Source organism: Dendrobates tinctorius, unplaced genomic scaffold, assembly GCF_039654945.1.
Source record: "Dendrobates tinctorius isolate UK_male_01 unplaced genomic scaffold, ASM3965494v1 ptg000424l, whole genome shotgun sequence".
NCBI classification, from domain to species: domain Eukaryota; kingdom Metazoa; phylum Chordata; class Amphibia; order Anura; family Dendrobatidae; genus Dendrobates; species Dendrobates tinctorius.
In genome coordinates this window covers 1,518,146-1,661,201 of record NW_027362088.1, presented here as the reverse complement: position 1 = coordinate 1,661,201, position 143,056 = coordinate 1,518,146, and the positions used below count along the sequence as shown (strand labels likewise).

The following is a 143,056-nucleotide window of genomic DNA, read 5'->3' as shown; positions in this document are numbered from 1 at the left end:
GATGTTCATTGGCCAGACGAGCGGCTTCCTCAAGAGTCATTGGCCGCCTGTCCCGAAGCCACTCCGGTGTCTCGGGGTTTAGTCCATTAAAGAATTGTTCTAACAGGAAGAGCTGGAGGACGTCCTCCTTAGTGGTTGCTTGGCTCCCTTGTACCCACTGTAGCAGTGACTGTAGTAATTTACAGGCCCATTCAGCGTGGTTATCGGTTACGTGTTTTATAAGTCCGCGGAACTTTTCGCGGTATGCCTCTGGTGTCAGCGATACCGGGCCAAGATCACTTCTTTGATCCGTTCATTGTCCATACAGTCCTCATCAGGTACCGTGCGATAGGCGTCCGCTGCCCGGCCTGTTAACTTGCTGGCCAGAATCTGAACCCGTTCCTCCGGCTTCATTTGATGAAGGGCACACTGCCGCTCAAAGTCCTGCAGAAAGCCATCAATGTCTTCCTCTGCCTTCCCCAACTGTCGGAAGGCATTATACTGGATCTTTTTGTGGCTTACTGTTGACGGTACCTGGTCGAAGGCCAGACTTCCCCCGGCTCGCTGACTCTCTTCTCTCCGCTCTGCCATCTCCATCTTGGCCAGCTCCACTTTGGTCCGCTCTGCCATCTCCATCTTGGCTAGCTCTATCCTGGTCCGCTCGGCCATCTTTTCCTTCAGATCAGTACGCACATCAGCCATCACCTCTCGTATGATCTCTACTGCAGGGTTTTGGCCATAGAACGCCAGTCTGTTCTTTACCTCCCTCTGGAATTCGGTCTCCTCCACGTTCACATTGGGGGGGCACTGCACTGTCTTGTTCCATGATGGCTGCTATCAAATCCGCTTTTGTTTTGTTGATGGCGATCAACCCTCGGGCTTCCACCAGATCTTTTAATGTAGTCCTCTTTAACTTCTGGTAGTTATTTTCCATTCATTCCTTTCCTCCTGTAGAAGGGGTATCAAATCCCGCTGTCTGCCACCACTGTAACGGGGTCTTCCTATCTCGGGTACCTCTTTCAGTACCGCCCCGTGTTTTTGGAGGTCCGCTCTGCGTTGGCTGGAGTCTGAATGAATGATGCTGGCTGGAATTCCTTGTTTTCATTGGCGCATATAAAAGATCTCTGCTTCTCCATGTATTTCCAGTCGGACAACACTTTACTCACAGGGCACAGAATATATCACACAGATACAGAGGGCAGGCCAATAGAAAAGCGGCAGGCCAGACATGCATTACAAAAGCCGCAGGTGGCCGGAGCCTGACGATGTTTACTGTGGAAATTACAAAGATGGGGGGAGGGCGGACAAAAGGGGAATGCCTGATGCATTAGGGACATGCATCTCACATAGAACCTATTATCCATACATATAACTGCACAACATATTCTGGGTGCTGAGTTGTTCTGTAACACCCCCTAAGTCCTGACGCTGTTTCCAAGTCTGCATTTGTTACCCCGTTCGGCTTATTCCAGTTTCGAGTTATGCAATTCGGAATGAAGAATGCCCCTGCGACCTTCCAGAGGCTGGCTGACCTGTTTCTGCATGGTCTCCAGGACTATGCTTGTGCCTACCTGGATGACATCGCCATCTACAGCGCGACATGGGATGAGCATCTAAATCACCTACAGACAGTATTGGGCAGGATCCACAAAGCCGGAATCACCTTGAACCCCAACAAGTGTCGCGTGGGCAAAGCAGAGGTTCAGTATTTAGGACATTGGGTCGGAAGTGTGAAATAGCGACCAGATCCAGCCAAGACTGAGGCCATAGCCAAATGGCCCACCCCCCGCACTAAAACCCAGGTCATGGCGTTTCTAGGGACATCAGGGTATTATAGGAAATTTGTTCCCAATTACAGCAGCGTAGCCAAGCCCCTCACTGATCTGACCCGTAAGAACCTCCCCGCCAGGTAACCTGGACCCCCCCGAGTGTGAGGAAGCCTTCCGCCAGCTAAAGGACGCCCTCACAAATACCCCTCTATTGGCCGCACCCGATCCAACTAAACGTTTCCTTGTTCATACAGACTCTGTTTGGACTGGGGGCAGTGCTGACACAAGTCGGGCCGGACGGTCAAGACCACTCGGTAGCTTACCTGACTCGGAAACTACTGTCCCGGGAAGTAAGCTATGCGGCCATCGAGAAGGAGTGCACGCCTGGCAGTAGTATGGGCACTCAAGAAGTTACAACCATATTTGTATGGACGACAGTTTTCCGTCCTAACGGACCATAATCTCCTAGTGTGGCTTAATCGGGTCTCTGGAGACAACGCCAGATTATTGTGGTAGAGTTTAGCCCTACAACCTCTAGACTTCACCATCCACTACAGACCCGGCAAATAAAATGGTAATGCCGATGGACTAAGTCGTCAAACGCAACTTGTACCAACCCCATAGACTTCGGTCATCCCCAAGCCGATCGGTTAAGGATCAGACTGTGTATGCCGATCGCATCACTGAAAAGGGGGAGCCGTGATACAGAACCCCCCCAGCACCCCAAATAGGAGATGCATGTATGATGCAATGTGAGATACATATACCCCTAATGCAACTGACCGGCTGCGACCCCTGGGCAGAGGTAAGCGAGATATCCCACTTCTGACCTCCCCCCACCTTTGTAAATCCCACGGCTATTGTAATGTACGACTGGCGTCTTAATTGGAGCCTGTTATCTACTGGCCCGCCACATATTAATTCCTGTCCTCTGTATGTATATATATTCTGAGACCGGTGAGTAAAATGTCACACTGGAAATACGTGGAGAAGCAGTTGTCTTTTACATGTTCCCATGTTACAAAGCCTTTCGAGCCAGCGTCCTTCATTCAGAAGTGAGGAAAAGCAGAGTGGACCTCCTGAGAAACGGGGTGGTAATGCAAAGAGGTATTACAGCACAGAAGACCCCGTTACAGGGGGGTATGTCTGAGATCTGTGCAGATGATGGGGTGCATTTTATTATCATTGCACCCACATTATTCCTTGTTCCCCTGTGAGTTTTGATATCTGCTTAACAAAGATGAGAAGCCCCACTGCCCGTTGTTAACCCTTTATGGACTGCGGGCATTTTCAGGGGTCCCACCGTACTCCACGCAGGACAGAGATGTTTGACCACCATCAGCATTGGGCATAGCTGCTAGGAGCGCTCCCACATGAGAGCGCTCTACCGGAGCACCACACATCTAGGGGAGCCTGGGCGGGAGTGGTCCGTGTCACCCGCTGATGAGTTGGGGTGCATATTTCATTATATTTGGTGTCTCCCTGTATCTGACTGATGTATGTGTATTACACAGGACCCAGGCTGGATGTGTCCGGGGGTACGCCCAGTCCGCACAGGTAGTCCCTGTCTGTCACCTGTCTGTGTCCCTCACGTATTCTCCCCTTGTGATACTTACCTTGTGCATTTCATTGCTTCCTTCAGACTGTTTTGGATAAAGATGGCGTGTCCGCCTCAGCGACCTCTGGACATGTCCACGTGACACAGAAGAGCTCTCCAGTAAGTTGTGCGCCACACATTGACTCAGATATCTTGTTCTGTTGTGTATGAGGTGTCGCAGGGAGCACAGTGGGAGCAGTCATACACCTGGGTATATGGTACTGATGGGTGTAGTGTACAGTGGGAGCAGTCATACACCTGGGTATATGGTACTGGTGGGTGTAGTGTACAGTGGGAGCAGTCGTCCGTCTGGGTAGATGGTACTGGTGGGTGTACTGTACAGTGGGAGCAGTCATACACCTGGGTATATGGTACTGGTGGGTGTACTGTACAGTGGGAGAAGTCATACACCTGGGTATATGGTACTGGTGGGTGTAGTGTACAGTGGGAGCAGTCGTCCGTCTGGGTAGATGGTACTGGTGGGTGTACTGTACAGTGGGAGCAGTCATACACCTGGGTATATGGTACTGGTGGGTGTACTGTACAGTGGGAGCAGTCATACACCTGGGTATATGGTACTGATGGGTGTAGTGTACAGTGGGAGCAGTCATACACCTGGGTATATGGTACTGGTGGGTGTAGTGTACAGTGGGAGCAATCATACACCTGGGTATATGGTACTGGTGGGTGTACTGTACAGTGGGAGCAGTCATACACCTGGGTAGATGGTACTGCCGGGTGTAGTGTACAGTGGGAGCAGTCGTCCGTCTGGGTAGATGGTGCTGCCGGGTGTAGTGTACAGTGGGAGCAGTCATACACCTGGGTATATGGTACTGGTGGGTGTAGTGCACAGTGGGAGCAGTCATACACCTGGGTATATGGTACTGGTGGGTGTACTGTACAGTGGGAGCAGTCATACACCTGGGTATATGGTACTGCCGGGTGTAGTGTACAGTGGGAGCAGTCGTCCGTCTGGGTAGATGGTGCTGCCGGGTGTAGTGTACAGTGGGAGCAGTCATACACCTGGGTATATGGTACTGGTGGGTGTACTGTACAGTGGGAGCAGTCATACACCTGGGTAGATGGTACTGCCGGGTGTAGTGTACAGTGGGAGCAGTCGTCCGTCTGGGTAGATGGTGCTGCCGGGTGTAGTGTACAGTGGGAGCAGTCATACACCTGGGTATATGGTACTGGTGGGTGTACTGTACAGTGGGAGCAGTCATACACCTGGGTATATGGTACTGGTGGGTGTACTGTACAGTGGGAGCAGTCATACACCTGGGTATATGGTACTGGTTGGCGTACTGTACAGTGGGAGCAGTCATACACCTGGGTATATGGTACTGGTGGGTGTAGTGTACAGTGGGAGCAGTCATACACCTGGGTATATGGTACTGGTGGGTGTAGTGCACAGTGGGCGCAGTCATACACCTGGGTATATGGTACTGGTGGGTGTACTGTACAGTGGGAGCAGTCATACACCTGGGTATATGGTACTGGTGGGTGTACTGTACAGTGGGAGCAGTCATACACCTGGGTATATGGTACTGGTGGGTGTAGTGCACAGTGGGCGCAGTCATACACCTGGGTATATGGTACTGGTGGGTGTACTGTACAGTGGGAGCAGTCATACACCTGGGTATATGGTACTGGTGGGTGTACTGTACAGTGGGAGCAGTCATACACCTGGGTATATGGTACTGGTGGGTGTACTGTACAGTGGGAGCAGTCATACACCTGGGTATATGGTACTGGTGGGTGTACTGTACAGTGGGAGCAGTCATACACCTGGGTATATGGTACTGGTGGGTGTAGTGCACAGTGGGCACAGTCATGCACCTGGGTATATGGTACTGGTGGGTGTAGTGCACAGTGGGAGCAGTCATACACCTGGGTATATGGTACTGGTGGGTGTACTGTACAGTGGGAGCAGTCATATACCTGGGTATATGGTACTGGTGGGTGTACTGTACAGTGGGAGTAGTGATACACCTGGGTATATGGTACTGGTGGGTGTACTGTACAGTGGGAGCAGTCATACACCTGGGTATATGGTACTGGTGGGTGTACTGTACAGTGGGAGCAGTCATACACCTGGGTATATGGTACTGGTGGGTGTACTGTACAGTGGGAGCAGTCATACACCTGGGTATATGGTACTGGTGGGTGTAGTGCACAGTAGGAGCAGTCATACACCTGGGTATATGGTACTGGTGGGTGTAGTGTACAGTGGGAGCAGTCATACGCCTAGGTATATAGTACTGGTGGGTGTAGTGTACAGTGAGTAGTCAGATACTGCCGGGTGTAGTATACAGTGGGAGCAGTCGTACTCCTCGGTAGTTGGTACTGCCGGGTGAAGTGTACAGTGGGAGCAGTCGTACACCTGGGTGAATGGTACTGCTGGGTGTAGTATACAGTGGGAGCAGTCACACGCCTGGGTAGATGGAGCTGCCGGGTGTAGGGTACAGTGGGAGCAGTTGTACGCCTGGGTAGATGGTACTGCCGGGTGTAGTGTACAGTGGGAGCAGTCGTACGCCTCGATAGATGGTACTGCCGGGTGTAGTGTACAGTGGGAGCAGTCGTACGCCTCGGTAGATGGTACTGCCCGGGTGTAGTGTACAATGGGAGCAGTCGTACGCCTCGATAGATGGTACTGCCGGGTGTAGTGTACAGTGGGAGCAGTCGTACGCCTCGGTAGATGGTACTGCCCGGGTGTAGTGTACAGTGGGAGCAGTCGTGCGCCTCGGTAGATGGTACTTCCCGGGTGTAGTGTACAGTGGGAGCAGTCACACACCTGGGTATATAGTACTGGTGGGTGTAGTGTACAGTGGGAGCAGTCGTACGTCTGGGTAGATGGTGCTGCCGGGTGTAGTGTACAGTGGGAGCAGTCGTCCGTCTGGGTAGATGGTGCTGCCGGGTGTAGTGTACAGTGGGAGCAGTCGTACGCCTGGGTAGATGGTACTGCCGGGTGTAGTGTACAGTGGGAGCAGTCGTACGCGTGGGTGTAGTGTACAGTGGGAACAGTCGTACGCGTGGGTGTAGTGTACAGTGGGAGCAGTCGTACGCCTGGGTACATGGTACTGCCGAGTGTAGTGTACAGTGGGAGCAGTCGTAAGCGTGGGTATATGGTACTGGTGGGTGTAGTGTACAGTGGGAGCAATCGTACACCTGGGTAGATGGTACTGCCGGGTGTAGTGTATAGTGGGAGCAGTCATACGCCTGGGTAGATGGTACTGCCGGGTGTAGTGTACAGTGGGAGCAGTCATCCGTCTGGGTAGATGGTGCTGCCCGGGTGTAGTGTACAGTGGGAGCAGTCGTACGCCTGGGTAGATGGTGCTGCCGGGTGTAGTGTACAGTGGGAGCAGTCGTCCGCCTGGGTAGATGGTGCTGCCGGGTGTAGTGTACAGTGGGAGCAGTCATACGCCTGGGTAGATGGTACTGCCGGGTGTAGTGTACAGTGGGAGCAGTCATCTGTCTGGGTAGATGGTGCTGCCCGGGTGTAGTGTACAGTGGGAGCAGTCGTACGCCTGGGTAGATGGTGCTGCCCGGGTGTAGTGTACAGTGGGAGCAGTCGTCCGTCTGGGTAGATGGTGCTGCCGGGTGTAGTGTACAGTGGGAGCAGTCGTACGCCTGGGTAGATGGTACTGCCGGGTGTAGTGTACAGTGGGAGCAGTCGTACGCGTGGGTGTAGTGTACAGTGGGAGCAGTCATCCGTCTGGGTAGATGGTGCTGCCCGGGTGTAGTGTACAGTGGGAGCAGTCGTACGCCTGGGTAGATGGTACTGCCGGGTGTAATGTACAGTGGGAGCAGTCGTGCGCCTGAGTAGATGGTACTGCTGGGTGTAGTTTGTGAGCGCGTGTACAGGTGTTGTATTCATATACTCTGCTGTCTCTGTTGACTGACTGCTGTTCTTTGTTCGTCTCCAGGAATCTTTGTCATTTGCGGTGGGGATGTTCAGTGGATTGATTCACACACAACAAGTTTTCCCATATCCATCAGGTAAGATACTGTGAAGACTGTGAATGTATCTGATGCTCCACACCCCACCATCCACATCTGACCTGTGAGTCCTGTCCGCTCTCATTGTATCTTCTCTACTTGTAGTGTTGAGTGAGGAGCAGGCGCAGTTCCTCAGTGAGTTGGTCAGTCCGGTGTCCAGATTCTTTCAAGTAAGAAAACTGCATGATATGTAGATTATGTAGGAAAGGGGGACTAGCCAGAAAACATCTAGGACAACGGGAGATAAGGCAGGGACGGGGGACCTCGAGGCGGGGGCGGTGGACCTCTTGGGAGGGTTGGGGGGGAACGATGCAGGAGGGGCAAGGGGCGGGAGACGATGCGGAAGATGACGCGGGAGGGTCTGGGACGGGAAGCGACGCTGGATGGGAGGCGACGGACAGGGGTGGGAGAAAAGGGACGGGCGGGAGGGTCAGGGAAGGGAGACGATGCGGGAGGGTCAGGGATGGGAGGCGACGAGCAGGGGCGGGAGATGACGCGGGAGGGTCAGGGACGGGAGGCGACGGGCAGGGGCGGGAGATGACGCGGGAGGGACGGGAGACAATGCGGGAGGGTCAGGAGATAACACTGGAGGGTCAGGGACGGGAGGCGACGCTGGATTGGCAGGTGCAGGAGACTATGTAGGATGTCAGACATAGTTAGATCATTGAGGAACTGTTAGGAAAGTCGTGAAGACTAAGTGCCATAATTGGGGTAATGACAGTGTTTGCTCCTTGAGGACGGGGTATTAATTTGTGCAGCACATCTTGAAGAACGATTTGTAAGAATGTCTTATGTAAGGTGTCTTTCTGTATCTTCCTATTTTAGGAGGTTAATGATCCTGCTCTGAATGACGACCTCCAGAGAGTGGATGACAAGTCCATGTCTGCTCTGAAAGAGCTTGGGGCGTTTGGTCTGCAAGTGCCCGCAGAGTTGGGAGGCTTAGGACTGAATAACACACAGGTACTGGACTGTGACGGGTGGAGAGTATGTCACGATTGCAGGCTCTCTTGGACATGTTAAATTTGTTACTGTGTGCGACAACTGTATTACTGGGGTTAGAGCTGAGCCCTGGTCCTCACTGCTGGTCTACAGTGGTCAGTGCATCATGGGCAGAGGTCTCAGCAGGGCAGAGGTCTCTGCAGATTTCCCACCTTCACCTGTATAACCCTGAATGCTGTTGATCAGTTGATGTGTGTTTGTATAATGAAGGTGAGGAGACATGGGATGGGTCAGCCGGCGCCCAGGTCCGCTAGCAGGAACCGCATGGACTTGGGATTGTCCTGCTTAACGCCCGCTCTCCTGTTATCGTGGGCATAATACTACTCACACAACACAGGATGAGGGCAAAACAGTGCGGTGATACTTTATTGAACCACAAAGCAGGCAGATAACACACAGAACAGTCCCAGCACAGGACCCAAGATGGTGCACATTAGAGTCTCACCCTTCCACTGACCCACCGGGATAATGGCAGCTGTAATGTCAGAGCTCCCAAGGTCACTACCCCACCTGTGATACACACACACAGAGAGGAGGTAATGACAGGTGTAGGAAGATGACAGGCCATAGAGTCCATACAAGATCCAAAGCCAGTTGACGTGAGAGTCACCACCTGGCTTCTCTGAACATCTCAATGGAGCGAGGCGACCATCGGATCCCAATCCTGGCTTTCTCCAAACGTATCCATGGTTCAGCGATGGTCACTGGATCAGATCTGTGTCCTTCCAACTGGAGCCGATCACTTCTAGGTTGTTTCCTATAGAATCATAGATCCGTGTCCCTTGTGATGGTGCCATGATGGATTGGCTGCAGTCCTGTCTCTTGTCCGTTGGGTGTTTTGCAGAATGTCTGGCTGTGTCGCTCTCCCAGTCTCTCTGCCACTGAGTCTCTTTATACAGAGGCATGTAACCTATTTTTAGACTTGCCCAGTGTCCTTCAGTCCACCCTCACAGATAAGAAGAAGAAGGTGATGACCAAGTTGCCTTGTTTGATTATGTAATCTGCTTGCATAGATTTTCCTCCTCTATTTTTAAAATCAACAAACTATCTGGGCCAGACAATGTATAATTAGCAAATCAGTGGCCCTCGCTATTCATCAAGGATAAGAGCACACTATGTTATATCAAATATCAGCTAACAAGTCTGTTTTCTTGACCAACCTGAAAATAAAACTTTAATCCAAAAGCCAACATACAGATAAAAAGTCAATTTTTCTTGGTTTGCTAAACATACAGTCATATGTTAAAGTTTGGGCACCCCTATTAATGTTAACCTTTTTTCTTTATAACAATTTTGGTTTTTGCAGCAGCTATTTCAGTTTCATATATCTAATAACTGATGGACTCGGTTATATTTCTGGATTCAAATGAGGTTTATTGTACTAACAGAAAATGTGCAATCTGCATTTAAACAAAATTTGACCGGTGCAAAAGTATGGGCACCTCAACTTAAAAGTGACATTAATATTTCGTAGATCCTCCTTTTGCAAAAATAGCAGCCTCTAGTCGCTTCCTGTAGCTATTAATGAGTTCCTGGATCCTGGATGAAGGTATTTGTGACCATTACTGTTTACAAAACAATTCCAATTTAGTTAAGTTTGATGGTCGCCGAGCATGGACAGCCCGCTTCAAATCATCCCACAGATGTTCAATGATATTCAGGTCTGGGGACTGGGATGGCCATTCCAGAACATTGTAATTGTTCCTCTGCATGAATGCCTGAGTAGATTTGGAGCGGTGTTTTGGATCATTGTCTTGCTGAAATATCCATCCCCTGCGTAACTTCGACTTCGTCACTGATTCTTGCACATTATTGTCAAGAATCTGCTGATACTGAGTTGAATCCATGCGACCCTCAACTTTAACAAGATTCCCGGTGCCGGCATTGGCCACACAGCCCCAAAGCATGATGGAACCTCCACCAAATTTTACTGTGGGTAGCAAGTGTTTTTCTTGGAATGCTGTGTTTTTTAGCCTCCATGCATAACGCCTTTTTGTATGACCAAACAACTCAATCTTTGTTTCATCAGTCCACAGGACCTTCTTCCAAAATGTAACTGGCTTGTCCACATGTGCTTTTGCGGGCGACTCTGTTTGTGGCGTGCTTGCAGAAACGGCTTCTTTCGCATCACTCTCCCATACAGCTTCTCCTTGTGTAAAGTGCGCTGTATTGACCGATGCACAGTGACACCATCTGCAGCAAGATGAGGCTGCAGGTCTTTGGAGGTGGTCTGTGGATTGTCCTTGACTGTTCTCACCATTCTTCTTCTCTGCCTTTCTGATAGTTTTCTTGGCCTGCCACTTCTGGGCTTAACAAGAACTGTACCTGTGTTCTTCCATTTCCTTACTATGTTCCTCACAGTGGAAACTGACAGGTTAAATCTCTGAGACAACTTTTTGTATCCTTCCCCTGAAAAGCTGTGTTGAATAATCTTTGTTTTCAGATCATTTGAGAGTTGTTTTGAGGAGCCCATGATGCCACTCTTCATAGGAGAATCAAATAGGAGAACTACTTGCAAGTGGCCACCTTAAATACCTTTTCTCATGATTTGATACACCTGGCTATGGAGTTCAAAGCTCAATGAGGTTACAAAACCAATTTAGTGCTTCAGGAAGTCAGTAAAAAGTAGTTAGGAGTGTTCAAATCAAGAAAATAAGGGTGCCCATTCTTTTGCATCGGTCAAATTTTGTTTAAATGCAGATTGCACATTTTTTGTTAGTACAATAAACCTCATTTGAATCCAGAAATATAACTGAGTCCATCAGTTATTAGATATATGAAACTGAAAAAGCTGCTGCAAAAACCAAAATTGTTATAAAGAAAAAAGGTTCACATTAATAGGGGTGCCCAAACTTTAACATATGACTGTAGTTGTCTGGATAATTAAGATCTAATCCCGTTTCTTCACAGAGGGTATGTGACCTCAGGATGCCCTGCCCTTTACCGGGGTTGTACAGAATTATTAGCTGCTCATTCTCCTGAAGCAAAAAGATTTTGAGACGTCCCAGATTATTCAATGTCTACAGAGTGCGCAGCTCACAGAACCAGCACCACAGAGACATGGTCACTGTGAGGAGGCTGAGCCCGACCACCACTGAGCGTGACGCACAAGTGGAAATATCTCGTCCATATTGTTTACAGGTTTTATGGGCTGATGAGAGAGACTCTGGAGGGAGTAGGTGGATGGGTAGACCTCCACTTTCCCTCAGACCTCAGCAAGGTGTGCACTGCTATTTTTTGGGTGGGATTATTAAAGAAGAGCTTGTTGGACCTTTTTAATGTTGAAGATGGATCGCAGTCCCCTCCCAAACCTCCTGTCTGTGTGATTAGAAGTCACTTTCTTCCAGCACTGGAGCAGGAAAAAGCTGAAGGTTTTCCAATGGCCCTCACAGTCCCTAGATCTGAACATCTTTGAAAATCTGTGGCTAGTCTCAAAATAGCAGAGGAAGCAAGACGACCCAGGAATCTCAGAGAACTGGGGGAATTTTCCAAGGAAGAATGGATAAAAGCCCTCAAACAAGAAATAAGACTGTCTGGCTACAAAAAGCATTAACAAGCTGTGATACTTTCAGAAGGGTGTGTTACTAGGTACTAACCATGCAGCCCAAACTTTTGCATCTGCCCATTTTCCTCTTTTGTAATTAAAAAATGACAAAATATAGATATATTTAAAAAAAAAAATTGTATGCCTCAGTGTCTCCTATTTGATGTGTACACAGCAGTCTGTGTCTCCTTTTGTGATTTGTATACAGCAGGCTCGGCATCTCCTGTATGATGCGGATACAGCAGGCTCAGCATCTCCTGTGTGATGCAGATACAGCAGACTCGGCATCTCCTGTGTGATGCCGGTACAGCAAGCTCAGCGTCTCCTGCGTGATGCAGAGACGGCAGGCTCAGAGTCTCCCACATGATGCGTGGCAGAGCCTGCGCGCCATAAGGAGCCTCTTCCATGAGTAGCTGAACGGTGAGCCCTTCCACCTCGCCTCCTTTTTCAGCTGTTCCTCCACTCTGTAAGTGGCAGAGCACGCACAGCCTGAGTGCCAGAAGGAGCGCACGGTGAGTGTGAGTAATGCTTCTACCCGCCGCCATTGGAGGCCGAATTCCTCAGAACCACTTTTTCATGACGCTCAGAAATAAATAGATACAGCAAACACCTGCTGCATTTTTGCTCTGTGACGCTGCCACCCTGCAGCATCGGTACGGACCAGCCTTGGAGCCAGTCAGGCCTTATTAACCTGTTAGAGGCCGTTGTCAATTGCAACAGTGGCATCTAGATTGTTAAAGGGGGAGAAGACTCCCTTTTTAACACTATATCTGATGGTTGCGATCTGACCCTGAGGTCATCTGATGACCCCACAGTATGGTGGCCTGATAGGCCCAGCTATAAGCAGAGTGTAACAGGCACCATCTCACTGACAGGTCTCAGGCCTGCAGGTCATGTCCCACAGTGGGACAACGTGAAATAAAATGTGTAAAAAAAAAAAAAAAAATGCAAAAGCAAACCACCAGAAAAGCCGTCTCACCAGTAAAAATAAAGAAACGTACACATTGGTATCGCTACACCCCGCGCTATAAGGCCTGTGCGCACATTGCAGGTTTGTCACAGAACCTGAAGGGTTTCCTGGTGCGACGCATGAGTCCTGAAGTCTCCTGTACCCAGTGCTGGTGTAATTCTGCATCTCGTCCATTCTTTTAGTGTTTTTGCTTCTGATTTCACGTTATACTAATGAGCGAAGAGAATATGCACACGTCCTGCCAGCGCGTTTCCTGCCGAGATGCAGAATTGTCTGCAGTAAGTCTTCACATGGGCACAAACCCTGAAACTGTCACCTTATTCTGTACAGAGGACGCCAAGAATGTCGCTTTTACATCGTTCTGACCCACAAAAATGTAATAAAAAGCGATCAAAAGGTCACATCTAAAAAAAAATAGCTTAAATGAGAACGCCAAATCGTCGCACAAAAAGCAAGCCCTGATGCGGCTCGTAAGGCAAAAAACCTCCAGCTCTCAGAATATGGCGCTGCAAAAAATAATTTTTTACAAGCGTCTGTGTCAGTAGCCAAACATAAAAACTCGATATAAATCTGTAATGGCCCCGATCTGAAGAATAACGTTGCCTAATGTATAAGTGTGTGTAGCCCACTCACTATCTCTCTATCCCCCACCCCCTCAGGATGGCTGGACCATCACTGTAAATACACACCTGTACTCTATCTCCCCCACCTCATTGTGGATTGTAAGCTCTCACCAGCAGGGGCGGCTTATTGTGCTTTAATTATTGTATTATTGTTGACGTTGTCACTTATAACTGTTCTGTCTGAAACGGTTAAACTGTAAAGCGCTTCGGAGTATGTTGGTGCTATATAAATAATTAATCATCACTTATACCGCATGTCAATAAGTATCCTTGTACTGCTCTCTGTTTATTCCACTTCCCAAACATCGAGACAAGGCTCGGCTCTCATTTATCTTGCGCTCTCCACTGAGCACTTACATCGGAGTCTCCATGTAAATTCCCCAAAACTGCGATTTGGACAAAACCCCTGATGGAATCACTCACTTAAGAGCAGATGGAGTCACTTTGGACCTGTCTGTGTTCCAGTGTTGTCCCATCATTTTAGGTGTCTTGTTAGTGTGGGAGATCACAGATCTGTGCGCACCTAAAAAGATGGAGACCACCGGAGTATGAAGTGTCTCCATCTGCCTCATGGTGGGTGGTTCCCTCGGAGATTTCGTGTGAATTGTATTTTTGTGGGATTTGCACTGAAACCCAGAGGTAAGTGGTCAGCGTAGAACTCAAGAATGTTATCCCAGCCTTTTTCTGGAAGTGATCGAATAATATTATGTACCCCAAAATGCTACCAATAAAAGCCCTAATTTATCCTGCACAAATCCAGCCCCCATTCGGGTCCGTCATCTGTCACTGGACTTATAGGGGGTCCCATGTTACTGGTGGAACTAAGATTCTGGAAAAGCGATATGGCTCCCATCCCCTCAAATAAAATCCATTGCAATCAGTGCCACCAGATCCAAATGCCCTCTTTGCATTTACAAATGCACAGCAGCTGGCCACCATATTTGGCATTGCTGTAGTGGAGAATGTACCAGAGAGTCACCCCCCAGCCTGTACACATGGACCATACTGTAATCCGGCTTACATTAGCAGTCCTTACCCTGTATCTGGTGGGGTCATGCTTGTCTTTGTTCCACTCTGCAGGGGGCATCTCCAATACACAAACCTGTAGAGAGACTGCAGACAGGGTTTCTGGAACGTTCCTAATCCTTGGAGCTATGGTTAAGGGGTTGGGTGTTGGGATCAGCCCCCTTCTTGGGCAGAGATACTAAGAGTGGTAGGACAATAAGCCACATGGTCAGATAGTTGATGCTGTGTGCTTTGAAGGACAGGGATCTGCAGCTGTGGCTGGATCCTGGTATCATGTATGGAGATTGGAGATCATTTGGCCACATGGAATTGTGATGTCTCACCACCCTGCTGGATTTGAGGACTGAATCTATAGACTGTTGTTGTGTGGTGACCTGCGAAGGGCTGGGATCTTATGCTGAGGCGAGCTCCCAGTGACCGTGTGTATTGTTAGAAGCTGCCACGTGGGACTGTGTTGTGTCCCTCCTCTGCTGGATCCATTGAACTCATCCAAGGACTATTTCTATTTCCCTGGCGTCGGATTGCCGGGTGGCGGCCCCGGATCTGTTTCCCTCTTGGTGTGGACTCATTACGGACGCTGCAGAATTACCCTCATTTGTGTTGTCCCAGTTCCCTGTTCCAATAAATCTTGTTGGATTGTTTATCGGCCTGGTGTCTCTTCCTGCTCTGTCACATACCCCGTCACAGAGAGTGCCCCTAATTTCTGGCTGCAGTCCCTAGAAGCACAAGCCACGTGCAATAACCGGGCACAGAGCTGCGGAAGTCTCCAGAGGTGTCATTTCCGATATGGGTCACTTGTGGAGGTTTCTTTTGTTTTGGTCCCACAGGGGCTCCGCAAATGTCATTCAAAATCCAATTGGTGCTCCTTTCCAAACAGTGGTGTCCAACCACATATGGGGGCTGCCACTGTCAGATTTTACGTGACGTCTTGGGGTCCATTCTCCCCTTCTATCCCTTTTCCTTTATGTCTGTGGAATGCCTGATTGGTGACACATTTCCTGATGGCAATTTAGAGGGGTTGCAGGTTTTATAATGGTGTCACTTTTGGGAGTTTACGATATTGTGGCCTCTCAAAGTCCTTTCAACAGTGAATCGGTCCAGAAATAATTGGATTTGTAAATTTCCTTGAAAAATTGCTTCTAAATTTTAACCCTTCTAACATGGTAATGAAATAAAGGGACATCTGAAAAATGAGGCTGACCACAAGTAGAGACCTGGGCAAAGTGTCTTACCAGCTGCTGCGTGTCGGGCATCTTGTGTCGGTGGCAGAGGAGCAGTCGCTGTTTGAAAACCGCTTATAATTTTCAGCCATGTTCCGGTATCTTCACAAAAAAAACTTATGAACTTAAACTTGCCACTAACAAAAAGAACAATGTGTCACAAAAATAGTCGGGGAGTCTAGAAGCTCCCGAATTGTCACCACGTAAAGTGGTGCATACCCAATGTGACAAAGGGGCTCCGTCATTAGGGGGCTATAGCACAGTGTGGTCCAGACGTGCACTTCAGTACCCAGCTCAGAACACATCCAAATACTGCCCAAAGCCACCTCCAGATCTTACGGGAAAGAAGTCCTGGATTTGACCACAGCTAGCCCTCGTCGGTGGAGACAATGGTTCCTACACAAAAGCTCTCCTGATGGGAGCATCGTCACACCGTGCTGGTAATGTATAGGAGAGTCGAGGAGCGATGGAAATGATCACCACGTCCTAGAGAAGGGCTGAGGCAACACAGAGCGTCTAAGTAAAAACTAGTTATCCAAAAAGATCAAGGAAGCGTATAGCCATAAAATAACATAGCTTTCTTAGAATAAATACAAAAATAATAATAATAATCTTTATATAGCGCCAACATGTTCCGCAGCGCTTTACAGTTTAACAGTTTCAAAACACAAGTCATAAGTAACAACGTTAACAATATAATAATTAAAGCACAATCAGCCGCCCCTGCTGGTGAGAGCTTACACTCTACAGTGAGGTGGGGGAGATACAGAGTACAGGTGTGTATATACAATGATGTATTTACAATGAAGGTCCGGTCATCTTGAGGGAGTGAAGGATGGATGGAGATAGTGAATGGGTTACACACGCACACTTACACATAGAATGACTTTGATTAGTGAACGTGATAAGCCACTCTGAACAAATGTGTTTTGAGGGAGCGCCTAAAACTATGCAAATTGTGGTTAGTCCTAATTTCTTGAGGTAGAGCATTCCAGAGGATTGGCGCAGCGCGGGAGAAGTCTTGGAGTCGGGAGTGGGAGGTGCGGATTAGTGCAGAGGTCAGTCGAAAGTCTTTTGCAGAGCGCAGCGGTCGGTTAGGCCGATAGACAGAAATGAGGGGGGAGATGTAGGGGGGTGCTGCACTGTGGAGAGCTTTGTGGGTGAGAACAAGTACTTTGAATTGGATCCTATAATGAATGGGCAGCCAGTGTAATGACTGGCGAAGAGCGGACACGTCCTAGTACCGATTAGCCAGATGGACGACCCTGGCCGCTGCATTAAGTATGCACTGGAGAGGGGATAGTCGAGTGACGGGGAGGCCAATTAATTGAGCGTTGCAGTAATCCAAGCGGGAGTGAATCAATGCTACAGTGAGGGTTTTTGTTGTTTCCATGGTGAGAAAAGGGCAGATTCTAGAGATGTTCTTTAGGTGTAAGCGGCAAGAGATTGTATATGGGATGTGAAGGAAAGATTGGTGTCAAACATAACACCCAGACAGCGCGCCTGCTGCTGGAGTGTTATTGTGGTACCACCCACGGAGAGGGAAATGTCCGATTTAGGGAGGTTAGTAGACGGCGGGAGCAGAAGTAGTTCAGTTTTGGAGAGGTTGAGTTTCAGATAGAGAGTGAACATGATTTTGGAGACTGCGGACAGTCACTGGCGTTCTGTAGTACAGCGGGGGTGAGGTCGGAGAAAGATGTGTATAGTTGTGTGGCATCAGCATAAAGATGATACTGAAAGCCAAATCTGCGCTGATGGTCTGTCCAATTGGGGCTGTGTAGAGAGAGAAGAGAAGGGGGACAAGGACTGAGCCCTGAGGTACCCCGACAGCAAGAGTAAGAGGAGATGAAGTGGAGCCAGAGATCAAAACACTGAAGGAGCTGTCAGAGAGATAGGTAGCGAACCAGGAGAGAGCCATGTCCTTAATGCCTAGTGACTGGAGCCTAGAGAGTAGGAGATGATGGTCAACAGTATCGAAAGCTGCAGATAGGTCAAGAAGAATGAGCAGAGAGTGGTCACCATTACGTTTTGCTGTCAGAAGGTCATTGGTCACTTTGATGAGTGCAGTTTCAGTCGAATGTAGGGGGCGGAAGCCGGACTGTGAAGGGTCTAGAAGGGAGTGAGTGGAGAGGTAACGGGTAAGGCGGGAGTAAACTAGGCGCTCCAAAAGTTTAGAGATGAAGGGGAGATTGGAGACTGGTCTGTAGTTGTTTGTGCAGGATGGGTCGAGAGCGGGTTTCTTTAGTAATGGAGTAACGTTGGCGTGTTTGAAGGAGGATGGGAAAATGCCCGAGGAGAGTGAGAGATTAAAGATTGTAGTTAGGTGGGTTGTGACGACTGGAGAGAGAAACTGGAGGAGATATGAGGGAATGGGGTCGGTAGTGCATGTAGTCAGACGAGAAGAAGAGAGGAGTCTGGAGACTACTTCTTCTGTGATGGGATCAAATGTGGAAAGTGAGCCAGGGGAGATGCAGGAAGGGATGGGAGTCACAGCACTTGGTGGTTGGGAGCAGATTTCCTGACGGATATAATCTATTTTTTCTGTAAAGTGGGAGGCCAGGTCATCAGCACAAATGTCTGTGATAGGGGCTTGTCCTTTTGGCCTGAGGAGGGAGTGAAAGGTGTCAAAAGGTTTCTTGGGGTTGTTGGCTAGTGAGGAGATCAGGGTGGTGAAGTAGGTCTGTTTGGCGAGGTGAAGGGCAGAGTTATAGGCTCTTAACATAAATTTGAAGTGGATGAAGTCTTCTGTTGTGTGGGTTTTTCGCCATAGGCGTTCAGCACTCCTAGAGCATCGCTGGAGAAGTTGAGTTTGCGATGTGAGCCAAGGCTGTTTTACTCTGTGCTTGGAGGTTCTGAGGGTGAGGGGAGCTACTTGGTCAAGGGTGCTTCTAAGAGTGTCATTGTAGTGATGAACAGCCAGATTAGGACAGGAAGAAGAGGAGATTGGGGACAGTGATGAGTGTAGGGAGTCTGAAAGTGTCTGAGGGTTAATGGCTTGAAGATTTCTGACTGTGTGGTAAGTAGGAGTGAGCTGGGGTGGGCGAGGATTTGTGAGCGTGAAGGAAAGAATGTTGTGGTCAGAGAGTGGAAGCGGTGAGTTATTTAGGTGGGAGATTGAACAGAGCCGGACGAAGATCAGATCAAGGGTGTTACCGGCCTTGTGTGTCTCAGAGGTTGAAAGCTGCGAGAGGCCTAGAGAAGTGGTTAGTGATAGAAGCTGGGATGCAGATGTGGAAGTAGGGCTGTTAATGGGGATGTTGAAGTCTCCCAGGATAAGGGTTGGAAGTTCTGAAGACATGAAGTGCAGCAGCCAGGCTGAGAAGTGGTCAAGGAAGTGGGTGGGTGAGCCTGGGGGCCGGTATATGACCGCTACTCTGAGGGAGAGGGGACGGAAGAGCCGGATGGTGTGGACCTCAAAAGAAGGGAATAAGAGTGATGGAACTGGGGGGATGACCTGGAAAATGCATTGTGGGGACAGGAGTATGCCGACTCCACCACCAGGTCTGTTTGTGGGTCTCGGGGAGTGGGAGAATTGTAAGCCACCATAGGAAATGGCAGCAGGAGAGGCAGTGTTAGAATCCTGAATCCAGGTTTCAGTGAGGGCCAACAGATTCAGAGAGCTGTTCAGAAAGTAGTTGTGTAGGAAAGGAAGCTTGTTACAAGCAGACTGGATTCCAGAGGGCACAATTAAAAGATGGAGATGAGGGAGTGCAAGTAATATTAATAAGATTATTATGGTTTCGATATGAGGTACGGTAGGGGTTGAGGTTTGGAGGATGGTGGGCCAGGGTTGGGGGAGATGTCCCCTGAAATCAGTAGGAGTAGGAAGATAAAGAGCAAATAGTTGTTGAAATTGTAAGTAGTTTTTTTCGGCGATGTGTTTGGGCAAGATGGGCTGAGGTTTCTCAGGAAGGTGAGGAGTGCGTGGGAGCTGTACATGGGAGAGGGAAGTATAGAGGGGCTGATGTGTATGAGTCGTGATTTAGGGGGGATGGGGCAGTGAATGTGGATGGCAAGGGAACACAGGAGGATAAAAATAAAGCACAAGGATAAAGGGGAGAGCAAAGTGTGGGTTACCTGACTACTGCCCTGACTAACTGCCATGTATAACTGCTGTTTTCATGATGCTTTGCTTATGGGATGCTTGCGTGCTGCACCCCACACTGCGTGCTTCCCCTTAGGAACTTCTAAATATATAGAGGCCACACTACAGGGTCAGGAGAGAGGGATTGTGGGAGCTGGTTGGGTATAATTTGGCAGCTGGGGCCAGCGCACCAGGGGATGGTTAGATGATCAAAGGCTAGACTAGACCATACTCTGTCAATATGGTATAGCACCTTCCACCTGATAAGATCTAGAGAGGCCCCAGTCACGGATCTAAAGCAGTAAGTATTACATACAGTGCAACAAATGAATTATACCAAAGCTTTAGCAAGCACATTAGAATATGCAGCAAAATGGTAAAGCAGCAGAAGTACAGAGTTGTGCCATTTGGATATATTGCAGCAGAAAAATAGAGGCAGCAGAGGTGGGAAGTTGTACCATTCAGGCTGCTTGCCAGCAGTGAATGGAGTAAATACATGCAGGGTGGAGACCTAGACCATCACTAAGAGGAGATAACTATCCAATAGGGGACCAGCAAGTGCATATGCATAGCAATTCTACAATATTGTGCCTAATGCTACAAAAAGGGGCACACTCATGAATACGACCACGACACCACAAGGTCGTATTCGACACCACAAGGTCGTATGCTTATTATTGGGCTGCTTTGGGGCTGTTGCAGCACCATTGGGGAATGGGATTAGCGCATGTAGAGGAGCCTTATTGGCCACATACTAAGGCATCTATGCTTGAATTTTATGACCACCCCATGATAGGCGCACTCAGTTTCTGCTATATACTTTGCTGCTGTTTGACTTCTACGTGATGGCACTATGACTATGCATTTTACATTGCGATTTCTGCTTGAATGTATGGGGAGTCGTTTTTTGAGTCGTGGTGCTTCCTATACCTGGACACTAATGTCTTCTGTTGGGTACTTGCCCTTGTAGACGCAGTTTAGTCACTGTAGTTATGTATCTTGCCATGACACTGTTATTAGTGGTGTCTTCTGCCGTATGGATTTCATGGTGTCATATCTTAGTGTTTTTTACATTCATGAGTGTGCCCCTTTTTGTAGCATTAGGCACAATATTGTAGAATTGCTATGCTTATGCACTTGCTGGTCTCTTATTGGATATTTATCTCCTCTTAGTGATGGTCTATGTCTCCTTTTTGTGTTTATTCTAAGAAAGCTATGTTATTTTATGGCTATACGCTTCTTTGACCTTTCTCGATATGTTCATTGGGAAGTGCCATTTTTTCTAGGCCTAACTTGTTGAATAGTAAGTAAAAACTAGGCAGATACCTTCCTACAAGCTGCCACCGGTTCCTGACGTTTCTCCGTAAGGCCCGCGGATTTATGTCCATGATATATGGAAGCTTTGCATTGCTTCTTGAGAGGAGCATTACTGTAGCGCCGGTCCAAGCAGGAATGTACATATAATGGATGTCGGTCATTGGAGAGAAGCACACCACTCAGAAACGCCTCTTGTTTTAGGCTTTGGATTATAGATATCCTTTTTACAAAAGTGGTTTTGGGCTTGTGCACCGTGGGCATCTCTTCCATTTCCTCTCAAAAGGATCAGATTGTCATTCCACTATCCGGTGCAGCACCGAAGCAAAGTAGTCTGCAGAGTATTGGACCTTTGGCATCACGAAACACACATCTATTAAAGTAGTGACCTCTGGCGGTACACCGCACACGGCAGTCTATGTACAGTAGTGACAGGACCTCTGGCGGTACACCGCACACGGCAGTCTATGTACAGTAGTGACAGGACCTCTGGCGGTACACCGCACACGGCAGTCTATGTACAGTAGTGACAGGACCTCTGGCGGTACACCGCACACGGCAGTCTATGTACAGTAGTGACAGGACCTCTGGCGGTACACCGCACACGGCAGTCTATGTACAGTAGTGACAGGACCTCTGGCGGTACACCGCACACGGCAGTCTATGTACAGTAGTGACAGGACCTCTGGCGGTACACCGCACACGGCAGTCTATGTACAGTAGTGACAGGACCTCTGGCGGTACACCGCACACGGCAGTCTATGTACAGTAGTGACATGACCTCTGGCGGTACACCGCACACGGCAGTCTATGTACAGTAGTGACAGGACCTCTGGCGGTACACCGCACACGGCAGTCTATGTACAGTAGTGACAGGACCTCTGGCGGTACACCGCACACGGCAGTCTATGTACAGTAGTGACAGGACCTCTGGCGGTACACCGCACACGGCAGTCTATGTACAGTAGTGACAGGACCTCTGGCGGTACACCGCACACGGCAGTCTATGTACAGTAGTGACAGGACCTCTGGCGGTACACCGCACACGGCAGTCTATGTACAGTAGTGACAGGACCTCTGGCGGTACACCGCACACGGCAGTCTATGTACAGTAGTGACAGGACCTCTGGCGGTACACCGCACACGGCAGTCTATGTACAGTAGTGACAGGACCTCTGGCGGTACACCGCACACGGCAGTCTATGTACAGTAGTGACAGGACCTCTGGCGGTACACCGCACACGGCAGTCTATGTACAGTAGTGACAGGACCTCTGGCGGTACACCGCACACGGCAGTCTATGTACAGTAGTGACAGGACCTCTGGCGGTACACCGCACACGGCAGTCTATGTACAGTAGTGACAGGACCTCTGGCGGTACACCGCACACGGCAGTCTATGTACAGTAGTGACAGGACCTCTGGCGGTACACCGCACACGGCAGTCTATGTACAGTAGTGACAGGACCTCTGGCGGTACACCGCACACGGCAGTCTACGTACAGTAGTGACAGGACCTCTGGCGGTACACCGCACACGGCAGTCTACGTACAGTAGTGACAGGACCTCTGGCGGTACACCGCACACGGCAGTCTACGTACAGTAGTGACAGGACCTCTGGCGGTACACCGCACACGACAGTCTACGTACAGTAGTGACAGGACCTCTGCACTTGGGGATACTTTCAAAGTTTTCCCAATTTTTCGGATTGACTGACCTTCATTTCTTAAAGTAATGATGGCCACTCGTTTTTCTTTTCTTGCCATAATACAATTTCTAAGTATAGAAAAACGAGTGGCCATCATTACTTCAAATGAAGGTCAGTCAGTCTGAAAAATTGGGAAAACTTTGAAAGTGTCCCCAAGTGCAGTGGCAAAAACCACCAAGCGCTATAAAGAAACTGGCTCACATGAGGACCGCCCCAGGAAAAGAAGACCAAGAGTCACCTCTGCTGCGGAGGATAAGTTCATCCGAGTCACCAGCCTCAGAAATCGCAGGTTAACAGCAGCTCAGATTAGAGACCAGGTGAATGCCACACAGAGTTCTAGCAGCAGACACATCTCTACAACAACTGTTAAGAGGAGACTTTGTGCAGCAGGCCTTCATGGTAAAATAGCTGCTAGGAAACCACTGCTAAGGACAGGCCACAAGCAGAAGAGACTTGTTTGGGCTAAAGAACACAAGGAATGGACATTAGACCAGTGGAAATCTGTGCTTTGGTCTGATGAGTCCAATTTTGAGATCTTTGTGCGATGCAGTAAAGGTGAACGGATGGACTCTACATGCCTGGTTCCCACCGTGAAGCATGGAGGAGGAGGTGTGATGGTGTGGGGGTGCTTTGCTGGTGACACTGTTGGGGATTTATTCAAAATTGAAGGCATACTGAACCAGCATGGCTACCACAGCATCTTGCAGCGGCATGCTATTCCGTCCGGTTTGTGTTTAGTTGGACCATCATTTATTTTTCAACAGGACAATGACCTCAAACACACCTCCAGGCTGTGTAAGGGCTATCTGACCAAGAAGGAGAGTGATGGGGTGCTACGCCAGATGACCTGGCCTCCACAGTCACCAGACATGAACCCAATCGAGATGGTTTGGGGTGAGCTGGACCGCAGAGTGAAGGCAAAAGGGCCAACAAGTGTTGAGCATCTCTGGGAACACCTTCAAGACTGTTGGAAGACCATTTCCGGTGACTACCTCTTGAAGCTCATCAAGAGAATGCCAAGAGTGTGCAAAGCAGTAATCAAAGCAAAAGGTGGCTACTCTGAAGAACCTAGAATATAAGACATATTTTCAGTTGTTTCACACTTTTTTGTTAATTCTATAATTCCACATGTGGTAATTCATAGTTTTGAGGCCTTCAGAGTGAATCTACAATTTTCATAGTCCTGAAAATAAAGAAAACTCTTTGAATGAGAAGGTGTGTCCAAACTTTTGGTCTATACTGTGTGTGTGTATATTGTAGCGCAGCGCTCACTGCACGGGTTTGGGAAACACTCGCTTGGCAGCGGATTAACGTAGTCAAGCATGGGGTTTTTTCCACACAAAACAGTCTATACGGTTTATTTAAGCGTCATTCATCGCAATGTATGAGTTCAATATAGAATCACTGCACACGTGGAATATGCTCAAAATGAACTTTTTTGTAATTTTTATTTAACGGTGATGAAGCGACAGCTGACGTTTCGGCCTGACAATGGGCTTTATCACATAGTCGCCCTTTTAAAGTAGAGTTTCAGTAGTCACCAGGTAAGTATGATCACTGCTAGGCAATATTTCAAAAAGATGCGGATTATCCGATGAGGTCAGAGGTCCTGCTTACAGAAGATCAGAGCTAATGGGGATGGGCACCGCCGTGTCTCCGTAGTGCCTGCATCCCCCACTGCGCCACCAATTACTCTTTGGCATATCCCCATTAGCTCTGATCTTCTGAAAGCAGGACCTCTGACTCTACTTTAAAAGGGCGACTATGTGATAAAGGCCATTGTCAGGCCGAAACGTCAGCTGTCGCTTCATCACCGCTAAATAAAAATTGCAAAAAGTTCATTTTGAGCATATTCCACGTGTGCAGTGATTCTATATTGAACTCCTACTTTTGGGGCCATTGACTCCTCACTAGCACCGTATACTCAACTCTTCAGTCATCAACAAACTGGAGCAAGTTCAGAGAAGAGCGACCAGAATGGTGACCGGTCTGCAAACCCTGTCTTATGAGGAAAGGTTGCAGGATTTGGGAATGTTTAGCTGCAGAAGAGAAGACTGAGAGGAGACTTAATAGCTGTCTACAAATATCTGAAGGGCTGTCACATTGCAGAAGGATCAACTTTATTCTCATTTGCACAAGGAAAGACTAGAAGCAATGGGATGAAACTGAATGGGAGGAGACACAGATTAGATATTAGAAAAAACTTTTTGACACAGTGATCAATGAGTAGAACAAGCTGCCACAAGAGGTGGTGAGTTCTTCTTCAATGGAAGTCTTCAAACAGAGGCTGGACAGATATCTGACTGGGATGATTTAGTGACTCCTGCTTTGAGCAGGGGGTTGGACCAGATGACCCAGGAGGTCCCTTCCAACTCTACCATTCTATGATTCAGTCGAGTGCTAACCATCTTTAGTATCTACTATCTAATACATCGCAATGTAAGCCGGCTTACACATCACCAGCTTACACATAGTCCATTACTTCGTCACCTATGGCTTTAGCAAGCATTCACTAGTCACGCCTGACTTTCTTCAGTCACTGGGTGACCGCACAGTTCAGTAACTGACCTTTGTCAGTGAACACAGTGCTTTTCCCATGCCCGGTGTTACCTCTCAGGAGCTTCTGCTCCACAGACTGACCTCCTGTCAGTCCTGGTTCCCGGGAAGCCGCCGAACTTGGATCACCTTCCTTGTGACGAGTGCACTATCGGCAGTCCAGATCATCAGATGGAAGGTAGCTCCCCTAAACGCAGTGCCTTCACAGACTCCGCGTACACATGTGGCCTATCCGGGTGCTACTCAGGACATACGTCCAACACCCAGGCCACCAGGTCCAGGGCCTCACCGGGTGCCAACACAGACCTTCCAACACAGACCTTCCGGGACCTGACTAACCCTAAAAGCCCCCCTTATAAGTAATACACAACAAACACTTGTGGAACTATAAGTCCCAGCATAACCATATAATTTTCTCTCTGCAGCACATACCGGCCATTTGCAATAATGCCAGACCCTAATTCACCATCATAATTATGTGACCCCTGGGTTGAGCCTGGCCACCACCACTGCTCTATGAGGGTCAAGAAGAGTCAGTATTCACTGCACACTCAAGGTGGTTTAATTGCAAATAATGTGTTCCATTTATTAAGGATGAGCAAGTGATTTCAAAGGAGCATACAAAAATAACCGCGTATGGTACATGTCAGTCAGCTGGGGCAAATTATGGTGGCTAATGCTCCATGGAGGTGATAAGTTAATCAATAACCCACGTATAGACCAGAATAAAGTCAGGAACGCCAGCTAAAAGGATGCAACAAAGAATGGGTTGTGATCTGTCTAACTGATGGGACGGAGAGCACGGTGTGTGGTGGTGGTTAACCATGCTAGATAAGCATGGGGGGGGGAAGAGGTGACGGACCTGTGTCGGGTGACTTCCCTCATGGAGTGGAAGGTCAGCGTGTCTGTAAGGTGTGTGAAGAAGAGGCTAAACACTAGTCATGTAGACCAGTCAGTTTCCCTATTAAGGCCTCTAGGTGCCAAAGTGTCCAATGTGTGGATCCAGGTTTTTAGGAGTTTGATATGATTTCCACCCCTCCTAGGCCATGGAACCTGTGCCGATGTTTGGGGAAATGGTCTGGTAGTGGTAACCGTGTTTTTCCACATCTTATATTGGAAACGAGTGGCCAATGTTTTCTGATGATAGACTAGACTTTTGGCAGAAGTGGGGGGTCCATGTGCACGAAGGGCCCCCTTTCTGTGGATCGAAAGAGAGGGGGAGGGGATTGTGAAGTCAAAGTGCAAATTTTTTTGCTTTCCAATAGTCTCCGTGGTTAACCTGTGTCCCTGAATTTCTGTGTCATGTCATTCACCCTAGTGTGAAGTGTCTCGGGGTCTGTGACTATCCGGGAGACCTGAATGAGCTGGGCGCGTGGGACACTGTCCTTAGTAGTGTTGGGATGGCAGCTTGGATAGTGGAGCCAGCTGTTACAGTCAGTGGGTTTTGAGTACAGATCTGTGGTCAGGTGTCCATTGGTGTCTGCTTGCGCCATGGTGTCTAGGAAGGAGATCTGGTCACGGCTGTGATGTATTGTGAATTGGAGGTCTGGTAAGATGAAGGGCATGGGGGTGAAGCCCTGTGACCAGCAGGATGACCCTTTCTTGAGGTGATGGGTTCTTCTTTTCTTTCCTGCTCAGTATGCCCGGTTGGTGGAGATCGTGGGGCAGCACGACCTTGGTGTTGGCATCACTTTAGGTGCTCATCAGTCAATTGGCTTTAAAGGGATCCTCCTGTATGGCACTGAGGAGCAGAAGAAGAAGTATCTGCCGCGTCTTGCTTCAGGTGAGGCTGTAGGACGAGGGCTTGGAGGATCTCAGAGTTGTGGAAGCATTACACTAATTTTTTATCTTATTCAATGACCCAGGTGAAATTATTGCTGCGTACTGTCTCACCGAGCCAACTAGTGGATCCGATGCCGCCTCTATCAGATCCACTGCCAAGAAGAGCCCTTGTGGAAAGTATTACACCCTTTCTGGGGGCAAGCTTTGGATCAGGTGAATCTGGGAGAGAACAAGCAGAGGTCCCCATATTATCTGCACGCTGGTGTCATGTGGGGCTGGAAATGAGCAGATGATATGAGGGTCTCTGCGTGACCCATGGCAGTAGTATCTGGAGGCACACCCTCATCATTCCCAGTTATCGCAGCCTCCACGTGACCGAAGAGATCCCCATATTGTCCTGCATCTATGTGATCGTGGAGACCCCCATATTGTCCTGCCCCAGAATAACATCTGTCCATTGTTTCACAGTAATGGGGGCATCGCGGACCTGTTCACAGTGTTTGCAAGAACTGAGGTTCAGGACGCGACGACCGGAGCGATGAAAGATAAGATCACGGCATTTATCGTGGAGCGAGGAGAAGGGGTGAGCAGGTGAGGATCAGGGAAGAGGATGAGAAGGTGAGGATCTGGAAGGAGGGGGGGATCGGGGAAGGAGAAGAGCAACTGAGGATCAGGGAGGGGGTGAGTAGGAGAGAATCGGGAGAGCAGGTGAGCAGGGTGTGGATCGCGAAGAGGATGAGCAGAAAGGGATCAGGCATTGGGGTGAGGAGGTGATCAGGGAGGGGAGTGAGCAGGTGACAATCGGGGATGGGGGTGAACAGGTGAGGATCTGGAAGGCTGGGTGTGGATCACAGAGGTTGAGCAGAGTAGGATCAGGCAGGGGGGTGAGCAGGTGAGGATAGGGAAGACGGTGTAGATCGGGGAGAGGATGAGCAGAATAGGGTCTGGGAGAGCAATGAGCAGGTGAGGATCGGGAAGGGGGGGTGAGCAGGTGAGGATCGGGAAGGCAGAGTAAGCAGGTGTGGATCGGGGAGAAGATGAGCAAAATAGGGTCTGGGAGGGGACGAGAAGGTGAAGATCAGGAGGGAGGTGGTTTGCAGGTGAGGATCAGGGAGGGGGATGAGCCATGTGTGTCTACTGCTGTGGGTCCATAACATCTCCCCTCTTCACGTCTTCCACTTTAGCGGGTCCCCGGACAAGAAACTGGGAATTCGGGCCAGTAACACGGCTCCTGTGTACTTTGATGAGGTCCGTGTCCCGGCAGAGAATGTCCTGGGGGGCGAAGGCAACGGCTTTAAGGTAGCCATGAACATACTGAACAACGGGCGGTTCGGGATGGCTGCGGCCATGTCTGGCACCATGAAGGGCCTGATCCACAAGGCAGTAAGTGCAGGGACTAGAGGGGGGGCAGAGCAGAATGGAGTGGTGAACCATGCCTCACGCTGCAGCCCTATCTCCCATCAGGTGGAGCACGCCACAAATCGCTCCCAGTTTGGAAATAAACTTCATAACTTTGGCGTCATCCAGGAGAAGCTGGCCCGCATGGCCGTCCTGCAGTATGTGACGGAGGTAACCTGGGGTGAGCGGGATGTGAATCGGTGTCATGGGGAAGACGCTCCATGTAACCGGCTCCGCTTTTTATTGTCTAGTCAATGGCGTACATGATCAGTGCAAACATGGACTCCGGGGCAAAGGACTTTCAGGTAGAAGCTGCCATTAGCAAAATCTTTGGCTCGGTGAGTATGACTCTCTGCTGACAATCAGTGGTCCTTGATGGTGCTGTCGCCTCCGGGCGGTCACGTCATCGGCAGCTGGATGGTTACGGTCTTTCTGACATCCATTTTTCCCCTGCAGGAGGCGGCTTGGTCAGTGGCCGATGAATGTATCCAGATTCTGGGAGGAAACGGCTTCATGAAGGTAACGAGCACCGGTTCCTTCACCGGTGCCCGGGGTGTGAGGTAGCGCCATTTGTCACAGGCGTGGTAATGGCGCTACACCTGACTGGTCCAGGCTGCTGGTAACACTGGTTTCTCTCATGGGCAGGACACCGGTGTGGAGCGCGTTCTCAGAGACCTGCGCATCTTCCGCATCTTTGAAGGCGCCAATGATATTCTCCGCCTCTTCGTATCCCTGTACGGACTGCAGGTAACTCTTCCGGACGGGCGCGCTGACTGGGGGTGAACGTGAATATGTGCAGAAAGGGGGTCTGTACATCTAACATGGGGCTGTGCCTAAAAGCAGAGCATTGACGAGAGAACATGCCACACTGACAACTCTCACCTTAATACAGAGTGCCGGGAAGGAGCTGAAGTCCCTGCAGAAAGCGCTGAGCAGCCCCCTGAGCAACACGCCATTACTGGTGAAGGAAGGTCTGCGCAGAGCAAGGAGGTGAGTGGTCTGGGGGGAATGAGAGGGGTGAGAGTGAGCAAATGAGGGGGTGAGAGAGTCGAGTCAGTAGATGGGGCCAGTGGGGATGAGAGGGTCGAGGCAGTAGATGGGGCCAGTGGGGATGAGAGGGTCGAGACAGTAGATGGGGCCAGGGGGGATGAGAGAGGTGAGACTGAGCAGACTTGGGGTATGAGAGGGTTGAGACGGATGGGGCCTGGGGAAATGAGAGGGATGAGACTGAGCAGAATGGGGTAGGAGAGGGTCGAGACAGTAGATGGGGCCAGGGGGGATGAGAGAGGTGAGGCTGAAAAGAAGGGTGTGACTGAGCAGATGGGATGAGAGGGATAAGATTGAGTAGAAGGGGTGAGGCAGAGCAGATTGAGGGGTGAGACTGGCAGACAGGATGTGGGGGACGAGAAGTTAGAGACTGGGGCCGTACGGATGGAAGAGTGGAGAGGTATGAGCGGTGGGAGGAGGGAATACGGGCAGAGTGTGGACAGCGTGGGTAAGGACATGTTGGGTGAGAAGGGTTCAGGTGCTGACTGTAAGGGTATGTGCACACATTGCAGATTAGTCAAGAGAGAGAGAGTTTTTTTGTGTGTCTCTGTTAAAAATACAGTGTCAGCAAAAGCGCTTCAGATCCGCATGTGAATCCGCAATGTGTGCACGTAGCCTTAGTCCCCAGTGTTTTTCATCCTGTCTACAGGAAGGCCGGCCTGGGCACAGGGCTAACACTGAAAGGCCAGGTGCACCCGGAGGTGGAGAAGAGCGCGGAGCTGGTGAGTTGGGTGCAGGCCTCGTAGACTGTAGGTCGGTGCCGCCATATGCCATGGTGAGCAGCGCTCACCTGTCTGCTGCTTCATTTCCACTGCAGGCAGTTGGCGCTATCGAAGATTTCGGCAGTGCAGTAGAGGAGCTGCTTATCAAGTACGGCAAGAGGATTCTGGGTAAGACGACTTCCCTGCCCCCCACGACCCGCGGTCTGTGCTACCTGTAACGTCTTGTGCTTCTTCCAGATGAACAGTACGTGCTGCAGAGGGTGGCAGACTGCGCCATCGATCTCTACGCCATGGTGGTGGTGTTATCCAGGTGAGGACAGGGCTGCAGTGCTTTCCCGTGCACTCATCTGCTGCCCACCTGGCACACAACACGTGACTTGTGGCCCGATAAGCTATTAGTCATATGGATCCCCTCTGCCCATTGGGGGGAGCCAGCGAATGAGCGGCACTGAGGGGATCTCGCAGCATTAAAGGTTAATGTCAGAGCCACGTCAGGATACGGTCTCAGCTCTGGGTTGTTGCTCCTTTTGATTTTTCTGGCAGGTCTTCCAATGCTCTGTCCCAGGGACTCCCAACGTCTGCTCACGAGAAGGTTCTGTGTGACATCTGGTGCGCTGAAGTAAGTGAACCCTTGTGTGACCGCTTGTCCTCATGCAGGATCAGTGCTCACAGATCTCTTGTGTTACAGGCGTCCACCCGCGTGCACGACAGGCTCAGGATCTTACGGAGTGGAGGAACCGGAGCAGCTTTATTCAGGAACCTGCGCTCCGCGTCTGCGGCCCTGGTTGAGAACGGTAGCGTGGTAGCCTCACATCCATTAGGTTTCTAGGTTTACCCTCACGATTGAAGCCTCCAGCGATTGTATTTATAACCTTGCCTTACACCAATGTGCCAGAAATAAAGGTGTGAATGAGAGATGTGTACTCATTACAGGGCCAGGGATGAAGCCATCTGCAAGGTACCTGGGAGGATTCCCCCCATGGCCTCTAGCAGACGCTATGCCGCTTTCCAAATTATGGTACAAATTGGACGTCCGTGTCAATAAGAAGCTAAATTGGAGTGCCCAGTGTCAGGCAGCTGCCACCAAAGCAAATAGGGTCATGGGATGCATTAGAAGAGGTCTGGGGACACGAGATGAAAACATAATTCTCCCTCTGTACAAATCACTCGTCAGACCACACTTGGAGGATTGTGTGCAATTTTGGACGTCGGTGCTCAAGAAAGACATTACTGAACTTGAAAGGGTTCAAAGGCGGCTACTAAAATGATAAATGGAGTTGGTTCACTACAATACCCAGAAAGGTTATCAAAATTAGGTCTATTTACTCTAGAAAAGAGAAGACTTAGGGGAGACTTAATATATATGTACAAGTATATCAGAGGGCAATACAGAGATCTCTCCAATGAACTGTTGGTGACAAGAACAAGGGGGCATTCTCTTCGCTTGGAGGAAAGACAATTTCTGCCCCAGCATAGAAGAGGGTTCTTCACGGTAAGAGCAGTGAGGCTCTGGAATTCTCTTCCTGAGGAAGTGGTGATGGCCAACTCACTGAATGAATGAAAGAAAGGAATGGAGGCTTTTCTTGTGAGTAACAGTATAGAAGGTTACGAATAACAGAATATTATAGGTAGATGGTTGACCCAGCTTAGGGGAAGGAATTTTTTTCCCTATGGAGAAAATTGGCTTCTACTCTGTGGGTTTTTTGCCTTCCCCAGGATCAACAATGCAGAACAGCTGCACTAACAATAGGCTGAACTAGATGGACATAAGGTCTTCCTTCAGCCTTCAAAACTATGTTACTATGTTAATATTGTTACATCCTCATGGATGGTTCGTGTCTCGGGGTCTTTGGATCACGTACATCAATCTCAGACCACTGTGATAATTAGTTGCCAGGTGACCAATTACAGGAAAACTAATTAAGGACGTACCACATTATTAAGCAGACAGAGGTTTCCAGCAATATGGGAAAGAAAAAGGATCTCTGCTGCTGAAAAGCGTCACATAGTGCAATGCCTTGGACGAGGTATGAAAATATTAGATATTTCATGGAAACTTAAGTGCGATCATCATCCTGTGAAGAGATTTATGGCCGATACAGAGCACAGACTGCTTCGTGCAGGCAAAGACATAATGAGAAAGGTTTCAGTAGATAAAGGCAGAATGAGTAAGGTTTCTGTAGCTAAAGACATAATGAGAAAGGTTCCTGTAGATAAAGGCAGAATGAGGAAAGTTTCTGTCGATAAAGGCAGAATGAGGAAGGTTCCTGTAGATAAAGGCAGAATGAGGAAAGTTTCTGTAGATAAAGGCAGAATGAGGAAGGTTCCTGTAGATAAAGGCAGAGTGAGGAAGGTTCCTGTAGATAAAGGCAGAATGAGGAAAGTTTCTGTAGATAAAGGCAGAATGAGGAAAGTTTCTGTAGATAAAGGCAGAATGAGGAAGGTTCCTGTAGATAAAGGCAGAGTGAGGAAAGTTTCTGTCGATAAAGGCAATGAGGAAGGTTTCTGTAAAGACATAATGAGAAAGGTTCCTGTAGATAAAGGCAGAATGAGGAAAGTTTGTCGATAAAGGCAATGAGGAAGGTTTCTGTAGATAAAGACATAGAGGAAGGTTCCTGTAAATAAAGGCAGAATGAGGAAGGTTTCTGTACATAAAGGCAGAATGAGGAAGGTTTCTGCCAAATAAATTGGATTAAGAGAGCAGCTTAAAAAATACCATAATAAAGCCACAAACAGCTATATGAGTGTTCGTGAACCTCAAGGTGTGGGATCCTCCAAAGGCCGAAGTATTGCATAAACCTACTATTCAGCCACCACTAAACAGCATTCACAAGCAGAGACAGCTGTAGTGGCCCCAACATCTATTGTCATTGTAAACCAGCCATATTTATGATGAGGCAGTGTACCCCTGGATGGCCCAGATGGATGGTTGGTTGATGGCCACCATGTCCCAAGGCTATGATGTCATCAAGGAGGTGGCGGAGTCATGGAGATATCTGGTAGCCTCTTTAGGGTCCCTGAAGGTGTGAATATGACCTCGACAAAGTACATAGAGTTTCTGACTGACCACTTTCTTTCATGATACAAAAATAAGAACTGCACCGTCCATAGCAAAATCATCATCATGCTGACAATGCCTCATCTTGTGCTGCAAAGAAACCTCTGAGTCAATGGCTGCTATGGGCATAAAGGAGAGAAACAGTGCGGTGACCGTCCTCCCCTCCCCTACTAATAGAATCCTATAATGTTAGTGTTGGAAGGAGCCTCCTGGGCCATCTGGTCCAACCCTCTGCTCAAAGCAGGATTCACTAAATCATCCCAGTCAGATGTCTGTCCAGCCTCTGTTTGAAGACTTCCATTGAAGGAGAACTCACCACCTCTCGTGGCAGCCTGTTCCACCCATTGATCACCCTCACGGTCACCCATCTAATATCTAATCTGTGTCTCCCATTCAGTTTCATCCCATTGCTTCTAGTCTTTCCTTGTGCAAATGAGGATAAAGTTGATCCTTCTACAATGTGACAGCCCTTTAGATATTTGTAGACAGCTATTAAGTCTCCTCTCAGTCTTCTTTTGGGAACCTTTGGGGTATCCTCAGCAAGAGCTGTATGAGGGTGGGGGGCTGATCACATCAGAACAGCAGCTCTGGGAGCGATTCTGACATCCTGCAAAGAAAGTCAATCAGAAACTCTCCGAAAACTCACAAGTTCGATGGAGGCAGAATTGTGGAGGTGAAATCACAAAAGTGCCGATGTTACGTGGACTCGGACTATTAGGAGGCTCGTGATCGAAACAGCTTCTGATGTCCGTAGTGTGACCTAATGCCGCAAATCCCACAAGTGCTTGGGAACTCTGTTACGTAGAATCATTTGCTGCATTTTTTAGTTTTGAAATAAATCTTGTCCAATAAAATCTGATCTGTAGGAAAGGGAAAATAATCCACATAAAATGACAAGCGCTAGGACTGTGTGCCTGGTCTTTGGAGTGGTGGACAGGGGTCGCTGTGGCCAGTGATGCCACCCTGCAGCAAGCACCAGTACTGAAAGCCTCCTAGATCAGCCACGTTGTGGTCTGGATGATCCGATGGTTTCCTGTGATCTGGTCCATACCCAGCTCCGCTGGCTCTGGCTGCAGGCAGCATTGTCAAGATTGGAAGGGTGAGAAGAATATGCCTGTGCAGTCAAGGTGGGGATTGAGCAGTTGCTGGAGGATCTCAACTGCAGAAATCCAGTGAAAAAGTGGAGTAATGCTTCCCTGGCTTTTGTTCATGTAGCCCGAGCTATCGGCGTGCTGTTTAGCCAGACAGCGTCCACAGGAAAGACTTGATGGCTTCCCAATTACACACCCGGCAGTCACTGACTTAGTAGGTCTGGATGTCAGCATTGACTGATTTACACTCACTTAGGTCTTGGGTCTCAAGCACTCACTCAGGACTGATTTGTGGCTTCATCACTGACTTGATCAAGACTGAGTTTGTCACCAAGCATGGCGTCACTCAGGTTGTGGCTCAGGCACTGACTCGTTCAGGCCTGGGTTGTGACTCCAGCTGTGACTCGATCAAGACAGAGTTGTGACTCCAGCACTAACTCGCTCAGGATTGGGTTGTAAATTCAGCACCGACTCGCTTATGACTGGGTTGTGGCTTCAGCACTGACTGTCTCAGGACTGGGTTGTGGCTCTCAGGACTGGATTTGACATCAAGCACGAATTTGCTCTGGACTGAGTTGTCAAGCACTGACTCAAGACTGGGTTGTGGCTTTGGTTTCGACTCGCTCAGGACTGAGTTTGTCGTCAAGCAATGGCTCTCACGACTGGGTTTGTCATCAAGCAATGACTCAGGACTGCGTTTGTCATCAAGCACAAATTCACTCGGGACTGAGTTGTGGTTTCAGGGCCGACTCAGTCAGGACTGGGTTGTGGCTCCAACACCAACTTGCTCAGGACTGGGTTTGCCGTCAAACAATGACTCAGGACTGGGTTGTGGCTTTAGTTACAACTCACTCAGGACTGGGATGAGGATTCAGCATCAACTCACTCAGGACTGGGTTTGTCGTCACGCACACTGACTCAGGACTGGGTTTGTCATCAAGCACTGAATTTCTAAGAACTGGGTTGTGGCTCCACCACCGAATCGCTTAGGACTGGGATGGGGCTTCAGTACCTATTTGCTCAGGACTGGGTTTGTCAACAAGCACGGATTTGGTCAGAACTGACTTTCAGGACTGGGTTTGTCATCAAGCACACTGACTCTCAGGAGTGGAGTTTTCGTCAAACAATAACACTCAGGACTGGGTTTGTCATCAATTACTCTCAGGACTGGGTTTATTATCAAGCAATGACTCTCTCAGGACTGCATTGTGGCTTAATCACCAAATCGCTTAGGACTGTATTGTGGCTCCAGTACCAATTCACTCAGGACTGGTTTGTCAACAGGCATGGATTTGGTCAGAACTGACTCTCTTAGAACTGGGTTGTGGCTCCGGGCTCAGGACTGAGTTTATCATCAAGCATGAATTCGCTCGGTACTAGGTTGTGGCTTCCCGCTGGCTTGCTCAGGACAGGGTTTGTCATCAAGCACTGACACTCTCAAAACTAGGTTGTGGCTTTCGTTGCTACTCACTGAGGACTGGGTTTGTCTTCAAGCAATGACTCAGGACTGGGTTTGTCATCATGCACAAATTCGCTTGGGACTGAGTTGTGACTTTAGCTCAGGACTGAGTGATGGATCCAACCCTGACTCACTCAGGACTGGGTTTGACATCGAGCAATGACTCAGGACTGGATTGTGGCTCCAGCACCAAATTGCTTAGGACTGGGTTGTGGCTTCAGTACCTATTGCTCAGGACTGGGTTTGTCAGCAAGCACGGATTTGGTCAGAATAAACTCTCTTAGGACTGGGTTTCGGCTCCTGGCTCAGGACTGGGTTTGTCGTCAAGCACTGACTCTCTGAGGACTGGGTTTGTCGTCAAGCACTGACTCTCTGAGGACTGGGTTTGGCGTCAAGCACTGACTCGCTGAGGACTGGGTTTGTTGTCAAGCACTGACTCTCAGGACTGGGTTTGTCGTCAAGGACTGACTCGCTGAGGACTGGGTTTGTCGTCAAGCACTGACTCGTTGAGGACTGGGTTTGTCGTCAAGCACTGACTCGCTGAGGACTGGGTTTGTCGTCAAGCACTGACTCGCTGAGGACTGGGTTTGTCGTCAAGCACTGACTCGCTGAGGACTGGGTTTGTCGTCAAGCACGGACTCGCTGAGGACTGGGTTTGTCGTCAAGCACGGACTCGCTGAGGACTGGGTTTGTCGTCAAGCACTGACTCGCTGAGGACTGGGTTTGTCGTCAAGCACTGACTCGCTGAGGACTGGGTTTGGCGTCAAGCACTGACTCGCTGAGGACTGGGTTTGGCGTCAAGCACTGACTCGCTGAGGACTGGGTTTGGCGTCAAGCACTGACTCGCTGAGGACTGGGTTTGGCGTCAAGCACTGACTCGCTGAGGACTGGGTTTGTCGTCAAGCACGGACTCTCAGGACTGGGTTTGTCGTCAAGCACGGACTCTCAGGACTGGGTTTGGCGTCAAGCACGGACTCTCAGGACTGGGTTTGGCGTCAAGCACGGACTCTCAGGACTGGGTTTGTCGTCAAGCACTGACTCGCTGAGGACTGGGTTTGTCGTCGAGCACTGACTCGCTGAGGACTGGGTTTGTCGTCAAGCACTGACTCGCTGAGGACTGGGTTTGTCGTCAAGCACTGACTCGCTGAGGACTGGGTTTGTCGTCGAGCACTGACTCTCAGGACTGGGTTTGTCGTCGAGCACTGACTCGCTGAGGACTGGGTTTGTCGTCGAGCACTGACTCTCAGGACTGGGTTTGGCGTCAAGCACGGACTCTCAGGACTGGGTTTGGCGTCAAGCACGGACTCTCAGGACTGGGTTTGGCGTCAAGCACTGACTCGCTGAGGACTGGGTTTGTCGTCAAGCACTGACTCGCTGAGGACTGGGTTTGTCGTCAAGCACTGACTCGCTGAGGACTGGGTTTGTCGTCAAGCACTGACTCGCTGAGGACTGGGTTTGTCGTCGAGCACTGACTCTCAGGACTGGGTTTGTCGTCGAGCACTGACTCGCTGAGGACTGGGTTTGTCGTCGAGCACTGACTCTCAGGACTGGGTTTGGCGTCAAGCACGGACTCTCAGGACTGGGTTTGGCGTCAAGCACGGACTCTCAGGACTGGGTTTGTCGTCAAGCACTGACTCGCTGAGGACTGGGTTTGTCGTCAAGCACTGACTCGCTGAGGACTGGGTTTGTCGTCAAGCACTGACTCGCTGAGGACTGGGTTTGTCGTCGAGCACTGACTCTCAGGACTGGGTTTGTCGTCGAGCACTGACTCGCTGAGGACTGGGTTTGTCGTCGAGCACTGACTCTCAGGACTGGGTTTGGCGTCAAGCACGGACTCTCAGGACTGGGTTTGGCGTCAAGCACGGACTCTCAGGACTGGGTTTGTCGTCAAGCACTGACTCGCTGAGTACTGGGTTTGTCGTCAAGCACTGACTCGCTGAGGACTGGGTTTGTCGTCAAGCACTGACTCTCAGGACTGGGTTTGTCGTCAAGCACTGACTCGCTGAGGACTGGGTTTGTCGTCGAGCACTGACTCTCAGGACTGGGTTTGTCGTCGAGCACTGACTCGCTGAGGACTGGGTTTGTCGTCGAGCACTGACTCGCTGAGGACTGGGTTTGTCGTCGAGCACTGACTCGCTGAGGACTGGGTTTGTCGTCGAGCACTGACTCTCAGGACTGGGTTTGTCGTCGAGCACTGACTCGCTGAGGACTGGGTTTGTCGTCGAGCACTGACTCGCTGAGGACTGGGTTTGTCGTCGAGCACTGACTCGCTGAGGACTGGGTTTGTCGTCGAGCACTGACTCGCTGAGGACTGGGTTTGTCGTCGAGCACTGACTCGCTGAGGACTGGGTTTGTCGTCGAGCACTGACTCGCTGAGGACTGGGTTTGTCGTCGAGCACTGACTCGCTGAGGACTGGGTTTGTCGTCGAGCACTGACTCGCTGAGGACTGGGTTTGTCGTCGAGCACTGACTCTGAGGACTGGGTTTGGCGTCGAGCACTGACTCTGAGGACTGGGTTTGGCGTCGAGCACTGACTCTCTGAGGACTGGGTTTGGTGTCAAGCAATGACTCAGGACAGGGTTTGTCATCAAGCACAAATTCGCTTGGGACTGAGTTGTGTTTTTAGTTTGGACTCGCTCAGGACTGAGTGATGGATCCAACCCTGACTCACTCAGGACTGGGTTTGACATCGAGCAATGACTCAGGACTGGATTGTGGCTCCAGCACCAAATTGCTTAGGACTGGGTTGTGGCTTCAGTACCTATTGCTCAGGACTGGGTTTGTTAGCACAGATTTGGTCAGAATTGACTCTCTTAGGACTGGGTTGTGGCTCCTGGCTCAGGACTGGGTTTGTCGTCAAGCACTGACTCTCTGAGGACTGGGTTTGTCGTCAAGCACTGACTCTCTGAGGACTGGGTTTGTCGTCAAGCACTGACTCTCTGAGGACTGGGTTTGTCGTCAAGCACTGACTCTCTGAGGACTGGGTTTGGGGTCAAGCACGGACTCGCTGAGGACTGGGTTTGTCATCAAGCACGGACTCTCTGAGGATTGGGTTTGTCATCAAGCATGGACTCTCTGAGGACTGGGTTTGTCATCAAGCACGGACTCGCTGAAGACTGGGTTTGTCGTCAAGCACTGACTCTGAGGATTGGGTTTGTCATCAAGCATGGACTCTCTGAGGACTGGGTTTGTCATCAAGCACGGACTCTCTGAGGACTGGGTTTGTCGTCAAGCACGGACTCTCTGAGGACTGGGTTTGTCATCAAGCACTCACTCTCTGAGGACTGGGTTTGTCGTCAAACACTGACTCTCTGAGGACTGGCTTTGTCGTCAAGCACTGACTCTGAGGACTGGGTTTGTCATCAAGCACGGACACTCTGAGGACTGGGTTTGTCAGCAAGCACGGACTCTCTGAGGACTGGGCTTGTCGTCAAGCACTGACTGAGGACTGGGTTTGTCGTCAAGCACGGACTCTCTGAGGACTAGGTTTGGCGTCAAGCACTGACTCTCAGGACTGGGTTTGTCGTCAAGCACTTGTTACTAGTGGGGTCCACAAGGCCCTGTCCTGGCCCCAGTGTTACAAGTGGGGTATCACAAGGCCCTGTCCTGGCCCCAGTGTTACAAGTGGGGTACCACAAGGCTCTGTCCTGGCCCCAGTGTTACTAGTGGGGTCCGCAAGGCTCTGTCCTGACCCCATTGTTACTAGTGGGGTCCGCAAAGCCGACCCCATTGTTACAAGTGGGGTCCACAAGGCTCTGTCCTGGCCCCAGTGTTACTAGTGGGCTCCACAAGGCTCTGTCCTGGCCCCAGTGTTACTAGTGGGCTCCACAAGGCTCTGTCCTGGCCCCAGTGTTACAAGTGGGGTACCACAAGGCTCTGTCCTGGCCTGTGTTACAAGTGGGGTACCACAAGGCTCTGTCCTGGCCCCAGTGTTACAAGTGGGGTACCACAAGGCTCTGTCCGGACGAGAGGGGGCAACAGAGAGCTGTTAGACACAAAGATCACAGCGGGTGGCTCTGCGTGACCTTCCCGGGTTGCAATAGCTTGACACATTTGATAAAATATCTCATTCTATCCTTATTGAAAAACTGATCAAGTATGGGATTGGCAAGGCAAAGTTATATGGATTCATAACTGGCTCATTGATCGTACTCAAAGAGTGGTAATAAAGGCTTGCACATCCAATTGGAAGAGTGTTTCAAGTGGAGGACCACAAGGCTCTGTCCTGACCCCAGTGTTACTAGTGGGGTCCACAAGGCCCTGTCCTGGCCCCATTGTTACTAGTGGGGTCCACAAGGCCCTGTCCTGACCCCAGTGTTACAAGTGGGGTATCACAAGGCCCTGTCCTGGCCCCAGTGTTACAAGTGGGGTACCACAAGGCTCTGTCTTGGCCCCAGTGTTACTAGTGGGGTCCGCAAGGCCCTGTCCTGGCCCCAGTGTTACTAGTGGGGTCCGCAAGGCCTTGTCCTGGCCCCAGTGTTATTAGTGGGGTCCGCAAGGCCCTGTCCTGGCCCCATTGTTACTAGTGGGGTCCGCAAGGCCCTGTCCTGGCCCCAGTGTTACAAGTGGGGTATCACAAGGCCCTGTCCTGGCCCCAGTGTTACAAGTGGGGTACCACAAGGCTCTGTCCTGGCCCCAGTGTTACTAGTGGGGTCCACAAGGCCCTATCCTGACCCCATTGTTACTAGTGGGGTCCGCAAGGCCCTGTCCTGGTCCCAGTGTTACAAGTGGGGTACCACAAGGCTCTGTCCTGGCCCCAGTGTTACTAGTGGGGTCCGCAAGGCCCTGTCCTGGCCCCAGTGTTACAAGTGGGGTATCACAAGGCCCTGTCCTGGCCCCAGTGTTACAAGTGGGGTACCACAAGGCTCTGTCCTGGCCCCAGTGTTACTAGTGGGGTCCGCAAGGCCCTGTCCTGACCCCATTGTTACTAGTGGGGTCCGCAAGGCCCTGTCCTGGCCCCAGTGTTACAAGTGGGGTCCACAAGGCCCTGTCCTGGCCCCAGTGTTACAAGTGGGGTCCACAAGGCTCTGTCCTGGCCCCAGTGTCACAAGTGCGGTACCACAAGGCTCTGTCCTGGCCCCAGTGTTACTAGTGGGGAACCACAGGGCTCTGTCCTGGCCCCAGTGTTACTAGTGGGGTACCACAAGGCCCTGTCTTGGCCCCAGTGGTGTTCGACATTTTTTATAAATCATCTAGACAAGGGAACTGAAGATAAACTAACTAAATTTCCAGATGATTCAAAGCTAGGAGGTATAGCTAACACTAGAGAAGACAGAGAGAGGATTCAGACGGATCTAGAGAAGCTTGAACAATGGGCAGCGACTAATAGAATGGTATTTAACAGTGATTAATGCAAGATTCTGGGCAAGAAAAACAAAAATTACATCTATAGAATGGAAGGAATAGAACTAAGCAACAGCACATGTGAAAAGACTTGGGTATATGTTGTGAGTTCATTCTCTGGTTCACCAGTTGTGAGTTCTCCTTCCAGACTCCCTCTGGTGGTAACAGGAGGTAGAGAGGCTGATTTGATCTGTGGAGATCTGCCACCTGAGAATGAGGATGACGATTGGATCTCAGGAGTCTCGGATTGGATTTAAGACAGCCGACGCCCTATTCAGTTGCTGGTGATTCCTTCTGGCTTGTCAGCTCTTGGTTTTCAGCTCTGTTCCAGTCATCTAAAGCTAAGTTTTTCTGCTAATGTTCACACTTGATTTTGTTGGTCTATTCAGTTTTTTGTGTGGGCAGCCAGTCCCGGCTGGGGGCTGTGCTGAATTTCCACTCTTATTTATCAGTATTTTGCCAATTGGCTTTTTGTCCCTTACTAGTTCGGTCTCTTTTTGCTCTGTCTCAGAATATTTCAGAGTGCTGATATAGTGGGAGAAGTCTAGTGACTTCAGGGTTAATTTTGCTATCAGAAGTGTTGGACATTATTTTGTAGGGTTTTTTGCAGGTTGCAGACAGTGTCTTTCCTTTCCTTTCCTTTCCTGTCTTGTTAGTTTAGGCCCAATCATTTGCTCAGCCTAATTTTCTGCCTGTGTTTGTGCCTTCATCTTGGTTCACCGTCAATACATGTGTGGGGGCTGTCTGTGTGGGGGCAGTCTATTCCTTTGGGGTCTGCTCTGGGGCAGTTAGTTTTCCCCCTTTTCCTTCTTCAGGCTTATTTAGTCCTCCGGCCGTGACGAGGCGTCTAGGAACATCGTAGGAACGCTCCACGGCTGCTGCTAGCTGTGTGGTTAGGATCAGGGATCTGCAATCTGCATAGTTACCAACCTCTCTGGTTTTCTGTGACTTAGCTTGTTTTGCTTTTTTCTCCTCGGTGACCCATTCATAACAGAATCACCAGCCATACCGCAGATTCTAGGGTACGCAAAAGCAGGAAAAGGTTGTTAAAAAAAAGGGTTTTTTTATATTTTTTCCTCTTTTTTCTCGGGCCGTAGGAGGATTTTTTTTTCTTTTTCCTAATGGAGATTAAGCAATTGTCTGATCGTGTGGAGCAGCTGGCTGCTGAAGTGCAGGGAATTTCCGCCTATCTCGCTCATTCACATGCTGCTGAACGCAAGATCCCTACTCCTGATGTGTTTTCTGGGGATCGGTCTAAATTTTTGAATTTTAAGAATAATTGTAAATTATTTTTTGCCTTGAAGCCTAACTTATCGGGGAGCTCTGCACAGCAGGTTAAAATTGTCATCTCCTTGCTGCGCAGCGATCCCCAGGATTGGGCGCTTTCTCTGACACCTGTAAGTCCTATTCTGACTAATGTGGATGCATTTTTTCAAGCCTTGGGGTTGTTGTATGATGAACCTTATGCTGTTGATCAAGCTGAGAGAACCCTGTTGGCATTAAACCAGGGTCAGGATTCTGCAGTTATACTGTCAAAAATTCCAAAAGTGGGCGGTCCTTACTACATGGAATGATAGTCCATTGGCAGCTCTCTTTCGGAAGGGTTTATCAGAGACCGTAAAAGATGTTATGGTGGGATTTCCTGTTCCCTCTGGTCTGGATGATTCTATGTCATTAGCCATTCAAGTTGATCAGCGTTTACGTGAACGTAAAACTACACGGGAGGCGCTGCCACCTTTTGAACAAATGTCTGAACCTATGCAATGTGATGGGGTTTTGTCTAGGGCGCAACCTCATGAGTTTAGAAGGCGTAATAAGCTGTGTTTTTTCTGTGGAGATGCCTCTCATGTTATTTCTGTCTGCCCTAAACGAGAGAAACGTTTTGCACACACATTTGCTGTGGGCAGTTTACAACCTAAGTTCCTTTTGGCAATTACTCTGATCTGCTCCTTATCCACATTTTCCACGAAGGCTTTTGTGGATTCAGTAGCAGCTCTGAATCTGATGGATTTGGACTTCGCTAAACGTTGTGGTTTTTCCATGACGCCTCTGCGGACACCTATTCCTTTGAGGGGTATTAATGCTACTCCTTTGGCGGAGAATAAACCTCAGTTTTGGACCCAGGTGACAATGCGAGTTGCCCCAGACCATCAAGAAAATTGTAAATTTTTGGTGCTGCATAATTTGCATGATACTATTGTTCTGGGTTTTCCTTGTTTGCAAACTCATAATCCAGTTTTGGATTGGAAATCTGGGTCTGGTGAGTTGGGGTTGTCAGTGTGTTCTTATGGACGCTCCTGTTTTCTCCACCTCTCCTCAGTCTCATGATATTCCTGATTAGCTGAATTCTCTGATGTATTTAGTGAGAGTAAGTCTGCGTCTTTGCCTCCTCATAGGAGTTATGACTGTGCAATTGAGTTGATGCCTGGGTGTAAATTTCCCAAGGGTCGGCTTTTAAACTTATCAGTACCCGAACATGATGCTATGCGATCCTATATTAAGGAGTTGTTGGAGAAGGGTCATATTAGACCATCCTCGTCACCTTTAGGTGCTGGTTTTTTTTTGTGGCCAAGAAAGATGGTTCATTAAGACCGTGTATTGATTATCGTTCCCTTAACAAGATGACTGTTAAATATCAGTACCCGTTACCTCTGATGTCTGATTTATTCTCCAGAGTTAAGAGTGCCTGCTGGTTTACTAAGCTTGACCTCAGGGGGCGTATAATCTTATTCGCATCAAGCACGGGGAAGAATGGAAGACTGCGTTTAATACTCCGGAGGAACATTTTGAGTACCTGGTGATGCCTTTTGGGCTCACTAATGCCCCTTCTGTCTTCCAGTCCTTTATGAATTATATTTTCCGTGACTTTGTGGATAAGTTTTTGATCATCTATCTGGATGATATTTTGATCTTTTCTAGTGATTGGGATTCTCATGTGGAACACGTCCAGACTGTGTTCCGGATTTTGAGGGAGAATTCCCTGTTTGTTAAGGGATTGAAATGCCTCTTTGGTGTACAGAGGATTTCATTTTTGGGATTTATCTTATCTCCATCGACTATTGAAATGGACCCGGCCAAGGTACAGGCCACTTATGATTGGGTTCAGCCTTCTTCTTTGAAGGCCCTCCAGAAGTCTTTGGGTTTTGCTAATTTCTATCGTAAATTTATAGGTAATTTTTCTAGTATTGTCAAACCACTGACTGATCTGACCAAGAAAGGCGCTGAATTGGTCTCCTGAGGCTATCTCAGCATTTCAGGAGCTTAAGCAGAGATTTACTTCAGCTCCAGTTTTACGGCAACCTGATGTCTCACTTCCATTTCAGGTGGAGGTAGATGCTTCTGAGATTGGTGCAGGAGCTGTTTTGTCCCAAAAAGACCCTGTGACTTCTAAGATGAATCCCTGTGCCTTCTTTTCTCGAAAGTTCTCTCCATCTGAACGCAACTATGACGTGGGGAATCGGGAATTGTTGGCCATGAAGTGGGCATTTGAGGAGTGGAGACATTGGTTGGAGAGAGCTAGACATCAAGTTGTGGTCCTCACTGATCACAAGAATTTGATTTATCTGGAGTCGGCCAAACGCTTGAATCCTAGACAGGCTAGATGGGCTTTGTTTTTCACGCGTTTTAATTTTATGGTCTCTTTTCTTCCGGGCACTAAGAATGTTCAGGCAGACGCCCTTTCTAGGAGTTTCTTTGCCGATTCTCTTAGTGTGACCGAGCCTACTACTATCCTAGGTGAGGGGCCATTTTGCCCGATTTGAGACGCGCCCTGGAGGAATTTCAGGAGGATTAACCTGAGCGTTGCCCTATTGGAAAATTGTATGTTCCTGACCAGTGGAGAAAGAGACTGATGTCTGAAATTCATTGCTCCGCATTGGCTGGTCATCCAGGTATTTTTGGTACCAGAGATTTGGTGAGTCGGTCCTTTTGGTGGCCTGCCTTATCTCGTGACGTCAGGAATTTTGTACAGTCCTGTGGGACTTGTTCTCGGTCTAAACCCTGTTCTCGTTCTAGTGGGTTGCTGATGCCCTTGCCGGTGCCCAAGAGGCCATGGACCCATATCTCAATGGATTTTATTTCTGATCTTCCTGTCTCTCAGAGAATGACTTATCTGGGTGATTTGTGATAGAGTTTCGAAGATGGTCCATCTTGTACCACTCCCAAAGTTGCCATCTTCCGCTGAGTCGGTGCCCTTGTTTTCACAACAGGTGGTTCGGTTACATGGGATTCCTGAGAACATTGTGTCCGACAGAGGAGTCCAGTTTGTTTCCAGATTCTGGAAAGCCTTTTGTTCCAATCTGGGAATTCAGTTATCCTTCTCCTCCGCGTTTCATCCCCAGACCAATGGACAGACTGAGAGAACAAACCAGATCTTGGAGTCTTATTTGAGATGTTTTATATCTGCTGATCAGGATGATTGGGTCTCATTTTTGCCCTTGGCCGAATTCGCACTGAACAATAGAGCTAGTTCTGCCACTTTGATGTCACCCATTTTCTGTAATTTTGGGTTTCATCCTCGATTCTCTTCAGGGCAAGTGGAATCTTCATCCTGCCCAGGTGTGGACACTGTGGTTAAGAGAATCCAGCAGATATGGGACCAAGTGGTGGATAAGTTGTCACTCTCTCAGGAAAAGGTCCAGCGATTTTCCAACCAGCATAGGACCACTGGTCCCCGCTTTAAAGTGGGTGATATGGTTTGGTTGTCGTCTAAGAATATTCCTATGAAGGTTGCATCTCCTAAATTTAAGCCAAGATTTATTGGTCCTTATAAGATTTTGGAAATTCTTAATCCTGTTTCGTTTCGATTGGCTCTTCCAGTTACATTCAAGATCCATAACGTATTTCACAATTCTCTGTTGAAGAGGTTTGTTGAGCCAGTGGTTCCTATGGCAGCACCTCCTGGCCCTGTATTGGTTAAAGGCAATATGGAATATGAGGTAGAGAAAATATTGGATTCTCGTTTGGTTAGACGGAGACTCCAGTATTTGGTCAAATGGAAGGGTTATGGTCAGGAGGATAATTCTTGGGTCTCTGCCTCCGATATTCATGCCAATAGATTGGTTCGTGCTTTTCACCGGGCCCATCCTGAACGGCCTGGTGGCGTGGATGAGGGTTCGGTGACCCCTCCTCAAGGGGGGGTACTGTTGTGAGTTCATTCTCTGGTTCACCAGTTGTGAGTTCTCCTTCCAGACTCCCTCTGGTGGTAACAGGAGATAGAGAGGCTGATTTGATTGGTGGAGATGCCACCTGAGAATGAGGATGACGATTGGATCTCAGGAGTCTCAGATTGGATTTAAGACAGCAGACGCCCTATTCAGTTACTGGTGATTCCTTCTGGCTTGTCAGCTCTTGGGTTTCAGCTCTGTTCCAGTCATCTAAAGCTAAGTTTTTCTGCTAATGTTCACCCTTGATTTTGTTGGTCTATTCAGTTTTCTGGTGTGGTCAGCCATCCCCTGCTGGGCTGTGCTGAATTTCCACTCTTATTTATCAGTATTTTGCCAATTGGCTTTTTGTCCCTTCCTAGTTCGGTCTCTTTTTGCTCTGACTCAGAATATTTCAGAGTGCTGATATAGTGGGAGAAGTCTAGTGACTTCAGGGTTAATTTTGCTATCAGACGTGTTGGACATGATTTTTGTAGGGTTTTTTGCAGGTTGCAGTGTCTTTCCTTTCCTGTCTAGTTAGTTTGGGCCCCATCATTTGCTCAGCCTATTTTTCTGCCTTTGTTTGTGTTTTCATCTTGTTTCACCGTCAATACATGTGGGGGGCTGTCTTTCCTTTGGGGTCTGCTCTGGGGGAGTTAGTTTTCCTCTTTTCCTGCTTTAGGCTTATGTAGCTCTCCGGCCGTGACGAGGCGTCTAGGAACATCGTAGGCACGCTCCACGGCTGCTAGTTGTGTGGTAAGATCAGGGATCTGCAATCTGCATAGTTACCAACCTCTCTGATTTTCTGTGACTTTGCTTGTTTTGCTTTTTTCTCCTCTGTGACCCATTCATAACAGGTATACTAATAGATTACAGACTGAACATGAGTCAACAGTGTGATGCAGCAGCAAAAATAGGCACGGTTATAGGATGTATTATGAGAAACAGAGTCTAGATCAGGGGTGGGAAATTCATTTTGCTAAGGGGCCACATGAGAGACCATGACTATTGTGGGGGGCCAAAACAATAGGCCAAAGTGAATTATACTCAATATTGATATATTATAATTATTATATTATTGATAAGTTTATTAATACTAATTGTATCACTTAATATTGAGCAGAATTAAATATGTTGACACCCCCTTATATATCATTTGGACAAGTTGGACCAGAGTAAAGTCCCTTCTGTATATCATATGAGCCACCCAACAGCCCCATATAGGCGGCATGAGCCCCACACCGCCTCCCCCATATGCGGTATGAGCACCACACAGTCTCCCCATATACGGCATGAGCCCTACCCAGCCTCCCCATATACGGCATGAGCCCCACACAGCCTCCGTATATACACTGCGTGAGCACCACACAGCCTCCCTATATACACTGCATGAGCCTCACACAGCCTCCCCATATTTGGCATGAACCCTACACAGCCTCCTTATGTACACTGCATGAGCACCACACAGCCTCCCTATATACAGCATGAGCCACACACAGCCTCATCTACAGCATGATCCCCGGGCAGCCTCTATATACACTGCATGAGCCCCATACAGCCTCCCTATATACACTGCATGAGCCCCACACAGCCTCCCTATACACTGCATGAACCCCACCAAGCCTCCCCATATACGGCATGAACCCCACACAGCCTTCCTATATACACTGCATGAACCCCACGCAGCCTTCCTATATACACTGCATGAGCCCCATGCAGCCTCCCCATATATGGCCTGAACCCCATACAGCCTCCCTATATAATGAATGAGTCCCACAGCCTCCCTATATACACTGCAAGAGCTCCACACAGCCTCCCTATTTACTGAATGAGCCCCACACAGCCTCCCTATATACACTGCATGAGCCCCACACAGCCTCCCCATATTTGGCATGAACCCCACACAGCCTCCCTATATACACTGCATGAGCCCCACACAGCCTCCCCATATATGGCATGAACCCCACACAGCCTCCCTACATACACTGTATGAGCCCCACACAGCCTCCCCATATACGGCATGAACCCCACACAGCCTCCCTATATACACTGCATGAGCCCCACACAGCCTCCCTATATACAGCATGAGCTCCACACAGCCTCCCCATATACGGCATGAACCCCACACAGCCTCCCTATATACACTGCATGAGCCCCACACAGCCTCCCTATATACAGCATGAGCTCCACACAGCCTCCCTATATACACTGCATGAGCCTCACACAGCCTCCCTATATACAGCATGAGCCCCACACAGCCTCCCTATATACACTGCATGAGCCCCACACAGCCTCCCTATATACACTGCATGAGCCCCACACAGCCTCCCTACATACACTGCATGAACCCACACAGCCTCCCTATATACACTGCATGAGCACCACAGCCTCCCTATATATACTGCATGAGCCGCACACAGCCTCCCTATATACACTGCATGAGCCCCACACAGCCTCCCTATAGACATGAGCCCCACACAGCCTTCTATATACACTGCATTACCCCCACACAGCCTCCCTACATACAGCATGAGCCCCACACAGCCTCCCTATATACAGCATGAGCCCCACACAGCCTCCCTATATACACTGCATGAGCCGCACACAGCCTCCCTATATACACTGCATGAGCCGCACACAGCCTCCCTATATACATTGCATGAGCCCCACACAGCCTCCCTATATACAGCATGAGCCCCACACAGCCCCCCTATATACACTGCAAGAGCCCCACACAGCCTCCCTATATACACTGCATGATCCCCACACAGCCTCCCTATATACACTGCATGATCCCCACACAGCCTCCCTATATACACTGCATGATCCCCACACAGCCTCCCTATATACACTGCATGATCCCCACACAGCCTCCCTATATACACTGCAAGAGCCCCACACAGCCTCCCTATATACACTGCATGAGCCCCACACAGCCTCCTATATACTTTGCATGAGCCCCACACAGCCTCCCTATATACACTGCAAGAGCCCCACACAGCCTCCCTATATACACTGCATGAGCCCCACACAGCCTCCCTATATACACTGCATGAGCCCCACACAGCCTCCTATATACACTGCATGAACCCCACACAGCCTCCCCATATACACTGCATGAGCCCCACACAGCCTCCCCATATACACTGCATGAGCCCCACACAGCCTCCCTATATACACTGCATGAGTCTCACACAGCCTCCCTATATACAGCATGAGCCCCACACAGCCTCCCCATATACACTGCATGAGCCCCACAGCCTCCCCATATACACTGCATGAGCCCCACACAGCCTCCCTATATACACTGCATGAGCCGCACACAGCCTCCCCATATACACTGCATGAGCCCCACACAGCCTCCCTTTATACACTGCATGAGCCCCACACAGCCTCCCTATATACACTGCATGAGCCCCACACAGCCTCCCTATATACAGCATGAGCCCCACACAGCCTCCCTATATACACTGCATGATCCCCACAGCCTCCCTATATACACTGCAAGAGCATCACACAGCCTCCCTATATACACTGCATGAGCCCCACACAGCCTCCCTATATACACTGCATGATCCTCACAGCCTCCCTATATACACTGCAAGAGCACCACACAGCCTCCCTATATACACTGCAAGAGCCCCACACAGCCTCCCTATATACACTGCATGAGCCCACACAGCCTCCCTATATACACTGCATGAGCCCCACACAGCCTCCCTATATACACTGCATGAGCCCCACACAGCCCCCCTATATATACAGCATGAGCCCCACACAGCCTCCCTATATACACTGCATGAGCCCCACACAGCCTCCCTATATACACTGCATGAGCCCCACACAGCCCCCCTATATATACAGCATGAGCCCCACACAGCCTCCCTATATATACAGCATGAGCCCCACACAGCCCCCTATATACACTGCATGATCCCCACACAGCCTCCCTATATATACAGCATGAGCCCCACACAGCCCCCCTATATATTCAGCATGAGCCCCACACAGCCCCCCTATATATACAGCATGAGCCCCACACAGCCTCCCTTTATATACAGCATGAGCCCCACACAGCCTCCCTATATATACAGCATGAGCCCCACACAGCCTCCCTATATACACTGCATGATCCCCACACAGCCTCCCTATATACACTGCATGAGCCCCACACAGCCTCCCTATATACACTGCATGAGCCCCACACAGCCTCCCTATATACTGCATGAGCCCCACACAGCCTCCCTATATACAGCATGAGCCCCACACAGCCTCCCTATATATACAGCATGAGCCCCACACAGCCTCCCTATATACACTGTATGAGCCCCACACAGCCTCCCTATATACACTGCATGAGCCCCACACAGCCCCCCTATATATACAGCATGAGCCCCACACAGCCTCCCTATATACACTGCATGAGCCCCACACAGCCTCCCTATATACACTGCATGAGCCCCACACAGCCTCCCTATATATACAGCATGAGCCCCACACAGCCTCCCTATATATACAGCATGAGCCCCACACAGCCTCCCTATATACACTGCATGAGCCCCACAGCCCCCCTATATATACAGCATGAGACCCACACAGCCCCCCTATATATACAGCATGAGCCCCACACTGCCTCCCTATATATACAGCATGAGCCCCACACAGCCTCCCTATATACACTGCAAGAGCACTGTGACGAACAGCCCACCGCCGTTCGTCTACTTACAGGCGACACTAACGGGGGTCCCGCTGCCACCAAAACGCGACGGACAGCGGACCCTGTGTCACCACTATGTCACAATCCCACCACTGACACGGGTGTATCAGCGGACGGAGGGACGTGACACAATGCCGGCACACGGCTATCACAGGCACCGTTGGGGCTTATCTTAGTTATCCCACCACCGGCACCATGTGGCAAAAATATCCAGCAAGCTAATCTCGCTCTACAATTTGCCGCAGGGGGAGTTTAATTTGGATGCCCCACCACTGCTATCAATCTTCCAAGTACTGCGGGGATTTATGTATATCCCACTTTCTCAGTTCCACTTTGGAACTCGCAGCTCTCCAGCGCCCCCCTTACCCTCAGGTCAGTCAGGGAACTGCACCTAGGATAATTAGTCGCCGGACGGGCTGCCTGTTGTGAACCGGCAATTAGGCTTCTGCAGTAAGGGAATTATCAATGCTGTGGCCGCAGACCCTTATTCAGCAATATAAGACCCTTCTAGACTGCCAGCAAGCCGCAATAGCCGTGCACAACGCGCTGCCACCAGTCACGGTTACTTAATTCACAGTGTTAAATTAAGAGGGTCCGTGGCAAACCCTTTGAATTAGTAGCGATTATCTAACAAAGGCGTATAGTTCGATTCTTAGAGCATGGAGACAGATCTAAATAATTTCATTTATTTTCCGAAAGAGGACAGTGATTACAGATAAAAGTTGCTATAAAATTGAGACATAAAATATGTACAGTACAGGTATAAAATAAAAGTGGAGAAAACAAAGAGATTACACTCACAGTTCCATATTGTTCCTTAGGCAGACCATGTGGCTTTAAGGTGGGTGGAGGCGGAGCTGCACTTCTCCGCTCATCTGAGTTCTTGTCAGCACGGACTCTGCAGCTGTTCTGTGCTGGTTTGCCCAGGGAAGGCCTTATAGACTTTGCTTTGTGACATCACGGAGAGATGCATTCTGGGTTGATCCCTCCTCTCTCATCCGAGTTATGTTTTGGCTACAAAACTTAGATTAGCTATAACTTTATGGGAGAAGCTGGTATGGACTCATCAGTGGTATCATGTTACCCAGCGTAATGAGCCTATCAAGAAAACATCAAACATCTATGCGATATGACCGTCCATTTGGGCGCAAATCATATCTCAGGTTCTGGACATCCGAGAGTTTTGCAACAGGCACCACAGCGAAGCTGGGTCTGCTCGGATCGCAGAAATATGATTTTCATATCTCTACTTGGTACGGTTTTCGCAGGGCAGGCTCTTAAAGTTTTTATTTCAAAGACCTTTTTCCCGCATTTTTCTCTTTCAGCTGAGAGAAGCCAAATGGTGTGAGGAAGATGGTCTAGCTAATTAACATTCCTGCTCTTCCAGAGGAAGTGGCAGGGTTGATAAAACCTGGGGGGGAAGGAATTCCTACTACTGACAGTTTACAATGTCCTAGGATGGAGGATTTGTTAGCACATTGCAACAGAAAACATATCTTGCAGACATTGTACATCACACCTCCCCCCTTAAGAGGGCGCTAAGGAGGCATTACCTCTCGGTAATCGGCCATGCGCACCTCAGCGGGTTCGCCCCGGCGGGACAACCCATCGGCATTGCCGTTTTCACTGCCCTTCCTGTGTTTTACAGTGAAGTCATACTGCTGAAGGGCAAGGCTCCAGCGGAGCAATCTTCCATTGGTTCCCGACACTGTGTGCAACCAGCTCAGAGGGTTGTGGTCAGTTACCACCGTGAAGGCGCGCCCGTACAGGTAGGGCTGCAAACGTTGCAGTGCCCACACCATGGCCAGACACTCCTTCTCGATGGTCGAGTATGCCACTTCCCTCGGCAAAAGTTTCCGGCTTAGGTACAGCACGGGGTGTTCTTGGTCTCCCGAGTCGACCTGGCTAAGCACAGCACCGAGGCCAAACTCGCTGGCGTCGGTCTGTACCAGAAACGGGCGACTGCTGTCGACTGCTCTCAACACTGGAGAGTTGCACAGGGCTGCTTTCAAAGCTTGGAAAGCCGCCTCACAGTCATCTGTCCAGTTGACTGTTTGGGGTAGCCTCTGCTTGGTGAGGTCAGTCAAGGGTTTGGCAAGGGCGCTATAGTCCTGTACAAACCGCCTATAGTACCCTGCAGTGCCCAAGAAGGACTTCACCTGTTTCTTGGTCCTGGGGGTGGGCCAGGACACGATTGCGTCCACTTTTTCTGGCTCCGGACTCATGGAACCCCCGCCTACCCAGTGCCCCAGGTAGTGGACCTTGTGCATGCCTATCTGGCACTTCCCCGGCTTGATGGTCAGGCCTGCCTTGTGAAGACGCTTGAGCACCTCCTGGAAGTGCTGAAGGTGTTCCTCCCAGGTTGAACTGAAGACGGCAATATCGTCTAAGTACGCCACTGCGTACTCCTCCAGTCCCCGAAGCAGGTGGTTGACCATCCGCTGGAAAGTGGCAGGGGCATTCTTCATGCCGAAGGGCATGACCGTGGACTCGTACAGTCCAAAGGGGGTGATAAAGGCGGATTTCTCCTGCGCCTCAGGGCTCAGGGGAATCTGCCAGTATCCCCGACTCAAATCCATGATGGATATGTAGTTGGCGTTTGTCAACCGCTCGAGCAGATCCTCGATGCGCGGCATTGGGTGGGCATCAGAGGTTGTGATGGCGTTGAGCCCCCTGTAGTCCACGCAGAACCGGGTGGTTCGATCCTTTTTAGGCACGAGGACTACAGGTGAAGCCCACGCACCTTTTGACCGTCGAATCACTCCCAGCCTTAACATCTCATCGACCTCTTGGCGCATGACTTGTTGCACCGTTTCAGAGATCCGATAAGGTGTTCGCCGTAATGGGGCATGATTCCCGGTGTCCACCTCATGAACCGCTAACTCCGTCCTCCCAGGACGGTTGGTGAACACGGGCCGGAAGAGTTCCAGGGTGGCCATCAACTGCAACCGCTGGGACACGGTGAGCGAACCACTTATCTCCATGTCCTCAATGGACCCATTGGCCTTGGCCTGGGCCAGCATGTCCAGGAGGGAATCTTCCTCCCCATCCTCTGGCAGATTGCAGACCGGTAGGACGCAAGCTTCACGTTCGTAGTGCGCCTTCAGCATGTTGACGTGAAAGGCCTTGCGCCTACCCCGAGCATGGTCAAGCGTGACCACGTAGGTGACCGGGTTGAGCTGTTGGTGGACGACGTACGGGCCTTCCCAGGCTGCCTGAAGCTTATCCGTTGGTACAGGGACCAGCGCCCACACCTTTTGACCCACCTGGTATGTCCGCTCCCGGGCGTTCTGGTCATACCAGTGCTTCTGGTCAGCCTGAGCCTGCGTCATGTTGTCATGCACCAACTGCGTCAAGGTCTGCATCTTGTCACGGAAGCGCATGACATAATCCACGATGGACACTTCTGTGGGGTTTGGCTCATCTTCCCAGGATTCTCTTATCAACCCAAGGGGTCCCCGGACTCGCCTGCCATACAGGAGCTCGAAGGGGGAGAACCCGGTCGAGGCCTGCGGAACTTCTCTGTAAGCGAACAGCAGGTGTGGGAGGTACCGCTCCCAGTCGCGCCCTTGGGTCTCAACCAGTATGCGGAGCATCTGTTTGAGGGTACCTTTGAAGCGTTCACACAAACCATTAGTCTGTGGGTGATACGGACTCGATACCAGCTGCGTCACCTGCATTTTCTCACAGAGAGCCTCCATTAGGCGAGACATGAATTGGGGCCCTTGATCGGTAAGCATCTCCCTGGGAAATCCTACTCTTGAAAAGATGGTCACCAGTGCGTCAGCCACCTTATCTGCCCTGGTTGAAGACAGAGCTACTGCCTCCGGGTACCGGGTAGCGTAGTCTACCACGGTGAGAATGTATCGCTTTCCGGAGCTGCTGGGGACGGACAGCGGCCCTACAATGTCCACCGCGATTCTCTGGAAAGGCTCCTCTATCACCGGCAAAGGAATAAGGGGAGCTTTAAGAGCAGGCCCCGCCTTACCCACTTTTTGACAGGTGGCACAGGAGCGGCAGTAGTGTGTTACATCTGTCCCCATCTTGGGCCAATAAAAGTGTTGAGACAGCCGTGCCTTTGTTTTGCTGATCCCCAAGTGTCCAGCGAGTGGAATCTCATGGGCAATCCGCAACAACTCAGTTCTGAACTGATAGGGGACGACCAGCTGTCTTTCCCTCAACCACTCCTTTTTAGGATCTCCGGGTACTGTCTCCCGGTACAACCTTCCTCGTTCCCAGAACACCCTCTCCTTATCAGACTTGGAGGTGGGCGTCTCGGCGAGACCTCTCAATTTCTCCAGGCTGGCATCTGAGTGCAGAGCAGCCTGGAACTCCATGCTGGAGGCTGCCAGAAGTGACGTCAGGGTCCCCTCTTTACTGGGACCCTCTGGAACCGGCTCTGGGTTCACCTCTGGTTCAGTCTCTCCTGTAGCAGCAGAGGGTCCAGAAGACAGTGCGTTACCTGCGATCTGGGCACTCTGACTGCGTGTGACAGCTGCTATGTATGCTGTCTCCCTGGGGATTTCTTCAGACCCACCAGCTGGTGCTGCCCTGGGCTCTACCTCCCCATCCACCCCCAACACTTCAGGAGCAGTGCTACTTATGGGCCAGTTACCTTCCTCGGTGGCACTGGTCAGCTGCATGGCATTACCTTCCTCATGGTCCCCATGCACCTCCCCATTTCCTTGAGCACCGTTGCTTACTCCTGCCAGGGGTTCCTCAGCCGTCTCACTCCGCAGAGTGATGGGGCTGAGCACTTCGGTACCTGTGGACACATCTACCACTTCAAAGAAAGGGTTAACGGGTTCAGTCGGCACAGATACATCAACATCATCATCATCCTTCCTAGGAGAAGGATGGTTATCAGTTTGCTTTGGTACATTCACATCAGCATCAGCATCGTACCTGGGGAAAGAATGGTTGTTAGTTGCATCATTACTCATCAAGGCATTAGCAGGTAACACATTCAGTTTCCCGTCATCATCATCATCAGGGTTAACGTTACCCTTATTATCAGTTTGGGGAAGGGTGTCAGGGACGTAGTATGCAACCATCCGCCCCAAGTCAGTCCCCAATAAAACATCAGTGGGCAGGTTTTCAGACACTCCCACCTCCCTCAACCCGCTCCCGGCACCCCAGTCAAGAAAAACTCGTGCCACTGGCAAGGGACAACGGGTGCCTCCAATCCCGGTGACAGTCAGGGTTTTCCCCTCAACAAACTCTTCAGGGGCCGCCAGCCCAAGACGGATGAGGGTTCGTTCAGGCCCGGTGTCCTTGAGGCCTGTAGCAAGACGGGCCCCCACCTGAACAGGTTGAACGTTGTCGTCAGCCCTCCCAACAACACCTCCCACCAAAAGAACAGAGGCGTTGGGCCCGGGGGCCTTGGCTGGGGGGTTCTTCGGCCTATTCGGACAGGTGTAAAAGAAGTGACCAGGCCGCTGGCAGTGGTGACACAGGCGACTGTCAGTAGCCGGCCTGCTGTTGGCAACAGGGACTGGGCCTCCAGAGGGACGGCTAGCTGGGGCACTGGGGTTGGTTGCTGGCTTACCCCCTTTCCAGCTGGTGGCGACTGGCCTCCGCGTCTCGGGCTTCCGGTTGGCCTCGTGGTTGTCGGCGATCTGCGCCGCTTTGTCCGCGTTCGTTGGTTCGCGGTCCAGGATGAACTGTCGGACCTCAGCTGGGCAGAGATGCAGGAACTGGTCTTTGATCATCAGGTCCCGTAGCTGCTCAAAGGTTTCAACGGACAGTCCATGGATCCACTGGTCAAAGTGGGTCCTGAGTCCTTGCACCACATCACTGTAGCTATCATGTGGGCCACGTTGGAGGTGCCGGAACTTCTTTCGGTATACCTCAGGTGTCAGCCGGTATTTGGCGATCAGCGCCTGCTTTATGGCGTCATAGTCATCATCGGCTTCTGGCGGAAGAGAAGCAAATGCCTCCAGGGCTTTGCCTTTTAGCCCTGGGGTCAAGTACCTTGCCCATTGGTCTCTGGGCAGCTGGTACTGTCTGCAGGCTTTCTCAAAGGCTCGCAGAAACGTGTCCAAGTCCCCGTCCTTTTCCATCACGGGAAAATGCTCTGGCCGGGGTTTAGGAGTCTGGATGCTGCTGGGCTCACCGCTTCGGGCTGTGGGGGCATTCCCACCCCGCTGGAGTACCTCCAGTTCATGGGCCCTCTGCTCCTGGCGCTCGGCTCTCTCAGCCTCTGCTCGGCGCTCAGCTCTCTCAGCCTGGGCTTGACGCTCGGCCCTCTCAGCCTCAGCTTGGCGCTCACGTTCGGCTTGGGCCTCCTGCCGATATTGCTGGATCAGCCTCACCCGCCCATCACTGTCTTCGGCGGGGAGTTCGTCCAAGGCCATTTGCAGATAGGGGTCTACCCCGTTCTGGCTGAATGTGGGGCCAGCGCTCAGGACTGGAGCCTCTGCTGCAGCCCCATTGCCACTTCGGCCAACTTCTGCGCTCGCTGGATTCTGGTCGTTGTCCAGCTGCACTAGAGCCGCGATCATTTGAGCTCTGTTTTTGTTCGTGGCGTCAAGGCCTTGGTACGTGCATAACCCAGCAAGAACTTCCTTTGTCTGCCGGTTGTACCAAGGTTCTCCTTTTGCCGCCATGGTTGCCAAATAAAAGATAGAAAAACGAAGAAACGGGAGGGGGATACTTGCAAGTACACACTAATGTCTCAGGACTAGTAACCACTGAGTCTGTTCTCCAAAACCTATGATGCAGGATTCCCGCAGGAACCGTGCAGGTTATTAGTGAGAGGAATGATTGCTCAAACCAAATCACTAATGCTCTAGGATTATCCCACCGCGCTGCCACCAATATGTGACGAACAGCCCACCGCCGTTCGTCTACTTACGGGCGACACTAACGGGGGTCCCGCTGCCACCAAAACGCGACGGACAGCGGACCCTGTGTCACCACTATGTCACAATCCCACCACTGACACGGGTGTATCAGCGGACGGAGGGACGTGACACAATGCCGGCACACGGCTATCACAGGCACCGTTGGGGCTTATCTTAGTTATCCCACCACCGGCACCATGTGGCAAAAATATCCAGCAAGCTAATCTCGCTCTACAATTTGCCGCAGGGGGAGTTTAATTTGGATGCCCCACCACTGCTATCAATCTTCCAAGTACTGCGGGGATTTATGTATATCCCACTTTCTCAGTTCCACTTTGGAACTCGCAGCTCTCCAGCGCCCCCCTTACCCTCAGGTCAGTCAGGGAACTGCACCTAGGATAATTAGTCGCCGGACGGGCTGCCTGTTGTGAACCGGCAATTAGGCTTCTCCAGTAAGAGAATTATCAATGCTGTGGCCGCAGACCCTTATTCAGCAATATAAGACCCTTCTAGACTGCCAGCAAGCCGCAATAGCCGTGCACAACGCGCTGCCACCAGTCACGGTTACTTAATTCACAGTGTTAAATTAAGAGGGTCCGTGGCAAACCCTTTGAATTAGTAGCGATTATCTAACAAAGGCGTATAGTTCGATTCTTAGAGCATGGAGACAGATCTAAATAATTTCATTTATTTTCCGAAAGAGGACAGTGATTACAGATAAAAGTTGCTATAAAATTGAGACATAAAATATGTACAGTACAGGTATAAAATAAAAGTGGAGAAAACAAAGAGATTACACTCACAGTTCCATATTGTTCCTTAGGCAGACCATGTGGCTTTAAGGTGGGTGGAGGCGGAGCTGCACTTCTCCGCTCATCTGAGTTCTTGTCAGCACGGACTCTGCAGCTGTTCTGTGCTGGTTTGCCCAGGGAAGGCCTTATAGACTTTGCTTTGTGACATCACGGAGAGATGCATTCTGGGTTGATCCCTCCTCTCTCATCCGAGTTATGCTTTGGCTACAAAACTTAGATTAGCTCTAACTTTATGGGAGAAGCTGGTATGGACTCATCAGTGGTATCATGTTACCTAGCGTAATGAGCCTATCAAGAAAACATCAAACATCTATGCGATATGACCGTCCATTTGGGCGCAAATCATATCTCAGGTTCTGGACATCCGAGAGTTTTGCAACAGGCACCACAGCGAAGCTGGGTCTGCTCGGATCGCAGAAATATGATTTTCATATCTCTACTTGGTACGGTTTTCGCAGGGCAGGCTCTTAAAGTTTTTATTTCAAAGACCTTTTTCCCGCATTTTTCTCTTTCAGCTGAGAGAAGCCAAATGGTGTGAGGAAGATGGTCTAGCTAATTAACATTCCTGCTCTTCCAGAGGAAGTGGCAGGGTTGATAAAACCTGGGGGGGAAGGAATTCCTACTACTGACAGTTTACAATGTCCTAGGATGGAGGATTTGTTAGCACATTGCAACAGAAAACATATCTTGCAGACATTGTACATCACAAGCACCACACAGCCTCCCTATATACACTGCATGAGCACCACACAGCCTCCCTATATACACTGCAAGAGCACCACACAGCCTCCCTATATACACTGCATGAGCCTCACACAGCCTCCCCATATACACTGCATGAGCCTCACACAGCCTCCCCATATACACTGCATGAGCCCCACACATCCTCCCCATATACACTGCATGAGCCCCACACAGCCTCCCTATATATACAGCATGAGCCCCACACAGCCTCCCTATATACACTGCATGAGCCCCACACAGCCCCCCTATATACACTGCATGAGCCCCACACAGCCCCCCTATATACACTGCATGATCCCCACACAGCCCCCCTATATATACAGCATGAGCCCCACACAGCCTCCCTATATATACAGCATGAGCCCCACACAGCCTCCCTATATATACAGCATGAGCCCCACAGCCTCCCTATATATACACAGCATGAGCCCCACACAGCCTCCCTATATATACAGCATGAGCCCCACACAGCCTCCCTATATATACAGCATGAGCCCCACACAGCCTCCCTATATATACAGCATGAGCCCCACACAGCCCCCCTATATATACAGCATGAGCCCCACACAGCCTCCCTATATACACTGCATGAGCCCCACACAGCCTCCCTATATATACAGCATGAGCCCCACACAGCCTCCCTATATATACAGCATGAGCCCCACACAGCCTCCCTATATACACTGCATGAGCCCCACACAGCCTCCCTATATACACTGCATGAGCCCCACACAGCCCCCCTATATATACAGCATGAGCCCCACACAGCCTCCCTATATACACTGCATGAGCCCCACACAGCCTCCCTATATACACTGCATGAGCCCCACACAGCCCCCCTATATATACAGCATGAGCCCCACACAGCCTCCCTATATATACAGCATGAGCCCCACACAGCCTCCCTATATATACAGCATGAGCAACACGTAGCCTCCTATACAGTTGTGGCCAAAAGTATTGACACCCCTGCACTTCTGTCAGATAATACTCAGTTTCTTCCTGAAAATCATTGCAAACACAAATTCTTTGGTATTATCTTCATTTAATTTGTCTTCAATGAAAAATCACAAAAAGAATTGTCCTAAAGCCAAATTGGATATAATTCCACACCAAACATAAAAAAAGAGGGTGGACAGAAGTATTGGCACTGTTCGACAAATCCTGTGATGCTTCTCTAATTTGTGTAATTAGCAGCACCTGTAACTTACCTGTGGCACCTAACAGGTGTTGGCAATAACTAAATCCCACTTGCAGCCAGGTGACATGGATTAAAGTTGACTCCACCTCTGTCCTGTGTCCTTGTGTGCACCACATTGAGCATGGAGAAAAGAAAGAAGACCAAAGAACTGTCTGAGGACTTGAGCAACCAAATTGTGAGGAAGCATGAGCAATCTCAAGGCTACAAGTCCATCTCCAAAGACCTGAATGTTCCTGTGTCTACCGTGCGCAGTGTCATCAAGAAGTGTAAAGCCCATGGCACTGTGGCTAACCTCCCTAGATGTGGACGGAAAAGAAAAATTGACAAGAGATTTCAACGCAAGATTGTGCGGATGTTGGATAAAGAACCTCGACTAACATCCAAACAAGTTCAAGCTGCCCTGCAGTCCGAGGGTACAACAGTGTCAAACCGTACTATCCGTCGGCGTCTGAATGAAAAGGGACTGTATGGTAGGAGACCCAGGAAGACCCCACTTCTTACCCCGAGACATAAAAAAGCCAGGCTGGAGTTTGCCAAAAATTACCTGAAAAAGCCTAAAACGTTTTGGAAGAATGTTCTCTGGTCAGATGAGACAAAAGTAGAGCTTTTAGGGCAAAAGCATCAACATAGAGTTTACAGGAGAAAAAAGAGGCATTCAAAGAAAAGAACACGGTCCCTACAGTCAAACATGGCGGAGGTTCCCTGATGTTTTGGGGTTGCTTTGCTGCCTCTGGCACTGGACTGCTTGACCATGTGCATGGCATTATGAAGTCTGAAGACTACCAACAAATTTTGCAGCATAATGTAGGGCCCAGTGTGAGAAAGCTGGGTCTACCTCAGAGGTCATGGGTCTTCCAGCAGGAAAATGACCCAAAACACACTTCAAAAAGCACTAGAAAATGGTTTGATAGAAAGCACTGGAGACTTCTAAGGTGGCCAGCAATGAGTCCAGACCTGAATCCCATAGAACACCTGTGGAGAGATCTAAAAATGGCAGTTTGGAGAAGGCACCCTTCAAATATCAGGGACCTGGAGCAGTTTGCCAAAGAAGAATGGTCTAAAATTCCAGCAGAGCATTGTAAGAACCTCATTGATGGTTACCGGAAGCGGTTGGTCGCAGTTATTTTGGCTAAAGGTTGTGCAACCAAGTATTAGGCTGAGGGTGCCAATACTTCTTTCCGGCCCATTTTTGGAGTTTTGTGTGAAATGATCAATGTTTTGCTTCATTCTCTTTTTGTGTTTTTTCATTTAAGACAAATTAAATGAAGATAATACCAAAGAATTTGTGTTTGCAATCATTTTCAGGAAGAAACTGAGAATTATCTGACAGAATTGCAGGGGTGTCAATACTTTTGGCCACAACTGTATACACTGCATGAGCCCCACACAGCCTCCTCCATGTGCAGCATGTCACCACCATAGACTCGCCATGTGCAGCACTATTGTCACCCTCTTAGCCTCCCTATGCCCGCCTAAACAGCCCATACACATGAGAAAAAAAACCCACCACATACCTCGGTCCGATTCCCTGGCGCTCTGCTTCTCTCCCTGCCTCTGGTGAGCGGACTCTCCGGAGTACTCAGCTGATGCGATGAAATTACGCCACTGAGTCAGCTGTTTCACACGCCGATTGGTGGAAGTGGCTGGAGGACCCTCCTCCACCAAAGCGGCGCAGCGCAGAGCTGCAGATGGAGACAGAGTGAGCGGGCAGCGTGCGGCCCGTGGAGCTCCGATTGCCAGCCCCACGGCTGTCTTGGTCCGCGGGCCGGACTGAGACAGCCAGAGGGCCGGTTGTGGCCCACGGGCCGCACTTTGCCCAGGTCTGGTCTAGATCATGTGAAGTCATTATCCCCCTCTACTGCTCCATGGTCAGGCCTCATCTGGAATACTGCGTCCAGTTCTGGGCACCACATTCTCAAAAAGACAGTGAAAAACTGGAGCAAGATCAGAGAACGACCAGGATGGTGAGCAGACTGCAAAGTATGTCCTACTAGGAACGGTTAAAGGATCTGGGAATGTTTAGCTGCAAAAAAGAAAGGATAAGAGGAGACTTAATAGCCATCTACAAATACCTCAAGGGCTGTCACATTGTAGAAGGATCATCTTTATTCTCTTTTTCACAAAGAAAGACTAGAAGCAATGGGATGAAACTGAATGGGAGGAGACAGATTAGATATTAGATGGGTGACAGTGAGGGCGATCAGTGAGTGGAACAGGCTGCCACGAGAAGTGGTGAGATCTCCATCTCCTTCAATAGAAGTCTTCAAACAGAGGCTGGACAGACATCTGTCTGAGATGGTTTAGTGAATCCTGCTTTGAGCAGGGGGTTGGACCAGATGACCCAGGAGGTCCCTTCCAACTCTACCATTCTATGAAATCACAGACCAGTGGCAGGTGGAGAGGCCAGGGGGAATCAGAGACAGGCAGGGACCCTGGGGGAATCCGACCAGCGGCGACCCGGGGGAATCGGACCAGCGGCAGGCGGAGAGGCCAGGGGGGAATTAGAGACAGGCGGGTACCCGGGGGAATCAGACCAACGGTAGGCGGAGAGGCCAGGGGGTTATCAGAGACAGGCAGGGACCTGGGTGAATCAGACTAGCGGCAGGTAGTGAGGCCAGGGGGAATCAGACAGGCAGGGACCTGGGGGAATCCGACCAGCGGCGACCCGGGGGAATCAGACCAACGGTAGGCGGAGAGGCCAGGGGGTTATCAGAGACAGGCCGGGACCTGGGTGAATCAGACTAGCGGCAGGCAGTGAGGCCAGGGGGAATCAGAGACAGGCAGGGACCTGGGTGAATCAGACCAGCGGCAAGCAGTGAGGCCAGGGGGAATCAGACAGGCAGGGACCTGGGGGAATCCGACCAGCGGCGACCCGGGGGAATCGGACCAGCGGCAGGCGGAGAGGCCAGGGGGGAATCAGAAACAGGCGGGGACCCAGGGGAATCAGACCAGTGGCAGGCGGAGAGGCCAGGGGGGAATCAGAGACAGGCAGGGACCAGGGGGAATCAGACCAGCGGCAGGCGGAGAGGCCAGGGGGGAATCAGAGACAGGCGGAGACCTGGGGGAATCAGACCAGCGGCAGGCGGAGAGGCCAGAGGGGAATCAGAGACAGGCAGGGACCAGGGGGAATCAGACCAGCGGCAGGCGGAGGCCAGGGGGGAATCAGAGACAGGCAGGGACCAGGGGGAATCAGACCAGCGGCAGGCGGAGAGGCCAGGGGGGAATCAGAGACAGGCGGAGACCTGGGGGAAACAGACCAGCGGCAGGCGGAGAAGCTAGGGAAATCACAGACCGGTGACAGACAGGCAGGGGGGGGTGTCTGTGAATCCCTGTGACATTTGGTGGGGCCAGGGGAATCATAGAATGGAGGAGGCCATTGTGCACTGAAATTTGGTAAGAAAACTGTAAATAGACATTAAGGAACATGAATTTCGCCACCAAATATATGAAGGTCATCAGTTCAGCCCCATTACAGCCGTCGGTGTACTGCACACCACTAAATCCTGCAACAAGTTCTCTTTGAATCTAAGACTGATGAGGGTGAGAACAGCTTGGTTGTGTTACCCGGTGTATGTCAGAGTGTGGGCAGAGAACCCATCAGGTGCCAGGAAAACTGGGTGGTGTGCTCTAGTGTAGGTGTCTTGCTGGCTAATCAAAAAGGCAAGTGATGGCAGTGGCAAGTGTGATGTGAACCCAGATGGGGGCGCTCAGCTCATGGTCAGCCTACTGCAATAGGCGAGTGGACTAGCGTGGGAGGGACGTGGGTTCCCCCACCGAGCAACGCGTGTAGTGCATGACAATGTGGTGGAATTGGTAGTGGTGATCTTGACACCAAGTATTTCAGAAAGAGACCTCCTCATTATAATCCTGCAGATGTCCATGTTGGCGGGATGCTCTGAACAAGACACTTGACAGTCTGGCTGCGCCCACTCGTGCTGTACAGTTAGATGCACACGGTGTCCGTGGTCGCCGCCACCGCGGTCTGTCACCGAGGAGCCAGTCAGACATGACACGAGGAAGAGCACAACGAAAAACGGAAGGGTGAGGCAAGGTCCGATTCCTCATGAAAACCTCAAAAAGAGGAAAAAATCCTACAAAAAATTCTGAAACAAACCAGACAGGCCTAAATGCATCTGCACTCATCCAGGGTGCAGCGGACCCCAGTACAATGGCAGCTGCACAGGTGCCTAAATACCAAATGAGACAGCCAGCCTACAATCAGGGATTGGCCGTGTGTCCACCAGTGCAGAATAATCCGCAGGTGTTCACACAGGGAGTGCAGGGCTTCTGGTTCACAGCGTCTTAGTAACACCATATACGTCAAAGTTCCTTATTAAGGCCTTAGTATCAACCGATACCTCACATATATTGATATGTTTTTTGTGCACTTTTTAGATTTCTTTCAGGGCGCAGTTAGGCCCCCATGGTTCTGCACACTTGTGGCCTCTGTTCACACGGAAGGCCTTCTAGTTGGCACTGTGCAGCCCCCTATATGGTGTTAGTAAGAGGCTGTGAATCAGAAGCCCTGCATTCCCTGAGTGAACACGTGCGGATTATTTCTTCTGCACTGGTGGACCACGCGGCCAATCCCTGATTGTAGGCTGGCTGTCTCATTTGGTATTTAGGCGCCTGTGCAGCTGCCATTGTACTGGGGTCCGCTGCACCCTGGATGAGTGCAGATGCATTTAGGCCTGTCTGGTTGGTTTAAGCTCCGATTCCTCACCTACAGTAACGAGCGGCGGCCGACAGATGACACTGCACACGGAGTTTATAAAATACTTTTTTTTTTTTTCTTTTTACATTTTATTGTTGGGTTTATACGCTAAAAAAGTAATAAATACCATAAAAAGCAAGTAATAGAGGCACTTATTCCTCCGCGGCGGAGGCCCACACCGTGGGGTCACATACTTCTTCCTTCACTCGCACAAGGCACAGGTCACATCCTGAGGATCCAAGAGCACAAAGATCCAGCCATCGGTGATCAGCTTATCATACTGCAGGCAGTCGAGTCTGCTCATCAGTGACGGAGGGGAGCAGGATCAGTGAGCACACTGAACCAGCTGCCAATCGGCTTGTCGTACTCCAGGCTCATTATTGATCCAGCCATTGATGATAGACTCGTCGTATGCCATACAGATCACATTAATCCCAGGCCGATCAGTGATGAGCACTGATCCGGCCATCCATGATAGTCTCATTGTACTCCAGGCCGATCAGTGATGAGCACTGATCCAGCCATCCATGATAGTCTCATTGTACTCCATGCCGATCACTAATGACCACTGATCCGGCCATAAATAATCGGCTGGTGCTCCAGGCCGATCACTAATGACCACTGATCCGGCCATAGATAATCGGCTGGTGCTCCAGGCCGATCACTAATGACCACTGATCCGGCCATAGATAATTGGCTGGTGCTCCAGGCCGATCACTAATGACCACTGATCCGGCCATAGATAATCGGCTGGTGCTCCAGGCCGATCACTAATGAGCACTGATCCGGCTATCACTGATCGGTTTGTCGTACTCCAGGCCGATCACTAATGACCACTGATCCGGCCATTGATAATCGGCTTGTGCTCCAGGCCGATCACTAATGACCACTGATCCGGCCATTGATAATCTGCTTGTGCTCCAGGCCGATCACTAATGACCACTGATCCGGCCATTGATAATCGGCTTGTTCTCCAGGCAGATCACTAATGAGCACTGATCCGGCCATTGATAATCGGCTTGTGCTCCAGGCAGATCACTAATGACCACTGATCCAGCCATTGATAATCGGCTTGTGCTCCAGGCAGATCACTAATGACCACTGATCCGGCCATTGATAATCGGCTTGTGCTCCAGGCCGATCACTAATGACCACTGATCCGGCCATTGATAATCTGCTTGTGCTCCAGGCCGATCACTAATGACCACTGATCCGGCCATTGATAATCGGCTTGTGCTCCAGGCAGATCACTAATGAGCACTGATCCGGCCATTGATAATCGGCTTGTGCTCCAGGCAGATCACTAATGAGCACTGATCCGGCCATTGATAATCGGCTTGTGCTCCAGGCAGATCACTAATGAGCACTGATCCGGCCATTGATAATCGGCTTGTGCTCCAGGCAGATCACTAATGAGCAATGATCCGGCTATCAATGATCGGTTTGTCGTACTCCAGGCAGATGAGTCTCGTCATCAGTGATCGCTGGAAGGATCGGTTGGGTTCACAGCCACAGCATTACATGGAGTTATAACATAGTAACATAAGCTTACAACGCTCTTACGTGTCCCCCCTCCTGACGCCGTACACCGGCCACAGAAGGGAGGACTAAAACAAACACTGCTAATATGGAGAAACAATAAAACTATACTTCATAATCAAGGCGGTGGCGCCCGTACCATCTGCTCTACATCATACATGTGCATGGATACAATTAGTGTCTGAGGCAAAGTTCGATAGTCGGGGGTCTCCTGCCCACACGTACCATGTAAGAAGCTGCCATCTCCTCACCATCGGGATACTAGTTTTGGTCATAACTGGCAGGCTCCTCCGCCCTGGACTCCACCACGCCATCGGCCTCTGTGCTCGATTAGGAGATCACTGAAATGTATTAGTGTTAAGAAGCGCACACTGCTCCGCATCACATGACATCCACAAAGAACTCGCTGGGGTTACCCATCGCCATGTGGAAAGACTGACGGCTAGCCGTCAGCTCTGGAGGTACGGATGCCAGGTCACGCACCAGAGGTGGAGCTCCAGGAGGAACAGATGATGGAGGACATGACTGTGGTGGCAGAGGAGGTGGAGGCATCATCATCAGCATCATGGGGTTGTAGGAGAGCGGGACCCCCGGGGCAGGATATGAGTGTACCGATGGAGGGTGGTGAGATGCTACTTGTGAGCGGGTGGATGTGGAGCGTTCACTGGGGGGCCCCGCTTCTCCACTCCTCCTTAGGCTACTCCGGGTGGAATATTCAGACTCACTACCTGAGCCAGACTTTGAGTCTCCACCACCTCCAGAACGATCTTCCTTCTGAACCCCACGACCCCCATCACTGCGCGTAGAGCCGCTGCTCCTGCTCCCTGTAGAGGAAAGGAGGATTGTGGGTAAGATCTCAGTTACTCCCCAGAGGACGCAGTGACCTCTCCGGCACGGGGCGGACACTCACCTTCACTGTGCTGGCTCCCGGCACTGCCAAGGCCGTAGCTATAGGAGGAGAGCTCGTGGTAAGCGGGGGGCTGGGCGCTGTAGGGATGAGGGGCCGGATACTGGTAGGAGAAGGTGGGAAGCAGAGGCCACGGAGACGCTCCAGGAAGCGGCAGGGGAGCCAGAGTGTCCTGATCAGAAGCTCCACTCGAGCCATCATTGTCATTCAGGGAGAGATTGGCCATGTCTGCAAGAAAGGACAGCAAAGTGACGAGAGTGCAGGCACTGTGCCCAAATCCTCCCCTCAAGAGCACCAGACTCTTACCCCCTCCACCCCGTGGCACCATACTGCCACCCAGGGCTGTGGAGTCAGTAAGCCAAACCTCCAACTCACACTTCTCTATTTCCCTGACTCCGACTCCACAGCCCTGGTCACTACTGAGCATGTGCATAAAGTGCAGCTCTGGGGTATAACACTGCACAGCCCCGGTCACTACTGAGCATGTGCATAAAGTGCAGCTCTGGGGTATAATACTGTACAGCCCCGGTCACTACTGAGCATGTGCATAAAGTGCAGCTCTGTGGTATAATACTGCACAGCCCCGGTCACTACTGAGCATGTGCATAAAGTGCAGCTCTGGGGTATAATACTGCACAGCCCGGTCAGTACTGAGCATGTGCATAAAGTGCAGCTCTGGGGTATAATTCTGCACAGCATTGGTCACTACTGATCATGTGCACAAAGTACAGCTCTGGGGTATAACACTGCACAGCCCTGTCACTACTGAGCATGTGCACAAAGTGCAGCTCTGGGGTATAATACTGCACAGCATCGGTCACTACTGAGCATGTGCATAAAGTGCAGCTCTGGGGTATAATACTGCACAGCACCGGTCACTACTCAGCATGTGCATAAAGTGCAGCTCTGGGGTATAATACTGCACAGCCTCGGTCAGTACTGAGCATGTGCATAAAGTGCAGCTCTGGGGTATAATACGGCACAGCACCGGTCACTACTCAGCATGTGCATAAAGTGCAGCTCTGGGGTATAATACTGCACAGCCCCGGTCACTACTCAGCATGTACATAAAGTGCAGCTCTGGGGTATAATACTGCACAGCACCGGTCACTACTCAGCATGTACATAAAGTGCAGCTCTGGGGTATAACACTGCACAGCCCCGGTCACTACTGAGCATGTGCATAAAGTGCAGCTCTGGGGTATAATACTGCACAGTCCAGGTCACTACTGAGCATGTGCACAAAGTGCAGCTCTGGGGTATAATACTGCACAGCACCGGTCACTACTGAGCATGTGCATAAAGTGCAGCTCTGGGGTATAACACTGCACAGCCCCGGTCACTACTGAGCATGTGCATAAAGTGCAGCTCTGGGGTATAATACTGTACAGCCCCGGTCACTACTGAGCATGTGCATAAAGTGCAGCTCTGTGGTATAATACTGCACAGCCCCGGTCACTACTGAGCATGTGCATAAAGTGCAGCTCTGGGGTATAATACTGCACAGCCCGGTCAGTACTGAGCATGTGCATAAAGTGCAGCTCTGGGGTATAATTCTGCACAGCATTGGTCACTACTGATCATGTGCACAAAGTACAGCTCTGGGGTATAACACTGCACAGCCCTGTCACTACTGAGCATGTGCACAAAGTGCAGCTCTGGGGTATAATACTGCACAGCATCGGTCACTACTGAGCATGTGCATAAAGTGCAGCTCTGGGGTATAATACTGCACAGCACCGGTCACTACTCAGCATGTGCATAAAGTGCAGCTCTGGGGTATAATACTGCACAGCCTCGGTCAGTACTGAGCATGTGCATAAAGTGCAGCTCTGGGGTATAATACGGCACAGCACCGGTCACTACTCAGCATGTGCATAAAGTGCAGCTCTGGGGTATAATACTGCACAGCCCCGGTCACTACTCAGCATGTACATAAAGTGCAGCTCTGGGGTATAATACTGCACAGCACCGGTCACTACTCAGCATGTACATAAAGTTCAGCTCTGGGGTATAATACTGCACAGCCCCGGTCACTACTGAGCATGTGCATAAAGTGCAGCTCTGGGGTATAATACTGCACAGCACCGGTCACTACTCAGCATGTACATAAAGTGCAGCTCTGGGGTATAATACTGCACAGCCCCGGTCACTACTGAGCATGTGCATAAAGTGCAGCTCTGGGGTATAATACTGCAAAGCACCGGTCACTACTGAGCATGTGCATAAAGTGCAGCTCTGGGGTATAACACTGCACAGCCCGGTCACTACTGAGCATGTGCACAAAGTGCAGCTCTGGGGTATAATACTGCACAGTCCAGGTCACTACTGAGCATGTGCACAAAGTGCAGCTCTGGGGTATAACACTGCACAGCCCGGTCACTACTCAGCATGTGCACAAAGTGCAGCTCTGGGGTATAATACTGCACAGCCCGGTCAGAACTCAGCATGTGCATAAAGTGCATCTCTGGGGTATAATACTGCACAGCCTCGGTCAGTACTGAGCATGTACATAAAGTGCAGCTCTGGGGTATAATACTGCACAGCCCCGGTCAGTACTCAGCATGTGCATAAAGTGCAGCTCTGGGGTATAATACTGCACAGCCCCGGTCAGTACTCAGCATGTGTATAAAATGCAGCTCTGGGGTATAATACTGCACAGCCCCGGTCAGTACTGAGCATGTGCATAAAGGCAGCTCTGGGGTATAATACTGCACCGCATCGGTCACTACTCAGCATGTGCATAAAGTGCAGCTCTGTGGTATAATACTGCACAATCCCGGTCAGTACTCAGCATGTGCATAAAGGCAGCTCTGGGGTATAATACTGCACAGCCCCGGTCACTACTGAGCATGTGCATAAAGTGCAGCTCTGGGGTATAATACTGCACAGCCCAGTCACTACTGAGCATGTGTATAAAGTGCAGCTCTGGGGTATAATACTGCACAGCCCCGGTCACTACTGAGCATGTGCATAAAGCGCAGCTCTGGGGTATAATACTGCACAGTCCCGGTCACTACTGAGCATGTGCATAAAGTGCAGCTCTGGGGTATAATACTGCACAGCATCGGTGACTACTGAGCATGTGCATAAAGTGCAGCTCTGGGGTATAATACTGCACAGCCCCGGTCAGTACTCAGCATGTGTATAAAGTGCAGCTCTGGGGTATAATACTGCACAGCCCGGTCACTACTGAGCATGTACATAAAGTGCAGCTCTGGGGTATAATACTGCACAGCCCGGTCACTACTGAGCCTGTACATAAAGTGCAGCTCTGGGGTATAATACTGCACAGCATCGGTGACTACTCAGCATGTACATAAAGTGCAGCTCTGGGGTATAATACTGCACAGCCCGGTCACTACTGAGCATGTACATAAAGTGCAGCTCTGGGGTATAATACTGCACAGCATCGGTCACTACTGAGCATGTGCATAAAGTGCAGCTCTGGGGTATAATACTGCACAGCCCGGTCACTACTGAGCCTGTACATAAAGTGCAGCTCTGGGGTATAATACTGCACAGCATCGGTGACTACTGAGCATGTGCATAAAGTGCAGCTCTGGGGTATAATACTGCACAGCCCGGTCACTACTGAGCCTGTACATAAAGTGCAGCTCTGGGGTATAATACTGCACAGCCCGGTCACTACTGAGCATGTACATAAAGTGCAGCTCTGGGGTATAATACTGCACAGCATCGGTCACTACTGAGCATGTGCATAAAGTGCAGCTCTGGGGTATAATACTGCACAGCCCGGTCACTACTGAGCCTGTACATAAAGTGCAGCTCTGGGGTATAATACTGCACAGCATCGGTGACTACTGAGCATGTGCATAAAGTGCAGCTCTGGGGTATAATACTGCACAGCCCGGTCACTACTGAGCATGTACATAAAGTGCAGCTCTGGGGTATAACACTGCACAGCCCCGGTCACTACACAGCATGTGCATAAAGTGCAGCTCTGGGGTTTACTGCACAGCCCCGGTCACTACTCAGCATGTGCATAAAGTGCAGCTCTGGGGTATAATACTGCACAGCCTCGGTCACTACTGAGCATGTACTGTACATAAAGTGCAGCTCTGGGGTATAATACTGCACAGCCCCGGTCACTACTGAGCATGTGCATAAAGTGCAGCTCTGGGGTATAATACTGCACAGTCCAGGTCACTACTGAGCATGTGCATAAAGTGCAGCTCTGGGGTATAATACTGCACAGTCCAGGTCACTACTGAGCATGTGCATAAAGTGCAGCTCTGGGGTATAACACTGCACAGCCCCGGTCACTACACAGCATGTACATAAAGTGCAGCTCTGGGGTTTACTGCACAGCCCCGGTCACTACTCAGCATGTGCATAAAGTGCAGCTCTGTGGTATAATACTGCACAATCCCGGTCACTACTGAGCATGTGCATAAAGTGCAGCTCTGGGGTATAACACTGCACAGTCCAGGTCACTACTGAGCATGTGCATAAAGTGCAGCTCTGGGGTATAATACTGCACAGTCCAGGTCACTACTGAGCATGTGCATAAAGTGCAGCTCTGGGGTATAACACTGCACAGTCCCGGTCACTACTGAGCATGTGCATAAAGTGCAGCTCTGGGGTATAACACTGCACAGTCCAGGTCACTACTGAGCATGTGCATAAAGTGCAGCTCTGGGGTATAACACTGCACAGTCCAGGTCACTACTGAGCATGTGCATAAAGTGCAGCTCTGGGGTATAATACTGCACAGTCCAGGTCACTACTGAGCATGTGCATAAAGTGCAGCTCTGGGGTATAACACTGCACAGTCCCGGTCACTACTGAGCCTGTACATAAAGTGCAGCTCTGGGGTATAACACTGCACAGTCCAGGTCACTACTGAGCATGTGCATAAAGTGCAGCTCTGGGGTATAATACTGCACAGTCCAGGTCACTACTGAGCATGTGCATAAAGTGCAGCTCTGGGGTATAACACTGCACAGTCCCGGTCACTACTGAGCATGTGCATAAAGTGCAGCACAGATTAATCTCCACTAACAGCTGAGATCAGGAACAGAACTGACATTTATAAAACATTTGACAACTTTCCCAAATTCTGATGGGAACATTTACAGCACATGGTGCAGTGTACTACTATAGCACCCAATGTATTATTAACGATAGGTGGCAGCAGCGCTCTGGAATTGGTATAAAATGGAGCGACTCCTCTCAGGCACTTACAGTTCTCGCAGCTGGTCAGGTCCCCGAAGATATAGTAGCACTGCTCCGAGAAGGTGATCTTATTGACAGTGTGACGGATGAATCCGGCCTTCAGCAAGTTACTGGCAAATTTTCGAGCCTCTCGCCTGTCCTGAAAGCCTTCAACATGGTGGTACAGCCAGTCCACCACGTCCGAACCTAGGAGAGGAGAGCAGACAAGCTGCAGGAAGGATAGCCTACACCATGGTCCCACCAAAACCCTCCTAGCCTACATCACTGACCACACAAGACAGGTACGAAATTCCCAAAATATTGTGAAACAACCCCGGGGTGCTACCACCACCTTACCATTGCTTTAAGCTCCCCCACTTCATCTTGCTATGGCCTCCTCACTACCTTTTGCTTACCAGTCCACTCCCCGCCCTCGGTCCGGCCTTCCCCAGCCACTCCCCGCCCTCGGTCCGGCCTTCCCCAGCCACTCCCCGCCCTCGGTCCGGCCTTCCCCAGCCACTCCCCGTCCTCGGTCCGGCCTTCCCCAGCCACTCCCCGTCCTCGGTCCGGCCTTCCCCAGCCACTCCCCGTCCTCGGTCCGGCCTTCCCCAGCCACTCCCCGTCCTCGGTCCGGCCTCGGTCCAGCCTTCCCCAGCCACTCCCCGCCCACGGTCCGGCCTTCCCCAGCCACTCCCCGCCCACGGTCCGGCCTTCCCAAGACACTCCCCGCCCACGGCCCGGCCTTCCCAAGACACTCCCCGCCCACGGTCCGGCCTTCCCAAGACACTCCCCGCCCTTCCCCAGCCACTCCCCGCACTCGGCCCGGCCTTCCCCAGCCACTCCCCGCACTCGGCCCGGCCTTCTCCAGCCACTCCCCGTCCACGGTCCGGCCTTCCCCAGCCACTCCCCGTCCTCGGTCCGGCCTTCCCCAGCCACTCCCCGTCCTCGGTCCGGCCTTCCCCAGCCACTCCACGCCCACGGTCCGGCCTTCCCAAGACACTCCCCGCCCACGGCCCGGCCTTCCCAAGACACTCCCCGCCCACGGCCCGGCCTTCCCCAGCCACTCCCCGCACTCGGCCCGGCCTTCCCCAGCCACTCCCCGCACTCGGCCCGGCCTTCCCCAGCCACTCCCCGCACTCGGCCCGGCCTTCCCCAGCCACTCCCCGTCCACGGTCCGGCCTTCCCCAGCCACTCCCCGTCCTCGGTCCGGCCTTCCCCAGCCACTCCCCGTCCTCGGTCCGGCCTTCCCCAGCCACTCCCCGCCCACGGTCCGGCCTTCCCAAGACACTCCCCGACCACGGCCCGGCCTTCCCAAGACACTCCCCGCCCACGGTCCGGCCTTCCCAAGACACTCCCCGGCCTTCCCCAGCCACTCCCCGTCCACGGTCCGGCCTTCCCCAGCCACTCCCCGTCCTCGGCCCGGCCTTCCCCAGCCACTCCCCGTCCACGGTCCGGCCTTCCCCAGCCACTCCCCGTCCTCGGTCCGGCCTTCCCCAGCCACTCCCCGTCCTCGGTCCGGCCTTCCCAAGACACTCCCCGCCCACGGCCCGGCCTTCCCCAGCCACTCCCCGCCCACGGCCCGGCCTTCCCAAGACACTCCCCGCACTCGACCCGGCCTTCCCCAGCCACTCCCCGCCCACGGCCCGGCCTTCCCCAGCCACTCCCCGCCCACGGCCCGGCCTTCCCAAGACACTCCCCGCCCACGGCCCGGCCTTCCCAAGACACTCCCCGCCCACGGCCCGGCCTTCTCCGGCCACTCCACGCACTCGGCCCGGCCTTCTCCGGCCACTCCCCGCACTCGGCCCGGCCTTCTCCGGCCACTCCCCGCACTCGGCCCGGCCTTCTCCGGCCACTCCCCGCACTCGGCCCGGCCTTCTCCGGCCACTCCCCGCACTCGGCCCGGCCTTCTCCGGCCACTCCCCGCACTCGGCCCGGCCTTCTCCGGCCACTCCCCGCACTCGGCCCGGCCTTCCCCGGCCACTCCCCGCACTCGGCCCAGCCTTCCCCAGCCACTCCCCTCCCACGGTCCGGCCTTCCCCAGCCACTCCCCGGCCTTGGTCCGGCCTTCCGCAGCCACTCCCCGGCCTTGGTCCGGCCTTCCGTGACCAACTCAATTCTGGTATTCTGGTTGCACTGTACCTAGAAAAGCGTTGGGGATAGTGATCTTCAGCCACATGCGATCTCGGACTTCAAGGCCAGATTCTGGAGATGCCATAACCTTCACCACAGAAGCCAAGTCTGTATGAATGGAAAGGCTGAAGAGAGACACCGGGGGGAGAGCATGTGAGACTGCAAAGAGAGAGACAGTGAGGCGGGACAACCCACAAACCACCTCAGCAGGCACAACCACCAACCATATGGCACTCACGCTCAGTCTCTGTCACCGATGTGCTGGAGGTCATGCTGCTCATGGACGCACTGCCCGGATACACGGGGAACGAGCCGCTCATGGCCGCGGAGTGTGACACCCAGGCTGCAGGGTCAATTGGCTGAATGGGTTCATCTACAGAAAGAACAAAGTGAGAGACAGCACAGAAAAACGAAGGCAAAGGCTGTGAATGGGGAGGTAGCAAGGCAAACCTAGGGCCGAGGTGAAGGAGAAGGTGAGGCAAACCAAGGGCCCAGGCAGAGGAGAAGGCATGACAAACCTAGGAAGAGAAAACCGAGGGCAGAGGCAGAGAACAGGGAGGGGGTGCGACAAGCCAAGGGCTGATGTGGAGGAAAAGGGGGATGCAATGCGGCAATCCGAGGCGGAGAAGGGGGGCACAGAAAACTGCAGTGGATGAGAAGGGGGAGGCAGCGCAGAAAGCAAAGGTTGAGGCGCTGGGGGTAGAGAAGGAGGCGGTAGGCAAGCCGAAGCCGAGAAGAAGGGGGAGGCAGCGCACCAAAGGCAGAGGCGGAGAAGAACGGCGAGGAGACAGTGCCAAACCGAGGGCCAAGGTGCTCTCAGGGGAGGCAGAGCTGCAAACAGAGGGCCCAGGAAGAGGGGGGAGAGAAGGGAGAGGTATAAGTAGCAACTGAAAGCCGAGGCAAAGAAGGGAGAGGCGGAGCGGCAAGCCAAGATGGAGAAGGGAAAGATGCAGCAAACTGAGGGCCAAGGAAACGGCAGCAAGCCGAGGGAAGAGGCGCATGCAAACAGCGGGCCAAGGAGAAAGTGGTAGATAAGGGGGAGGCGGCAGGCAAATCGAAGGCCAAGGCAAAGACGGGAGTGGCGGCGCGGTGTCATGCGTCAGGATTTGACCCTTTGATCGTGTGATCTGTGGTCGGCGTCTCTTTCCGATGAGCCACAACAAAGTCACCTTTTCTTTTGGGTGCTTTAGTTCTATTTTTTTTGTCCGTTTTGGGTAACAGGCATTTTTGATTTACCCTGTTTGTCTGCCCTATCACCGTTTGGGTGCAGATTTAAATACCTTCCCCTACCGGTCTACGCTGTGTCTTTCTCCAGGCACGTGCACACATCCAGGTCCTCTGGCTTATTTACCATGGGGGATTTTCCTCTTTTAACCCCCCATACTCTTGTGAAGGTGACCATACTGAGGGGCCAAATATGGCCGAAACGTTTTGCCTTGACTTACATTAAAACAATTCATCTTTAAGTTGAGTTCCTAGTTTATTTTTATTAGCTCATGTGTGGGAGCCTACTACGGCACCTTCCTTAGTAGTGTGCACGGGTCTCTTCTAGTGCTTCTTCTGGCTGCTGTTTTTCTCACAGAAGGAGGACGGTTACTTTCATCCTTGTGCTTTTTCCTTGGAAATTCTCACACAGAGAATATGATATAGAAGCGATCGGGAACTCTCGGCGGTTAATAGAGCTTTCAAGGAATGGAGACATTGGCTGGAGGGGTCAAGGAATAGAACAATGGTCTTTACTGATCACAAAAACTTACTGCATGTTGACGCCGCTAAGTACCTGACAAGCCCGAGGCACCCTCTTTTTCGCTCAGTTTGATTTCTATGTGACATATATCCCTGGTACTAAGAATTTAAGGCGGATGCCTTATCACGTACTTTTGCTCTGGATTTGAGGGACAAAAATCCAGTTGAAATTCTTAGTGAATGGGTGGCATTGGGTAATCGATCTCAAAGTGCTGTCGAAGCTCAGGAGGGTGCACTAGAGGGCATGCCACCCGGTAAGTGTTGTGTGCCTTCCATGCGCCGCACTGATCTTATTAACAAAGTACATGACTGTATTGACTGGACATCCTTGTTCCTCTGCCACCTAGAACGCGCTTTCCAGGTCATTTTGGTAGGCAGAGTGCTTGAAAAGAGGTGGATAATCATGTCTGGAAGTGCAGGATTTACGCCAGGTCTAAGGCCTCTTGCCAGGCTACGGCAGGGATTCTTTTGTCCAACGAGGTTCCCACTTGCCCTTGGAGCCACCTGTCTGTGGAGTTTATCATGGATTTGCCTAATTCTAGTGGTAATACTGTGGTTGTGGACTGTTTTGGTAAGATGCTCCACTTGGTCTCGCTATCAAAATTGCCTATGGCTAAGAGTTTACCTCCATTCTTTATCTGATGTCGTTAAGTTAGATGAGATTCCCAAAAACATTATGTTGGATAGAGGGGTTCAGTTTCCGGCGTGGCTTTTGCGCTAGGTTGGGAAGCTTTTGTTCTCCTCAGGTTATCATCCTATAATACGTATAAACTATAGGAATAAAAGAGCACAAGAGGGTCTTATCCGGGTTGATTTTAAGAAATAAAGAAATTTACTCACCTTTCCAGGAGAGATTCAAGCATATAGAATCAGTTGCCAGCTTGCTGCACGTCCAATGGTCCACTCAGTGGCCGCAAACAAACTTTTATGGACTTATGTGCGCTGCTAAACAAGATACCAAATCCAGGTTACGTAGATCATCATTTAGGGAAATGATTAATCTATCTACGTGACCTGGATTTGGTATCTTGCTTAGCAGCGCACATAAGTCCATGAATTTTATTCCATAAACGTTCAGGTTATCATCCTGACACTAATGGTCAGATGGAGAGAATGAACCAGGAGCAATATTTAGATGTTTTGTCTCATCTAATCAGGAGGACTGGGTGGATCCTCTTTCTTTGGCCGAGTTCACATTCAATAACTGTACCCTTACGGCTACCGATGCCCCACCTTCTTTGTTGTGGGGTTGTCAGATATGTTTCAGGTTTGCAGTTCACTGTACCAGTGTTTGATTAAGGTCTGCAGAGTACTTAAAAGAGGTCTTCTGGTAACTTGCAATCGGACCAAAAGAACTGCGGCCCGCAGACGTTGGAGGGCTCCTATCTTTGAGGTGGGAGATTTTGTCTTGTTATCCTCTAAAAATCTCAGTCTTAAAGCTCCAGCTAGAAAATTTGCTCCTAAATTTGTTGGACTGTATAAGACAATCAAGATCATTAATCAGGTGACTATTAAACTCCAACTCCCAGCTGCATGGAGGATTAATAAATTCCTTCCAAGTCTCTTAAAAAGTTTGAAGGGACGCCGGGTCCTCAGGACAGTACTGAAGTACATTTGGAGGAGGACAAGCAGTATGAGGTGGAATAAGTCTTGAAATTCAGACGTGTAAGAGAGTAACTGTAGTATCTTGTTAATTAGAAGGATAACTTCTGGGTGGATGTTAAAGACCTACATGCCGATTGCCTAGTGAGGTAGTTCTATCTGCGACGTCAGCAGTTGGGGTATCTAGGTGGGTCCACTAGCCCCTCGTAGAAGGTGGGATATTGTTAAGCATTTGGACACGAACCCTTAATTCTGCGGTCGGCGTCTCTTTCCACTCAGCCACAACAGATTCACATTTTCTTTGGGTGCTTTAGCTCTGTTATCTTCGTTTCTGTTGGTTTTGGGGTGACAGATGTTTTTAATTTACTCTGTCCTATCACCTTTCAGGTGCAGCTGTATATATCATCCCCAACTGGTGTTTCCTGCTGGTGACAGACTTTGTTGGATTCATTCACTTTGTTGTAGGTTATGTTGGTTACAGTGGTTTCATGTGCGATTCCTTTATTCCTAGGGAAATTGCTGCTCTACCGATCCTAGGAGCTGCTAAAGACATTCAGGGTAAGCCTCCATCAAGTGGGGGCGCCACTGCGTTACCTTAGGGTGTCAATTCCGGGGTCAGGAAGACCAAGGTCAGAGAAGGGCTTTTCTTAGTCTGAACAGGGATCTGTCAGGTTCAGGTGTGTCTCCCCGGTTTGTACATTACATGAGTGAATGTCTTTTGGCAGTCATATGTAGTGGTAAACCGAGGGCAGGAGAGGAGAAGGGGGAGGCTGCAGGCAAACCGAGGCCCGAGGCGGAGGAGGTAGAGAAGGGGGAGGCTGCAGGCAAACAGAGGGCCAAGGCGAACAAGGTAGAGAAGGGAGAGGCGGGAGGCAAACAGAAGGCCGAGGCAGAAGGTATAGTAGGGGGAGGCGGCAGGCAAACAAAGGGCCAAGTCGGAGAAGGTAGAGAAGGGGGAGGTGGCAGGCAACAGAGGGTCGAGACGGTAGAGAAGGGGAAGGCGGCAGGCAAACCAAGAGCCAAGGATAAGAAGGTGCAGCCGGCGCAGCAAACAGAGGGCTATGGCAGATGAGAAACAGGAGGTGGTGCAACAAACCGAGGGCTACGGCAAACGAGAAGGGAGAGGCAGCTCGACAAACCAGCTGGCTGGGAGTGGGGCGGCACTTACTGCGTGGCAGTGTGAAGTAACCCTGTGGAGAAGGATCCCAGCACTTCGCAACAGTCAATACAATTGGCCTGAAAGAGAATCACAGGAATGATTCACAAACTTACCTGCCTGCCCTGCCCCTACACTCTGTGTCCCAACACCCTGTACACCTGCTGCCGGCTCGCTTACCCGGGTTTATGGACGATGTCTCGCAGGACCCGCACCGCGTCATCATTGCTCATGTTCTCAAAGTTAATGTCATTCACCTGCACAAGATACAGGATCTCATCGAGGAGCGGAAGTAAGGAGGGATGTGAGGGCCGGAAGGATGGATGAAACAAGGGAGGGACAGAGGGTCGGACGAAAGAACAAAGGGAGGAAGGGTGGTGCGTGACGTACGGACAAAACAAGGGAGGGAGGTGAGGGTCGGATAGACGAAACAAGGAAGGGAGGGCAGTGAGGGTCGTCGGACCAAACAAAGTAGGGAGGATGGTGAGGGTTGGATGGACGAAAAGGGCTGCCTCCCTTTTCGTCCATCCAACCCTCACCATCCTCCCTACTGGAGGGCGGCGAGGGTCGGACGGACAAAACAAGGGAGGGAGGGCGGCGAGGGTCGGACGGACAAAACAAGGGAGGGAGGGAGAGCAGTGAGGGTCGGACGGATGAAACAAGGGATGGAGGGAGAGCGGTGAGGGTCGGACGGACGAAACAAGGGATGGAGGGAGAGCAGTGAGGGTCGGATGGACGAAGCAAGGGAAGGAAAGAGGGCGGCAAGGGTCGGATGGACAGACGGACGAAACAAGGGAGGGAGGGCGGTGAGGGTCGGACGGACAAAACAAGGGAGGGAGGGCGGCGAGGGTCGGACGCACAAAACAAGGGAGGGAAGGCAGTGAGGATCGGACGGACGAAAACGGGGAGGGCGATAAGGGTCGGACAGAAAAAAAAAAAAAAGGGAGAGAGGGAGAGCCATAAGGGTTGGACGGACGGAACAAGGGAGGGCGGGCGGTGCATGACTTACAGACGAAACAAGGGAGGGAGGGCGGTGGGTCGGATGGACGAAACAAGGGAGGCAGCGAGAGCGGTGAGGGTCGGACGGACGAAACAAGGTATGGAGGGAGAGCGGTGAGGGTCGGACGGACGAAACAAGGTATGGAGGGAGAGCGGTGAGGGTTGGACGAACTAAGCAAGGGAGGGAAAGAGGGCGGCGAGGGTCGGACGGACAGACGGACGAAACAAGGGAGGGAGGGCGGTGAGGGTCAGATGGACAAAACAAGGGAGGGAGAGCCATGAGGGTTGGACGGACGGAACAAGGTAGGAAGGGAGGGCGGTGAGGATCGGTCTAATGGACAAACAAAACAAGATAGGGACAAATGGAAGTGAGGGTCGGTCGGATGCACAACAATGGAGGAAGGGTGGTGCGTGACTTACGGACGAAACAAGGGAGGGAGGGTCGTGAGGGTTGGACGGACGAAACAAGGGAAGGAGGCGAGGGTCGGACGGACAACACAAAGGAGGGATGTAGGACGGCGAGGGTCGGACGGACGAAACGAGGGAGGAAGGGCGGCGAGGGTCAGGCGGACGAAACGAGGGAGGGAGGGCGGCGAGGGTCAGACGGACGAAACGAGGGAGGGAGGGCGGCGAGGGTCAGACGGACGAAACGAGGGAGGGAGGGCGGCGAGGGTCGGACGGAAGAAACGAGGGAGGGAGGGCGGCGAGGGTCGGACGGAAGAAACGAGGGAGGGAGGGCGGCGAGGGTCGGACGGACGAAACGAGGGAGGGAGGGCGGCGAGGGTCGGACGGACGAAACGAGGGAGGGAGGGCGGCGAGGGTCGGACGGACGAAACGAGGGAGGGAGGGCGGCGAGGGTCGGACGGACGAAACGAGGGAGGGAGGGCGGCGAGGGTCGGACGGACGAAACGAGGGAGGGAGGGCGGCGAGGGTCAGACGGACAAAACGAGAGGGAGGGCGGCGAGGGTCAGACGGACAAAACGAGAGGGAGGGCGGCGAGGGTCAGACGGACAAAACAAGAGGGATGGCGGCGAGAGTCGGACGGACGAAACGAGGGAGGGCGCTGAGGGTTGGACGGACTGACGAAACGAGGGAATTGGAGGGAGGTGGGTCGGACGGACGAAACAAGAGAGGCAGGGAGAGCGGTGAGGGTCGGACAGACAAAACAAGGGATGGAGGGAGTGCGGTGAGGGTCGGACGGACGAAACAAGAGAGGGAGGGAAGCGAGGGTCGGACGGACTAAGCAAGGGAAGGAAAGAGGGCGGCAAGGGTCGGACAGACAGACGAAACAAGGGAAGGCAGTGCGGGTTGGATGGACAGACGGACAAAACAAGAGAGGGAGGCGGAAGGAAGAAGGAATGCGGAAGAAAGAAGGGAGATGGGTGGGCGGTAGGAAGGGGGGGTAGTGAAATATGTATTTGTATGGATGTATGACCAGCAGTAACTTAGGATCTGTCCTTACACTGCAGCTCTTCACAAAGGTCATGAGAAAAGGACAGTTTTCCTGGTCTCAACCCCAGGGGGCTTCCTGAGAACACACACAGAATTGGAAACATTTCACACCTCCTAGTGTCTTTGATGGAGAGATGCCAAATTGAAGCCTGACACTATCTATTTACTATGAGAAAGAAAAGTTACACAAACAGCGTTCAGAGAAAGATAATGTATTCATTGGTAGAGTCGCCATGATCCAGTCACAAACCAGCAATTAGAATATTAACATGAGAGGCTGGTCTAGAAATCTGATTTCCAGGTTAAATCTATAAATTAGGCCTTTACACAAAGAAAGATGTTCACAGACTGAGGGACAGGCAAGCTGGTGTGAGCCATGCCATATTCATCCCCCCCTCAGAGAGCAGAATGCCATACTGCAAAGTTTAGATATTTCTGTAAGCTTCTCACTTTTATTTTGTTTGTATGTCACTTTTTATTTCCATATTTTTTATTATCCTTTTATTGTAAGCACCGTACCTTTTCTATTAAAGCTTAAACCCAAGGGGGTTTTGGCTCCGGTTGGAAGAATACAGACCTGCTCCTTTGACCATCGCTGAACCTTGGATACGTTTGGTTGCCTGGCTCCATGGAGATGTTCGGAGAAGCCAGGTGGTGACTCTCGTGTCAACTGGCTTTGGACCTTGTATGGACTCTATGGCCTGTCACCTCCCTCCACTTGTCATTATCTCCTCTCTGTGTGTGTGTATCACAGGTGGGGTAGTGACCCTGGGAGCTCTAACGTAACATCTGCCATTATCCCAGCGAGTCAGCAGAAGGGTGAGACTCTAATGTGCACCATCTTGGGTCCTGTGCTGGGACTGTTCTGTGTGTTATCTGCCTGTTTTGTGGTACAATAAAGCATACCCGCACTGTTTTGCCCTCACCCTGTGTTGTCCACCATAACGGGAGAGCGGGCGTTGGGCAGGATGATCCTTGGTCCATGCGGTTTCGGCTAGCGGACTTGGGCGCCCACCGACCCCCCCGATTCCCCATAATGTGTGTATGTGTGTGTGTGTGGGGGGGTAGATAATTGGTGTAGAGAGTGAGGGTGCAGATCACTGGTGTGTGTGTGTGTGTGGGGGAATAGATAGTTGGTGGGGGTGGGGGGCAGGGGGAGTAGATAATTGGTGGGGTGTCAAGGTGGGGATGGGGGGTTGGAAGGATGCCGGGGGGGGGGGGGGGGGGGGGGGGAATTGTGTTCTCACCTGCAGCAGCATGTCCCCTGGCTCAATCCTACCATCAGCTGCCACAGCTCCACCCTTCATAATGGATCCGATGTAGATGCCTCCGTCCCCGCGCTCGTTACTCTGCCCCACAATGGAGATGCCCAAGAAGTTGTATTTCTCTGAACACAATGAGGAAATATCAGAGAGAAGCACCGAGTACACAAACACCCCCACCACATACGCGAGCCCCAGGCCGGGAACCCCACACCACGTACGAGCCCTCTGACAGCAACCCTTCCCACACCACATAGACCGCTCTCACCCATATTCAGAGTCACTGTGATGATGTTCAGGGACATGGTGGAGTCCGTCACACTGCTGAGCGAGGAGGCCTGAAAGAGAACAGTGGAGCAGTGGCACGGCGGCTACGTAAGAGCGCGGGGCAGGGGCACGGCGGCTACGTAAGAGCGCGGGGCAGGGGCACGGCGGCCACGGAGGAGCGCGGGGCACGGCGGCCACGGAGGAGCGCGGGGCACGGCGGCCACGGAGGAGCGCGGGGCACGGCGGCCACGGAGGAGCGCGGGGCACGGCGGCCACGGAGGAGCGCGGGGCACGGCGGCCACGGAGGAGCGCGGGGCACGGCGGCCACGGAGGAGCGCGGGGCACGGCGGCCACGGAGGAGCGCGGGGGGCACAGCCGCCTCATCACACTCTACTCACCCTGTCAAGGCGCGGGGGTCGCTGCTTACGCCTCCGGCGGTGACGCTTCAGCAGACGAGATGCGCTGCTCTGCTCGGTGGAGCTGCTGAACCTAAACATCAGGGAATAAGACACCACATAAAAAGGACAGTACAGGGTCACATGATTAGAGCCCCCACACACACACATGGCACAGAGCCCCCCCCCCCACACACACATGGCACAGAGCCCCCCCCACACACACACAGGGCACAGATCCCCCCCCACACACACACATGGCACAGAGCCCCCCCCCACACACACACAGGGCACAGAGCCCCCCCCACACAGGGCACAGAGCCCCCCCCACACACATATACAGGGCACAGAGCCCCCCCCACACACATATACAGGGCACAGAGCCCCCCCCCACACACATATACAGGGCACAGAGCCCCCCCCACACACACACAGGGCACAGAGCCCCCCCCCACACACACACAGGGCACAGAGCCCCCCCCCACACACAGGGCACAGAGCCCCCCCCCACACACAGGGCACAGAGCCCCCCCCCACACACAGGGCACAGAGCCCCCCCCACACACACACAGGGCACAGAGCCCCCCCCACACACACACAGGGCACAGAGCCCCCCACACACACAGGGCACAGAGCCCCCCACACACACACTCACAGGGCACAGAGCCCCCCACACACACACACAGGGCACAGAGCCCCCCACACACACACACACAGGGCACAGAGCCCCCCACACACACACACACAGGGCACAGAGCCCCCCACACACACACACAGGGCACAGAGCCCCCCACACACACACACAGGGCACAGAGCCCCCCACACACACACACAGGGCACAGAGCCCCCCACACACACTCACAGGGCACAGAGCCCCCCACACACACTCACAGGGCACAGAGCCCCCCACACACACACACAGGGCACAGAGCCCCCCACACACACACACAGGGCACAGAGCCCCCCACACACACACACAGGGCACAGAGCCCCCCACACACACACACAGGGCACAGAGCCCCCCACATATACACACAGAAGTTAAGGGACAGTGCAGGGAACAGTGCATGCTGGGAGCAGTGGGATGCACCTGCTCATGGCGTCATCTTCCTCAGAGTCACAGATGCTGGTCTCTATTTCACTGGTCAGGAGGGTGGAGGATGACTCATATCCAGAGAGGTGACGCTCCCCACGGCCATTCAGAGCCCGACCACCGCCTGCAAAGCAACCAACGCCAATCACAGGCCGATATAGAATGTGCAAGACCTCCCCCCAGAACCACAGCCGTCTCCCCCTTCCACTGGCCGGCAGAAGGAGCGCATGAGCACCTCCCCCTCCCCGGCAAAGTAGGTGTACATCCACCACACCTCCCGGCCGGTAGAAAGCACGAGTCCCCCCCCCCCAAAGTACACATGTCATCCACATCGCCTCCTGCCTGGGGGTGCACGCTCATGACGCCCTGACCTTGGTCTCCGCTCTCTCTCCGACGCGGCCGCTCTCGCCGTACAGACACCACAGAATCCGTCTCGGTCTCCTGGTCCAGGTTCTCGGCACTGTCGCACACGTTAGGACTAAGACATAAAAATAATATTTACCTATAATATTTCCCACCGATGCGGGGAATGGAAGGCACGGATAGGGAAAGGGAAGGGGCAGGGTAAGCGCAGGAAATGGAAGGCGTGGCGCGGGAAAGGGGCGGGGAAGGGAAGGGGCGGTGCAGGAAAAGGGCGGGGAAGGGAAGGTGCGGTGCAGGAAAATAGCGGGGAATGGAAGGCATGGCGTGGGAAAGGGGCGGGGAAGGGAACGTGCAGGAAAAGGGCGGGGAAGGGAAGGTGCGGTGCAGGAAAATAGCGGGGAATGGAAGGCACGGCGTGGGAAAGGGGCCGGGAAAAGAGGCAGGGAATGGAAGGCGCGGCGCAGGAAATGGCGGGGAAGGCGCAGGAAAGGGGTGGGGAAGGCACGGAGCAGGAAAGGGAAGGCACACAGGAAAGAAAAAGGGTGGGGAAAGGAAGGCGCAGCACGGGAAACGGAAGGGGCAGAAAATGGAAGGAGTGGCGTGGGAAAGGGGCGGGGAATGTGCGGTGCAGGAAAATAGCGGGGAATGGAAGGTGCAGAGTGGGAAAGGGGCGGGGAAGGGAAGGCGCAGGAAATGAAAGGGACGGGGAATGGAAGGCGCGGCGTGGGAATTGGCGGGGAAGGCACGGCGCAGGAAAGGGAAAGCACACAGGAAAGGGGCGGGGAAGGGAAGGCACACGAAAGAAAAGGATTGGGAAAGGGAAGGCGCAGCACGGGGAACGGAAGGGGCAGGGAATGAAAGGCGTGGCATAGGAAAGGGGCGAGGAATGGAAGGCGCGGGGAAGGGAAGGCAAGGGGACACACTCACTGGAAGGAGGGAGGCCGGGAATCCCCAATGCCGCTGGTTCTCTCTGCAGGCGGTGGGGGGAGTGGAGGAGGAAGTGGGGAAGGTTCAGGCCGCACATCCGGAGGAGGGGGAGGAGCCTGCTCAGGAGGCGTGTTCTCAGCAGACACCAACTACCAGGAAAAAGGTATATGATGTCACAGACCCAGGGGGCCAGAACCGTTGCAATCCCACCGCACCCCCGACAGCCAGAGCCGTTGCAATCCCACCGCACCCCCGACAGCCAGAGCCATTGCAATCCCATCGCACCCCCGACAGCCAGAGCCGTTCCAATCCCACCGCACCCCCGACAGCCGGAGCTGTTCCAATCCCACAGCACCCCCGACAGCCAGAGCTGTTGCAATCCCACAGCACCCCCGACAGCCAGAGCTGTTGCAATCCCACCGCACCCCCGACAGCCAGAGCTGTTGCAATCCCACCGCACCCCCGACAGCCAGAGCTGTTGCAACCCCACCGCACCCCGACAGCCAGAGCTGTTGCAATCCCACCGCACCACCGACAGCCAGAGCTGTTGCAATCCCACCGCACCACCGACATCTGGAGCCGTTGCAATCTCACCGCACCCCGACAGCCAGAGCTGTTCCAATCTCACCGCACCCCCGACAGCCAGAGCAGTTGCAATCCCACCGCACCCCGACAGCCAGAGCTGTTGCAATCCCACCGCACCCCAGACAGCCAGAGCAGTTGCAATCCCACCGCACCCCCGACAGCCAGAGCTGTTCCAATCCCACAGCACCCCCGACAGCCAGAGCTGTTGCAATCCCACCGCACCACCGACAGCCAGAGCTGTTGCAATCCCACCGCACCACCGACAGCCAGAGCTGTTCCAATCCCACAGCACCCCCGACAGCCAGAGCTGTTGCAATCCCACAGCACCCCCGACAGCCAGAGCTGTTGCAATCCCACCGCACCCCGACAGCCAGAGCTGTTGCAATCCCACCGCACCCCGACAGCCAGAGCTGTTGCAATCCCACCGCACCCCCGACAGCCAGAGCTGTTGCAATCCCACCGCACCACCGACATCTGGAGCCGTTGCAATCTCACCGCACCACCGACATCTGGAGCCGTTGCAATCCCACCGCACCCCATAGAGGTCTCGAGCATACTTACCCACGATACTACACGACCATTGAAACACGGCAGTTTAGCGTTATCATCTGAGATCTCCTCCTTCACGACCCTGCAGGGGCACAGAGAAAGCATCAAAAGATGGCGTCCAAGGGGGCGGAGCCACCACATGTATCCAAACATCACATCAACATGAAGGGGTGCGGAGACAGGAGAGAAAGGGAGGGCGAGTGTGAAGGGGGGCGGAGACAGGAGAGAAAGGGAGGGCGAGTGTGACGGGGTGCGGAGACAGGAGAGAAAGGGAGGGGGGAGAGAGGAACGACGCAGGAGGGGGGAGAGAGGAACGACGCAGGAGGGGGGGGAGACAGAGGGGCACGGGGGGGAGGAGGGATACGGAGGGGGGGAGGAGGAGGGATACGGAGGGGGGGAGGAGGAGGGATACGGAGGGGGGGAGGAGGAGGGATACGGAGGGGGGGAGGAGGAGGGATACGGAGGGGGGGAGGAGGAGGGATACGGAGGGGGGGAGGAGGAGGGATACGGAGGGGGGGAGGAGGAGGGATACAGGGGGGTTGGAGGATGGAAACACGAGGGGGATAATGGTGGAGGGGGATATAGCGCTACGGATACGGAGGGGGGGAGGAGGAGGGATACGGAGGGGGGAGGAGGAGGGATACGGAGGGGGGGAAGAGGAGGGATACGGAGGGGGGGAAGAGGAGGGATACGGAGGGGGAAGAGGAGGGATACGGGGGGGGGAAGAGGAGGGATACGGGGGGGGGAAGAGGAGGGATACGGGGGGGGGAAGAGGAGGGATACGGGGGGGGGGGAAGGAGGACGGGGGGGGGGGAAGAGGAGGGATACGGGGGGGGGGGGGAAGAGGAGGGATACGGGGGGGGGGAAGAGGAGGGATACGGGGGGGGGGAAGAGGAGGGATACGGGGGGGGGGGAAGAGGAGGGATACGGGGGGGGGGAAGAGGAGGGATACGGGGGGGGGGGAAGAGGAGGGATACGGGGGGGGGAAGAGGAGGAGAGGAGGGATACGGGGGGGGGAAGAGGAGGGATACGGGGGGGGGAAGAGGAGGGATACGGGGGGGAAGAGGAGGGGGGGGGGGAAGAGGAGGGGGGGGGAAGAGGAGGGGGGGGGAAAGAGGAGGGGGGGGGAAAGAGGAGGGGGGGGGAAAGAGGAGGGGGGGGGAAAGAGGAGGGGGGGGGAAGAGGAGGGGGGGGAAAGAGGAGGGGGGGGGGGGGAAGAGGAGGGGGGGGGAAAGAGGAGGGGGGGGGAAAGAGGAGGGGGGGGAAAGAGGAGGGGGGGAAAGAGGAGGGGGGGGAAAGAGGAGGGGGGGGAAAGAGGAGGGGGGGGAAAGAGGAGGGGGGGAAAGAGGAGGGGGGGGAAAGAGGAGGGGGGGGGGAAAGAGGAGGGGGGGGGAAAGAGGAGGGGGGGGGAAAGAGGAGGGGGGGGGAAAGAGGAGGGGGGGGGGGGGAAGAGGAGGGGGGGGGGAAAGAGGAGGGGGGGGGAAAGAGGAGGGGGGGGAAGAGGAGGGGGGGGGAAAGAGGAGGGGGGGGGAAAGAGGAGGGGGGGGAAGGAGGAGGAGGGGGGGGAAAGAGGAGGGGGGGGAAAGAGGAGGGGGGGGAAAGAGGAGGGGGGGGAAAGAGGAGGGAGGGGGGGGAAAGAGGAGGGGGGGGAAAGAGGAGGGGCGGGAAGAGAGGGAAGAGGGCGGGAAGAGGAGGGGGGGGAAGAGGAGGGATACAGGGGGGGGGGAAGAGGAGGGATACGGGGGGGGGGGGGAAGAGGAGGGATACGGGGGGGGGGGAAGAGGAGGGATACGGGGGGGGGGAAGAGGAGGGATACGGGGGGGGGGGAAGAGGAGGGATACGGGGGGGGGGAAGAGGAGGGATACGGGGGGGGGGAAGAGGAGGGATACGGGGGGGGGGAAGAGGAGGGATACGGGGGGGGGGGAAGAGGAGGGATACGGGGGGGGGGGGAAGAGGAGGGATACGGGGGGGGGGGAAGAGGAGGGATACGGGGGGGGGGGAAGAGGAGGGATACGGGGGGGGGGAAGAGGAGGGATACGGGGGGGGGGGAAGAGGAGGGATACGGGGGGGGGAAGAGGAGGGATACGGGGGGGGGGAAGAGGAGGGATACGGGGGGGGGAAGAGGAGGGATACGGGGGGGGAAGAGGAGGGATACGGGGGGGGAAGAGGAGGGATACGGGGGGGGGGAAGAGGAGGGATACGGGGGGGGGGAAGAGGAGGGATACGGGGGGGGGGAAGAGGAGGGATACGGGGGGGGGGGGAAGAGGAGGGATAAGGGGGGGGGGAAGAGGAGGGATACGGGGGGGGGGAAGAGGAGGGATACGGGGGGGGGAAGAGGAGGGATACGGGGGGGGAAGAGGAGGGATACGGGGGGGGGGGAAGAGGAGGGATACAGGGGGGGGGAAGAGGAGGGATACAGGGGGGGGGAAGAGGAGGGATACAGGGGGGGGGAAGAGGAGGGATACGGGGGGGGGGGAAGAGGAGGGATACGGGGGGGGGGGAAGAGGAGGGATACGGGGGGGGAAGAGGAGGGATACGGGGGGGAAGAGGAGGGATACGGGGGGGGGAAGAGGAGGGATACGGGGGGGGGAAGAGGAGGGATACGGGGGGGGGAAGAGGAGGGATACGGGGGGGGGGAAGAGGAGGGATACGGGGGGGGGGAAGAGGAGGGATACGGGGGGGGGGAAGAGGAGGGATACGGGGGGGGGAAGAGGAGGGATACGGGGGAGGGGGCGAGGGATACGGGGGAGGGGGCGAGGGATACGGGGGAGGGGGCGAGGGATACGGGGGAGGGGGGCGAGGGATACGGAGGAGGGGGAGAGGGATACGGGGGAGGGGGAGAGGGATACGGGGAGGGGGAGAGGGATACGGGGGAGGGGGAGAGGGATACGGGGGGGGGGGGGAGAGGGATACGGGGGGGGGGGAGAGGGATACGGGGGGGGGGGGAGAGGGATACGGGGGGGGGGGGGGAGAGGGATACGGGGGGGGGGGGAGAGGGATACGGGGGGGGGGGAGAGGGATACGGGGGGGGGGGAGAGGGATACGGTGGGGGGGGGAGGGATACGGGGGAGGGGGAGAGGGATACGGGGGAGGGGGCGAGGGATACGGGGGAGGGGGCGAGGGATACGGGGGAGGGGGCGAGGGATACGGGGGAGGGGGCGAGGGATACGGGGGGAGGGGGGCGAGGGATACGGGGGAGGGGGCGAGGGATACGGGGGAGGGGGGCGAGGGATACGGGGGAGGGGGATACGGGGGAGGGGGAGAGGGATACGGGGGAGGGGGAGAGGGATACGGGGGAGGGGGAGAGGGATACGGGGGAGGGGGAGAGGGATACGGGGGAGGGGGGAGGGATACGGGGGAGGGGGAGAGGGATACGGGGGAGGGGGAGAGGGATACGGGGGAGGGGGGAGAGGGATACGGGGGAGGGGAGAGGGATACGGGGGAGGGGGAGAGGGGATACGGGGGAGGGGGAGAGGGATACGGGGGAGGGGGAGAGGGGATACGGGGGAGGGGGAGAGGGATACGGGGGAGGGGGAGAGGGATACGGGGGGGGGGGGAGAGGGATACGGGGGGGGGGGAGAGGGATACGGGGGGGGGGGAGAGGGATACGGGGGGGGGGGAGAGGGATACGGGGGGGGGGGAGAGGGATACGGGGGGGGGGAGAGGGATACAGGGGGGGGGGAGAGGGATACAGGGGGGGGGGGAGAGGGATACAGGGGGGGGGGAGAGGGATACAGGGGGGGGGGGAGAGGGATACGGGGGGGGGAGAGGGATACGGGGGGGGGAGAGGGATACGGGGGGGGAGAGGGATACGGGGGGGGGGGGAGAGGGATACGGGGGGGGGGAGAGGGATACGGGGGAAGAGGGATACGGGAGAAGAGGGATACGGGGGAAGAGGGATACGGGGGAAGAGGGATACGGGGGAAGAGGGATACGGGGGGGGGGGGAGAGGGATACGGGGGGGGGAGAGGGATACGGGGGGGGGGAGAGGGATACAGGGGGGAGAGGGATACGGGGGGGGCAGAGGGATACGGGGGGGCAGAGGGATACGGGGGGGCAGAGGGATACGGGGGGGCAGAGGGATACGGGGGGGCAGAGGGATACGGGGGGGGGGCAGAGGGGGGGGATACGGGGGGGGCAGAGGGATACGGGGGGGGCAGAGGGATACGGGGGGGGCAGAGGGATACGGGGGGGGGGGGCAGAGGGATACGGGGGGGGGCAGAGGGATACGGGGGGGGGCAGAGGGATACGGGGGGGGGGCAGAGGGATACGGGGGGGGGCAGAGGGATACGGGGGGGGGCAGAGGGATACGGGGGGGGGGCAGAGGGATACGGGGGGGGGCAGAGGGATACGGGGGGGGGGGCAGAGGGATACGGGGGGGGGGCAGAGGGATACGGGGGGGGGGCAGAGGGATACGGGGGGGGGGGCAGAGGGATACGGGGGGGGGGCAGAGGGATACGGGGGGGGGCAGAGGGATACGGGGGGGCAGAGGGATACGGGGGGGCAGAGGGATACGGGGGGGCAGAGGGATACGGGGGGGCAGAGGGATACGGGGGGGCAGAGGGATACGGGGGGGCAGAGGGATACGGGGGGGCAGAGGGATACGGGGGGGGCAGAGGGATACGGGGGGGCAGAGGGATACGGGGGGGCAGAGGGATACGGGGGGGCAGAGGGATACGGGGGGGGGCAGAGGGATACGGGGGGAGAGGGATACGGGGAGGAGGAGGGATACGGGGAGGAGGAGGGATACAGGGTGGGGGGAGGAGGAGGGATACAGGGGGGGGGGAGGAGGGATACGGGGGGGGGGGAGGAGGAGGGATACAGGGGGGGGGGAGGAGGAGGGATACAGGGGGGGGGGGGAGGAGGAGGGATACAGGGGGGGGGGGAGGAGGAGGGATACAGGGGGGGTGGGAGGAGGAGGGATACAGGGGGGTTGGAGGATGGAAACACGAGGGGGGATAATGGTGGAGGGGGATATAGCGCTACAGCGATACACTGAGGTGATGTCGGCAGTCCCGGTACCCAAAGTCCTGGTCCATAGCTTTGAAGAAATACTTGGCATGCCCCCCGTCCGAGCGCCGCCTTGAAGTCCCGCAGGCGGATGTCGGAGGCCGGCACGGGCACCTTCACCAGGTACGGCGTCTCCTCCTCGTCCAGGTGGTAGATCACCTTGGTCTCCGCCATCGTGCGGCCTAGAGGAGCCCGGAGCCGCGGCCTCGAGTACCACAACAGCGCCGCGTCCGGGGAGCTGCGTCTGACGTCACAGCGTACACGCTGCAAGGGACGGAGCAAACGAAGTTACCCCGCCCCTAACAAACAAACCCGCCCCCTCAAGGCTAACCCCGCCCCTCTCACCGCTAACCCCGCCCCTCTACTCTGCAGAGATCCGCCCAACGCGACGAAGAATACTAAAGCCTCAAGAGAAGTCTCCACCCACTACACGAGAAACACGCCCACAATAACTATTTACCACGCCCACTGTGCGATGCCCACATAATGTAAGTGCCCTGCCCCCGATATAACATCCCCCAGTATCTGTACTGCCCCCGATATAACATCCCCCAGTATCTGTACTGCCCCCGATATAATATCCCCCAGTATCTGTACTGCCCCCGATATAACATCCCCCAGTATCTGTACTGCCCCCGATATAATATCCCCCCAGTATCTGTACTGCCCCCGATATAACATCCCCCAGTATCTGTACTGCCCCCGATATAATATCCCCCAGTATCTGTACTGCCCCCGATATAACATCCCCCAGTATCTGTACTGCCCCCGATATAACATCCCCTAGTAATCTGTACTGCCCCCGATATAATATCCCCCAGTATCTGTACTGCCCCCGATATAATATCCCCCAGTATCTGTACTGCCCCCGATATAACATCCCCCAGTATCTGTACTGCCCCCGATATAACATCCCCCAGTATCTGTACTGCCCCCCGATATAACATCCCCCTAGTATCTGTACTGCCCCCGATATAATATCCCCCAGTATCTGTACTGCCCCCCGATATAATATCCCCAGTATCTGTACTGCCCCGATATAACATCCCCCAGTATCTGTACTGCCCCCGATATAACATCCCCCTAGTATCTGTACTGCCCCCGATATAATATCCCCCAGTATCTGTACTGCCCCCGATATAATATCCCCCAGTATCTGTACTGCCCCCCGATATAACATCCCCAGTATCTGTACTGCCCCCGATATAACATCCCCCAGTATCTGTACTGCCCCCGATATAACATCCCCTAGTATCTGTACTGCCCCCGATATAATATCCCCCAGTATCTGTACTGCCCCCGATATAATATCCCCCAGTATCTGTACTGCCCCCGATATAATATCCCCAGTATCTGTACTGCCCCCGATATAACATCCCCCAGTATCTGTACTGCCCCGATATAATATCCCCCAGTATCTGTACTGCCCCCGATATAACATCCCCCAGTATCTGTACTGCCCCCGATATAACATCCCCCAGTATCTGTACTGCCCCCGATATAACATCCCCCAGTATCTGTACTGCCCCCGATATAACATCCCCCAGTATCTGTACTGCCCCGATATAACATCCCCCAGTATCTGTACTGCCCCCGATATAACATCCCCCAGTATCTGTACTGCCCCAATATCCCCCAGTATCTGTACTGCCCCAATATCCCCCAGTATCTGTACTGCCCCCGATATAACATCCCCCAGTATCTGTACTGCCCCCGATATAACATCCCCCAGTATCTGTACTGCCCCCGATATAACATCCCCCAGTATCTGTACTGCCCCCGATATAACATCCCCAGTATCTGTACTGCCCCCGATATAACATCCCCCAGTATCTGTACTGCCCCGATATAACATCCCCCAGTATCTGTACTGCCCCCGATATAATATCCCCAGTATCTGTACTGCCCCCGATATAACATCCCCCAGTATCTGTACTGCCCCCGATATAATATCCCCCAGTATCTGTACTGCCCCCGATATAATATCCCCCAGTATCTGTACTGCCCCCGATATAACATCCCCCAGTATCTGTACTGCCCCCGATATAACATCCCCCAGTATCTGTACTGCCCCCGATATAACATCCCCCAGTATCTGTACTGCCCCCGATATAACATCCCCCAGTATCTGTACTGCCCCGATATAACATCCCCTAGTATCTGTACTGCCCCGATATAATATCCCCCAGTATCTGTACTGCCCCCGATATAAAATCCCCCAGTATCTGTACTGCCCCGATATAACATCCCCCAGTATCTGTACTGCCCCAATATCCCCCAGTATCTGTACTGCCCCGATATATCCCCCAGTATCTGTACTGCCCCGATATAATCCCCAGTATCTGTACTGCCCCGATATAACATCCCCCAGTATCTGTACTGCCCCCGATATAACATCCCCCAGTATCTGTACTGCCCCCCGATATAACATCCCCCAGTATCTGTACTGCCCCCGATATACTATCCCCAGTATCTGTACTGCCCCCGATATAACATCCCCCAGTATCTGTACTGCCCCGATATAACATCCCCCAGTATCTGTACTGCCCCCGATATAACATCCCCCAGTATCTGTACTGCCCCCCGATATAACATCCCCCAGTATCTGTACTGCCCCGATATAACATCCCCCAGTATCTGTACTGCCCCCGATATAACATCCCCAGTATCTGTACTGCCCCCGATATAACATCCCCCAGTATCTGTACTGCCCCCGATATAACATCCCCCAGTATCTGTACTGTCCCCCGATATAACATCCCCCAGTATCTGTACTGCCCCCGATATAACATCCCCCAGTATCTGTACTGCCCCCGATATAACATCCCCCAGTATCTGTAACTGCCCCCGATATAACATCCCCCAGTATCTGTACTGCCCCCGATATAACATCCCCAGTATCTGTACTGCCCCCGATATAACATCCCCCAGTATCTGTACTGTCCCCGATATAACATCCCCCAGTATCTGTACTGCCCCCGATATAACATCCCCCAGTATCTGTACTGTCCCCGATATAACATCCCCCCAGTATCTGTACTGCCCCCGATATAACATCCCCCAGTATCTGTACTGCCCCCGATATAACATCCCCCAGTATCTGTACTGCCCCCGATATAACATCCCCCAGTATCTGTACTGCCCCCGATATAATATCCCCCAGTATCTGTACTGCCCCCGATATAACAATCCCCCAGTATCTGTACTGTCCCCGATATAACATCCCCCAGTATCTGTACTGTCCCCCGATATAACATCCCCCAGTATCTGTACTGCCCCCGATATAACATCCCCCAGTATCTGTACTGCCCCCGATATAACATCCCCCAGTATCTGTACTGCCCCCGATATAACATCCCCCAGTATCTGTACTGCCCCCGATATAACATCCCCCAGTATCTGTACTGCCCCCGATATAACATCCCCCAGTAATCTGTAACTGCCCCCGATATAACATCCCCCCAGTATCTGTACTGCCCCCCGATATAACATCCCCCAGTATCTGTACTGCCCCCGATATAACTATCCCCCAGTATCTGTACTGCCCCCGATATAACATCCCCCAGTATCTGTACTGCCCCCGATATAACATCCCCCAGTATCTGTACTGCCCCCGATATAACATCCCCCAGTATCTGTACTGCCCCCGATATAACATCCCCCAGTATCTGTACTGCCCCCGATATAACATCCCCCAGTATCTGTACTGCCCCCGATATAACATCCCCCAGTATCTGTACTGCCCCCGATATAACATCCCCCAGTATCTGTACTGCCCCCGATATAACATCCCCAGTATCTGTACTGCCCCCGATATAACATCCCCCAGTATCTGTACTGCCCCCGATATAACTATCCCCCAGTATCTGTACTGCCCCCGATATAACATCCCCCAGTATCTGTACTGCCCCCGATATAACATCCCCCAGTATCTGTACTGCCCCCGATATAACATCCCCCAGTATCTGTACTGCCCCCGATATAACAGTCCCCCAGTATCTGTACTGCCCCCCGATATAACATCCCCCAGTATCTGTACTGCCCCCGATATAATATCCCCCAGTATCTGTACTGCCCCCCGATATAAATATCCCCCAGTATCTGTACTGCCCCGATATAACATCCCCAGTATCTGTACTGCCCCGATCTAACATCCCAGTATCTGTACTGCCCCGATAAACATCCCCCAGTATCTGTACTGCCCCCGATATATCCCCCTTCTTACGATATAACATCCCCTAGTATCTGTACTAGCCCCGATATAATATCCCCCCAATATCTGTACTGCCCCCGCTGCCCCCGATATAACATCCCCCAGTATCTGTACTGCCCCAATATCCCCCAGTATCTGTACTGCCCCAATATCCCCCAGTATCTGTACTGCCCCAATATCCCCCAGTATCTGTACTGCCCCCGATATAACATCCCCCAGTATCTGTACTGCCCCCGATATAACATCCCCCAGTATCTGTACTGCCCCCGATATAACATCCCCCAGTATCTGTACTGCCCCCGATATAATATCCCCCAGTATCTGTACTGCCCCCGATATAACATCCCCCAGTATCTGTACTGCCCCCGATATAATATCCCCCAGTATCTGTACTGTCCCCGATATAACATCCCCCAGTATCTGTACTGCCCCCGATATAACATCCCCCAGTATCTGTACTGCCCCCGATATAACATCCCCCAGTATCTGTACTGCCCCCGATATAATATCCCCCAGTATCTGTACTGCCCCCGATATAATATCCCCCAGTATCTGTACTGCCCCCGATATAACATCCCCCAGTATCTGTACTGCCCCCGATATAATATCCCCCAGTATCTGTACTGCCCCCGATATAACATCCCCCAGTATCTGTACTGCCCCCGATATAACATCCCCCAGTATCTGTACTGTCCCTGATATATCCCCCAGTATCTGTACTGCCCCTACATAATATCCCCCCAGTATCTGTACTGTCCCCTATATATCCCCCAATATCTGTACTGTCCCCTATATATCCCCCAATATCTGTACTGCCCCCGATATAATATCCCCCTAGTATCTGTACTGCCCCAATATCCCCCAGTATCTTTATTGTCCTAATATAATATCCCCCCAGTATCTTTACTGCCCCAATATCCCCCAGTATCTGTACTGTCCTAATATAATATCCCCCCAGTATCTGTACTGCCCCTGATATATCCCCCCAGTATCTGTACTGCCCCAATATCCCCCAGTATCTGTGCTGTCCTAATATAATATCCCCCCAGTATCTGTACTGCCCCAATATCCCCCAGTATCTGTACTGTCCTAATATAATATCCCCCAGTATCTGTACTGCCCCAATATCCCCCAGTATCTGTACTGTCCTAATATAATATCCCCCCAGTATCTGTACTGCCCCAATATCCGCCAGTATCTGCACTGTCCTAATATAATATCCCCCCAGTATCTGTACTGCCCCAATATCCCCCAGTATCTGTACTGTCCCTGATATATCCCCCCAGTATCTGTACTGTCCCCAATATATCCCCCCAGTATCTGTACTGCCCCTACATAATATCCCCCCAGTATCTGTACTGTCCCCTATATATCCCCCAATATCTGTACTGTCCCCTATATATCCCCCAATATCTGTACTGCCCCCGATATAATATCCCCCTAGTATCTGTACTGCCCCAATATCCCCCAGTATCTTTATTGTCCTAATATAATATCCCCCCAGTATCTGTACTGCCCCAATATCCCCCAGTATCTTTATTGTCCTAATATAATATCCCCCCAGTATCTTTACTGCCCCAATATCCTCCAGTATCTGTACTGTCCTAATATAATATCCCCCCAGTATCTGTACTGCCCCCGATATATCCCCCCAGTATCTGTACTGCCCCAATATCCCCCAGTATCTGTACTGTCCTAATATAATATCCCCCCAGTATCTTTACTGCCCCAATTTCCTCCAGTATCTGTACTGTCCTAATATAATATCCCCCCAGTATCTGTACTGCCCCCGATATATCCCCCCAGTATCTGTACTGCCCCAATATCCCCCAGTATCTGTGCTGTCCTAATATAATATCCCCCCAGTATCTGTACTGCCCCAATATCCCCCAGTATCTGCACTGTCCTAATATAATATCCCCCAGTATCTGTACTGCCCCAATATCCCCCAGTATCTGTACTGTCCTAATATATCCCCCCAGTATCTGTACTGCCCCAATATCCCCCAGTATCTGCACTGTCCTAATATAATATCCCCCCAGTATCTGTACTGCCCCAATATCCCCCAGTATCTGCACTGTCCTAATATAATATCCCCCAGTATCTGTACTGCCCCAATATCCCCCAGTATCTGTACTGTCCTAATATAATATCCCCCCAGTATCTGTACTGCCCCAATATCCCCCAGTATCTGTACTGTCCTAATATAATATCCCCCCAGTATCTGTACTGTCCCCAATAGTCATATGTAAAAGTTTGGGCACCCCTATTAATGTTAACCTTTTTTCTTTATAACAATTTTGGTTTTCGCAGCAGCTATTTCAGTTTCATATATCTAATAACTGATGGACTCAGTTATATTTCTGGATTCAAATGAGGTTTATTGTACTAACAGAAAATGTGCAATCTGCATTTAAACAAAATTTGACCGGTGCAAAAGTATGGGCACCTCAACATAAAAGTGACATTAATATTTCGTAGATCCTCCTTTTGCAAAAATAGTAGCCTCTAGTCGCTTCCTGTAGCTATTAATGAGTTCCTGGATCCTGGATGAAGGTATTTGTGACCATTCCTGTTTACAAAACAATTCCAGTTCAGTTAAGTTTGATGGTCGCCGAGCATGGACAGCCCGCTTCACATCATCCCACAGATGTTCAATGATATTCAGGTCTGGGGACTGGGATGGCCATTCCAGAACATTGTAATTGTTCCTCTGCATGAATGCCTGAGTAGATTTGGAGCGGTGTTTTGGATCATTGTCTTGCTGAAATATCCATCCCCTGCGTAACTTCAACTTCGTCACTGATTCTTGCACATTATTGTCAAGAATCTGCTGATACTGAGTTGAATCCATGCGACCCTCAACTTTAACAAGATCCCCGGTGCCGGCATTGGCCACACAGCCCCAAAGCATGATGGAACCTCCACCAAATTTTACTGTGGGTAGCAAGTGTTTTTCTTGGAATGCTGTGTTTTTTAGCCTCCATGCATAACGCCTTTTTGTAAGACCAAACAACTCAATCTTTGTTTCATCAGTCCACAGGACCTTCTTCCACAATGTAACTGGCTTGTCCACATGTGCTTTTGCAGACCTCAGGCGACTCTGTTTGTGGCGTGCTTGCAGAAACGGCTTCTTTCGCATCACTCTCCCATACAGCTTCTCCTTGTGTAAAGTGCGCTGTATTGACCGATGCACAGTGACACCATCTGCAGCAAGATGATGCTGCCGGTCTTTGGAGGTGGTCTGTGGATTGTCCTTGACTGTTCTCACCATTCTTCTTCTCTGCCTTTCTGATAGTTTTCTTGGTCTGCCACTTCTGGGCTTAACAAGAACTGTACCTGTGTTCTTCCATTTCCTTACTATGTTCCTCACAGTGGAAACTGACAGGTTAAATCTCTGAGACAACTTTTTGTATCCTTCCCCTGAAAAGCTATGTTGAATAATCTTTGTTTTCAGATCATTTGAGAGTTGTTTTGAGGAGCCCATGATGCCACTCTTCATAGGAGAATCACATAGGAGAACTACTTGCAAGTGGCCACCTTAAATACCTTTTCTCATGATTTGATACACCTGGCTATGGAGTTCAAAGCTCAATGAGGTCACAAAACCAATTTAGTGCTTCAGGAAGTCAGTAAAAAGTAGTTAGGAGTGTTCAAATCAAGAAAATGATAAGGGTGCCCATACTTTTGCACCGGTCAAATTTTCTGTAAATGCAGATTGCACATTTTCTGTTAGTACAATAAACCTCATTTGAATCCAGAAATATAACTGAGTCCATCAGTTATTAGATATAGGAAACTGAAATAGCTGTTACCAAAACCAAAATTGTTATAAAGAAAAAAGGTTAACATTAATAGGGGTGCCCAAACTTTAACATATGACTGTATAGCCCCTCAGTATCTGTACTGTCCTAATATAATGTCCCCCCAGTATCTGTACTGTTCTAATATATCCCCACAGTATCTGTACTGTCCCCAATATCCCCCAGTATCTGTACTGTCCCCAATATAACATCCCTCAGTATCTGTACTGTCCCCAATATCCCCCAGTATCTGTACTGCCCCCGATATATCCCCCAGTATCTGTACTGCCCCATACCCCGATATAATATCCCCCAGTATCTGTACTGCCCCCGATATAACATCCCCTAGTATCTGTACTGCCCCCGATATATCCCCCAGTATCTGTACTGTCCCCGATATAACATCCCCCAGTATCTGTACTGCCCCCGATATAATATCCCCCAGTATCTGTACTGCCCCGATATAATATCCCCCAGTATCTGTACTGCCCCCGATATAACATCCCCCAGTATCTGTACTGCCCCCGATATAATATCCCCCAGTATCTGTACTGCCCCCGATATAACATCCCCCAGTATCTGTACTGCCCCCGATATAATATCCCCCAGTATCTGTACTGCCCCCGATATAACATCCCCTAGTATCTGTACTGCCCTGATATATCCCCCAGTATCTGTACTGCCCCATACCCCGATATATCCCCCCAGTATCTGTACTGCCCCCGATATAATATCCCCCAGTATCTGTACTGTCCCCAATATCCCCCAGTATCTGTACTGCCCCATACCCCGATATAATATCCCCCCAGTATCTGTACTGTCCCGTACCCCCAATATATCTCCCAGTATCTGTATTGTCCCGTACCCCCGATATAACCCCCCAGTATCTGTACTGTTCCATACCCCCAATATATTACATCTTCTGTACCCCACTATTATATAGCACCTCTTTATTCCGCAATGCACCTCTGCAGTGACTCCAGATCTGATGATTCCTCATCCCTCAGTTCTGCAGCGATAGATCCACCCATCTCTGTAGCAGGTTGCAGCATCCCCTGCTGGTAGTTCGGCGTTTACTACGGACTTTGAGCTGCCCCGGCCCCCTCCCTTGGCCAAACGCTCCTATAGCAGATTGCAGCATTCCCTCAGGATGGATCTACACGGACTCTAGACCCGCCTTTGTTGCAGCACCCTCCGCAGGTTGCTCAGCACTGACTCTAGACCCGCCTTTGTTGCAGCACCCTCCGCAGGTTGCTCAGCACTGACTCTAGACCCGCCTTTGTTGCAGCACCCTCCGCAGGTTGCTCAGCACTGACTCTAGACCCGCCTTTGTTGCAGCACCCTCCGCAGGTTGCTCAGCACTGACTCTAGACCCGCCTTTGTTGCAGCACCCTCCGCAGGTTGCTCAGCACTGACTCTAGACCCGCCTTTGTAGCAGGTTGCAGCACCCTCGGCGGGTGGCTCTGTGCTGATTCAGCACCCACCTCTGCTGTGAGTCCATATCTTATGGTGCCCCCTTGTCTCTGCATTGATTCTCGACTTGCTCCCTGTAGCAGGTTGCAGCATCCTCCGCACGTTGCTTGGCCCTGACTCTATACTCGCCTTTGTAGCAGGTTGTAGCACTCTCCGCAGGTGGCTCAGTGCCGATTCAGCACCCCCCTCTGCTGTGATTCCAAATCTCATGGTGCCCCCTTCTCTCTCGACTTGCTCCCTGTACTAGGTTGCAGCACCCTCCACAGGTTGCTCAGCCCTGACTCTAAACCCGCCTTTGTAACAAAGTCCATAGGTTGCTCGGCCCTGACTCTAGAACCGCCTTTGTAGTAGGTTGCAGCACCCTACACAGGTTGCTCGGCCCTGACTCTAGACCCGCCTTTGTAGTCCATAGGTTGCTCGACCCTGACTCTAGAACCGCCTTTGTAGTAGGTTGCTCGACCCTGACTCTAGAACCGCCTTTGTAGTAGGTTGCTCGGCACGGACTCTAGCCCCGACTTTGTAGTAGATAGCAGCACCCTACACAGGTTGCTCGGCACTGACTCTAGACCCCTTTGTAGTAGGTTGCAGCAACCTCCACCGGTTGCTCGGCACTGAATCTAGACCCGCCTGTTGTGAACTCATTTTCTGCTCCTTCTGTTCTCCCTCTGGTGGTGACAGGAGGTAGTGAGGTTGGTTTAATTGGTAGTGATCTGCCACCTGATGAGGAGGATAACGATTGGATCTCTGGAGTATCAGACTGGATATAAGACAGCAGACGCCCTATCCTGGTGATTCAGTCTGCTTCTCAGGTCTTGGACTTCAGCTCTGTTCCAGTCTTCTCAAGTTGTTTGTTTTTGCTATTGTTCACACTTGCTCTTGTTGGTCAATTCAGTTTTTTGTGGTCAGCCAGCCCCTGCTGGGGTTGTGCAGAATTTCCACTCCTATTTACCTGTATTTGCTTTTTGTCCCTTTCTAGTTTGGTCTCTTTTTGCTCTGTCTCAGAATATTTCAGAGTGCTGATATAGTGGGAAAAGTCTAGTGACTTCAGGGTTAATTTTGCTATCAGAAGTGTTGGGTATTATTTTGTAGGGTTTTTTGGCAGATTGCAGTGTCTTTCCTTTCCAGTCCTTTCTAGTTAGTCGGGCCCCATCGTGTGCTCAGCCTATTTTTCTGCCTTTGTGCTTTCATCTTGTTTCACCGTCAATACATGTGGGGGGCTGTCTTTCCTTGGGGGTCTGCTCTGGGGCAGTTAGTTTTCCTCTTTTCCTGCTTTAGGCTTATGTAGCTCTCCGGTTGTGACGAGGTGTCTAGGATCATCGTAGGCACGCTCCACGGCTGCTGCTAGTTGTGTGGTAAGATCAGGGATCTGCAATCTGCATAGTTACCAACCCCTCTGGATTTCTGAAACTTGACTTGTGTTGTTTTTTCCTCCTCGGTGACCCATTCATAACAGAATCACCAGCCATACCGCAGATTCTAGGGTACTCAAAAGCAGGAGAAAATAGTTTAAAAAAAAAGTGTCAGAATTTTTTTTTTAATGTATTTCTTCCTCTTTTTCTCTGAGGCCGTAGGAGGATTTTTTTTTCCTAATGGAGATTAAGCAACTGTCTGATTGTGTGGAACAACTTGCTGCTGAAGTGCAGGGAATTTCCACCTACCTCATTCAGTCACATGCTGCTGAATCTAAGATCCCTACTCCTGATGTGTTTTCTGGGGATCGGTCTAAATTTCTGAATTTTAAGAATAATTGTAAATTATTTCTTGCCTTGAAGCCTAACTCATCGGGGAGCTCTGCGCAGCAAGTTAAAATTGTCATCTCCTTGCTGTGCGGCGATCCCCAGGATTGGGCTTTTTCTCTGACACCTGAAAATCCTATTCTGACTAATGTGGATGCATTTTTTCAAGCCTTGGGGTTGTTGTATGATGAGCCTAATGCTATTGATCAAGCTGAGAAAACCCTGTTGGCATTAAACCAGGGTCAGAATTCTGCAGAGTTATACTGTCAAAAATTCCAAAAGTGGGCGGTCCTTACTACATGGAAGGATAGTGCATTGGCAGCTCTCTTTCGGAAACGTTTGTCAGAGACCGTAAAAGATGTTATGGTGGGATTTCCTGTTCCCTCTGGTCTGGATGGCTCTATGTCATTAGCCATTCAAGTTGATCGGCGTTTGCGTGAACGTAAAACTACACGGGAGGCGCTGCCACCTTTTGTACAAATGTCTGAACCTATGCAATGTGATGGGGTTTTGCTTAGGGCGCAAAGTCAGGAGTTTAGAAAGCGTAATAAGCTGTGTTTTTTCTGTGGAGACGTCTCTCATACTATTTCTGTCTGCCCTAAATGACAAACGTTTTGCACACACATTTGCTGTGGGCAGTATACAACCTAAGTTCCTTTTGGCAATTACTCTGATCTGCTCCTTATCCACATTTTCCACTAAGGCTTTTGTGGATTCAGGAGCAGCGTTGAATCTGATGGATTTGGTCTTTGCTAAACGTTGTGGTTTTTCCGTGACACCTCTGCGGACGCCTATTCCTTTGAGGGGTATTGATGCTACTCCTTTGGCGGAGAATAAACCTCAGTTTTGGACCCAGGTGATAATGCGGGTCGCCCCAGACCATCAAGAAAATTGTAAATTTTTGGTGCTGCATAATTTGCATGATACTATTGTTCTGGGTTTTCCTTGGTTGCAAACTCATAATCCAGTTTTGGATTGGAAATCTGTGTCTGTGGTGAGTTGGGGTTGTCAGTGTGTTCTTAGGGACACTCCTGTTTTCTCCACTTCTCCTCAGTCTCATGATATTCCTGATTATCTGGCTGATTTTTCTGATGTATTTAGTGAGAGTAAGTCTGCGTCTTTGCCTCCTCATAGGAGTTATGACTGTGCAATTGAGTTGATGCCTGGGTGTAAATTTCCCAAGGGTCGGCTTTTCAACTTATCTGTACCCGAACATGATGCTATGCGATCCTATATTAAGGAGTCATTGGAGAAGGGTCATATTAGACCATCCTCGTCACCTTTAGGTGCTGGGGGGTTTTTTGTGGCCAAGAAAGATGGTTCATTAAGACCGTGTATTGATTATCGTTCCCTTAACAAGATGACGGTTAACTATCAGTACCCGTTACCTCTGATGTCTGATTTATTCTCCAGAGTTAAGAGTGCCTGCTGGTTTACTAAGCTTGACCTCAGGGGGGCGTATAATCTTATTCGCATCAAGCACGGGGAAGAATGGAAGACGGCGTTTAATACTCCGGAGGGACATTTTGAGTACCTGGTGATGCCTTTTGGGCTCACTAATGCCCCTTCTGTCTTCCAGTCCTTTATGAATGATATTTTCCGGGACTTTGTGGATAAGTTTTTAATCATCTATCTGGATGATATTTTGATCTTTTCTAGTGATTGGGATTCTCATGTGGAACACGTCCGGACTGTGTTCCGGATTTTGAGAGAGAATTCCCTGTTTGTTAAGGGATCGAAATGCCTCTTTGGAGTACAGAGGATTTCATTTTTGGGATTTATCTTGCCTCCATCGACTATTGAAATGGACTCGGCCAAGGTACAGGCCATTTATGATTGGGATCAGCCCACTTCTTTGAAGGCCCTACAGAAGTTTTTGGGTTTTGCTAATTTCTATCGTAAATTTATAGGTACTTTTTCTAGTATTGTCAAACCACTGACTGATCTGACCAAGAAGGGAGCTGATGTGCTGAATTGGTCTCCTGAGGCTATCTCAGCATTTCAGGAGCTTAAGCGGAGATTTACTTCAGCTCCAGTTTTACGGCAACCTGATGTCTCACTTCCATTTCAGGTGGAGGTGGACGCTTCTGAGCTTAGCGCAGGAGCTGTGTTGTCCCAAAAAGACCCTGTGACTTCTAAGATGAATCCCTGTGCCTTCTTTTCTCGAAAGTTCTCCCCATCTGAACGCAACTATGACGTGGGGAATCGGGAATTGATGGCCATGAAGTGGGCATTTGAGGAGTGGAGACATTGGTTGGAGGGAGCTAGACACCAATTTGTGGTCCTCACCTATCACAAGAATCTGATTTATCTGGAGTCGGCCAAACGCTTGAATCCTAGACAGGCTAGATGGGCCTTGTTTTTCACGCGTTTTAATTTTATGGTCTCTTTTCTTCCGTGCACTAAGAATGTTCAGGCAGACGCCCTTTCTTGGAGTTTCTTTGCTGATTCTCTTAATGTGACCGAGCCTACTACTATCCTAGGTGAGGGGGTAGTTCTTTCTGCCATTTCACCCGATTTGAGACACGCCCTGGAGGAATTTCAGGATAGGCCTGAGCGTTGCCCTATGGGAAGATTGTATGTTCCTGACCAGTGGAGAAAGAGTGATGTCTGAAGTCCATTGCTCCGCATTGGCTGGTCATCCAGGTATTTTTGGTACCAGAGATTTGGTGAGTCGGTCGTTTTGGTGGCCTGCCTTGTCTCGTGATGTCAGGAATTTTGTACAGTCCTGTGGAACTTGTGCTCGGTCTAAACCCTGTTCTCGTTCTAGTAGGTTGCTGATGCCCCTGTCGGTGCCCAAGAGGCCATGGACCCATATCTCAATGGATTTTATTTCTGATCTTCCTGTCTCAGAGAATGACTGTTATCTGGGTGATTTGTGATAGATTTTCGAAGATGGTCCATCTGGTACCACTCCCAAAGTTGCCATCTTCTGCTGAGTTGGTACCCTTGTTTTTACAACAGGTGGTTCGGTTACATGGGATTCCTGAGAACATTGTGTCCGATAGAGGGGTCCAGTTTGTTTCCAGATTCTGGAAAGCCTTTTGTTCCAATCTGGGAATTCAGTTATCCTTCTCCTCGTTTCATCCCCAGACCAATGGGCAGACAGAGAACAAACCAGACCTTGGAGTCTTAAGATGTTTTATAGCTGCTGATCAAGATGATTGGGTCTTATTTTTGCCCTTGGCCGAATTTGTGCTGAACAATAGAGCTATTTCTGCCACTTTGATGTCACCCTTTTTCTGTAATTTTGGGTTTCATCCTCGATTCTCTTCAGGGCAAGTGGAATCTTCGTCCTGCCCAGGTGTGGACACTGTGGTTGAGAGAATGTAGCAGATATGGGACCAAGTGGTGGATAAGTTGTCACCCTCTCAAGAAAAGGCCCAGCGATTTTCCAACCGGCATAGGACCATTGGTCCCCGGTTTAAAGTGGGTGATATGGTTTGGGTGTCGTCTAAGAATATTCCTATGAAGGTGGCATCTCCAAAATTTAAGCCAAGATTTATTGGACCTTAAGATATTGGAGATTCTTAGTCTTAGTCCTGTTTCTTTTCGATTGGCTCTTCCAGTTACGTTCAAAATCCATAACGCATCTAACAAGTCGTTGAAGAGGTTTGTTGAGCCAGTAGTTCCTGTGGCGGCAACTCCTGACCCTGTATTGGTTAAAGGCAACGTGGAATATGAGGTAGAGAAAATATTGGATTCTCGTTTGGTTAGACGGAGACTCCAGTATTTGGTCAAATGGAAGGGTTATGGCCAGGATAATTCTTGGGTCTCTGCCTCTTGATAGTCATGCCAATAAATTGGTTTGTGCTTTTCACCGGGCCCATCCTGATCGGCCTGGTGGCGTGGATGAGGGTTCGGTGACCCCTCCTCAAGGGGGGGTACTGTTGTGAACTCATTTTCTGCTCCTCCCTCCGTTCTCCCTCTGGTGGTGACAGGAGGTAGTGAGGTTGGTTTAATTGGTAGTGATCTGCCACCTGATGAGGAAGATAATGATTGGATCTCTGGAGTATCAGACTGGATATAAGACAGCAGATGCCCTATCCTGGTGCTGGTGATTCAATCTGCTTCTCAGGTCTTGGACTTCAGCTCTGTTCCAGTCTTCTCAAGTTAAGTTTGTTCTTGCTATTGTTCTCACTTGCTCTTGTTGGTCAATTCAGTTTTTTATGGTCAGACAGCCCCTGCAGGGTTGTGCTGAATTTCCACTCCTATTTATCTGTATTTGCCTTTTGGTCCCTTATTAGATTGGCCTCTTTTTGCTCTGTCTCAGAATATTTCAGAGTGCTGCTATAGTGGGAGAAGTCTATTGACTTCAGGGTTAATTTTACTATCAGAAGTGTTGGACATTAATTTGGTAGGGTTTTGGACAGATTGCAGTGTCTTTCCTTTTCTGTCCTTTTTAGTTAGCCGGGCCCCATCGTTTGCTCAGCCTACTTTTCTGCCTTTGTCTTTTCATCTTGTTTCACCGTCAATACATGTGGGGGGCTGTCTATTCCTTTGGGGTCTGCTCTGGGGCAGTTAGTTTTCCTCTTTTCCTGCTTTAGGCTTATGTAGCTCTCCGGTTGTGACGAGGCGTCTAGGATCATCGTAGGCACGCTCCACGACTGCTGCTAGTTGTGTGGTAAGATCAGGGCTCTGCAGTCTGCATATTTTCCAACCCCTCTGGTTTTCTGAGACTTGGCTTGTGTTGTTTTTTCCTCCTCGGTGACCCATTCATAACACCCGCCTTTGTAGTAGGTTGCAGCACCCTCCACAGGTTGCTCGGCACTGAATCTAGACCCACCTTTGTAGTAGGTTGCAGCACCTTCCGCAGGTTGCTTGGCACTGACTCTAGACCCGCCTTTGTAGCAGGTTGTAGCACTCTCCGCAGGTGGCTCAGCGCCGATTCAGCACCCACCTCTGCTGTGATTCCAAATCTCATGGTGCCCCCTTGTCTCTGGACTTGCTCCCTGTTGCAGCACCCTCCGCAGGTTGCTCGGCCCTGACTCTGGACTTGCTCACTGTAGCAAGTTGCAGCACCCTTCACAGGTTGCTCGGCACTGACTCTAGACCCTCCCCTGTAGCAAGTTGCAGCACTCCCTACTAGTAGCTCGCCACTGACTCTCGCCCTTGCTGTGCTCCCCTCAACTCTGAAGCTGACTGCGCCCCCTTGTCTCTACAGTGTCTACAGACCCGCCCCTGTGGCAGGTTGCAGCACTCTCTGTAGGTGGCTCGGCACTGACTCCGCACCTGCCTCTGCAATTACTCCGGACACCGCAGCGCCCCCTCATCTCTGCAATGAATCCAGACCCCACTCTGGAGCTGGTGGCGACCTCCTTGGCTGTGCAGGGATCCTGGACCTGCCTTTGTAGCAGGTTGCTGCATCCCCAGCAGACGGCTCGGCACTGACTCCGCACCCGCCTCTGCTATACACAAGGACTTTTATTTCTGGGATACAAACAGGATTTCTTACAGGAGACAAAAAAATAAAATAAAGATTCTGTCCACTATTTACAAGGGCGTCAGAGGGTCCCATGACCAGGAGTCCAGGAGGCGGGGTCAGGGCTCCTCCTTGCTGCTGCCTCGGCCCTCCCGGCACTTCTGGCAGTAGTAGATGTCCGGCACATTGCTCTTGCGAATTTTGGCGCAGGACAGATGAACCCACGTGCAGCAGATGTTGCATTCGATCATCGGTCGCCCAGCAAACGGCTTCTCACAGTAACACGTCACCAGATCCCAGGAGTCGTCACCTGCCGGCAGCAAGACAAGCATCAGTGCGAGGACCCCCCACAGCGCCCCCCGCGAGGCCCCGCAACGCCCCCTCCTCACCTGAGTCCACCATGATGTCTTCATCCATCACCTGGGTGTCAGCATCACTGGAGCTGCCGCCTGCGGCGTCCCGGCTGCTCTCTGCACTGGGAGGGGGCTGCGGGGCTGACGAGGCAGCCATGTGTGGCTCCCCCAGATCCTCATCATCAGTGTCCGTGTCACTCATCCTGCCCGCAGCCCCTCCGCGGTACCGCTGCCTCCGCCGCCGCCGAGAACTCCTCTTCACTCGGGAATGCTCTGCTCCCCGCCGCTTACTGCTGCCGCTCTGCCCTTTAGCCTTCATGACAAAAGTTTGGATAGTGCTGAGACCCGAGCCCGCCGATGTCAGTGGGAGGTGTGGGGGGTCTGGGGAATCCCAGCCGTCGCTCTCCTCCGTCCTGTGTGGGGTGGTGGGACGTGGCGGACTCCATGATTTCTCCTAAAGGAGAAAAGAGGACAATAGCATTCATGAGCCACAGCACCGCCTCACCACTGCCTCCCATGGCGCACCATCGCCTCCTGGCCCGCCTGCCTGCCTCCATCTGCTGGCCCATCATAGCCTCCACTCTTTCCTTTCACCCCTTCCCCACCATCGCCTCCACGCCCCTCTATCCCCATCCATCTCCTCTGCCCCACTGTCACCACCAGGACTGCCATATCCCTCACCCCATCACCTGCAGGCCTACCTACCCTCACCCACTTAGCCATCGCCTCCAGGCCCGCCCGCCTGCCTCCCCTGGCGTGCCATCACCTCTCCTGGCCCACCCACCATCGCCTGGCCCCACCTCCAGGCATGCCTGCCTGCCTCCCCTGGCCCGCTATCACCTCCAGGCCTGCCTGCCTTCTTCTGCTGGCCCACCATAGCCTGCAGGCCTTCCTATCACCCCTTCCCCGCCATCGCCTCCAGGCCCCCATCCCCACCTATCTCCCCTGCTCTGCCGTCACCTCCAGGATTGCCATACCCCTCCCCCCATCGTCTGCAGGCCCATCTACCTCCCCCACTCAGCCATTGCCTCCAGGACTACCTACCTGCCCCATCCCAACATTGCCTCCAGGCCTGCCTGCCTACCTCCCCCACCTCGAGGCCTGCCTGCCTACCTACCATTGCCTCCAGTCTTACCAACCCACCCCCATCTCCATCCCAACGTCGTCTCCAGGCCTACCTACCTCCCCCCATCCAGACATCGCCTCTAGGCCTGCCTACCATCTCCTCCAGGCTTACCTACCCACCCCCATCCTAATGTCGTCTCCAGGCATACCTACCAAGCCATCACCCACAGGCATACCTACCTTACTTGCCATCACCTACAAGCTTACCCATCTCCCCGTACACAAAAAGGCTCAAGAACTACCCACTCCCCCTGCCTCCAAGCCTGCCTACATTCCCCAACATCACTTCCAGGCCTACCTTCCCCACAATCACCTCGCGCACCATTATCTTCACTCCCCACATACCTTCCATTACCTCCACAATAACCTACATACCCCGCGCCTCCAACTTATCACCCCCTCCTCCATCACCTCCAACTCCTTCCCCACCTCCTCCACCATCACATACAGCCCCCGGCTCCCCTCACTGCAAACCCCCGGACCTCCCTCAGCCCTCACCTCTTTTGCTGGTGTCGGCCTGTACCCCGCATATGAAAGGACGAAGGTGCAGAAACGGTTGAAATCTTCAACGGTCCGAGAACGCTTCTGAGGAGGCTGCTGGAGAAAGGAGCAGAGTCACAACCCTGTGCACCCCGGGGGGGCCCAACACACCATGCCCACCCAGGGAAGTGGGACCCCCCCCAGCACCCCAGGGGGCCCAACACCGTGCCCACCCAGGGAAGTGTGACCCCCCCCCCAGGACCCCAGGGGGTTCAACACACCGTGCCCACCCAGGGAAGTTTGACCCCAGCACCCCGGGAGGCCCAACACACCATCCTCACCCAGGGAAGTGTGACCCCCCTCCCAGGGGCCCAACACACCATGCCCACCCAGGGAAGTGTGACCCCCCCCCCCAGGACCTCAGGGGGCCCAACACACCATGCCCACCCAGGGAAGTGTGACCCCCAGCACACCACGCCCACCACCCAGGGAAGTGTGACCCCAGCACCCCGGGGGCCCAACACACCGTGCCCACCCAAGGATGTGTGACCCCCAGCACCCCGGGAGGCCCAACACACCGTGCCCACCCAGGGAAGTGTGACCCCCAGCACCCCGGGAGGCCCAACACACCGTGCCCACCAAGGGAAGTGTGACCACCAGCACATCGTGCCCACCCAGGGAAGTGTGACCCCCAGTACCCCGGGAGGCCCAACACACCATGCCCACCCAGGGAAGTGTGACCCCGGGAGGCCCAGCTTACCACCCAGGGAAGTGTGACCGCCAGCACCCAGGGGGCCCAACACACCGTGTCCACCACCCAGGGAAGTGTGACCCCTCCCAGCACCCCGGGAGGCCGAACACACCGTGTCCACCACCCAGGGAAGTGTGACCCCTCCCAGCACCCCGGGAGGCCCAACACACTATGCCCACCCAGGGAAGTGTGACCCCAGCACCCCGGGGGCCCAAGACACCGTGCCCACCCAGGGAAGTGTGACCCCAGGGGACCCAACACACCGTGCCCACTAGGGTGACCGCAAAAAATCGATGTTGGAATTTTGTCCGTCTGGACCCCACAAAACGATTCCCCTTTCCAGATATTGAGAGAGCCAAAATTTGAGCTCGATCAAACGACGTTAACCCGTGCCGCTCGTCGCTCAAAGTTTGAAAAAATCCAAATTGAGGTATTTTAAGATTTAGGTATTTTGCATAGTCTGTTAGACTATAAAGAATGTGACAACAACATTGCAGAAATAGCCCTGACCACATTTTCGAACCATTTGTGGTATTTGAATGCAGAGTTGGTGGGATTATCGTTTTTTGATCCCACCATTACAGACAATGAAAAGTTGTTAATGGCTAATAAATTGCTCAGTAGCACAGATGAACCATCAGAGCACGCTAACCTACATGAGCTGATAATTTTACATAGTTATCTAATCTATTCTAGAGCTTTTGTTAAAGTAGTTTTTGAAACGTCAGAATATAATGCTCGGCCTTTGCTTACAACTTGCAGGACATATTGCTTTTGTTCTTCATCTTTTGTCAGAAGGTCGTTAAAGTCGGTTACTTCCTACCTCTTAATTTTTCTTTCCTATCTTTTGGATTTACAACCCTAGCGTGCTCTGATGGTTCATCTGTGCTACTGAGCAATTTATTAGCCATTAACAACTTTTCATTGTCTGTAATGGTGGGATCAAAAAACGATAATCCCACCAACTCTGCATTCAAATACAACAAATGGTTCGAAAATGTGGTCAGGGCTATTTCTGCAATGTTGTTGTCACATTCTTTATAGTCTAACAGACTATGCAAAATACCTAAATCTTAACCCCTTAATGTCCAATGACAGACACAGTCCGTCATCAGACATCTCCCCTGCTTTGATGAGGGCTCCGGCGCTGAGCCCGCATCAAAGCCGGGACATGTGGCCGCTGTTATGAACAGCTGACATGTGCCCGCAATAGGCGCGAGCGGAATCACCGTCCGCCCGCGCCTATTAACTAGATAAATGCCGCTGTCAAAGCTGACAGCGGGCATTTAAATAGAATTTCCGGCCGCCGGGCCGGAAATGACGTCATCGCCGACCCCCGTCACGTGATCGGGGGTCGGCGTCATGTTGCCTGGACAACCAGTGGTCTCTATGAGACCTCTATGGTTGTTCCAGGCATAAGGCTTTCAGCGCCACCCGTTGGTCGGCGCTGAAAGCACAGCAGTAAATCTGCTACATATGGGCGATCTGCTCATCGCCCATATGTAGCAGAGCCAATCGGGTTGCGCAAGCTTCTAGCCTCCTATGGAGGCTATTGAAGCATGCCAAAAGTAAAAAAAAAAAAAAAAAAATGTTTAAAAATAAAAAAAAAATTAAAAAAACCTAAAAGTTCAAATCACCCCCCTTTCGCCCCAATCAAAATAAAACAGTAAAAAAAAAATCCCACATACACATATTAGGTATCGCCGCGTTCAGAATCACCCGATCAATAAAAAAAAAGCATTAACCCGATCGCTAAATGGCGTAGCGAGAAAAAAATTCAAAACGAAAGAATTACGTTTTTTTGGTCACCAAGACATTGCATTAAAATGCAATAACGGGCGATCAAAAGAACGTATCTGCACAAAAGTGGTGTCATTAAAACCGTCAGTCCGGCACGGAAAAAATAAGCCCTCACCCGACCCCAGATCATGAAAAATGGAGACGCTACGGGTCTCGGAAAGTTGCGCAATTTTTTTTTTTTTAGCAAACTTTGGAATTTTTTTTCACCACTTAGATAAAAGAGGACATAGACATGTTTGGTGTCTATGAACTCGTAATGACCGGGAGAATCATAATGGCCGGGCAGATTTAGCATCTAGTGAACCTAACAAAAAAGCCAAGCAAAAAACAAGTGTGGGATTGCACTTTTTTTGCAATTTCACCGCACTTGGAATTTTTTTCCCGTTTTTGAGTACACGACATGGTAAAACCAATTATGTCATTTAAAAGTACAACTCGTCCCGCAAAAAATAAGCCCTCACACGGCCATATAGACGGAAAAATAAAAAAGTTATGGCTCTGGAAAGAAGGGGAGGGAAAAATGAAAATGTAAAACCAAAAATACCCCTGGTCGTTAAGGGGTTAAAATACCTCAATTTGGATTTTTTTCAAACTTTGAGCGACGAGCGGCACGGGTTAACGTCGTTTGATCGAGCTCAAATTTTGGCTCTCTCAATATCTGGAAAGGGGAATCGTTTTGTGGGGTCCAGACGAACAAGATTCTGACATTTTTTCCCCCCCATATGAGATCCGGTCACCCTAGTGCCCACCCAGGGAAGTGTGACCCCCCCCCCCCAGCACCCCGGGAGGCCCAACACACCGTCCCCACCCAGGGAAGTGTGACCCCCCCCCCCCAGCACCCCGGGAGGCCCAACACACCGTCCCCACCCAGGGAAGTGTGACCCCCCCCCAGCACCCCGGGTGGCCCAACACACCGTCCCCACCCAGGGAAGTGTGACCCCCCCCCCAGCACCCCGGGAGGCCCAACACACCGTCCCCACCCAGGGAAGTGTGACCCCCCCCCCCAGCACCCCGGGAGGCCCAACACACCGTCCCCACCCAGGGAAGTGTGACCCCCCCCCCCAGCACCCCGGGAGGCCCAACACACCGTCCCCACCCAGGGAAGTGTGACCCCCCCCCCCAGCACCCCGGGAGGCCCAACACACCGTCCCCACCCAGGGAAGTGTGACCCCCCCCCAGCACCCCGGGAGGCCCAACACACCGTCCCCACCCAGGGAAGTGTGACCCCCCCCCCAGCACCCCGGGAGGCCCAACACACCGTCCCCACCCAGGGAAGTGTGACCCCACCAGCACCCCGGGAGGCCCAACACACCGTCCCCACCCAGGGAAGTGTGACCCCCCCCCAGCACCCCGGGAGGCCCAACACACCGTCCCCACCAAGGGAAGTGTGGCCCCCAGCACCCCGGGAGGCCCAACACATCGTGCCCACCAAGGGAAGTGTGACCCCCAGCACCCTGGGAGGCCCAGCACATCGTGCCCACCAAGGGAAGTGTGACCCCCAGTACCCCGGGAGGCTCAACACACCGTGCCCACCCAGGGAAGTGTGACCCCCAGCACCCCGGGAGGCCCAACACATCGTGCCCACCAAGGGAAGTGTGACCCCCAGTACCCCGGGAGGCTCAACACACCGTGCCCACCCAGGGAAGTGTGAACCCCGGGAGGCCCAACACACCGTCCCCACCCAGGGAAGTGTGACCCCCCCAGCACCCTGGGAGGCCCAACACACCGTCCCCACCCAGGGAAGTGTGATCCCCCCAGCACCCCGGGAGGCCCAACACACCGTCCCCACCCAGGGAAGTGTGATCCCCCCAGCACCCCGGGAGGCCCAACACACCGTCCCCACCCAGGGAAGTGTGACCCCCCCCCCAGCACCCCGGGAGGCCCAACACACCGTCCCCACCCAGGGAAGTGTGACCCCCCCCCCCCCAGCACCCCGGGAGGCCCAACACACCGTCCCCACCCAGGGAAGTGTGACCCCCCCCCCCCCAGCACCCCGGGAGGCCCAACACACCGTCCCCACCCAGGGAAGTGTGACCCCCCCCCCCCCCAGCACCCCGGGAGGCCCAACACACCGTCCCCACCCAGGGAAGTGTGACCCCCCCCCCCCAGCACCCCGGGAGGCCCAACACACCGTCCCCACCCAGGGAAGTGTGACCCCCCCCCCCCCAGCACCCCGGGAGGCCCAACACACCGTCCCCACCCAGGGAAGTGTGACCCCCCCCCCCCCAGCACCCCGGGAGGCCCAACACACCGTCCCCACCCAGGGAAGTGTGACCCCCCCCCCCCCAGCACCCCGGGAGGCCCAACACACCGTCCCCACCCAGGGAAGTGTGACCCCCCCCCCCCCCCAGCACCCCGGGAGGCCCAACACACCGTCCCCACCCAGGGAAGTGTGACCCCCCCCCCAGCACCCCGGGAGGCCCAACACACCGTCCCCACCCAGGGAAGTGTGACCCCCCCCCCCAGCACCCCGGGAGGCCCAACACACCGTCCCCACCCAGGGAAGTGTGACCCCCCCCCCCAGCACCCCGGGAGGCCCAACACACCGTCCCCACCCAGGGAAGTGTGACCCCCCCCCCCAGCACCCCGGGAGGCCCAACACACCGTCACCACCCAGGGAAGTGTGACCCCCAGCATCCACACAGGACAGCGGAAAGCCAACACCGTAAAGGGTTTACCTGAGCCACAGACTTCCCGCTCATTGCAGATTCTGCCAAAGACAAGAAAAGGACAATCAAAAGGAGACCCAAAATATGGCACAAGCCCCCCACATACAGTGCAGCACATCACCGACCACACACAGCGCCACACCCCCAACAGGCCCGCGCACAGGACCCCCACCAACAGGCCCGCGCACAGGACCCCCACCAACAGGCCCGCGCACAGGACCCCCACCAACAGGCCCGCGCACAGGACCCCCACCAGGCTGCGCACAGGACCCCCACCAACAGGCCCGCGCACAGGACCCCCACCAACAGGCCCGCGCACAGGACCCCCACCAACAGGCCCGCGCACAGGACCCCCAACAGGCTGCGCACAGGACCCACACCAACAGGCCCGTGTACAGGACCCCCAACAGGACACGCACAGGACCTACACCAACAAGCCCGCGCACAGGACCCCCAACAGGACACGCACAGGACCCCCAACAGGCAGCACAGAGTCCCGAACCCCAACAGGCCGTACAGAGGACCGGACCCAATCATGCCGCACAGAGGACCCCAACAGGCTGCTCCTCCAACAGGCCAGGGCAGAAGACCCCAACAGGCCGCTCCTATAACAAACCTCCCCCCAATATACAACCCCTCCACAATCATATAATTACCATATATACACACTGCTCCCTCCTCAGCCTCCACACACACACACAGAGGCCGCTCCTCAGCCTCCACACACACACACAGGCCGCTCCTCAGCCTACACCTACACACACACACACCCACAGAGGCCGCTCCTCAGCCTCCACACACACACACACAGAGGCCGCTCCTCAGCCTCCACACACAGAGGCCGCTCCTCAGCCTCCACACACACACACACGCCGCTCCTCAGCCTCCACACACACACGCCGCTCCTCAGCCTCCACACACACAGAGGCCGCTCCTCAGCCTCTCCACACACACACACACACACACAGGCCGCTCCTCAGCCTCCACACACACACACACACAGAGGCCGCTCCTCAGCCTCCACACACACACAGAGGCCGCTCCTCAGCCTCCACACACACACACAGGCCGCTCCTCAGCCTCCACACACACACAGAGGCCGCTCCTCAGCCTCCACACACACACACACAGAGGCCGCTCCTCAGCCTCCACACACACACACACAGAGGCCGCTCCTCAGCCTCCACACACACACACACAGAGGCCGCTCCTCAGCCTCCACACACACACACACAGAGGCCGCTCCTCAGCCTCCACACACACACACACAGAGGCCGCTCCTCAGCCTCCACACACACACACACACAGAGGCCGCTCCTCAGCCTCCACACACACACACACAGAGGCCGCTCCTCAGCCTCCACACACACACACACACAGAGGCCGCTCCTCAGCCTCCACACACACACACACACAGAGGCCGCTCCTCAGCCTCCACACACACACACAGAGGCCGCTCCTCAGCCTCCACACACACACACAGAGGCCGCTCCTCAGCCTCCACACACACACACAGAGGCCGCTCCTCAGCCTCCACACACACACACAGAGGCCGCTCCTCAGCCTCCACACACACACACAGAGGCCGCTCCTCAGCCTCCACACACACACACAGAGGCCGCTCCTCAGCCTCCACACACACACACAGAGGCCGCTCCTCAGCCTCCACACACACACACAGAGGCCGCTCCTCAGCCTCCACACACACAGAGGCCGCTCCTCAGCCTCCACACACACAGAGGCCGCTCCTCAGCCTCCACACACACAGAGGCCGCTCCTCAGCCTCCACACACACACACACAGAGGCCGCTCCTCAGCCTCCACACACACACACACAGAGGCCGCTCCTCAGCCTCCACACACACACACACACACAGAGGCCGCTCCTCAGCCTCCACACACACACACACAGAGGCCGCTCCTCAGCCTCCACACACACACACACAGAGGCCGCTCCTCAGCCTCCACACACACACACACAGAGGCCGCTCCTCAGCCTCCACACACACACACACAGAGGCCGCTCCTCAGCCTCCACACACACACACACAGAGGCCGCTCCTCAGCCTCCACACACACACACACAGAGGCCGCTCCTCAGCCTCCACACACACACACACACACACACAGAGGCCGCTCCTCAGCCTCCACACACACACACACACACACAGAGGCCGCTCCTCAGCCTCCACACACACACACACAGAGGCCGCTCCTCAGCCTCCACACACACACACACACACACACACACACACACACACACACACACACACACAGAGGCCGCTCCTCAGCCTCCACACACACACAGAGGCCGCTCCTCAGCCTCCACACACAGAGGCCGCTCCTCAGCCTCCACACACAGAGGCCGCTCCTCAGCCTCCACACACAGAGGCCGCTCCTCAGCCTCCACACACAGAGGCCGCTCCTCAGCCTCCACACACACAGGCCGCTCCTCAGCCTCCACACACACAGGCCGCTCCTCAGCCTCCACACACACAGGCCGCTCCTCAGCCTCCACACACACAGGCCGCTCCTCAGCCTCCACACACACAGGCCGCTCCTCAGCCTCCACACACACAGGCCGCTCCTCAGCCTCCACACACACAGGCCGCTCCTCAGCCTCCACACACACAGGCCGCTCCTCAGCCTCCACACACACACACACACACACAGGCCGCTCCTCAGCCTCCACACACACACACAGAGGCCGCTCCTCAGCCTCCACACACACACACACACACACACACAGGCCGCTCCTCAGCCTCCACACACACACACAGAGGCCGCTCCTCAGCCTCCACACACACACACACACACACACACAGAGGCCGCTCCTCAGCCTACACACACACACACACACACACACACACACACAGAGGCCGCTCCTCAGCCTCCACACACAGAGGCCGCTCCTCAGCCTCCACACACACACAGAGGCCGCTCCTCAGCCTCCACACACACACACACACAGAGGCCGCTCCTCAGCCTCCACACACACACACACAGGCCGCTCCTCAGCCTCCACACACACACACACACACACACACACAGAGGCCGCTCCTCAGCCTCCACACACACACAGAGGCCGCTCCTCAGCCTCCACACACACACAGGCCGCTCCTCAGCCTCCACACACACACAGGCCGCTCCTCAGCCTCCACACACACACACACACACAGAGGCCGCTCCTCAGCCTCCACACACACACACACAGGCCGCTCCTCAGCCTCCACACACACACACACACACAGAGGCCGCTCCTCAGCCTCCACACACACACAGAGGCCGCTCCTCAGCCTCCACACACACACAGAGGCCGCTCCTCAGCCTCCACACACACACAGAGGCCGCTCCTCAGCCTCCACACACACAGGCCGCTCCTCAGCCTCCCCACACACAGAGGCCGCTCCTCAGCCTCCACACACAGAGGCCGCTCCTCAGCCTCCACACACAGAGGCCGCTCCTCAGCCTCCACACACACAGGCCGCTCCTCAGCCTCATTTACCTTCATTATTGGCTTCCCCCATCGTAGTCTCCAACATATTGGCCAGTGAGGGCCCCAAAAGGGGCCAAACCTCCGCGGCCGGGCCCCTGAGGCAGAACAACACAGCTCTCCGTCACCACGACCCCCTCCCGCCGCTCCTGGCCGCCCGCTCGCTCCCCGCACTGCTCTCTGGGAACAGTAGTCCGCCAGTCGCGGAGTCACTGCTGGAACTTGTAGTCGGAAAGGGCAATACGGACCGCCTGTACTAAACGTAAGAAACTACAGCAACCGACAAGCACAGCGATTCCAGCTGCAACACTCCCAGCAGACATTGCGCACATACGTCATAGTAACGACATGTGACTTTAGTTGTTAAAATGCGCATGCGTGAAAGAAAAATATAGCATTCTGGGAAATAGTGACAGAGGCGGTAGTGCATCGTAATGACGTCCAGTCACGTGACAGTTGGATCAGCGGCAGCATCGGCCAAGTCACCATGTGACGCATGCGCCGTGCGCTATGGTGTTGGTCGAGGACTAATCATACTGTGCGGAGAGCGTGCGTGTACCGAGAGAGCCTGGACCGAGCGGAGAGCGTGCGTGTACCGAGGGAGCCTGGACCGAGCGGAGAGCGTGCGTGTACCGAGAGCGCCTGGACCGAGCGGAGAGCGTGCGTGTACCGAGGGAGCCTGGACCGAGCGGAGAGCGTGCGTGTACCGAGAGCGCCTGGACCGAGCGGAGAGCGTGCGTGTACCGAGGGAGCCTGGACCGAGCGGAGAGCGTGCGTGTACCGAGGGAGCCTGTGGAGAGCGTGCGTGTACCGAGAGCGCCTGTACAGAGCGGAGAGCGTGCGTGTACCGAGAGGCCTGTGCCGAGCGGAGAGCGTGCGTGTACCTAGGAAGCCTGAACCGAGCGGAGAGCGTGCGTGTACCGAGAGCGCCTGGACCGAGCGGAGAGCGTGCGTGTACCGAGGGAGCCTGTACAGAGCGGAGAGCGTGCGTGTACCGAGGGAGCCTGAACCGAGCGGAGAGCGTGCGTGTACCGAGAGCGCCTGGACCGAGCGGAGAGCGTGTGTGTACCTAGGAAGCCTGGACCGAGCGGAGAGCGTGCGTGTACCTAGGAAGCCTGGACCGAGCGGAGAGCGTGCGTGTACCTAGGAAGCCTGGACCGAGCGGAGAGCGTGCGTGTACCGAGAGCGCCTGGACCGAGCGGAGAGCGTGCGTGTACCGAGGGAGCCTGTACAGAGCGGAGAGCGTGCGTGTACCGAGGGAGCCTGAACCGAGCGGAGAGCGTGCGTGTACCGAGAGCGCCTGGACCGAGCGGAGAGCGTGTGTGTACCTAGGAAGCCTGGACCGAGCGGAGAGCGTGCGTGTACCTAGGAAGCCTGGACCGAGCGGAGAGCGTGCGTGTACCTAGGAAGCCTGGACCGAGCGGAGAGCGTGCGTGTACCGAGAGCGCCTGGACCGAGCGGAGAGCGTGCGTGTACCTAGGAAGCCTGGACCGAGCGGAGAGCGTGCGTGTACCGAGAGCGCCTGGACCGAGCGGAGAGCGTGCGTGTACCTAGGAAGCCTGAGCGGAGAGCGTGCGTGTACCGAGAGCGCCTGTGCCGAGCGGAGAGCGTGCGTGTACCGAGGGAGCCTGAACCAAGCGGAGAGCGTGCGTTTACCGAGGGAGCCTGTGGAGAGCGTGCGTGTACCGAGAGCGCCTGTACAGAACGGAGAGCGTGCGTGTACCTAGGAAGCCTGAGCGGAGAGCGTGCGTGTACCGAGGGAGCCTGAACCGAGCGGAGAGCGTGCGTTTACCGAGGGAGCCTGTGGAGAGCGTGCGTGTACCGAGAGCGCCTGGACCGAGCGGAGAGCGTGCGTGTACCTAGGAAGCCTGGACCGAGCGGAGAGCGTGCGTGTACCTAGGAAGCCTGAACCGAGCGGAGAGCGTGCGTGTACCTAGGAAGCCTGGACCGAGCGGAGAGCGTGCGTGTACCGAGAGCGCCTGGACCGAGCGGAGAGTGTGCGTGTACCTAGGAAGCCTGAGCGGAGAGCGTGCGTGTACCGAGAGCGCCTGTGCCGAGCGGAGAGCGTGCGTGTACCAAGGGAGCCTGAACCGAGCGGAGAGCATGCGTTTACCGAGGGAGCCTGTGGAGAGCGTGCGTGTACCGAGAGCGCCTGTACAGAGCGGAGAGCGTGCGTGTACCTAGGAAGCCTGAGCGGAGAGCGTGCGTGTACCGAGAGCGCCTGTGCCGAGCGGAGAGCGTGCGTGTACCAAGGGAGCCTGAACCGAGCGGAGAGCGTGCGTGTACCGAGAGCGCCTGGACCGAGCGGAGAGCGTGCGTGTACCGAGAGCGCCTGTGCCGAGCGGAGAGCGTGCGTGTACCGAGAGCGCCTGTGCCGAGCGGAGAGCGTGCGTGTACCAAGGGAGCCTGAACCGAGCGGAGAGCGTGCGTGTACGAGAGCGCCTGTACAGAGCGGAGAGCGTGCGTGTACCGAGGGAGCCTGAACCGAGCGTAGAGCGTGCGTGTACCGAGGGAGCCTGAACCGAGCGGAGAGCGTGCGTGTACCGAGAGCGCCTGTACAGAGCGGAGAGCGTGCGTGTACCGAGGGAGCCTGGACCGAGCGGAGAGCGTGCGTGTACCGAGAGCGCCTGTACAGAGCGGAGAGCGTGCGTGTACCGAGAGCGCCTGTACAGAGCGGAGAGCGTGCGTGTACGAGAGCGCCTGTACAGAGCGGAGAGCGTGCGTGTACCGAGGGAGCCTGAACCGAGCGGAGAGCGTGCGTGTACCGAGCGGAGAGCGTGCGTGTACCGAGGGAGCCTGGACCGAGCGGAGAGCGTGCGTGTACCGAGGGAGCCTGGACCGAGCGGAGAGCGTGCGTGTACCGAGAGCGCCTGTACAGAGCGGAGAGCGTGCGTGTACCGAGAGCGCCTGTACAGAGCGGAGAGCGTGCGTGTACCGAGGGAGCCTGTACAGAGCGGAGAGCGTGCGTGTACCGAGGGCGCCTGTACAGAGCGGAGAGCGTGCGTGTACCGAGGGAGCCTGGACCGAGCGGAGAGCGTGCGTGTACCGAGGGAGCCTGTACAGAGCGGAGAGCGTGCGTGTACCGAGGGAGCCTGTACAGAGCGGAGAGCGTGCGTGTACCGAGGGAGCCTGGGCCGAGCGTGCGTGTACCGAGGGAGCCTGGACCAAGCGGAGAGCGTGCGTGTACCGAGGGAGCCTGGACCGAGCGGAGAGCGTGCGTGTACCAAGAGCGCCTGTACAGAGCGGAGAGCGTGCGTGTACCGAGGGAGCCTGTACAGAGCGGAGAGCGTGCGTGTACCGAGGGCGCCTGTATCGAGCGGAGAGCGTGCGTGTACCGAGGGAGCCTGTACAGAGCGGAGAGCGTGCGTGTACCGAGAGCGCCTGTACAGAGCGGAGAGCGTGCGTGTACCGATGGAGCCTGGACCGAGTGGAGAGCGTGCGTGTACCGAGGGCGCCTGTACAGAGCGGAGAGCGTGCGTGTACCGAGGGAGCCTGTACAGAGCGGAGAGCGTGCGTGTACCGAGGGAGCCTGTACAGAGCGGAGAGCATGCGTGTACCGAGAGCGCCTGTACAGAGCGGAGAGCGTGCGTGTACCGAGAGCGCCTGTACAGAGCGGAGAGCGTGCGTGTACGAGAGCGCCTGTACAGAGCGGAGAGCGTGCGTGTACCGAGGGAGCCTGAACCGAGCGGAGAGCGTGCGTGTACCGAGGAAGCCTGTGCCGAGCGGAGAGCGTGCGTGTACCGAGGGAGCCTGGACCGAGCGGAGAGCGTGCGTGTACCGAGGGAGCCTGGACCGAGCGGAGAGCGTGCGTGTACCGAGAGCGCCTGTACAGAGCGGAGAGCGTGCGTGTACCGAGAGCGCCTGTACAGAGCGGAGAGCGTGCGTGTACCGAGGGAGCCTGTACAGAGCGGAGAGCGTGCGTGTACCGAGAGCGCCTGTACAGAGCGGAGAGCGTGCGTGTACCGTAGGAGCCTGTACAGAGCGGAGAGCGTGCGTGTACCGAGAGCGCCTATACAGAGCGGAGAGCGTGCGTGTACCGAGGGAGCCTGTACAGAGCGGAGAGCGTGCGTGTACCGAGGGCGCCTGTACAGAGCGGAGAGCGTGCGTGTACCGAGGGAGCCTGGACCGAGCGGAGAGCGTGCGTGTACCGAGGGAGCCTGTACAGAGCGGAGAGCGTGCGTGTACCGAGGGAGCCTGTACAGAGCGGAGAGCGTGCGTGTACCGAGGGAGCCTGGGCCGAGCGGAGAGCGTGCGTGTACCGAGGGAGCCTGGGCCGAGCGGAGAGCGTGCGTGTACCGAGGGAGCCTGGACCAAGCGGAGAGCGTGCGTGTACCGAGGGAGCCTGGACCGAGCGGAGAGCGTGCGTGTACCAAGAGCGCCTGTACAGAGCGGAGAGCGTGCGTGTACCGAGGGAGCCTGTACAGAGCGGAGAGCGTGCGTGTACCGAGGGAGCCTGTACAGAGCGGAGAGCGTGCGTGTACCGAGGGAGCCTGTACACAGCGGAGAGGGTGCGTGTACCGAGGGAGCCTGTACAGAGCGGAGAGCGTGCGTGTACCGAGGGAGCCTGTACAGAGCGGAGAGCGTGCGTGTACCGAGGGAGCCTGTACAGAGCGGAGAGCGTGCGTGTACCGAGGGAGCCTGTACAGAGCGGAGAGCATGCGTGTACCGAGGGAGCCTGTACAGAGCGGAGAGCGTGCGTGTACCGAGGGAGCCTGTACAGAGCGGAGAGCGTGCGTGTACCGAGAGCGCATGTACAGAGCGGAGAGCGTGCGTGTACTGAGGGCGCCTGTACAGAGCGGAAAGCATGCGTGTACCGAGGGAGCCTGTACAGAGCGGAGAGCGTGCGTGGACCGAGGGAGCCTCGACCGAGCAGAGAGCGTGCGTGTACCGAGGGCGCCTGTACAGAGCGGAGAGCATGCGTCTACCGAGGGAGCCTGTACAGAGCGGAGAGCGTGCGTGTACCGAGGGAGTTTGTACAGAGCGGAGAGCGTGCGTGTACCGAGGGAGCCTGTACAGAGCGGAGAGCGTGCGTGTACCGAGGGAGCCTGTACAGAGCGGAGAGCGTGCGTGTACCCAGGGCGCCTGTACAGAGCGGAGAGCGTGCGTGTACCGAGCGGAGAGCGTGCGTGTACCGAGGGAGCCTGTACAGAGCGGAGAGCGTGCGTATACCGAGAGCGCCTGTACAGAGCGGAGAGCGTGCGTGTACCGAGAGCGCCTGTACAAAGCGGAGAGCGTGCGTGTACCGAGAGCGCCTGTACAGAGCGGAGAGCGTGCGTGTACCGAGGGAGCCTGTACAGAGCGGAGAGCGTGCGTGTACCGAGAGCGCCTGTACAGAGCGGAGAGCGTGCGTGTACCGAGGGAGCCTGTACAGAGCGGAGAGCGTGCGTGTACCGAGAGCGCCTATACAGAGCGGAGAGCGTGCGTGTACCGAGGGAGCCTGTACAGAGCGGAGAGCGTGCGTGTACCGAGGGCGTATGTACAGAGCGGAGAGCGTGCGTGTACCGAGGGAGCCTGGACCGAGCCGAGAGCGTGCGTGTACCGAGGGAGCCTGTACAGAGCGGAGAGCGTGCGTGTACCGAGAGAGCCTGTATCGAGCGGAGAGCGTGCGTGTACCGAGGGAGCCTGGACCGAGCGGAGAGCGTGCGTGTACCGAGAGCGCCTGTACAGAGCGGAGAGCGTGCGTGTACCAAGGGCGCCTGTACCGAGGGCGCCTGTACAGAGAGGAGAGCGTGCGTGTACCGAGGGAGCCTGTACAGAGCGGAGAGCGTGCGTGTCCCGCGGAGCCTTGATCGAGCGGAGAGCGTGCGTGTACCGAGGGAGCCTGGACCGAGCGGAGAGCGTGCGTGTACCGAGGGTGCCTGTACAGAGCGGAGAGAGTGCGTGTACCGATGGAGCCTGTACAGAGCGGAGAGCGTGCGTGTACCGAGGGAGCTTGGACCGAGCGGAGAGCGTGCATGTACCGAGGGAGCCTGTACAGAGCGGAGAGCGTGCGTGTACCGAGGGAGCCTGTACAGAGCGGAGAGCGTGCGTGTACCGAGGGCGCCTGTACAGAGCGGAGAGCGTGCGTGTACCGAGGGAGCCTGTACAGAGCGGAGAGCGTGCGTGTACCGAGGGAGCCTGTACAGAGCGGAGAGCGTGCGTGTACCGAGAGCGCCTGTACAGAGCGGAGAGCGTGCGTGTACTGAGGGAGCCTGGACCGAGCGAGAGCGTGCCTGGACCGAGCGGAGAGCGTGCGTGTACTGAGGGCGCCTGTACCGAGCGGAGAGCGTGCGTGTACTGAGGGCGCCTGTACAGAGCGGAGAGCATGCGTGTACCGAGGGAGCCTGTACAGAGCGGAGAGCGTGCGTGGACCGAGGGAGCCTCGACCGAGCGGAGAGCGTGCGTGTACCGAGGGCGCCTGTACAGAGCGGAGAGCGTGCGTGTACCGAGGGCGCCTGTACAGAGCGGAGAGCGTGCGTGTACCGAGGGAGCCTGTACAGAGCGGAGAGCGTGCGTGTACCGAGGGAGCCTGTACAGAGCGGAGAGCGTGCGTGTACCGAGGGAGCCTGTACAGAGCGGAGAGCGTGCGTGTACCCAGGGCGCCTGTACAGAGCGGAGAGCGTGCGTGTACCGAGGGAGCCTGTACAGAGCGGAGAGCGTGCGTGTACCGAGAGAGCCTGTATCGAGCGGAGAGCGTGCGTGTACCGAGGGAGCCTGGACCGAGCGGAGAGCGTGCGTGTACCGAGAGCGCCTGTACAGAGCGGAGAGCGTGCGTGTACCAAGGGCGCCTGTACCGAGGGCGCCTGTACAGAGAGGAGAGCGTGCGTGTACCGAGGGAGCCTGTACAGAGCGGAGAGCGTGCGTGTCCCGCGGAGCCTTGATCGAGCGGAGAGCGTGCGTGTACCGAGGGAGCCTGGACCGAGCGGAGAGCGTGCGTGTACCGAGGGTGCCTGTACAGAGCGGAGAGAGTGCGTGTACCGATGGAGCCTGTACAGAGCGGAGAGCGTGCGTGTACCGAGGGAGCTTGGACCGAGCGGAGAGCGTGCATGTACCGAGGGAGCCTGTACAGAGCGGAGAGCGTGCGTGTACCGAGGGAGCCTGTACAGAGCGGAGAGCGTGCGTGTACCGAGGGCGCCTGTACAGAGCGGAGAGCGTGCGTGTACCGAGGGAGCCTGTACAGAGCGGAGAGCGTGCGTGTACCGAGGGAGCCTGTACAGAGCGGAGAGCGTGCGTGTACCGAGAGCGCCTGTACAGAGCGGAGAGCGTGCGTGTACTGAGGGAGCCTGGACCGAGCGAGAGCGTGCCTGGACCGAGCGGAGAGCGTGCGTGTACTGAGGGCGCCTGTACCGAGCGGAGAGCGTGCGTGTACTGAGGGCGCCTGTACAGAGCGGAGAGCATGCGTGTACCGAGGGAGCCTGTACAGAGCGGAGAGCGTGCGTGGACCGAGGGAGCCTCGACCGAGCGGAGAGCGTGCGTGTACCGAGGGCGCCTGTACAGAGCGGAGAGCGTGCGTGTACCGAGGGCGCCTGTACAGAGCGGAGAGCGTGCGTGTACCGAGGGAGCCTGTACAGAGCGGAGAGCGTGCGTGTACCGAGGGAGCCTGTACAGAGCGGAGAGCGTGCGTGTACCGAGGGAGCCTGTACAGAGCGGAGAGCGTGCGTGTACCCAGGGCGCCTGTACAGAGCGGAGAGCGTGCGTGTACCGAGCGGAGAGCGTGCGTGTACCGAGGGAGCCTGTACAGAGCGGAGAGCGTGCGTGTACCGAGAGCGCCTGTACAGAGCGGAGAGCGTGCGTGTACCGAGAGCGCCTCTACAGAGCGGAGAGCGTGCGTGTACCAAGCGCGCCTGTACAGAGCGGAGAGCGTGCGTGTACTGAGGGCGCCTGTATCGAGCGGAGAGTGTGCGTGTACCGAGGGAGCCTGTACAGAGCGGAGAGCGTGCGTGTACCGAGGGATCCTGGACCGAGCGGAGAGCGTGCGTGTACCGGGGGGGCCTGTACAGAGCGGAGAGCGTGCGTGTACCGTGGGAGCCTGCGGAGAGCGTGCGTGGACCGAGCGGAGAGCGTGCGTGTACCGAGAGCGCCTGTACAGAGTGGAGAGCGTGCGTGTACCGATGGAGCCTGGACCGAGTGGAGAGCGTGCGTGTACCGAGGGCGCCTGTACAGAGCGGAGAGCGTGCGTGTACCGAGGGCGCCTGTACAGAGCGGAGAGCGTGCGTGTACCGAGGGAGCCTGGACCTAGCGGAGAGCGTGCGTGTACCGAAGGAGGCTGTACAGAGCGGAGAGCGTGCGTGTACTGAGGGCGCCTGTGCCGAGCGGAGAGCGTGCGTGTACTGAGGGCGCCTGTGCCGAGCGGAGAGCGTGCGTGTACTGAGGGCGCCTGTGCCGAGCGGAGAGCGTGCGTGTACCGAGGGCGCCTGTACAGAGCGGAGAACGTGCGTGTACCGAGGGAGCCTGGACCGAGCGGAGAGCGTGCGTGTACCGAGGGCGCCTGTACAGAGCGGAGAGCGTGCGTCTACCGAGGGAGCCTGTACAGAGCGGAGAGCGTGCGTGTACCGAGGGAGCCTGTACAGAGCGGAGAGCGTGCGTGTACCGAGGGAGCCTGTACAGAGCGGAGAGCGTGCGTGTACCGAGGGAGCCTGTACAGAGCGGAGAGCGTGCGTGTACCGAGAGCGCCTGTACAGAGCGAAGAGCGTGCGTGTACTGAGGGCGCCTGTGCCGAGCGGAGAGCGTGCGTGTACCGATGGAGCCTGTACAGAGCGGAGAGCGTGTATCGAGAGCGCCTGTACAGAGAGGAGAGCGTGCGTGTACCGAGGGAGCCTGTACAGAGCGGAGAGCGTGCGTGTACCGAGGGCGCCTGTACAGAGCGGAGAGCGTGCGTGTACCGAGGGAACCTGTACAGAGCGGAGAGCGTGCGTGTACCAAGAGCGCCTGTACAGAGCGGAGAGCGTGCGTGTACTGAGGGAGCCTGTACAGAGCGGAGAGCGTGCGTGTACCGAGGGAGCCTGTACAGAGCGGAGAGCGTGCGTGTACCTAGGGAGCCTGGACCGAGCGGAGAGCGTGCGTGTACCGAGAGCGCCTGTACAGAGCGGAGAGCGTGCGTTTACCGATGGAGCCTGGACCGAGTGGAGAGCGTGCGTGTACCGAGGGCGCCTTTACAAAGCGGAGAGCGTGCGTGTACCGAGGGCGCCTGTACAGAGCGGAGATTGTGCGTGTACCGAGGGAGCCTGTACAGAGCGGAGAGCGTGCGTGTACCGAGAGCGCCTGTACCGAGCGGAGAGCGTGCGTGTACCGAGGGAGCCTGTACAGAGCGGAGAGCGTGCGTGTACCGAGAGCGCATGTACAGAGCGGATAGCGTGCGTGTACCGAGAGCGCCTGTACAGAGCGGAGAGCGTGCGTGTACCGAGGGCGCCTGTACAGAGCGGAGAGCGTGCGTGTACTGAGGGCGCCTGTATCGAGCGGAGAGCGTGCGTGTACCGAGGGAGCCTGTACAGAGCGGAGAGCGTGCATGTACCGAGAGCGCCTGTACAGAGCGGAGAGCGTGCGTGTACCGATGGAGCCTGGACCGAGTGGAGAGCGTGCGTGTACCGAGGGCGCCTGTACAGAGCGGAGAGCGTGCGTGTACCGAGGGAGCCTGTACAGAGCGGAGAGCGTGCGTGTACCGAGGGAGCCTGTACAGAGCGGAGAGCGTGCGTGTACTGAGGGAGCCTGGACCGAGCGGAGAGCGTGCGTGTACCGAGGGTGCCTGTACAGAGCGGAGAGCGTGCGTGTACCGTGGGAGCCTGGACCGAGCGGAGAGCGTGCGTGTACCGAGGGAGCCTGGACCGAGCGGAGAGCGTGCGTGTACCGAGGGAGCCTGGACCGAGCGGAGAGCGTGCGTGTACCGAGAGCGCCTGTACAGAGTGGAGAGCGTGCGTGTACCGATGGAGCCTGGACCGAGTGGAGAGCATGCGTCTACCGAGGGCGCCTGTATCGAGCGGAGAGCGTGCGTGTACCGAGGGCGCCTGTATCGAGCGGAGAGCGTGCGTGTACCGAGGGTGCCTGTATCGAGCGGAGAGCGTGCGTGTACGGAAAGCACCTGTATCGAGCGGAGAGCGTGCTTGTACCGAGGGCGCCTGTATTGAGCGGAGAGCGTGCATGTACTGAGAGCGCCTGTATCGAGCGGAGAGCGTGCGTGTACTGAGAGCACTTGTATCGAGCGGAGAGTGTGCGTGTACTGAGAGCACTTGTATCGAGCGGAGAGCGTGCGTGAACCGAGGGCGCCTGTATCGAGTGGAGAGCGTGCATGTACTGAGAGCACTTGTATCGAGCGGAGAGCGTGCGTGTACCGAGGGCGCCTGGACCGAGCGGAGAGCGTGCGTGTACGGAGAGCACCTGTATCGAGCGGAGAGCGTGCGTCTACTGAGAGTGCCTGTATCGAGCGGAGAGCGTGCGTGTACCGAGGGCGCCTGTATCGAGCGGAGAGCGTGCGTGTACGGAGAGCACCTGTATCGAGCGGAGAGCGTGCGTGTACCGAGAGCCCCTGTATCGAGCGGAGAGCGTGCGTGTACCGAGGGCGCCTGTACAGAGCGGAGAGCGTGCGTGTACCGAGGGCGCCTGTGCCGAGCGGAGAGCGTGCGTGTACCGAGGGCGCCTGTGCCGAGCGGAGAGCGTGCGTGTACCGAGGGCGCCTGTGCCGAGCGGAGAGCGTGCGTGTACCGAGGGCGCCTGTGCCGAGCGGAGAGCGTGCGTGTACCGAGGGCGCCTGTGCCGAGCGGAGAGCGTGCGTGTACCGAGGGCGCCTGTGCCGAGCGGAGAGCGTGCGTGTACCGAGGGCGCTTGTGCCGAGCGGAGAGCGTGCGTGTACCGAGGGCGCCTGTGCCGAGCGGAGAGCGTGCGTGTACCGAGAGCACCTGTACAGAGCGGAGAGCGTGCGTGTATTGAGAGCGCCTGTATCGAGCGGAGAGCGTGCGTGTACCGAGACCGCCTGTATCGAGCGGAGAGCGTGCGTGTACCGAGGGCGCCTGTACAGAGCGGAGAGCGTGCGTGTACCGAGGGCGCCTGTATCGAGCGGAGAGCGTGCGTGTACCGAGGGCGCCTGTATCGAGCGGAGAGCGTGCGTGTACCGAGGGCGCCTGTATCGAGCGGAGAGCGTGCTTGTACTGAGAGCACTTGTATCGAGCGGAGAGCGTGCGTGTACCGAGGGCGCCTGTATCGAGCGGAGAGCGTGCATGTACTGAGAGCGCCTGTATCGAGCGGAGAGCGTGCGTGTACTGAGAGCACTTGTATCGAGCGGAGAGTGTGCGTGTACTGAGAGCACTTGTATCGAGCGGAGAGCGTGCGTGAACCGAGGGCGCCTGTATCGAGTGGAGAGCGTGCATGTACTGAGAGCACTTGTATTGAGCGGAGAGCGTGCGTGTACCGAGGGCGCCTGGACCGAGCGGAGAGCGTGCGTGTACGGAGAGTGCCTGTATCGAGCGGAGTGCGTGCGTCTACTGAGAGTGCCTGTATCGAGCGGAGAGCGTGCGTGTACCGAGGGCGCCTGTATCGAGCGGAGAGCGTGCGTGTACCGAGGGCGCCTGTGCCGAGCGGAGAGCGTGCGTGTACCGAGAGCACCTGTACAGAGCGGAGAGCGTGCGTGTATTGAGAGCGCCTGTATCGAGCGGAGAGCGTGCATGTACCGAGACCGCCTGTATCGAGCGGAGAGCGTGCGTGTACCGAGGGCGCCTGTACAGAGCGGAGAGCGTGCGTGTACCGAGGGCGCCTGTATCGAGCGGAGAGCGTGCGTGTACCGAGGGCGCCTGTATCGAGAGGAGAGCGTGCTTGTACTGAGAGCACTTGTATCGAGCGGAGAGCGTGCGTGTACCGAGGGCGCCTGTATCGAGCGGAGAGCGTGCATGTACTGAGAGCGCCTGTATCGAGCGGAGAGCGTGCGTGTACTGAGAGCACTTGTATCGAGCGGAGAGTGTGCGTGTACTGAGAGCACTTGTATCGAGCGGAGAGCGTGCGTGAACCGAGGGCGCCTGTATCGAGTGGAGAGCGTGCATGTACTGAGAGCACTTGTATTGAGCGGAGAGCGTGCGTGTACCGAGGGCGCCTGGACCGAGCGGAGAGCGTGCGTGTACGGAGAGTGCCTGTATCGAGCGGAGTGCGTGCGTCTACTGAGAGTGCCTGTATCGAGCGGAGAGCGTGCGTGTACCGAGGGCGCCTGTATCGAGCGGAGAGCGTGCGTGTACCGAGGGCGCCTGTATCGAGCAGAGAGCGTGCGTGTACCGAGAGCACTTGTATCGAGCGGAGAGCGTGCGTGTACTGAGAGTACTTGTATCGAGCGGAGAGCGTGCGTGTACTGAGAGCACTTGTATCGAGCGGAGAGCGTGCGTGTACCGAGGGCGCCTGTATCGAGCGGAGAGCGTGCATGTACCGAGAGCACTTGTATCGAGCGGAGAGCGTGCGTGTACCGAGGGCGCCTGTATCGAGCGGAGAGCGTGCATGTACTGAGAGCACTTGTATCGAGCGGAGAGCGTGCGTGTACTGAGAGCACTTGTATCGAGCGGAGAGCGTGCGTGTACCGAGGGCGCCTGGACCAAGCGGAGAGCGTGCGTGTGCGGAGTGCGCCTGTATCGAGCGGAGAGCGTGCGTCTACTGAGAGTGCCTGTACAGAGCGGAGAGCGTGTGTGTGTGTACCGAGGGCGCCTGTATCAAGCGGAGAGCGTGCGTGTACTGAGAGTGCCTGTACAGAGCGGAGATCGTGTGTGTACTGAGGGCGCCTGGACCGAGCGGAGAGCGTGCGTGTACCGAGGGCGCCTATATCGAGCGGAGAGCGTGCGTGTACTGAGAGTGCTTGTATCGAGCGGAGAGCGTGCGTTTACCGAGGGCGCCTGTGCCGAGCGGAGAGCGTACGTGTACCGAGGGCGCGCGTTTACCGAGGGCGCCTGTATCGAGCGGAGTGCGTGCGTGTACTGAGAGCGCTTGTATTGAGCGGAGAGCGTGCGTTTACCGAGGGCGCCTGTGCCGAGCGGAGAGCGTACGTGTACCGAGGGCGCGCGTTTACCGAGAGCGCCGGTATCTAGCGGAGAGCGTGCATGTACTGAGAGCGTCTGTATCGAGTGGAGAGCGTGCGTGTACTGAGAGCACTTGTATCGAGCGGAGAGCGTGCGTGTACTGAGAGTGCTTGTATCGAGCGGAGAGCGTGCGTTTACCGAGGGCGCCTGTGCCGAGCGGAGAGCGTACGTGTACCGAGGGCGCGCGTTTACCGAGGGCGCCTGTATCGAGCGGAGTGCGTGCGTGTACTGAGAGCGCTTGTATTGAGCGGAGAGCGTGCGTTTACCGAGGGCGCCTGTGCCGAGCGGAGAGCGTACGTGTACCGAGGGCGCGCGTTTACCGAGAGCGCCGGTATCTAGCGGAGAGCGTGCATGTACTGAGAGCGTCTGTATCGAGTGGAGAGCGTGCGTGTACTGAGAGCACTTGTATCGAGCGGAGAGCGTGCGTGTACGGAGGGCGCCTGTGCCGAGCGGAGAGCGTGCCTGTATTGAGCGGAGTGTGTGCGTGTACTGAGAGTGCCTGTACAGAGCGGAGAGCGTGCGTGTACCGAGGGCGCCTGGACCGAGCGGAGAGCGTGCGTGTACGGAAAGCGCCTGTACAAAGCGGAGAGCGTGCGTGTACTGAGAGTGCCTGTATCAAGCGGAGAGCGTGCATGTACGGAGGGCGCCTGTGCCGAGCGGAGAGCGTGCTTGTACTGAGAGTGCCTGTATTGAGCGGAGAGCATGCGTGTACCGAGGGCGCCTATATCGAGCGGAGAGCGTGCATGTACTGAGAGCGCTTGTATCGAGCGGAGAGCGTGCGTGTACCGAGGGCGCTTGTGCCGAGCGGAGAGCGTGCGTGTACCGAGGGCGCCTGTGCCGAGCGGAGAGCGTGCGTGTACCGAGAGCACCTGTACAGAGCGGAGAGCGTGCGTGTATTGAGAGCGCCTGTATCGAGCGGAGAGCGTGCGTGTACCGAGACCGCCTGTATCGAGCGGAGAGCGTGCGTGTACCGAGGGCGCCTGTACAGAGCGGAGAGCGTGCGTGTACCGAGGGCGCCTGTATCGAGCGGAGAGCGTGCGTGTACCGAGGGCGCCTGTATCGAGCGGAGAGCGTGCGTGTACCGAGGGCGCCTGTATCGAGCGGAGAGCGTGCTTGTACTGAGAGCACTTGTATCGAGCGGAGAGCGTGCGTGTACCGAGGGCGCCTGTATCGAGCGGAGAGCGTGCATGTACTGAGAGCGCCTGTATCGAGCGGAGAGCGTGCGTGTACTGAGAGCACTTGTATCGAGCGGAGAGTGTGCGTGTACTGAGAGCACTTGTATCGAGCGGAGAGCGTGCGTGAACCGAGGGCGCCTGTATCGAGTGGAGAGCGTGCATGTACTGAGAGCACTTGTATTGAGCGGAGAGCGTGCGTGTACCGAGGGCGCCTGGACCGAGCGGAGAGCGTGCGTGTACGGAGAGTGCCTGTATCGAGCGGAGTGCGTGCGTCTACTGAGAGTGCCTGTATCGAGCGGAGAGCGTGCGTGTACCGAGGGCGCCTGTATCGAGCGGAGAGCGTGCGTGTACCGAGGGCGCCTGTGCCGAGCGGAGAGCGTGCGTGTACCGAGAGCACCTGTACAGAGCGGAGAGCGTGCGTGTATTGAGAGCGCCTGTATCGAGCGGAGAGCGTGCATGTACCGAGACCGCCTGTATCGAGCGGAGAGCGTGCGTGTACCGAGGGCGCCTGTACAGAGCGGAGAGCGTGCGTGTACCGAGGGCGCCTGTATCGAGCGGAGAGCGTGCGTGTACCGAGGGCGCCTGTATCGAGAGGAGAGCGTGCTTGTACTGAGAGCACTTGTATCGAGCGGAGAGCGTGCGTGTACCGAGGGCGCCTGTATCGAGCGGAGAGCGTGCATGTACTGAGAGCGCCTGTATCGAGCGGAGAGCGTGCGTGTACTGAGAGCACTTGTATCGAGCGGAGAGTGTGCGTGTACTGAGAGCACTTGTATCGAGCGGAGAGCGTGCGTGAACCGAGGGCGCCTGTATCGAGTGGAGAGCGTGCATGTACTGAGAGCACTTGTATTGAGCGGAGAGCGTGCGTGTACCGAGGGCGCCTGGACCGAGCGGAGAGCGTGCGTGTACGGAGAGTGCCTGTATCGAGCGGAGTGCGTGCGTCTACTGAGAGTGCCTGTATCGAGCGGAGAGCGTGCGTGTACCGAGGGCGCCTGTATCGAGCGGAGAGCGTGCGTGTACCGAGGGCGCCTGTATCGAGCAGAGAGCGTGCGTGTACCGAGAGCACTTGTATCGAGCGGAGAGCGTGCGTGTACTGAGAGTACTTGTATCGAGCGGAGAGCGTGCGTGTACTGAGAGCACTTGTATCGAGCGGAGAGCGTGCGTGTACCGAGGGCGCCTGTATCGAGCGGAGAGCGTGCATGTACCGAGAGCACTTGTATCGAGCGGAGAGCGTGCGTGTACCGAGGGCGCCTGTATCGAGCGGAGAGCGTGCATGTACTGAGAGCACTTGTATCGAGCGGAGAGCGTGCGTGTACTGAGAGCACTTGTATCGAGCGGAGAGCGTGCGTGTACCGAGGGCGCCTGGACCAAGCGGAGAGCGTGCGTGTGCGGAGTGCGCCTGTATCGAGCGGAGAGCGTGCGTCTACTGAGAGTGCCTGTACAGAGCGGAGAGCGTGTGTGTGTGTACCGAGGGCGCCTGTATCAAGCGGAGAGCGTGCGTGTACTGAGAGTGCCTGTACAGAGCGGAGATCGTGTGTGTACTGAGGGCGCCTGGACCGAGCGGAGAGCGTGCGTGTACTGAGGGCGCCTATATCGAGCGGAGAGCGTGCGTGTACTGAGAGTGCTTGTATCGAGCGGAGAGCGTGCGTTTACCGAGGGCGCCTGTGCCGAGCGGAGAGCGTACGTGTACCGAGGGCGCGCGTTTACCGAGGGCGCCTGTATCGAGCGGAGTGCGTGCGTGTACTGAGAGCGCTTGTATTGAGCGGAGAGCGTGCGTTTACCGAGGGCGCCTGTGCCGAGCGGAGAGCGTACGTGTACCGAGGGCGCGCGTTTACCGAGAGCGCCGGTATCTAGCGGAGAGCGTGCATGTACTGAGAGCGTCTGTATCGAGTGGAGAGCGTGCGTGTACTGAGAGCACTTGTATCGAGCGGAGAGCGTGCGTGTACTGAGAGTGCTTGTATCGAGCGGAGAGCGTGCGTTTACCGAGGGCGCCTGTGCCGAGCGGAGAGCGTACGTGTACCGAGGGCGCGCGTTTACCGAGGGCGCCTGTATCGAGCGGAGTGCGTGCGTGTACTGAGAGCGCTTGTATTGAGCGGAGAGCGTGCGTTTACCGAGGGCGCCTGTGCCGAGCGGAGAGCGTACGTGTACCGAGGGCGCGCGTTTACCGAGAGCGCCGGTATCTAGCGGAGAGCGTGCATGTACTGAGAGCGTCTGTATCGAGTGGAGAGCGTGCGTGTACTGAGAGCACTTGTATCGAGCGGAGAGCGTGCGTGTACGGAGGGCGCCTGTGCCGAGCGGAGAGCGTGCCTGTATTGAGCGGAGTGTGTGCGTGTACTGAGAGTGCCTGTACAGAGCGGAGAGCGTGCGTGTACCGAGGGCGCCTGGACCGAGCGGAGAGCGTGCGTGTACGGAAAGCGCCTGTACAAAGCGGAGAGCGTGCGTGTACTGAGAGTGCCTGTATCAAGCGGAGAGCGTGCATGTACGGAGGGCGCCTGTGCCGAGCGGAGAGCGTGCTTGTACTGAGAGTGCCTGTATTGAGCGGAGAGCATGCGTGTACCGAGGGCGCCTATATCGAGCGGAGAGCGTGCATGTACTGAGAGCGCTTGTATCGAGCGGAGAGCGTGCGTGTACTGAGAGCACTTGTATCGAGCGGAGAGTGTGCGTGTACTGAGAGCACTTGTATCGAGCGGAGAGCATGCGTCAACCGAGGGCGCCTGTATCGAGTGGAGAGCGTGCATGTACTGAGAGCACTTGTATCGAGCGGAGAGCGTGCGTGTACCGAGGGCGCCTGTGTCGAGCGGAGAGCGTGCGTGTACCGAGGGCGCCTGTATCGAGCGGAGAGCGTGCGTGTACTGAGAGCGATTGTATCGAGCGGAGAACGTGCGTTTACCGAATGCGCCTGTGCCGAGCTGAGAGCGTACGTGTACCGAGGGCGCCTATATCGAGCGGAGAGCGTGCATGTACTGAGAGCGCTTGTATCGAGCGGAGAGCGTGCGTGTACTGAGGGCACCTGTGCCGAGCGGAGAGTGTGCGTGTACCAAGGGCGCCTGGACCGAGCGGAGAGCGTGCGTGTACTGAGGGTGCCTGTATCGAGCGGAGAGCGTGCGTGTACCGAGGGCGCCTGTGCCGAGCGGAGAGCGTGCGTGTACCGAGGGCGCCTGTATCGAGCGGAGAGCGTGCGTGTACCGAGGGCGCCTGTATCAAGCGGAGAGCGTGCGTGTACGGAGGGCGCCTGTGCCGAGCGGAGAGCGTGCGTGTAGTGAGAGTGCCTGTATCGAGCGGAGAGTGTGCGTGTACTGAGAGTGCCTGTACAGAGCGGAGAGCGTGCATTTACCGAGGGCGCCTGGACCGAGCGGAGAGCGTGCGTGTTCAGAGAGCGCCTGTACAGAGCGGAGAGAGTGCGTGCACTGAGAGTGCCTGTATCGAGCGGAGAGCGTGCGTCTACTGAGAGTGCCTGTACAGAGCGGAGAGCGTGTGTGTACCAAGGGCGCCTGGACCGAGCGGAGAGCGTGCGTGTACCGAGGGCGCCTATACCGAGCGGAGAGCGTGCGTGTACCGAGGGCGCCTACATCGAGTGGAGAGTGTGCATGTATCGAGGGAGCCTGTGCCGAGAGGAGAGCGTGCGTGTACCGAGGGCGCCTGTATCGAGCGGAGAGCGTGCGTGTACTGAGAGCACTTGTATCGAGCGGAGAGCGTGCGTGTACGGAGGGCGCCTGTGCCAAGCGGAGAGCGTGCGTGTACGGAGGGTGCCTGTTCCGAGTGGAGAGCGTGCGTGTACTGAGAGCACTTGTATCGAGCGGAGAGCGTGCGTGTACGGAGGGCGCCTGTGCCGAGCGGAGAGCGTGCCTGTATTGAGCGGAGAGTGTGCGTGTACTGAGAGTGCCTGTACAGAGCGGAGAGCGTGCGTGTACCGAGGGCGCCTGGACCGAGCGGAGAGCGTGCGTGTACGGAAAGCGCCTGTACAGAGCGGAGAGCGTGCGTGTACTGAGAGTGCCTGTATTGAGCGGAGAGCATGCGTGTACCGAGGGCGCCTATATCGAGCGGAGAGCGTGCATGTACTGAGAGCGCTTGTAACGAGCGGAGAGCGTGCGTTTACCAATGGCGCCTGTGCCGAGCAGAGAGCGTGTTTGTACCGAGGGCGCCTGGACCGAGCGGAGAGCGTGCGTGTACTGAGAGCAATTGTATCGAGCGGAGAACGTGCGTTTACCGAATGCGCCTGTGCCGAGCTGAGAGCGTACGTGTACCGAGGGCGCCTATATCGAGCGGAGAGCGTGCATGTACTGTGAGCGCTTGTATCGAGCGGAGAGGGTGCGTGTACCGAGGGTGCCTGTGCCGAGCGGAGAGTGTGCGTGTACCAAGGGCGCCTGGACCGAGCGGAGAGCGTGCGTGTACTGAGGGTGCCTGTATCGAGCGGAGAGCGTGCGTGTACCGAGGGCGCCTGTGTCGAGCGGAGAGCGTGCGTGTACCGAGGGCGCCTGTATCGAGCGGAGAGCGTGCGTGTACTGAGAGCGATTGTATCGAGCGGAGAACGTGCGTTTACCGAATGCGCCTGTGCCGAGCTGAGAGCGTACGTGTACCGAGGGCGCCTATATCGAGCGGAGAGCGTGCATGTACTGAGAGCGCTTGTATCGAGCGGAGAGCGTGCGTGTACTGAGGGCACCTGTGCCGAGCGGAGAGTGTGCGTGTACCAAGGGCGCCTGGACCGAGCTGAGAGCGTGCGTGTACTGAGGGCGCCTGTATCAAGCGGAGAGCGTGCGTGTACGGAGGGCGCCTGTGCCGAGCGGAGAGCGTGCGTGTAGTGAGAGTGCCTGTATCGAGCGGAGAGTGTGCGTGTACTGAGAGTGCCTGTACAGAGCGGAGAGCATGCATTTACCGAGGGCGCCTGGACCGAGCGGAGAGCGTGCGTGTACGGAGAGCGCCTGTACAGAGCGGAGAGCGTGCGTGCACTGAGAGTGCCTGTATCGAGCGGAGAGCGTGCGTCTACTGAGAGTGCCTGTACAGAGCGGAGAGCGTGTGTGTACCGAGGGCGCCTGGACCGAGCGGAGAGCGTGCGTGTACCGAGGGCGCCTATACCGAGCGGAGAGCGTGCGTGTACCGAGGGCGCCTACATCGAGTGGAGAGTGTGCATGTATCGAGGGCGCCTGTGCCGAGAGGAGAGCGTGCGTGTACCGAGGGCGCCTGTATCGAGCGGAGAGCGTGCGTGTACTGAGAGCACTTGTATCGAGCGGAGAGCGTGCTTGTACGGAGGGCGCCTGTGCCAAGCGGAGAGCGTGCGTGTACGGAGGGTGCCTGTGCCGAGCGGAGAGCGTGCGTGTACTGAGAGTGCCTGTACAGAGCGGAGAGCGTGCGTGTACCGAGGGCGCCTGGACCGAGCGGAGAGCGCCTGTACAGAGCGGAGAGCGTGCGTGTACTGAGAGCGCCTGTACAAAGCGGAGAGCGTACGTGTACTGAGAGTGCCTGTATCGAGTGGAGAACGTGCGTGTACTGAGAGTGCCTGTACAGAGCGGAGAGCATGCGTGTACCATGGGCGCCTGGACCGAGCGGAGAGCGTGGGTGTACCGAGGGCGCCTATATCGAGCGGAGAGCGTGCATGTACGGAGAGCGCTTGTATCGAGCGGAGAGCGTGCGTGTACTGAGGGCGCCTGTGCCGAGCGGAGAGTGTGCGTGTACCGAGGGCGCCTGGACCGAGCGGAGTGCGTGCGTATACCGAGGGCGCCTCTATCGAGCGGAGAGCGTGCGTGTACTGAGAGCGCTTGTATCGAGCGGAGAGCGTGTACTGAGGGCGCCTGTGCCGAGCGGAGAGCATGCGTGTACTGAGGGTGCCTGTATCGAGTGGAGAGCTTGTGTGTACTGAGGGCGCCTGTATCGAACGGAGAGCGTGCATGTACTGAGAACGCTTGTATAGAGTGGAGAGCGTGCGTGTACGGAGAGCGCCTGTGCCGAGCGGAGAGCGTGAGTGTACGGAGAGCGCCTGTGCCAAGCGGAGAGCGTGCGTGTACGGAGGGCGCCTGTATTGAGTGGAGAGTGGGCGTGTACTGAGGGAGCTTGTATCAAGTGGAGAGCGTGCGTGTACTGAGGGCGCCTGTATCGAGTGGAGAGCGTGCGTGCACTGAGAGCGCCTGTATCGAGTGGAGAGCGTGCGTACACTGAGAGCGCCTGTATCGAGTGGAGAGCGTGCGTGCACTGAGAGCTCCTGTATCGAGTGGAGAGCGTGCGTGTACTGAGCGCCTGTATCGAGTGGAGAGTGTGCGTGTACGGAGGGCGCCTGTACCGAGCGGAGAGCGTGCATGTACTGAGAGCACCTGTGCCAAGCGGAGAGCGTGCGTGTACCGAGAGTGCCTGTATCGAGTGGAGAGCGTGCGTGTTCTGAGCGCCTGGGCCGCGCGGAGAGGGTGCGTGTACCGAGGGCGCCTGTATCGAGTGGAAAGCGTGCATGTATTGAGAGCGCCTGTGCCAAGCGGAGAGCGTGCGTGTACCGAGAGCGCCTGTATCGAGTGGAGAGCGTGTGTGTACTGAGAGCACCTGTACAGCGCAGAGAGCGTGTGTGTACGGAGGGCGCCTGTGCCGATTGGAGAGCGTGCATGTACTGAGATCCCCTGTACAGAGCGGAGAGCGTGCGTGTACTGAGAGTGCCTGTATCGAGCGGAGAGCGTGCGTGTACTGAGTGTGCCTGTGCGGAGCGTGTGAAGGGTTAATACTAAAATCAGAGCTGAAGTTTCACTTCTCCATTTTTCCTGAAGGTTTCGTTTCTCTGTTTTTGTTGCTGTAAGATAAATTTTTGTAATTGGGATGGGCTGTCATGAAACCAGACTGTTCCCATCAGGTGCAAGATAAGGGAGGCGGGGGTGTAAAACTCTGAAGAATATGCCACTATACTACTTTCTATTTGGATACGGACATATATGTAGTTTCCGGTTTTCTTGCAATATTATTGGCTTATAAAGTGAAATGATGTTATTGGTAGTTGAGAACTTTGCATAATTAAGCAAAATGTTATAAAAGAAGTGACTAAAATAAAGGGGACTGGTGATCTGTCTCGATCCTCCCGTACAGAGAGCCCCGTCTCCGTGTGGTCATTTGAGTTGCTAGCAACACTCTGTAGAATAATTTGGAAATCACTAGCTCAACCGTGAAGGGTTAATTTGGCCCTACCTAAATAGCTACCCCCACAAGCGGAGAGCGTGTGTGTACTGAGCGCCTGTGCAGAGTGTGTACTGAGAGCGCCTGGACCGAGTGGAGAGCGTGCGTGTACTGAGAGCGCCTGTGGAGAGCGTCGCCTGTACAGAGCGGAGAGCGTGCGTGTACTGAGAGTGCCTGTGCTGAGTGGAGAGCGTGTGTGTACTGAGCGCCTGTGCAGAGCGGAGAGCGTGCGTGTACTGAGAGTGCCTGTACAGAGCGGAGAGCGTACGTGTATCGAGGGCGCCTGTGCCGAGTGGAGAGCGTTTGTGTACTGAGAGCGCCTGTACAGAGCAGAGAGCATGCGTGTGCTGAGAGCCCCTGTACAGAGCGGAGAGCGTGCGTGTACTGAAAGTGCCTGTACAGAGCGGAGAGCGTGCGTGTACCGAGATTGCCTGTACAGAGCGGAGAGTGTGCGTGTACCGACGGCGCCTGTGTCGAGCGGAGAGCGCGTGTACTGAGAGCCCCTGTACAGAGCGGAGAGCGTGTGTGTACTGAGAGCGCCTGTGCCGAGTGGAGAGCGTGCATGTACTGAGAGTGCCTGTACAGAGCGGAGAGCGTGTGTGTACTGAGAGTGCCTGTGCTGAGTGGAGAGCGTGCGTATACTGAGAGCGCCTGGGCCGAGCGGAGAGCGTGCATGTACTGAGAGTGCCTGTACAGAGCGGAGAGCGTGCGTGTACCGAGGGCGACTGTGCCGAGTGGAGAGCGTGTGTGTACTGAGAGCCCCTGTACAGAGCGGAGAGCGTGCGTGTACTGAGAACCCCTGTACAGAGTGGAGAGCGTGCGTGTACTGAGAGTGCCTGTACAGAGCGAAGAGCGTGTGTGTACTGAGAGCGCCTGTGCCGAGCGGAGAGCGTGCGTGTACTGAGAGTGCCTGTTCTGAGCGGAGAGCTTGCGTGTACCGAGGGCGACTGTGCCGAGTGGAGAGCATGTGTGTACTGAGAGCCCCTGTACAGAGTGGAGAGCGTGCGTGTACTGAGAGTGCCTGTACAGAGCGGAGAGCGTGTGTGTACTGAGAGTGCCTGTGCCGAGCGGAGAGCGTGCGTGTACTGAGAGTGCCTGTTCTGAGCGGAGAGCTTGCGTGTACCGAGGGCGACTGTGCTGAGTGGAGAGCATGTGTGTACTGAGAGCCCCTGTACAGAGTGGAGAGCGTGCGTGTACTGAGAGTGCCTGTGCTGAACGGAGAGCGTGCGTATACAGAGAGCGCCTGTGCGAGTGGAGAGCATGCATGTACTGAGAGCCCCTGTACAGAGCGGAGGGCGTGCGTGTACTGAGAGTGCCTGTGCTGAGCGGAGAGCGTGTGTATACAGAGAGCGCCTGTGCATGTACTGAGCGTGCGTGTGAAGACCGGGTGACGGGTACCTGTACTGAGCCGGGTTCGGAACTGTTGAGGCTGCCTCCCATGTTGTGTGGGGGAAGGAATAGGGGAGCGGACAGGTCCCATGACCTGGAAGGAGGGGGCCCGGGGGGACTAGTGCACAGAGAGGTGGAGTGCAGCAGGGTGAGCAGCGCGCTCCGCACCCCGAGTGCCGGCCTGCAGGTGTCAGCTCCCGGTATCGCTGACGGGACAGTAGAGCGTGCCGGGTGACACCGCGCACGTGCAGAGGAGACGTGTGACGGACAAGGTACACATCACCCCACAATTAACCCCGGGAATGCTGCGGCCCTCTGCTTTGGCTGCACAGGCTCATGGACTGGGGGCTCAGAGGGTAAAACCGGAGACCGCCCGCTGGCGCCAGAAGACGGATCATCC

The 143,056-nt window shown here is 54.3% G+C and overlaps 3 protein-coding genes across 5 annotated transcripts in view; 1 reads left to right on the top strand and 2 right to left on the bottom strand.

Annotated features, from left to right (window-relative positions):
• The window catches only part of ACADVL (acyl-CoA dehydrogenase very long chain), a 50,415-nt gene extending 19,164 nt beyond the window's left edge, over positions 1 to 31,251 (top strand). The window contains exons 2-20 of one of the 2 annotated variants that reach the window (XM_073564064.1): positions 3,263 to 3,305; positions 3,391 to 3,465; positions 7,272 to 7,344; positions 7,450 to 7,514; positions 8,170 to 8,304; positions 27,026 to 27,170; positions 27,253 to 27,382; positions 27,638 to 27,760; positions 28,354 to 28,552; positions 28,634 to 28,738; positions 28,819 to 28,905; positions 29,024 to 29,086; positions 29,213 to 29,314; positions 29,460 to 29,557; positions 30,264 to 30,336; positions 30,432 to 30,504; positions 30,574 to 30,646; positions 30,880 to 30,955; positions 31,025 to 31,251. In XM_073564064.1, the coding sequence (XP_073420165.1) occupies positions 3,263 to 3,305; positions 3,391 to 3,465; positions 7,272 to 7,344; positions 7,450 to 7,514; positions 8,170 to 8,304; positions 27,026 to 27,170; positions 27,253 to 27,382; positions 27,638 to 27,760; positions 28,354 to 28,552; positions 28,634 to 28,738; positions 28,819 to 28,905; positions 29,024 to 29,086; positions 29,213 to 29,314; positions 29,460 to 29,557; positions 30,264 to 30,336; positions 30,432 to 30,504; positions 30,574 to 30,646; positions 30,880 to 30,955; positions 31,025 to 31,165 (1,879 nt within the window). In that variant the 3' untranslated portion in view covers positions 31,166 to 31,251. Of the gene's footprint in view, positions 1 to 3,262; positions 3,306 to 3,390; positions 3,466 to 7,271; positions 7,345 to 7,449; positions 7,515 to 8,169; positions 8,305 to 27,025; positions 27,171 to 27,252; positions 27,383 to 27,637; positions 27,761 to 28,353; positions 28,553 to 28,633; positions 28,739 to 28,818; positions 28,906 to 29,023; positions 29,087 to 29,212; positions 29,315 to 29,459; positions 29,558 to 30,263; positions 30,337 to 30,431; positions 30,505 to 30,573; positions 30,647 to 30,879 lie in introns of both variants that reach the window. The other variant, XM_073564063.1, reaches the window with a different exon arrangement.
• A 34,263-nt stretch (positions 31,252 to 65,514) lies between these two features.
• Positions 65,515 to 92,896, bottom strand: DVL2 (dishevelled segment polarity protein 2). The gene is given in 16 exon segments (XM_073564053.1): positions 65,515 to 67,824; positions 67,911 to 68,135; positions 73,116 to 73,292; positions 75,225 to 75,374; positions 75,454 to 75,588; positions 79,732 to 79,799; positions 79,900 to 79,976; positions 83,418 to 83,557; positions 83,701 to 83,770; positions 84,098 to 84,188; positions 85,185 to 85,311; positions 85,559 to 85,665; positions 86,478 to 86,626; positions 87,624 to 87,693; positions 92,634 to 92,672; positions 92,674 to 92,896. Coding segments are annotated over 16 exon segments (2,190 nt in total). The 5' UTR covers positions 92,796 to 92,896; the 3' UTR covers positions 65,515 to 67,381.
• Positions 92,897 to 109,252: 16,356 nt separating this feature from the next.
• On the bottom strand, positions 109,253 to 120,310 carry PHF23 (PHD finger protein 23). Of its 2 annotated transcripts, none has more exons than XM_073564054.1 (5): positions 119,952 to 120,310; positions 116,456 to 116,487; positions 111,245 to 111,343; positions 109,658 to 110,075; positions 109,253 to 109,578 (listed from the first exon to the last, which is right to left on the bottom strand). In XM_073564054.1, exons 1-5 carry the CDS (start codon positions 119,986 to 119,988, stop codon positions 109,388 to 109,390), a joined length of 777 nt encoding a protein of 258 aa, XP_073420155.1. In that variant the 5' UTR covers positions 119,989 to 120,310; the 3' UTR covers positions 109,253 to 109,387. The 2 variants fall into 2 exon arrangements, with proteins under 2 accessions (XP_073420155.1, XP_073420156.1); XM_073564055.1 differs by having other exon boundaries at positions 111,245 to 111,340.
• Positions 120,311 to 143,056: the final 22,746 nt, after the last annotated feature.

Bases quoted from the DNA above. Each gene is read 5' to 3' on its own strand.
- PHF23 (XM_073564054.1), bottom strand. From the start codon at position 119,988: ATGTTGGAGACTACGATGGGGGAAGCCAATAATGAAG. The intron at 110,076-111,244 runs GTGAGGGCTGAG...TTTCTCCTTTAG, and splicing joins GGCCGACACCAGCAAAAGAG to GAGAAATCATGGAGTCCGCC. The intron at 109,579-109,657 runs GTGAGGAGGGGG...TGCTGCCGGCAG, and splicing joins AGACATCATGGTGGACTCAG to GTGACGACTCCTGGGATCTG.